The following is a 144,179-nucleotide window of genomic DNA, read 5'->3' on the forward strand; positions in this document are numbered from 1 at the left end:
CTTCAGTTAGAATAGCCCTACTCTTATCTGTTTTAGAAATCAAAGCCCTGGGTAGCATTTTACTTGCAAAGAGGATTCTTTGGCTTTAAAATGTTAAAAAAATTTTTTTTCAAGTAATGACCATTGCTAAAAATAGAGATAAAATACCCTTTTTGCTACCGATTTCTTCTGTGTCTGAATTGACTCACCAGTCATTAAAATCTAGTTAAGCGTGTATGGTCAGTTGTCTAGACATGTTTCTTGGCTTTTACAGACTAGCTTGCGAAACTAATTACAGTTACAATATCGTTCCAAAGGAAAATTCATTCTGAATTTCAAGAGGTAGTATAATATAAGCCCTAGGGTCAGATGGCCTGATTTAGAATTCTAGCTTTGTCAGACTTTCCGTATGGCTCTGGGCAAGTTTCTTAACCTCTCTCTGCTTCACAGTTCCCATCTGTTACAAGGAGGAAGACTCTCCCACCTACACTATAAGGTTCTGAGAGCATTAAATGAGATTATCATGTACTGTGCCAATAAACACTTGGTAAGTGTTCAATAAAATTGTCATTAAAGTATCATTGTCAATATCAATTGACATAAACTGTAAATGTCAATAAATTATCATTATGGTAACTTTTTCAAAGTTGCCCATGACTGCACACCACTGTTTACTTCTGAAAAATTATCTAGAGTATTTTAACTTGTTGAGGACTTAACATAAAGTGGATCCTCAATAAGAGCTGACTGAAATTTAGTCTTGCCTTTTTGTCTATGGGGTGCTTCAATCTATTGTCAGGTCATAAATTATTTTTATTTGATTGCTTTCATCTTTAAAGAAAACTACATACTAAAATGTTACATTAATAGGAAGTTTGAATTTTACCTTAAAATTAAATGTATTCTGGAAATTGTAGAATATAAAAATGGTCATTAAAAAAATATATATATTTTTATTGATTTCAGAGAGAGGAAGGGAGAGGGAGAGAGAGAGAAACATCAATGATGAGGGAGAGTCATTGATCGGTTGCCTCCTGCACATTCCCCAGGGCTGGGAGTTGAACCCACAACCCGGGCATGTGCCCTGACTGGGAATCGAACCCTGATCTCCTGGAGCCTAGGTCTATGCTCAACCGCTGAGCCATGCCCGGCTGGGCTGGTCATTCTTTTCAAAAGTAGAAAATTCTCAAAACGGTATACCTGAATAGAAACACAATTATTTTAAAGTTATTTTAACAAAAGTTTGGACATAACATGCAAATTTTAAATTGCTATCGCATTTCTGATTCATAACAATAAAAAACAGGCTCAAGAGACAAAGGTATTAGCCAAGCTTAGAGTCTTACAGACACAGCCCTGTCTTCCAAATGTCTGAAATGCAGTGCTTCAGGGCCCTATGCCCTAAAAGGATTCCTATTTTTCCCTTTTGTTTTCTTTTAAGTGTTTGTGTTTATTTGATGTTTATCTAGGTCCCAAGCTGAAAGATGAGGTTTCATGAACTATTTAAGAACTGATTTGACCGAGAGACTGTGTCAATGAAAGCTCCATGTGGGAGAAGTGCTCTGGCAGAAGTTCCTAGATTACCTTTTGTTTATATTCAACTTATAAATATGACTTAAATTATTAAAAAACCATCCTTGCCAATTAAACTACATGTAATTTCTAGTTTGTCATGAAAATAGACTGGAAATTGAGGAGACTTTTTTGGAAGAGACTGATTTTATTCGCTCCCATTGAAAGTGCTGTTTTTGGCTCCCGCTTCATTTGGATTAAAGGCCCTCTTGGCTTCCTAGCCACGCACACCTTCCAAGTCTTTTCTTGTACTGCTCTGATAGCATCTCTGGGTCTTTGATGATATTTTTGCCTTCCCAATCCATTTGGCAAAAAGCCACCCAAAAACCTTACTCACTTCAGGTAATACACACGTTTGGAAAGAAACCTAAATAAATACAATGGAATATTTTTCATTGGGGTAGATCAGCTAGATTATCCTAAAAATGTGGGTTCTGCTTGCTAAGCCTGTAGCTTAATAATTCGTTTTTTAAAAATCCCACTTATTCTTTGTTGTTGTTTTTTCTCAAGCCAAAGAGAAAACAACCCTACTTCTCTTTGTTGACGAAATAGATTCTAGGATATGTTTTTATTCTGATCCCTAGCCCTTACAAAAACTATCTTGAGCTATTTGAACATTTTTGTGTGTAGAATCGGTATGTAAAATAAAATATTTTGTATACAGAAATGACACATTAAAAGGAACATGACCCTTATACTTACTGTGTGCAAATTTGAGACATAAACTTCAATGTGCGGCCCCATAAGTGAGGTTCATCACTCATTTATTTAACCATGAAATGCATGTGCTTGAATTGTGGTTTTTTGCTTTTCTCCCTTTTCTTCCTCTTTTAGTATTCCTATTTTCTTCTGCTCTACATTTTTCATTGCTTTAAAAAAAATTTTATTTTTCCTTTATTTTTCTCTCATTGCTTTTTTGGTATTTTTAATGATTTTTTTGTGGTTTAATTTTTTATAGCAGCTTTATTGAGATATAATTCATACACCATAATATTTACCCTTACAAAGTATACAATTCAGTGGTTTTTAATACATTAATAGAGTTGTGTAGTCATCACCACTATCTAATTTTAGACTATTTTTATAACCCCACAAAAAAAACTCCATACCCATGAGCAGGCAAGTCACTCTCTCCACCAGTCTCTGGCAACCACTCTGCTTCTGTGGATTTGCCTATTCTGGACATTTTATGTTAATGGAATCATACATGTGGTCTTTTTGACTGGCTTGTTTCAGTTAGCAGAACGTTTTCAAGATTCACCCATTTTGTAGCATGTATCAGACAGAACTTTATTCGTTTTTATTGCTGGACAATATTCCATCATGTGGTATACCATGTTTTACTTCTCATTCATTAGTTGACAAGTATTTGGATCCATCAACTCTTTTTAGCTATTATGAATAATGCTGATATGAACATTTGTGTATAAATTTTTGCGTGGACATATATTTTCGATTCTCTTGGGTATATATCTTTCACTTAATTCTGAAATAAAATATTTTTATATTTACAACATGGTGTTTGCCTTTTATTAATTTCTACGAACTTTTTATATATTTTACACATGAACTGTCAAATTATTCCAATCATTGTCAAATTGTTGTAACCTCATTGATTTTTTTAAAAAATATGTTTTTATTTTTATCGATTTCAGAGAGAGGAAGGGAGAGGGAAAGAGAGAGACAGAAACATCAATGATGAGAGAGTCATTGATCGGCTGCCTCCTGCAAGCCCCCAACTGGGGATCGAGCCCGCAACCTGGGCATGTGCCCTGACAGGGAATCGAACCCTGATCGCCTGGATCCCAGGCCGATGCTCAACTGCTGAGCCACGCCCGGCTGGGCGATTTTTTAATTATTTTAAATTTAAACTTTACCAAGGTGAGACAGAACTTAAAAAAATCTACATACTATTATGAAACAATTAGCAGGATCCATCATCATTCTTTCTCTCCAGAGATAACAACTTTTAATTCTTTTAGCTTTTTCTTTTAGTATTTACCACATTTCTAAATGACATGCTTATACTGTCATTCTTGTTCCGTTTCATATGTGATATATAACCTCTTACTATATTCTACTCCTTATGCCATTCTCTGCTTTTCTCCCCACACTTCCCTTTCGGCCTACTAAAGTATTTACCAACATATTTTAATTTTTGTTATACTAATATTCAATAATTGCATTATGACTATGTAAATATAATTTTTTTGCTGTTGTAATCTCATATAATATGAGTATATTTTCTTCATTCAAATTTTTGTTTTATTATTAAAAATTATGAATTTCAGTATAGTTTTTAATGTGATTTATTGCTAATTCCTACTCTGCCAGAGTGTGGAGTAAGCAGTAACATTCAAACATAGTAGGTTTCCTCTCATTTTTATCTTCTTGTAGCTATCCTTTCTGTATTTGTCTTGGCCGGTTGCCTTCTAGGCTTAGTGCTTAGAATGTGGCATCATCCTGGAGATTTTTTAAAAAGCCTTTTTCTGTGTTGGTGCTGGGTTCTCTAAGAACCGGGTGCCAAGATGGGGTTAAATGAGAAAAGATGTTATTAGGGAAATGCCTGTGAGCAAAAATGGAGAGGAAGGTAGGAGAGGCTGAGGGGTCCATGAGACCACAAGGCAAGTCTGACCTTGAGGGTAGGATGGTTGGATGCAAGTGTCTTAGATCACTGTGTAGTTTGATGAAAAGTAAGCAAATCTTCAAATAGCCCATCAGAAGAATTCTGTGTCTCCCAGGAACAAGCCTGCCTTGGTAACAGTCACTCACTGGGCCCAATGCATGGGAAGTGCACTGGGCTGGATTTCAGAGGACAGCAGCTAGGGCCCTTGGTCAATTCTAGTCCTGTGATTGGAGGACTGAAAGGTACATTCTAATGGTCACCACAGTCACCTTGTTTCTTGGATTTCTTGGTTTTGTTCTCTCAGTTTACTCCCTTATTTTTGGCGGATCACATCCTTTAGTGGCTTAAGATCACTGTGCACTAAGAGTCTGTATCCAGTAGTCCTTAAATATTTGTTTATTCCCCTTTCCTCAGGGTAAATTCACTGAAATGGCCATAGGTTCCTTTAGGCAAGAACTGAAAGAGTCCATAGTACACATTTGTTGAAAGTATCGCAGGGTCCTTCTTACTGGGACCTGGTCATCTCTTCATTCAGTGGGTTCCAGAGCTAAAAATTGGCTTGGTCTGGAAATTGAGCAAAGCATTGTGACTTTTTACTGGAGCCACAGTCATTGGTTTCCTGCTCCTCTGTCTTATCTTTTTTGGCTGGTAGATGTTAAGTAGTGCCCTTCAAGGGAGCCTGGTTATTTTGCTCCTAGAAGCCCCCAGCTCTATTAATCATCCCAATCAAGTTCTCTTGGCTGCCTCTTTAATCTTGCTGGTTGTTAGGATAACTGTAGCTCCCTGGTCTCTGGCAGTTAAGTGCTGCTACCAGGTCTCTCTTAATTTGGGGGCTCCTCACATCCATCACTATTAATGAAACCTGCTCTGTGACCTCCTCTCATAACTTTAGTTTTGGTCTACAGAGGAGAACCAATGGAAGTTCTTAACGATAACATCCCTCACCCCACATGAGAGGACCCCACTGAGGCTTCTCTACCAAAAGCAATAGGTACCCCTCAGAGTTACCCACATATTCTCTCCTGGCTGACAGGAAGATAACTATTGCTAAATCCCAGCACAACACAGCTAGGGAAGGGCTGCTGAAGGATCTGCAAGAAGGACCTGTATGGTGGGAGAGGAACCAGCATCGCTGAGAACTTCAGTGGTGGCCTCTGCATTCTGGGGCTGATGGCAGTGGAGTGGGCACAGAGCTGGGGTCCGTTGAGCCCAAATTATGAGTAGGTGGTGCCGTGCCATGTTTCAGTGCTCTTACTGTCGGCCAACAGAGTGTTTAGTTGCCTCTGCAGCTCCACGTTCTAACTCTTAAGCCCCGTGATTGCTCCTCAGCTGTGTTCCCTTCCACCCCAGGGATATAAGGTTCTCTTTGAAGGCAACACCACCACAAGAATATACTGGCTCTCACACTCAGCCTGTAATTGTTTGTTAACACTTTGATGACCGGCTATTTCGAGCCAGAACTCGCCCATGCGACCGGCTACTTTCCCATCGTGACCAGCCAGCAAGGTGTTTAAAATTACTTAAATTAATGTAAGTGCAGACACGAGTTAACTTGTGACCGATCAGCAACGTTTGGACGTGGAGACACAAGCCTACTCGTGACCAGTCAGCAAGGATTAACTGCCCTCAGTTTGTCATTCTCTCTCTGAAGGGCTTCAATTCACTTAGTAATAACCAGTCACTGCCCTTGGAGGCATTGCCACTCCTGTGCCTTTTAATGGCTTGAATTATTGCATTGGTCAGTCTGTTTTTCTCCACTGGAATGTTTCCCTAGGTCATTATCTGTGAAATATTACACAGTTGAGGCACCACCTTGTGCCAGGGACAATCTGTGGCCAATAATCCACTCAGGTTGTGGTTTACCTTGTCAGCTGGGGAGGGATCCAATCTCTGCCCTAAAGGCTGCTTTCCTGGGCATTCCCAGCGCCAGTCACGTCAGTTCGGTTTCTGAGAAGCAGATTCCTTGATAGAATCAGAGGTGTAGGAGATTTATTAGGAGGAAACCCCTGGAGGGGCAGAGATTAGCTAGGAAAGCCTTGATATTATAACATGGGTCTGACACCTGAGAAAGGAGAGAGCGAAGGAAGCAGCTCCGAGAAAATGTCTTGCTTAGGCCAAGGAGGTGCCTGTGAGAAAAGGCTGCTCAGGAGAAGAGTCCCCCATTGGCAGGACTGGAGTACGCTCACTGGTCACGAGCCACGTAACAATGGGCGTATGTTCTGAGAAATCGGTCGCTAGGTGATTCAGTTTCATGGTTGCGGGCACATCGTGGAGCGTGCTCGCGCAGAGCCAGGTGCTATAGCCTTCTACACACCTAGGCTGGGGGTGTAGCCTGTGGCTCTAGGCTACAAACCCGCAGAGCATGCTCCTGGACTCCATGCTGCAGGCAACTGTAACACAAAGGTAAGTGTTGGTCTCAAAACATAAAAAGGTAGAATAAAAATAGGGTATAAGAGATAAAAAATGACAGCCCTGTATAGGGCGCTTACCATGAATGGAGCTTTCAGGCCCGGAAGGCGCTCTGGGTGCCAGTGAGCAAGTGGTGAGTGAACGTGAAGGCCAAGGGCATTAATGTACACTACTGTAGCCTTTAGTATCCAACATTGTATACTAGCATCGCCGCAAGCACACGAGCACTGCATTGAGCTGCACGCCCCAATGGCTACCCGTGACTGGGTGATAGGAATTTTCAGCTCCATTATAACCCCCTGGGGCCACTGTCACTGCCCGAAGCATCTTTACGCTGCGTGACTGTATAATCAGTTACTGGGAACAGCCCGGGGTGGGTGCCGAAGGTACAGCAGATAAAGGCTGTCAGCCAACATCCTCCTTGGCACAGGTTGTCTCTTAAACGGAAATCTTGAGCAGTGCACACGTGGCTGTCACTGATCTGTACTGTCTGCTTTGTCATAAATCAGGTTTCTTTGTTTGCATGGATTTATTTTTGGGTTCTCTATTCTGTTCCAGCCATTTTTATGTGTGTCCCTGTGGCAATACTACATTATCTTAATTATAAGAGCTTTCTTTAAGTCTTGTTATTTGGTAAAGCAAGTACCTCCGCATTGCTCTTACGCAGGTATATCTGGGCTATTCTTGTTCCTTTCCTCTTTCACGTAAATTTTCAGATCAGCTCGTCAAGTTCCACCAACAGCCCTTTAGTGCTTTCATTGGAATTGCATGGGATATTGAAGATCAATAGGAAGAACTGACATCTGTATTACATTGAGTCCTCAAACCCAAAGATGTGGTATATTCTTCCATTTACTGAAGTCTTTTAAAATGTCTTTCAATATGTTATATATTTTTTCCGGATAAGGCTTGCATATCTTTTTAAATGTTTATCATTGGGACTTTAAATTTTTGCCATTGATGTCAATGGCATCTTTTCTTTAAAAAGGTTACATTTTCTGTTTCTTGCTGGTATGGAGTCATGCCTTGCAGAATTGTCCTACCTTGAGGCAAAGGGGCCTGGCCTTTACACCCCACGTCCACCAGGCCTAGTCTTTTGGCCTGAGGGCAATGCCTGGAGAGTGACTCACTGGAGAGCTGTCAGCTGCCGACCATCCCACCAGCACGCAGACTCCTCAGTCCTGAAGGGGGATCTTGGCCTAGTATCACAGCAGCCACTAAATGCCCTTCAATGGGTTAAAGACTTCTCTTTTATTCTTAATTTGTTAAACGCTCCTCTTTTGGTAAAAGAAGGGGAGTTTCCCAGCTGTGCTATGAATTAGATCTGGTTCTAACTGCTTCTTAAATAGACTTCCAACTAATCATGTTTCAGTCTCACCTTTACCCCAGCTTCCTTCAAACCCGAGCTTTTCTGTGGCTCTGCAGGACCCGACTTCTTGCTTTAGCCCCCCCACCCCCGCGCCAGCAAAGTTGTTAGCTTGCCTTGGTCACCGAAGTCAGTTACCGCTGGGCCGCCTGCTTTCTAACCTTCCAGGTCTGGTGCTGTCTTCTCTCCTGGCCTTTTCCCTTGTACTGCACTCTCTGATTTTTATCATTTCAATTGTTTCGGTTGGGTTCAGGAAGAAGCAGGTAAACGTGTGTGTTCAGTTGCTCTCCTTGCCTGGAAGCTCGCTCAGTATTCTGATTTGGAGATTTATGAAGCAAAGATAAAGCAGGTGGAGTTTGACAAATGCTGTTTCTGATGCTTGAAATTACCCTCCCTCCCTCCCTCCCTCCCTCCCTCCCTCCCTCCCTCCCTCCCTCCCTCCCTCCCTCCCTCCCTCCCTCCCTTCCTTCCTTCCTTCCTTCCTTCCTTCCTTCCTTCCTTCCTTCCTTCCCCATCTTTGCTTGTCTAACCCATCTTTCAGGTGCCCATTTAGCAGTTACATTCTCCAGGAAGCTGCCTTCACAGCCCAAATCTGGTTTAGATACTATGTGATTGCATAATAATCTTCGTTACTTGTAATATTTACCACTCTCTGCTGTAATTGCTTGTTTACCAGCCTTTAAGAACTCATAGGCTATATATTCATTAATGGGGGGCTGTATTTGATTTCTACTGTAGGCGATTAAGAGGTACTCAATAGTAAACACATAAATAAATAAATCACAGAACTTTGAATTGATTCCCCCCCAAATGCAGTAAGTTTTAAAGCTCTAATTTTTTCTGTAGATAGATTTTTTTCTTCTTGCCTTTCTTTGCTTACTGTAGAAACCCAAAAGGCAAATTATGAGTTTTATTTCAATGGACATTAGAATCATAGGTGTTAATGCTTTAACCAATGCCATTTTAAAAGTATACTTAGGTTTCATCATTAATATGAGGAGTGTGGAGTAGATGATTTATAAAGTTTTTTCTTAATTTAAAGTCTTTGAAAGCTTACTACTTAAAACTTCTAATATGTAGGCATGATAAAAAATCTCTAGGAGAAAGGCATTAGGACAACTACTACATAAGCAATACAATATTAAAAATGGAGAAGAGATTTTTTAAAAGTGTTTTAGAAAAAATATTTGGATGTTTCACAAATATTTTTGCGTCATAATCCAAATTTTAGGAAATATAAGCATTAACAATCATTAAGGCAACCCTTTAACATTGTACTTTTACTTATCTAGTTTACCATCTTATAGTGCAATACTCTGATAGTTTTATTTATTTTTTTAATTTATTGATTTGAGAGAGAGAGGGAAACATTGATTTGTTGCTCCACTTATTTACGCACACCCTGGTTGCTTCTTGTCTGTGCTCCGAAGGGAGATGGAACCCCCACTTGGCATATCAGGGTTGTGTTTTATTATACTTTGTTTTCAAAAGCACCAACCACTGGAACAAAAGTCGGGCTGATGTAACCATTTTTCACTGATATCCACATATAGAAGGAATTAAAGCTCATCTTCTGACTCTGGAGGTACAGGAGCCCCTTTTAGAAATACTTGTTTAAGGAATGTCCTGGAAAATGCTTTTGTGACAGGCAAACTCAAACCTGCATTGTGGAAACCCTGTCATAGGAAATCTGTAGAGGCTGACTTTTGAGGCCCATTCTTTCTCCTCTCATGTGTATACTTTTATCAAAGGAGACAATCTCATATGCTCTTAATATTTTGGACTTATCTGATAAAAAAAATAATAAATGCACAAAGTAGTGTCAAAAAATATAGAAAAATGTATTAAGAAATAATTAAAATTCCCTGAAATCCTACTACTGAGAAACCACTACTACTAGTATTTTATTGCATTAATTTCCTGTTTTCTGTTTGTTTCCTCTCATAGTTAAGACACTAAAAGTACAGCCCCATAACCCCCCTCTCCCACTTAGCAATGAATCATTGCTATTTCTCTATTTCATTAAGTATTCTTTGAATACATGATTTTAATGTTGTGTACTGGTCATCATATGAATGTACGCAATTTAACAAATTTCCTATTGTCATGTAGAGTGCTTTATTAAAATTCCTATTATAACAATAAGCTTTATTACATATATTTATCTTGTTATCCCTGAAGACATTCAGTCTTTAATTCTGAAGAATAAAAGCAGAGTTTTACAGTAGAGGCTTGTTTGAAATAATACATATGAAAGGTATATAAATTAGAAAAATAATATATTTACTCTGTTTAATTACTTAGTGTATGGGGAATTTTATTTATATTATTTGTATTATTAAACTTAACCAATTTACTATTTGAGAAAAAGTTAGATCACATTTACTTTCAGGATGAATTATTTCATGAACCATTGTCTATGCGATATATATATACATGTATCCATATATAAAACAATATTTTAAAATAAATGTTGTTGGACACCACTGATTTTCAAACTGGGTGGCAAGCTATTAGTGAGTGAAGATATCTTATTGATTATAACCAGCATTAAAAAAATTTGAGATATAATTGATGTATATTTTTAGGTGTACATAATATGTATATATTATATGTATATATTATATATATATAATATGTATTGTATGTATATATTGCAAAATGACTACCACAAGAAGTCTAGTTAACATCCAAGCAAATTTCAAATTCCTTAAAAAATTAAAAATAAAACTATGGGCCCTGGCCAGTGTGGCTCATTTGCTTGGAGTGTCATCCCAGGCACCAAAAGGCGGTGGGTTTGATTCCTGCTCAGGGCACATACCCGGGTTTTGGGCTTGATCCCCAGTCCAGACATGTGTGGGAGGCAACTGATTGATAATTCTCTTTCTCTCTCCCTTCCTATCACTAAAAAAAATAATAATAAATGTTATTAAAAAAATAGAACTATTGCCCTGGCCGGTTTGGCTCAGTGGTTAGAGTGTCAGCCCTCAGACTGAAAGGTCGTGGTGTTTGGTTCCTGGTCAAGCACAAGTACCTCGGTTTGCAGCCTTGATTCCGACCGGAGCCGCCTGTGGGAGGCAGCCAGTCGATGTGTCTCTCTCATGTCGATGTTTCTCTCTCTCTCCCCCTCCTCCCTCCCTTCCACTCTATCTAAAAAAAAAAAAATCAATGGCAAAATATCCTTGGGTGAGAATTAAAAAAAAAAATATATATATATTTTTATAGAACTATCTTATGATTTAGCAATTCCACTTCTGAGTATTTATCTGCAGGAAACAAAATCACTATCTTGAAAAGATATCTGCACCCCCATGTTCAATGCATCATTATTTACAATAGCCAAGATATGGAAAAATCAATATTGTTTAGAGTGAAAGCTACTGGCATTGACTGTGATAGAAAAGACCTTTATTTTATAACCACTAGGGGTCAGTATATTATATTGGCTTTTTAAAAAACCTCAGACATAACACACAGTGACCTAGTTTTACAACTGATTATGATAGACATAAAATCACACTTAGAGACATGTTGGACTGTTAATTTAATGTTGTTTGAGGACATACTACGTGGCATACGCCAAGTTGGTGATGTATTAATGAATTAAAACATGTTCTATAATTTAGTAAGAAGAAAACTGTGACAATAGAAGGCAGTTATCTATGTGTTTTTGGCTTATGTCTGCATTTCCAACCTCATATCCTGCCGCTACTCAACTTGCATTGTGAGCTGAAGTCATGATGAACTACTTGTAGTTGCCTTGCACACACTGGTTTTCTCTTCTGGAATATTTGTGCTTCTCTCTGCCTGGTGAGCCCCAACTTACACCTCAAGCCCCAATGCCCTGACTTTCCCAGGCAGAGATAGTGCAGGTTTGCTTTCTCCACTCCACTCCTTTGGCGCCAAGTTTAGCCCTATTACAGTTGGTTACTTATGTCTCTTTCCCCCAGGAAACTGAGCTACTGGAAGACAGAGGGTGTGTTATTCTTGTTTTTCTAGCCTGTCACATAGTGCTGAAAATGCATATTTAATAAATGAGCAAATTAAAGTGCTATGGACAGATGAGGTAATGAGGTAATTTTCTACCTAATCTCTCCATTGATCCTTTCACCCTCTTCTTCTGTACATACCACTAAAAAGCATCTGTCAACCTCCAAAGTAAACCGAAGACAGACTGCTTTGATTTGCTGATGGTGAGGGGGAGTTAGGCTTTGGCAAGTAAGAAGGGAAAGGGAATTCTGGAAGATAACAGAGGATTCCCTAATATTTTCCCCATGACACCTTGGGGGATGAGACGTGCTTTGGAAATGCACATCTGAGACTGAATAATCCTTGTTCTTTCATCCTTTCTTACACTAGTATTAGCTACTTGGCCAAGAGAGTAAAGTGGCTTTGTTTGCCATTTGGCTAGTAGGTTTTGTTCTAGAACTCTCCCTTTCTTGAAAAGGTAAAATCATAAGAACAAAAAATGGATCAATGGTTGGTCAGGGCTGCACAGAGAATTTTTGGCTGGATGGAGCCATTCTTCATGGTACAGTGGTAATGGATGCGTAACTCTATGCATTTGTCAGTTCCTATAGAATTGTAAAGTGCATTTTACTGGGTGCAAATAAAAACCCCCCACAAACCCAGTCAAGATGTTGGACTCAACATGGAATGCAGATTATGATGACTACACCTAACTGTACTAAAATTAATGACATAACCACAGTGAAGGGGGTGGGGAAGAAAGGACCTGACCTACATAACTCTGGAAAACAGTCTATTGAGTGAATCAATAAAGCTAAGGATGAAAAGAATGGTATAAACACTGTCCATTAGTTGGTAAATTTGTTTCTCATAGGTATATGAGCTAGCAATTCTGAAAGCACTTTTTACTGTGTACTAGGGTTAGACAAATTAGTGCATGTGTTGCCAGTAATGAGAGCCAGGTTTCTCAGTATCAAAGGAAAAAGGGAAACAAGCATTTTTGGAAATTTTTATAAAAAGATTTATAGAGATATAAAAACTAAATTATATTTAGTTATATGTTTAAATAATTATTTTTATTGAAAAGATAAAGTTACATCACAATGAAAAATATATTTATAATAATTTATCAAAATATATACTTGTGTGTATATAAAAGTATACACACACTTTTATTTACATATGCATACAATGTAGTTTTCTCTAGAAGTGTCAACAGTCACAGGAACACAGGCATTGCCATTTTGGTTCAAACTTAGGAGGCTTTAAAAAGTTGGCTCTAAGTTTTGTTTTTCTATTGAGTGGTGGTGGTGCGTTTTATTGCCAACATGGATTTAAAACAAGGTCATGGCCTGGCCGGCGTGGCTCAGCCATTGAGCATCGATCCAGGAGATTGGGGTTCGATTCCCGGTCAGGGCACAGGCCCGGTTGTGGGATCGATCCCCAGTCAGGGGCGTGCAGGAGGCAGCCGATCAATGACTCTCTCATCATTGATGTTTCTATCTCTCTCTCTCCCTCTCCCTTCCTCTCTCTGAAATCAACAAAGATCTATTTTTAAAATAAAAATAAAAAAATAAAGTGAGGTCATGGTTATTTTCTCTGATGCTTATTTTATTTTATTATTATGTATTTTTCCCAGTATAATTTTATTTATATAAAGGACCAAAGTGGACAATGAAATCCCTGGTGATGGAAGTCAGAATAGCAATTATCTTTGGGGAGTACTGTGTGATACTATTGAGGTGCTAGTAATGTTCAATCTCTTAGTCTGGATGGTGGTTACACAGGTGCGTCAACTTCATAAAATTTTATTGAGTTATATATGCACATTATTTGTTCAACCTTTCTATATGTGCTATACTTTAAACATTAAAACATTAAAAACATTAAAACATTTACTTAAAAAATTTCCAGGACACATCCTGAGATAGCTCAAATATCCAAATGTGTTTTCATGTTCTCACCTTTTTTTTTAAATGTGTCTATTGATTTCAGAGAGAGGAAGGGAGAGGGAGAGAGAAACATCAATAATGAGAGTCATTGATCGGCTGCCTCCTGCATGCCCCTGCCTGGGGATCGTGCCCACAAACCGGGGCATGTGCCCTGACCGGGAATCGAATTTCAATCCCCTGGATCCTAGGTCGATGCTCAACCGCTGAGCCACATCAGCCGGGCTCAAGTTCTCTTCTTGTAAGCAAGTAATCCTCCCTGATTTCAGTTTTAGAGGTAAACCTGTCTAAATTTCTCTAATCAGTATTGCAAGCTCTGCCTCTCACAAGTGTATCTAAGCTTTTGATTTTTTTGCCCAAGAAATTACTATTACTGTAATGAGTTTTATAATTATATTCATTAAGGCAAGTGATGCTTTGATTTCCTCTAAACTTAACCTCCCAATTTGAAAGGAAATTCTTTTTTCCCCCCTTAAAACTTAAAACTGATTGTATTTTTCTTTCTTATTTAAAACTGTTATATATGTATTTTATCACATTCTCACAGTCTTCATGTTTATGTGCAAAATGCTCCTCTCTTACACTTTAATTCACAAGAGATCTTCACTCTTCATTTTTTTTCTACTTTGGTCACTTTTAATGAACCCACTTTGGAATTACTAAAATTCTAACATCTCTTTCTGGAGGAGTTACAGCCAGTATTGCACAGGGATTCTCGTCACACTATAGTTTCATGAAAGGACAGTGTCATAATGTTCAAGTCCTAGAAAAATACAAACTTTGTCCTGCTTTACCAGTTTACTAGTTAAGCTTTTTTGGCCAAGCCTGACTTTGGATTTTTTATCTTTTAGAGAGAGAGAAAGAGAGAGAGGGAGGGAGGGAGGGAGGGAGGGAACCATCGATGTGAGAGGGAACATCTATTGGCTGCCTCCTGCATGCCCCCTATTGCTCATCAAGCCTGAAATCTGGGTATGTGCCCTCACCAGGAATCGAACCAGCAACTTTCCCGAGCATGTGACGATGCCCAACCAACTGAGCCACACTGGCCAGGGCAGATTTAACTATTTTTAACCATCCTTTGTTTGTAAAGACATTCTTTGGTGTTCTAATAAAAGGTGTTAGAGATTATTAACTGTGAAGATGGTTTGGCATGCAGGATGCTGCCGAGTACATCTATAATTTCATATAAATATAAATCCTTTAAAAAAAAATAAAGGTGAGTTTTCATTGGAGGTGCTTGGGATACCTCACAAACATTATGGCACACCCCTTTGGCCTGTTTGCCCCACTGGAATGTCATCTGATCAATGACATCTAAATTCATGCAGTTAGGATACTTCAGAAGAAAGCCTGTGGAGTACTTTAGGCCCTGCTTCCCTTTCCAGCTTTTTCTCTCACTCTTTCCTGGCTCCATGTTTCATCTAGGCCTGGGGTGTTCTTTTCATTTTCTGAAGCAATATTCATCTGATGCTCTTTTTCAGATTTGGGAATGCCATTCACCTCTTGTGTTTGTATAGCTTGTGAAGTTATCACTTTTTACACTGATTTATAAGTGCTTGCTTATCTGTGCCTCCTCTATCAGACTATCAGTAAAGAATTATGGAACTAAGGGATTTATCACAGGAGTGACATTTTACTAAATAGGCGAGGAGCTGGGGAAATGAAGGCCTGGAAGGGGGGAACTGGAGGACCAGAGTCGAGGGGACAGGGGATCAAAACCTGGCCTGCATTAGTAGGAATGCCAGCGAGGATCAGAGAAGCAGCGTTCAGGCGGTTTGAAGGGCTGGTGTCGGTAGGCGAGTTGAAGCTTGCAGGAAGGTCTGACGATCCAAGCACGCCCGCTGCCAAAGGGGAAACGTGAAGAGGGAGCTTGGAGAGATCTATGGAAACTGCCTCGTGTGGGAAAACGCTGCTGAGGAGAAGCTGTCTCTGTGTGTCTGGGGCCTAAGGCCCCTGATGGTGGGCTGGGGGCTGCTGCTGACCCGCAGAGTCCAGAGTTGGGAAGATGCGGTAGAATGAAGAGTGAAGACGAGCTGGGACCTGTTGGGCTCCTCAAGTCTATCATTGTGACTGACCATGGTTATCTTCTAAGAATAACAGCTTCTGGTCACTTCCACCTTCCTCTTTTGGCCAATTCTAACCTGGAAACGTGGGTGTGGCTGTAATAAATACCTAAAGATGTGGAAGTGGCAATGGGCAGAGGCTGGAAGAATTTTTAGGGGCGAGGTAGAGAAAGTCCAGAGTGCAGAGAGCAGACTGTTAGGAGCAAAAGGATGTTAATGACTCTTCCAGTGAGAGCTCAGGAGGAAGTGAAGAGCACGATAGAGGAAACGTACTGTTTTGGAGAAAAGCAAGTCACCCTGAACAGACTACTGGTAGAAGTGTTAAAGAAGCTGCTGGTAAAGACTCAGGATGAAAATATGTCATCGAAAACTTGTTATAGAGCGGCAGAAAGCTTAGTGGAATGGCATCCTGCAGCTAAACGGAAAAGTGGAACTTGTGTGTGTGTTATATGCTGTTGAGTAGGCTCTGACTCCGGGCCACCCTGTGATGAGTGATGTCCACAGTGTCCTGGCCTCAGCAGTCCTGCTCAGCTCCTGGAGACTCAGGCCCACGGCTTCTTTCATGGAGTCCATCCAGCTCACATGTGCTCTTCCTCTTTCCTTGCTGCCTTCTATGTTCCGGCATGATTGTCTTTCCCAAAGAACCCTGCCTTCTCATGATGTGCCCTACATAGAGCAGCTTCAATTCTGTAATTTTTCTTTTTTCAATCCTCACCCAAGGACATGCTTTTATTGATTTTAGAGAGAAAGGAAGAGAGAGAGAAACACTAATTGGTTGCCTTCTGCATGTGCCATGACCAGGGATTGAACCCGCAACCCAGGTATGTGCCCCGACTAGGAATTGAACTGCAACCTTTTGGTGTATGGGGCGATGCTGCTACCAATTCAGCCACCTGGCCAGGGCTCAATTTTGTAATTTTTTCCTCTAGCAATGTTTCAGACTTAATTTGCTCTAGAACCCACGTGTTTCTGGTGGTCCAGGGTATCTGTAGGGCTCTCCTCCAACACGACATTTCAAATGAATCAATTTTTTTCCTATCAGCCTTCTTCACTGTCTGAACTTCTTCATCTGTACAAAGTAATTGGGAACATGAGGGTGTGGGTGATCTTTGCCTTCGAAGGGCACCTGGTGTTAGACAGGTGGGGTCAGACTGGACCTGGGTTCAGCAACTTTGGTACTTGAGTTCTGGCTAGGAAAGAATTCAGAGCCAAGACTCCAACTGTAAGAGAACATTTATTTAGAAAATCACAGAGGTAGAAGGAGTAATTCATACAAGAAATGGGCTTAGGAAACAAGTTACAGAAGCAAAGGAAGGACCCTTTGAACTTGGGAGTGAGGGAGGTGATAACAAGCCTGGGGGGAAGGGGAGGGGAAGACAGAGGAAGAGGGGGCAGGGAAGGGAAAGGCACAGGCATGCTCCTGGGAGGGAGAGCACTGTGAGTCCAAGGTCCTAAGGGTTTTAAGGGTGGAGAGTTTAGGGGAGGTCCCAGGGGAAAATCTCAATAGAATATTCTGCAGTTTTCTAGGTGTGGTCTTTTCAGGGCTGTGGTCTCCACTGATTGATTGGTTGGTGCCAGGGCAAGGGGTCATTATTCAATGCAGCTGGTCCTAAGGTCAACTGTGGCTGATTTTGTTGCTTTTCTGGGCCTGGAGCTGAAATACAACTGAGCCTAGATGCTATCGCTAGAGAGGAAAGGTCAGGGGGTCCAAACCACATGCCCAGAGATATGCTAGGGGAGGAAAGTTCACCCTGGGGGCAAGGTCCCACCATACATTTGTCCTTTGCTAGGCACCCAGGGTTTTCTGCCCTGGTGACCTTCTTCTGTACCTGGCCCATCATCCTTGCTCTGCTCATGCCTGCCTGTCTACCACGTAATAACACATCTCCTTTGTCACCTTTTTGAGTCTCAGCTTTCTCTTGATTTCTTGGCTGCAGTCTCCATTTGAATTGATGACTGAACCACGGTAAGCAAAAATTTTAACAATTCCAACATTTTCATTGTTTATGTTAGAGTTGTGTATTTCTTCTGTAGTCATGATTTTTGTCTTCTTGATGTTCAGATGCAGTCTACTTCTTTCAATTTCATCAGAAGTCTTTTCAAATCATTGTTACTTTCTTCCAGTAAAATGGTGTCATCTGCACCTCTTGTTGTTGATATTTCTTCCACCAGTTTTACTCCTTTCTCTGAGTCTAGCCCAGTTTTTTTATTTTTAGGAAAATGTTCTGTGTACAGATTAAACAAACAGGGAGATAAATGCACGCTTCTCTGACACCTTTGCCTTTAGGAAACTACTTTTGCTGAGGAGATTACTAGGGTTAAAGGCGCAGCCTGATCTCTTCTTGCTGCTTCTAGTAAAATGCCAGAGGAAAGAGACAGACACTGTTAAAGAAAAAGGAAATGTGACTTGGTGATTTGAGAAGTTCTCAGTTTAATCAGATTTCAAAAGAGACTAAACTTAAAAGATGCACTGTCAGAATAGAAAAAGCTAAGGTTGTGGCTGTACAATCTTCCCCTAATGTCATGGAAGGTTAAAAAGATTACAGTATTCAGTCACAAAAATGGCTCTGTGAAGAGATTAAGTGTGTGATTTATAGATTCCCTCAACTACCTCAGCAGAAGCCAAAAATACTCGTGTATCCATCTAGGAGGAGCCTCTTGTCTAAGGACGTGAATTCCTATAACATATCCAGGGGATCCACAGGATTTTTGGAATTTTATATCAGCACAGTGTCAAATTGGACCAAAGAGGACAGAGAGAATATGAAATGAATGAAACAGGCTGACAGGGCTGCTCAGCAGCAAACACGTGCTGCCTTTCCGAGTGACGGAAGGCGTTCCCAGCTAAGGGGAGGGTGTGCGCACAGGCAGGTGGTGCCTGGGATCTGTAAAGGGTTTGGCACATTGGAGTAGTGGTGTGGTGGGAAAGGGGGGAAGGATGATGCTAGGTAAGTAAGCAGCGCGGACTCAGAACACGAAGAGCCGTATCGCCATGGTAAGGAGTGCACATTTTCTCCAGTCGCTGAAGGGGAAGCTCTGAGAACTTTTAAGATGTGATTGATACGACAGATTTTCACTCTGGCCATTTTGCTCACACTTTAGAAGTGCCATTCCTTCTAGTAGTATTATTGGTGCCAAAGTTAAGAAAGTCAGCTTGAAAAGTCCAGATGAGAGCCTGAAGTAGAAATAATTGAGGGAAAATAAAAGGATGTATGAGACTGTCATAATTCTATACATTTTTTTGGTGTGATTATACAATTTTTGGCTTTGTTTCTATACTTTAAAACATAACCTTCTAACATAAACCTGGTTTCCCCGGAAGACATTCCTACTGGGAAAAGAACATACTGATCAGGCAATTCAAGTAACTCAGTGGGGACTGCAGTTTATTTTTTGTATTTACCATTTACCTTGTGAGCTTTGCTAGTGTAGTCAGTTCTTTAGAGACAATCACCCCCATATATAGTGATAACTTTAATTTCTGAACATGCAGAATTGAGAACAAGATCCCTTGGTAACATCTCCAAAGTATGAAGATCCTTCAAAATCCTAAACAAATAGCTTTACTATTTATGAGGGATATTATTAATCATAAACATTTTACACCACTGTACAAAAATTTAACAGAATTTATTACAAATTTCAGAAAAACAAAGCTTCTCAATTGTCACTAATACATAATTTGAATAACAAATTAGTTTTCATTTTCTTTTTAAATATAATGAATTTATTTCCAGGAGCATGCTCATTAAAAATAATAAAATATTTCCATTTACTAAAAATGTATTTATCAATAAGATATGTAGTAAAGTATAATTTGTAGCAAAAATGTAAACTAGTTAATTTATCTTTATTACCCATGTTATAATTTACCTTTATTTTATGGTTATAGTGTTTTAATAATTAATAAATTGCATAAATATATTATATATTTACAGGAGATTCTCAAAAATAATGATTCCATTTAATAGTTACTGTTAGATTTCATCAGTATTTTCTTTGCAGTCTGGATCCAACGTCAGGAGACAGATTGGTCCTTGGCTGGATGTCCTGTAACATAATTTCAGAATATTCTTTTACTGTTGTATTATAGACTTAAAGGTGGATCTCCTCCTAGATTACAGATTTTAGTAAGATTAAACTCATAATTCAGATTCTCAAATGCCATATATACATCAACCTCAACATAAAGAGTACACTTTATATAAGGCATCTAATTATAATAATTCATAATCTTCACTCTTTGCTATTGGTAAAATGTGATTAAGAGGTTTTAAAAATCATAATCTGATGTGTAAATGGTTGAAATTTAATAATTTTATTTTCTACAGGAAACACTTGGAACTCGTAACACATTAGGAGTAGTTTAAAAATGTACTGGGCTAAAGAAGTTGCTTGGAAAGGTACAGTTAAAAATTCATTAAGTTTATTTTATTTAAATAAAATATTCCAAATGAAAATTCTGCTTCAAAGATTCATAGTTTTTACATTGAAAAATGATGGCAGGTGTCTCGAGGATGCCCTGCAGCAACCCCATATTGTTTGTATATTACCTCTATTAGAATGTGTTACTTGAGCCCTGGCCAGTATGCTAAGTGGTTAGAGCATCAGCCCACGCACCAAAGGGTCTCAGGTTTGATTCCAGTCAAGGGCATATACCTGGGTTGCAGGTTCAATCCAGTGGCCCCAGTTGTGGCTCATGCAGGAGGCAACCAACTGATGTGTCTCTCACATCGATGTTTTTCTCTCTCTCCCCTCCCTCCTTTTCACTATCTCTAAAAAGCAATGAAAGAAAAAAATCCTCAGGGAGGATGAGAAGCCTGGATGAGATACAATTTTTTGTTTGGGAAATTTGGTGGATGATGGTGCCATTAATTGAAATAAGAATTATAAAAGGTAGAACATAGTTTGTGGGTGTGTGTGTAAATTCTGGTTCTGCCACTAAACAGTTCTGGTTCTGCCACTAAACAGTTCTAAGATTTGAGGAAATTATTTGATGTCCCTAGTTTAGGAGATTAAACAACAGAATGTGTCTGAGACCATTTGGCATAGTACTTTTCTGTGCTAGGAATCCAGTAGGTATAATGTTGCTAGGCTGAGAAATTCAGTTCCTGAATCAACTACACAATACATGTAAAGTGTAAAGCTAGACACAAATTATATGGCATGCTATAATTTAAAAACAAAATTTTTGTAAGTTCATATGGGTATGAAAATTTTGGAGCCAAAATAAAAAGAACATAAAAACAGTAATAAAAAACCTGCAACATCTCCAAAACAACAAATACTCCCAAATAGATATGTCTGCCATTGTATGGAGAGATGGAAATCTTTTTTAGAAACTCCCTATTGAAGAACTAGGCTATACCACAATTGTCCTGGTAAATACAATATAGTGTCAGTGATCTCTTGTTTCATACATACAGAAAGCTTAGAATGGGCCTACATATTGCCTTTCTAGAACTTATGTATTAAATAAGTTTACTTATTTGGAATGCAGTGGGATGTAGGAACAAATTTTGAGAGCTTTTAAAAGACAAAAATATATCTAAAGCCATGTACTTTATTCCCAGAGGAGGCACTGAGTACCTATGTATTCTTGATTTAAACATAACTCGAAAAGTTTGGATATATTTTCTGGACTCAAAATAAATTATAAGCAGCTAAACAGAATACTTGAAGGCAAGATACAGGTAGAAGTAATCCCAGGTGATTAAAAAAAAAGCTATAAAAATATAATGTTTGAAAGTATATATCCACCATAAATGTTAACTTGAATCTAATAATGAGAAAACAATCAGGCAAATCCAGATCATGGGATATTCAACAAGACAACTGCTCTGGACTCTACAATAAAGTGTCACTGTGCATGAAGATGAAAAAGAGCGAAGAGACTTCTCTAGGTTAAGAGACATAATAATGAAATGCAATGTATAATCCTGGGTTGGATCCTGGATCAGAGCAATAAAATAGCCACAAAGGCATTATTTTTCAGACAACAAAGGAACTTTGAATATGGAGCATGTATCAGATAATGCTATATCAATATTAAGTATCTTTAATATTGGTATTGTGATGATGGATTTAGAGGGGAAGCATCATTATGTCTGTAATTTACTTTCAAACAGTTCATTAAAACATGCATTTGTGTGTGTATGTATCTCTTGCTCCTATTCTATTCTATTCTATTCTATTCTATTCTATTCTATTCTATTCTATTCTATTCTATTCTATTCTATTCTATTCTATTCTATTCTATTCTATTCTATTCTATTCTATTCTATTCTTCTATTTCTAGTTCTGTTCTGTTCTGTTCTATTCTATTCTGTTTCATTCTTCCATCCATCCATCCATCCATCCATCCATCCATCCATCCATCCATCCATCCGATAAAGCAAGTGTGGCAAAATGTCAACAAATGGTGAAGCCAAAGTGAAGAGTACAATAACAAAATAAAAATATAGCAGAAAAAAGGGCAAACGAGAATCAAATGTTCATATCCCTATGTAGACTATGGTAAGTGAGTTTTGATGGTGGAGGGGGATGGGGTAATTTTAATGTTGCTGTTTAAACAGGCAGTTAATAATTCTGTGATTTTATACCATGTCCCCTGAAAATAAATGGAAGTTTTCTGACTTATATTAGTGATGTTAGAAGAAAGAAGACTAACATGTTTGGAGATAAAGAGACTGAATAAAGCTAATGGTTACCATATGTCATAAAGAATGAAAAAGATATAAAATAAAAATGATTTCAAGTCTACCTGTGGTCCCTAATCCACACCATTAACTTTTCAGTTGTCAGATACTCTAGCAATATAATGACACATTGCACCCATGTGTTCAGTAGAGTAATCTGCTGGTTAGGTAACTTTCTCTTCCTATCAAGTAGTATTTACACTTTGTGATCTGTTGGTTGTCTGTGGTTAGTACACTGTTTTCAGGTTGTGCTGAGGTGTAGAGAAGACTGATCTCAGTCACTGCAGGTCTTCTGTCACTAAAGTGAAGTAAGAATCATAAATGTCCTAAGTAACAGAAAACTGTCACAGTTAAAGTTCAGACACAGGAAAATTATCACTGCAAAAATTAAATTGCTGAATTGATAGAGATGAAAATTTGAGCAAACTAGAGTGTAAAAAGTAACCATGAAAAAAATATACCAAGAGTCAAAGTGACCACTGTGTCAAGAGTTGTGTCTAAAAATCACAGCATCAAAAATGCCACACCACAAGGCCACCTCTCAGAAACACGTGCCCAGAGGTAAATAATAAGCTTCACAAGGGCAGGGACAGCCTTTTCCTTACTTACTATTACTCACTACTGTACTCAGAGCATGCAAATGTCTGAAACATGGGTAAGAAATGTATAACTTAATATAAAAGTAAATAATAAGAAATGAAGAATGCTGTACAATCTTACTTTTTCCTGTCAAGATTTCAGAATTGACGGTACATAATGGAAAAACAATTGAGCAAACATGCAATTAGTTCTCTAACAAAACACTTCCTTGCTGAACACCTAAACTGAGGATGTGCCCTTTCTATAAACCTGAATGTCTCCTGAGCACCTCTAGGCAGATATGATTCCTCCCTTCTGCGATTTCCTAAAACTGTGCATCACACAGTCCTAGCTTACCTTGTATTAGCTATTTGGATATACTATCCATGTGTGTCTTTCTCCATTTTAGATGGAAAATTTCTGAATTGCTGTTTTTCATTTATTTGTGTATCTTTACCAGGACCCAGTGCCAAGGCAAAAACAAAGTTCAAAATACTAATGTCTAGTTTTGAACTTTGAAGACACGGAAGGGATATGGGCAAGAATGGAATCATTGCCAATGTAAATTTCTTAATAATTTTCCAATAAGGCTACATATCTAAAATTATTTGAAGAGTAGTGCACTGATACCTGTTTCTGTCCCCATGACTGATGAAATACACTAGATGTAAAAATAGCTACAATTTTTTAAAAATGAGAGGATATTTGCTTGATCCTAATAGAACATCTTATAACTGAAAGTTGGTTGGGGAGAAAAGCTCCCTAAAAACCAATCTTAAAAATTAATATCAATACAGGATTCTTATACATAAAATCATGAAGTTTCCTAAAACAGAAGAAAAAGCTTCTTAAAATACTTACCAGGAAGGGTATTATTTGTAAGGTATTTTTGATGGATGGATTTTTGCAAATGGTTTCTTGTACATCTGAAATAATTATAACATTACACAAAAATAATTTAGTTATGTTTATTGAAAGAAAAGAATGACTAAATCAAATGCTAAATTCTGATGTGTCAAAATATTAAAAATTGAGTAAGAGGCTTTTTTCTATTGTTCCCAGAAGTAGTCTTTAGACTTATATTAGGTTAGGGAATAGAAGTAATTTGATTAAAAATAATACATAAAATTTATGTTGATAAAAAGGAATTTCTAGTAATTTATTTTATAACAATCTTTATTCAAATGCTAGGTTTTCTTTCCTTTTTATTTTTTTTCTTTTAAAAAACACACAAAGAAATGAATTTCATTCTTGGAGCATCTCAGGAAAGAGGAGATGTTTGTTTAGCTACTGAGGCACAAAGAAGGTCAACTCTTGCCTGTTCAATGTTTAGGCCTTTGTCCATATAATAGCAAGGGTCTGAGCAAAAGAAAGAAAAATTAAATTTTACAGGAAGCATTTAAATATGTGGGAGTATATAACAGGAAACCGCTACTCCAAAAAAACTGACTTGAAAGTTTTTTCTCTTTATCTGCATAATTTTGCATCTTAAACTTATAGCTTTAGTTCTATATTGCTTTTGTGGTTGTAGCACCCATTTATTAATAATTTAAAGATTTTAATTTTAGAATTAACACAGAGTATATAAAACATATGCACATTTTAATTAATAATAATAATAAAGCTAACATCTGTGTAACCACCCAGATTAATAAATTTGAACACCATCTGTTCTTTAGAAGCTTCTTGGAGCTTCCCACCTCCACACTGCCCTGTGGATTGGACGCCTTTCCCTTGCTCACAGAAGTAACCCAGTATCCTGACTTTAATTCTTTATAGTTTTTAACACATACACACATATATATGTATCCCCCAAAGACTATTCTTTAGGCTTGCCTGTTTCTGAACTTCACATAAATTAAATTGTACCATCTTTATTCTCCTGTGATTTTCCTTATTTTGCTCAAAATTATATATTATTTAGACTCATCTATGATGGTGTGCGTGTATGTAGTTTGTCCATTTTCCTTGCTGAATAGTATCCTTAGCACATTTAAAGTTTTCAAAGTTTGGCTTTTAAGAGTGATGATCTCTATATAGTTATACAAGTTTCCTGATATACATGTGCAGGGTTTTATCTAGGATATGCATCTAGAAGTGAAATTGCTGGTTGTAGGGTATGTTCATGTTCAATTTATTAAATGATGGCAAAACATTTCCTAAACTGGTTGCCCCAGTTTACACTCACAACAGCATTATATATGAGCTCCAATTACTGTGTGTCTGTACCAACACTTAGCATCGCCAGGCTTTTTTTAGGTAATCCTCACCCAAGGATATTTTTTTCCATTGATTTCAGAGAGAGTGAGAGGGGAGGAGGAGAGGGAGGGAGGGAGGTGGGGGAGAGAAGGAGAAAGAGAGGGAGAGAGAGAGGGAGAGAGAGAGAGACATGGATGTGAGAGACACATATTAATTGGTTGCCTCTTGTACATGCCCCGACCAGGCTGGGAATCGAAGCTGCAACCCAGGTGCCTGCCCCTTACTGGGATTTGAACCTGAGACCCTTCGGTCTTCAGGTCAGCGCTCTAACCACTTAACCACATCAGTTAGAGCGTGGCTTTTAAATTTAGCTCTGATGAGGATATAACTGTATCTCATTGTTTTAATTTGCATTTTCCTATTTCTAATGAGGGTGAATATCTATCAATGTTTATTGTCATTTGCATTTCCTTTGTTGTGAAATTACTGTTCAAGTATTTTTCCTATTTTTTTGAGTTGTCTTTTTTCTTATTTATAGTTCTTTACATATTTTGAATGAGTCCTTTATCTTATGTATTTTGGTTTCTCTTACTTGTAGCCTGTCTTTTCATTCTTTTAATGACATTTTGATATGAACAGAAGTTTGTAATTTTAATATAGTCAAATGAATTTTCTTCTCTATGGATTATGCTCTGCTTAAAACATCCTTTCTTACCTCAAGGCTAGAAAATACTTATATTATCCCCTAAAAAATTTATATGTTTTCTTTACATTTCATCTTTAACCACCTTGGAACTTATTTTTATGGTAGAAACATTGTTTTTGGTAGGAGTTCAATTTAATTTCTACTTGGTATCCAATTATTCCAATTTGGAGTGACAAACAATTTGTCTCAAAATGACCCCATAAGTTCTTCATAGCTGGGATCCAAACACAGGTTTTCGCCCCATGTGAGAAAGGCTGTGCCTAAATCCAGCTTCCTATGAAATCAGTGGCTCCTTCTCCCAGCAGAAAAAGGCTTCAATTTCTCGCATTGGGATTCCAATTACATGGTTGTTAGACTAGTTTATATTGTTCCACTGCTCTTAGATCATCTGTTCTTGTTTTTCCCCCCTATCTTTTTGTTTTCTCTCTTGGTGTTTCAGTTTGAAAATTTTCTATTACTTTTCTTCAAATTCACTGATTCTTTCCTCAGTTGCATTGAGTCTACTGATTAGCCCATAGAAAATACTTTCTGCTTCTGTTACAGCTTTTATTTCTCACTTTTCTATTTGACTCTTTTTTCTGCTTTTCATCTCTGCTCAAATTCTCCATCTGTTCGTGTATCTTGTCTATCTGTCCCATATTGTCCACTTTTTCCACTATAACCTGTTAATGTCACAGTTATTTAAAATTACCAGATAGTTCTAACATCTGTGTCATCTCCGTGTTTTAATCTGTTGATTGCTCTGTCCCTTGATGGTGTGGTTTTTCCCTTATATTTTTGGAAATATAAGGAAATGTCTTATAATTTTTGATTGAATGCCAGACTTCATGTTTGGAATAGTGGATACTCAGGTAAATCGTTTTTGGGCCTGGAAATGGGCATGCCTCTTCTGCTAGGCAATTGTGTATGTGCAGTCACCTCAGGAACTGAGCTGGGTTTGGGTTTTGTTGTTGCTATGGTTCCCTTCAGCACACCACTGGTTTCAAATTCCTCTAGTGTTTTTTCTTTTATTGCTTCTGCAGGGATCAGGGAGGTGTTTTTTCCTCAACGTTCCTGCTCTGCTCTCAGCTTTTGGCCTTTCTGTGTGTCTGCGCAATACAAGGAGGCTTTCTCAGTGCTCTATGCCTCTCTTCCAGGTTTCTCTCACTTGTTACGTGGCACTTGCTGGTCTCGTGGTGGGGAGCAGGGAATTTTTCCGTTGCCCTGGTCCAGGCTCAGTCTTAGGCATGTACCTTCGTGGTCATCCCCCTTCTCCTCCTCATGGCAGTTGGCTTTGCCTTGTGGCTTTGGTCGGTTTTGTGCAAGATAATTTTGTGCCCCTCATGTAATAGCAGGACACTGCGCTAATGACCTGGGCCCAGGCCTGTTTCTTGTCGCTCCCCCACAGGAAGAGGCTTTTTTCTTTTACCTTTTCCCACCTTTGTAAGTCTTCACTTGTGCACTGGGGGCAATTAACAAAGTCTGCTGCCTCTGTTCAGCTTTTGGACTTTATACTGTAGGAGAGAAGGTTCCGCATGGGGCTTCATGCCTTTCCCACAGCAATGGCTGCTCCTTTCCTCCAGGCTGCACCGAGGAAGGATTTCTCTAATCTCCTCCTGCTCTGCCCCATTTTCTCATGAACACGCCGTGTAGGTTCATGGAAAACAATCTTCAAGTGGCTGTGAACTCTTCCTGTGTCTGTGACTCACAGGGGCTTTATATTCTCACCATAGTTCACACTTATCCTTTTGTAATTTGTTAAAAATCTAAGCAGAATTCCTAATGTCAGCTTGTATGGAAGCTGGCATTTCTTCCTCCCATACTCTGCCACAGGTGAGCCAGTAGTCATATTCTGTCTCTTTTTGGAAGTTCCTGTCTTTCCTTGGATGTCAAGGTGCTTGGTTGTACTGTGACTTCACCTCTCTAATGCATTTAAGAAAATCTATCCTTTTGTTGTTTATTTGCTTTTTCTTAGTCGTAGGATGAGGCTGACACATTACAGCTATATACACTTTAAGTGGAAGTGGAATACACACACAATACATACACATATATTTATATATATGCATTATAAAGGAATGTATGTGTATATATTATGTTAGATTTATTTCCAGTGGTTCTCAACCATAGGCGATTTTTTGCTACCCAGGGAACATTTGGCAGTCAGGAGACACTTGTCATGACTGGGAGGTAGGTACTAGAACATTCAGTGGGTAGAGGGGTCAGAGATGCTGCTAAACATCTTACTATGCACAGGATAGCCCTTACAACAAAGAATTATCTTGCCACAAATGTCAGCAGTGCCAAGGTTGAGAAACCATAATGAATACATTATACATAAAATACTGTTATTATTGCTCATGTCTAAATACCATTACATAATTCCATAATGGTATTTTTTCCAGAACCATGGTTTATTTAGAAATGTGTTTCTTAATGGCTATCATTTTGTTATTCATGTTTAATTAAATTGCATTGTTGTCAGAGGATGTGCATAACTTCAATCCTTTGAAATGTGTCAAGGCTTGTTTTATGGTTTAATATACGGTCCATTATAAATATTCTATGTGTGCTTGCAAAGAACATGTCCCTTTGATGAAGTTTGTTAATCATGCTTGATTTTTATATATTAGTTGATTTTTTTGGTATAGTCTATCAATTACTGGCAATGTAAAAAAACTCTCACCATGGCTAAAAAATATTTTATATATTTTGAGGCTATTTTCTTCAATATATACAAAGTGAAAATATCACAAATATTTCTCCAAAATTAAAATTTTGACAACACAGAGTTATTTTTTCTGTATGTACAGTAATGCTTTCTGCTTCATAGTCAATTTTGTCTGATAATAATACATCTAAACCAGTTTCCTTTGGTTAGAATTTGCTTGTTCAGATTTTCCTTCCTTTTTACTTTAAGCTTTTCCATATCCTTATGTTTTAAATATCTTATTTATAAGCAGAATATGAATATGGTATAATAGTATGACATATTCAAATAGATATTTTAATTGTTATGTACTTGATTTAAGAGGTGATAATCTGGATACATTTTGTATTTTGACTTTCAATTTTTAAGTTAAATTAAATTTTAAATTAAAATAGTCTAAGTACAAAATATAACCCTTCTTACAAAAGGTGTTCTTCCACACTTACAGTATAACCTTTCATTGAGACAGTTAAGGGACTGCAGAATCTTCTGTTCTTCAGCTGACAGTAAACAAATGTCCAATTGCTGGGTCTTATTTAAAGCCAGATTTGGTTTCTGTAGCTGCTTGTTACTCATGACAGTTAGAATTTCATCCTCAGGCACTGAAGATTTCACTAGGTTTTCAGCCATCAAAAACTCAGAAGTACTGTCTGAAACTAAAGAAACTTTACATTAATTATTATTTTTAAAAAATTTATTTTTATTGTTGAAAGTATTACAGATATCCCCCTTTCCCATCCCAATTGACCTCATCCACCCTGCTCCCACCCCCTCCCCAAGCCTTTCCCGAACTGTCTGTCCATGGGCTATGCATGTACGCATATACATTCACTGGTTAATCCCCCCCCCCCCCCCCCCCCCGCTTTCCCTCTGAAATATGTCAGTCTGTTGCATGCTTCAATGTCTCTGGATCTTTTTTGTTCGTCAGCTTATCTTGTTCATTAGATTCCACATATAAGTGAGGTCATGTGATACTTGTCTTTCTCTGCCTGGCTTATTTCTCTTAGCATAATACTCTCCAGGTCCCTCCCTGCTGCCTCAAAGGGTAAGAGATCCTTCTTTTTAACAGCTGCATAGTATTCAATTGTATAAATGTCTCAATGTTTTTTAATCCATTGGTACATTAACTATTCTTTAATCCCTATTTGTCTTTAGGATCAGCACTTACACACACTTAACTGACATGTCTGTATGTATTCATTTCACTAACAGAAACACAGTGAATCTTCTGTTACTTTGCTTTTTTATTTATTTATTTATTTTTTTATCAGAATCCTCTATATCTAGCATTTCCCCATCCCTAATTTTTTTAAAAAAAGATAATCAAATGGTGGCATTGAGGTAATAACAATTCCTACAGAGTGTTGTCTGAAGTAAAGAAAAAAGATATTCTGTTTAAATTATTTTGTGTTTTTTTTGTGTGTGTCATTCATTGGGTACAAAGAGAAGATAAAGTAGATTATCTTTAAAATAGTGATTAAGATGAGTTATAAATAAAAGAGTAAGAGCAAAGAAACTTAAGGAAAGATTAGAAAAATTAGATGATAAGCTGAACAGGACAGCCTAGAAACAGATCAAATTAGATATAGGAATTTAACATTATGTTCAAAGATGAGAGAAAGGAAAGATGACACAATAAATTAGTTTGTTGTTTAAAAAGAATCAATTTGGAGTTTTACTTCACACCATCCATTTAAACAAGTTCCAAAGAAATTAAAGAATTAAATTTAATAACTCAAGCTATTAAAGCAATCTAGAGGAAAAAAGAACATGTCTAAATTTCTATATTAAGGTGTGTTTTTTTTTAACTTACAAGTAATGGAGAAATCACTAAAATGACTAAAGACATATTTATTTAAGGCCAGTCATCCCTAATAGACTTTAAAATTTTGAAGGACAAAACTTTCGTAAGTTTTGTTCATTATTGTATATCCAATATTTACCTGCAGGTAGGAAGTGAGCTCTCAATAATCATTTATTGAATGAAAAAATATAAAATAAGACCTCTATTTGTAAAAATAAAACATATGTGCAATGAAATACAAATAATAAAATAAAAAAAATATTTGCAACTAATATAAGGATTAGAATCCTTTATATTTAAATAATTTACAGAAATTGCTAAGAAAGTACCAAAACTCCAATATCTACAGGGAAAAAGAACATGAAAAAACAATTCACCAATAATAAATATACGTACAAAAACAATTAAGTATATTAATAAAACGATGTACAAATCAAAACTAACGAAACACCATTTCTTTTCCTGTGATAAAAGTAAATAATAGAAGTGATTTACCTTAAGTTAGCACAACCCAGAGAATTCTGAATAATACACTCAAGAAAATACTTTAGGAATATGTATGAAAAGCCATAACAGTGCTTATATACTTTCATCCAGAATTTATGTAACACACAGACTTTCATTCAATAAATATGTATTAAGTACCAATTACTATAATTTTAATTCTGTGACTCTATCTTATGGAAATAATTGAAAAGTCAAGAGAAGGCTTGATGTAGAAAGATGTTTGGTACATTATTACTTAGAAAAAGAAAAACTGGTAACAACTTAAATGTGCAGCGTGAGGAGAATTAAGTCCCAAATAGTGGTTTAACACTCACATATTATGTAAGTATTTGGGAAAATACATATAAGAAAAAAAAATCACTGGGAAAAAAGGTCAGAGGAAAGTGTTTAAACTAGAACATACCTTCTTCAATATTAGAAGTACCCCTTGTAGTTTGTTTTGGCTCACTTGAACTTAGCTGGACACTTTGTCCAAAATTCTATAAAAATAGAATATTAAATCAACATAATTCTGTATTTAAATTTCATGACTTTTAAAAAAGTATTTGATGTATATATTTTCAGCTGTCACTGTTCATGTAACTTGTATATTTTCTTTTTTTTTAAAGTAGAAATCAAGAATTACTGAAATAAGGCCTTTCTATGGTACCTGAATATTAATAAAAAATGTTTTATTTCAATTTTGAAAACTTTTCAGGTTGCAGTGTTGTCTTGGATATTTGGAAGACAGAAGTAAGTTGGGTGACAATCAAAAGTGCTAATTTAAGGAAAGGTAAAAAATTACCTAAAGGTTTATAATCTAGTTGATTTATCACAGTAATGGTAAATCACTACTGCTAGTCTAAAGACTCAGATTATGGCTAATGCCAAGGATAGGTCTTAGATGATAAAACTTAAATTAGAAATAGCTGCCCCAATGCTGCCCAGAACTGGGAAATGGGAAATCTCAGAGCACCAGCAGTTAGTACACCCATTCAGCACTCTCTGATGGATACCAACTCTCCCTCCCTGGATAGGTTCTACTTTGCTTATTTGCTCCCATCCTGTTCCACTCTAAGAAATGACCTTTTCACTGATAAAACTGCCTGGCTGTGACCATACCCCGCCTTTGTTCAGGCTGTTCTGAAAAGTAGCCGATGCAGGTTTCTGCAACAGCTCTTTTAGTAGCTCTTGTAGCCTTGCCTCATCTCCATTATAGACTTGAGACACCCTGGACTGAGACCCTGGCACAAAGTGGTAATTGTGCTTTTTCTATCTTTAGCTGATCTCTTAGATTCTCACAGAAATGGTGGCCTGGGAAAAATCCGGGATGATAAAATACATTTCCTAATACAAGGTGACAGGGGTCAGTGCTTTAGTAACTAAAACTCCCAGTTTGAGTAAAAACAAAAAACAAAACCCCCACAAAACCCAAAACCCCAAATCAAAGCAATACAATAAAATTGAAAAAATTAAACTTCAAACTTGATTTTGATTCAGGAACACTGACGTGTATTCTAAAGCTAACTTTGGAACCTGAGCAAAGTGGGCGTGTGAGTGGAAGATGTGGATGTGAAACAGGAAGCAAGTCTTCTGGACAGAGGGTCAAAAATGGAACTCAAAAGACTAATATAAAATGCAAAGGAGGAAGGCAGAACAGAATAAAACCCAGAAAAATAAAGATGAATTTAGAGAGGGCACTAATAGCAGCCATTTAAAATTTAGTTCGTGTTATTTTTGTTATAACAACTATATGTAACAAATGCATTTCTGTTCTAACAACTACTTTTAAATTTAAAATATATTAATAAAAATAAATAAAAAATTTTGTCCAGTTTATAGATTTTGAGATGTTTGATGTGAATAAAATGGAAGTTAAAAAGAAGGACTTATTTATATTCAGGAAGTTATGTTTATAATAAGTGCTATGTTTGGTATTAAGCAGTAAGAATATATTGATAATAGGACAACTTAATTTATATAAGTGACTTTTGTTTTGCTGATAAGATATATCATAGTTGTTTGTTCTCCATATTATCTTATTCACATAAAAATCAATAGTTTCTACAGCATAACAAATAATAGGATCCTCAACCTATAACTTGAAATATAAATTCTTCATAAGGCACTATTCCAGTTTTATTTAAAAAATTAGATGTGATATTTACAGTAGAAACTCCAAGTGAAATGCTATTCACTCACCCACCTAGAATTTTCAATATTTTAAATTCAATTCTTGGATCAAGTTAGACCCCTAGAAAATGTCATATTTAGGTCACATTTACTTAACTCTCACAGAATTACCTCCACTAATTTTAAAATTAATAGTATTATGCTTTTGGCTTTTATTGAAGATCTCTATTTCACACAGCCATATGAAACTCCCTATTCATTTGTTATTGACTGTTAGTAGGGATATGTCCATTATGAGCTTCAAGGTCCACTCTAGAAGATCCTTAATGGGAAATGTCTTTTAAATAATATACCTCAAACAAAATCATATCAATATCTGCTGAGACCTGTATAACATCATATTTTCCTTTTTACCATGTCTTCCAAGAAGCTCAGATCCAAATAGGATATTTGAACACAGGGAACTATATTAGTCTTTATGATTAGCAAACAAACATGCTTCCTCTACCCATGGATCTAATTTACTTCTCTTTTCTTTCTTAATATATATTTAAATAACTTTGTTATGAATAACCTCAGCTTTTTCCAGAGTTGACTATATAGCAAATAATTACACTATAGCAAGCTCCTAGCAGAGAGATTCCAAGGCTACTTCACAATGGCTTTGGATGTACTTGTATTTTTGTGGTGGGGCACAGTTTACAGCAAGGGCACAGTCCTTTAAGAACTTTCTGTTTCCCAAGCAATTTTCCACCATTCAATAGAGATTTTTACTAATAATGTACTTACATTCATTTGCTCACTGCACTTCTGTCCTACAGATCCAGGCTTTTGCTTTTTCTGCTCTAAAAGATTTCTTTGTTTATTTTCAACAATTCGTTTTCTTCTCGTAACAGTAGAATCTTAAACAAATGCCAGCACAATATCAAATTTATACAAGTTGAGTAAGTAGTATATATCTACCACAAACTTTCAAATTACCTTCAAACATCATAGAAAACTCTGCTTCATTCAGTCAGCAAACTTTTATTGTTTTCCATACTATTTTCTAATATGTACTATGCATGGCACAGATACAATGATGAATTAAACAAAACCTCTGCTGGGTTCTAACCAACCTCTGCTCAGTTGGTTAGAGCTTCATCCCGATATGCCAAGGTTATGGGTTCACACTAGTCAGGACACATGCAAGAGTCAACCAATGAATGCAAAAACAAGTGGAAAACAAACTGATGTTTCTCTCTCCCTTCCTCTCTCTCTAAAAAATTGAGTAAATTTTTTTTAAAAAAAATCTGTTTTTGAGGTGTTTATCATTTAGAGCAGTGACCTCCCAAGTCTGGCGCAACACCAAAATAAATCACTGCTGTGCAGGAAGATAATAGAATTCTACTCTATATTTATGATCTAAAAATTAGTAATTAAACTTTATACTATCATAATACAGTTGACCACTGAACAATGCAGGTGGGGGCTGTTAGTTGCACTGACCACTCATGCAGTGGAAAATCCTGTATAATTTAAGTTGGCCTTGGGATCACGCACATGCGGGTTTCCAACCACCAATGGGAAGTTTGTGTATGGTTAACACTGGCACCCTTGTCAGTTTGCAAGGTAAATGGTCATTTATCGCACACAGAAACAAAGTTATTTTAGAGCAACAGTAGAGATTCTAAGTGTGTGGGGTTGGCAGTGTTATTAATTAGTGCACTTTTGCTTTCTTCAATGTACTAAATATTACGTGTGCTCTAGTTAAGTGAATTATGGATATCTCTTAGTATCTGAATGAGTCCCCTCTGAATGAGAAAGAGGCTGAAAAGACTTTTGTAGGGCTTCCATTACATGTGTAATGTTTTATTATTTAAGGTGAGTGGTGGTATATGAGTATTTATATTATTTTTCTGTGCTTTTTGTAGAATTAAAATATATTCTTGTAAAATCATAGGTCAAAGATAGTACAAATAATGCAAGCACAGGTAGATAAGAAAGGCACAGCTGACACATCACTTATTATCATTACAAACTCTTTGCCACATAATGACAATGACAGTATAATTATGTTTATCACAAAGTTAGGATCACAAATAAAAAATTACCCAAAAAATCATAATAATAAACTTCATCCTAAATGCATATTGTGCCTGGAGGTATTAACTAATGATGGTATATGAAATGAAGTCATCATAATTGGTAAGACATTTGAAACCAAGTTTTCAGAGTATTATTAATAACATATAATAGAAAAAGTTTTGTATATGATAAAATTTTATAATTATTTTAAAGTGTATTATTTATAAAATACAAAATTTCAAAATTATTTTAAAAGTCTTTACTTCATATTTATCTCATTGTGTAAAAATTTCTATTTCTGAATAAATTGCTTCAGGCATATTAGTACAGTAATACATGTATATGGCATATATATATGTGTGCTCAAAATTTTTATTAATAGTGGTATAATAAAAATTTTTCTGTATTAGTTTAGAAGAATTTAAATGGCTTATTACAGTAAAAGGAATACACATAAATTATATGCAGTGCTATAAACAAAATTAAGTGAAAGTACAGAGGATAGAGAGTCCTTGTAAGAATCAAGAAAGGTTTCACAGAGGTTATGCCTGACCTTGGTCTTAAAGGGGGAGTAGGTTCCCAAGTAAAAGAACTTTTTGAGTCAAAAAGAACATTCTATACAAAGGCACAAACTAACAATGATGAAGATGTTAAGAAGTTTTTGGAGGCTGAGAGGTAGAAAATTCAATTTGTCTGGGGCACAGAATATGAGTATGAGTGTAAGCACACAAATGTCTTGGGAAATATATGGGAGTGTGTGTATGTGTGCTTTTGTGATAAAAGTTGAGGTAAGAGAGAAAAATGAACATATTTTTAGCCCTGAAATTATATACTGGAGAACATGAGTTTGAATATTGAATCTAATTTATGTCACTATAGCTAATATATATATTTTCTATATGTAGCTATACACATGTACATAGTTATATGCATATACTGTAACTATACATTTAATATATGGTGACAGGAGAAGATTTGATGTTGGGTGGTGGGCACACAGTGCAATATACAGATCTTGTAACATAGAAACCCACACTTGAAACCTATATGATCATATTAACCATTGTCACCCCCCAAAATTTAATAAGCTAACTATAACTATATAGAACTATATATTAGTCTAATCTATATAACAATAAAAACACAAAGCTTTCAACTTCATAGTTCTAGCCAATATTTGTTGAGCATTTATAATTGCCCAGGCTATTCTAAAGCTGTAGACACTATTATCACTATTTTTACAGACAAATGAAAACAGAGGAAAAGATAAATAACTTGCCTAAAGTCACAGAGCCAGTCAAGGGCAAAAGCTGAGATTTAGCTTCAAGCAGTTAAGTCTCTGAAATCTAAAATTCTAGCTCTTAACCCTCCATGCTAGTAACTTTCATTCTGATTTGACTGAGTCTCACAGAAATATAATTTGCATTGTGACTGAGGATACATATACAGTTTTGTAAAACATACGTACCCTTACAATATATGTTGCACTCTGATAGTTTCTATTCTAGAACATTCTGATTCTAAAATTATATTTCATTAAAAAATTCTGGTTACTATTCATTAAGTTGATTTCACAATCCACTAATATGTCATTACCTATAGTTTAGAAAGCACTGTATTATGTTGATTCCCACCCCTATGGGTATGCTAAGTACTAAATAAGCTAAATGTTAGATATACTAAATGTCATAGTTTCTAGTGAGATCATGTGGACAGCAATAAAATTTCTAGACTGTTTTCTATTCTTGAATTATCTTCCCCTAAATCTTGTGAAGTCCCTACTTTTGCATTTTTGAAGAGCTTTAAAAATACTTTAAATGAGAATTAACTTGGCCATATGACTGCTGCATCAAGAATTTTTCCCTTCCTTCAACCTGTTCTTAAATCTTCTAGAGGCAAGATCTACCAACACTTTTGTACTTCCTTGATTTGTAACATAATTATTTGTTTTTGTGCTTTACTGTTCTTTGTGTAGATGTTCAATTTTATGGATTGTACCTTACTGATCTCAGGAACAGATATAGTATATGCTTAAAACTGTTGATGTTTTGTTCCATTCATACACATGCATTTAAATGCTATCTACTAATTAATATAATAGTTGAAAAACTTGGTATTTTTGCAAAAATAATATAGTTTGCACTGGCATATCTGGCCAAATTTCTAGTCTGCTATAAAAATTCTAGATATGATAGTTTTACTACCAAAACTCAAAATAAAGCTGTATCTTAATTGTTTTAATTCCAGTTGGCTGAGATCTTTTCATGTTTATTGACCATTTGGCTATCTTCTTTAATGAAAAGCTTATTCAAATATTTTGGTTTTAAAAAACACACCAGAGCGATGATCTTTTTGATGTGTCACCTACTCTACAGTCCCCAGTTATTCAACCAAACACTAATGTGGCTATTGCTGTGAAGGTATTTTGTAGATGTCATTAAAATCCATAATCAGTTTGCTTTAAGGGAGGTTGCCCTAGATAATCTGTGTACCTGATTCAAGCAGTTCAAAGGCCTTAAAAGCTGAACTGAGGCTTCCTGAAAAGAATAAAAAATTTTGCCTGTGCATAGCAATTTTAGTCTGTCCCTGTGAGTTCTGGCCTGCCCCTTCCCACATGGCCTGCCCTAAAAATTTCAGACTTGTCTAGACAGTCCCCATTTTCACATAAGCCAATCCCTTGCAAGAAATCTTAATATATCTTATTGGTTCTGCTTGAACACTGACTGATATAATTGGGTTGTCTTTTTCTTATTAATTGTAGGAATTCTTTATGCATTTGAGATATGAGCTCTTTGTCAGTATCATACATTATAAATATCTTCTCTCACTCCGTGGTTTGCCTTTTCAATACCTTGATGGTATTTTTGGATGAAAAAGTTTCAAATTTTAATGTACAATTTATCAAACCTCTCTTTAATGGTTAGTGTTATTATGTCTGGGTAAGACATCTCTGCCCATTCTAAAGTCTATGTTATCTTCCAGAAGAATTTGTTTTTCATATTCCATATTTATATCTACAGTTCAGCTGGAATTGATTTTTATGCATGGTGTGAGTGAGTCAAGGGTCATTTTACTAATGCCATATGATCATTTAAATGATTCAGCACTATTTAATGAAAAGACAAGTCTTTTCTCCCTGCTACGCAGTACTTTTGCCAAAAATCAAGCATGTGAGTCTCAAATATGTGGGTCTGTTTCTAAACTGAATTCTCTCCATTGGTCTAAATATCCTTGTGCAGATACCATATTGTAGCCAGAGAGGAGGAAGTAAATTGAATGGCTGATTTTAGATGTAGAGGAGTTATGGGTGTTGACAAGGACCAGAGTATGACAAAGGGAATGGGTACTTGAGGCAGAATGGTACAGAAAATCATTAGAGATGAGAAAGAATTGAGAGAGAGCAGAGTGTTGGATTGTTTTTCCACATGAATGCTGAACCAGCAGTATTTTGGCAAAGACTGCACAGAAAGGAAGACTGTGAACCAGACGCCAAAGTCATCTTTGAGGGAAGAAATGACTTGAAAGGGCAGGAGATGGTAGAGTTGAATGGCTTAGGCCTCAAGGGAATAGAATTTTTACTGGAGAGTTTTGCTAGAGAGTTCTGGAAATGCTAATGGAGAGGCAGATGCTTTCCATAATTTTCAACCCTGGGTACACTGAGTGTGAGAATAAAAATGAGCTGGTAAATAGGAGAGCAGGAAAACAAATGAATGTAGACGTTCATTGAACTATAATCCAGTATAGACAAAGGGTTCATTTACAATATTTAATATTGAAATAGTTTTGAAATATAAGCTTGAGTGACTGAACATACAAAGTATTTAGTATTGTTAGTATTAGAGTTTCTAAGTATAATCACTGTATTAAGAGGTATAGACATGTACAACAGTCAGAATACATCTATCTCTTTAAAAACCATGGCTGAAAGTGTTAAACTTCATTACATTTTCCAGTGTTCCTTATTCAAACACCCCTCAGAACTGCCTCATTTGACTAAATAGTTTTCTCCAGGTTAAAATTATGAGAATGAGAACATAATTTTAATATGCTATCCTTTTATGCTCAAGCTACTGGGAAACTATGTTCCCTAATATTTTTTCCTGATCAGCTTAGACTCTGATAAATGATATTTACTTAATAACTATATTTATTATATAATTTTAGTGAAAAAAGCATGGAACTTGGAGTCATATATTTAGATTAAAGTATCAATTTTGCTGTTTTCTAGTTCTTGACCTTGGGCAATCCTATTTCCTTCTTTGCAAATGGTGTTATAAAAAATACTTATTTCTCAGGATTGTTGTGAGGTTTAAATGAGACAATAAGTATAAAGCACTTGGCACTGTAACTGGCACAGAGTAGAAACTCAAAAAAGGTAAGAATTATTATTTATCATTATTACTTTAGAATGTCAAATCTGTATGATGCTTTCATCTTTTGGAAGCAATGTGAAAACTAAAGTTACATGGTGAAATGACTGGATAAGAAGAGATGGCATCATAGTGAGTAAGTCAGAACAAATAGGAGAATGGAAGACTCTTGATTCCACTCTAGTGAGAGATATAATTTTTTAAAATATAGTTTTTGTAGATAAGTATTGAAGATTTTTAGATTAGAGGCTTTGCATTTAGCTTTCCACCTGCCAATATGGCTTGTGTCCATTCAATTCAAGAAAAATCTAGGTGTCTAAATTAAGTGCCAGGCACAGTTAGGACCTGCGGATACATGATGAATTACATACAAAAAAAAGTCCCTTGTTCTTAAAATCTCATGGTCTAATTGAAGAAGACTTTAAATACTCAATTTTAAACTAACTCTCTCTTTATATCTTCTTAATATTTATTATTGGGAAAAGAAAAGTATTACTTTTCTGATTTCCGCCCTACCCCAAGTCCTATCTATTTCTCAATAGGCAACTGATTCCCATTGGAAGGAGAATTTATGGTCTCCTAGTCCATTCCCTCAGAGGAAAGAAGCTATATGAGGCATCAACCAGCTACACAGGGAATGAAATTCTATAGAGGAATATTTTTCAAAAATGTTTAAAGGAATGCTATCATTTTTTTCTCTATATGAAAACCAGCTTATATAACAGATAACAGTAGAGCTGCCATTCTTTTGGAAAGGGGATGGATGGGTTTGGCATATCTATCATTAGCTTATAACAAGTCAATTTAACAAATATGTAAAACAAAAATAAGGAAAAGTATTATAACAACATTTATTCATCTATCTAGAATAATTTAAACAATATTTTTACTGAGATTATTTTGATAGACATTTTGACTATAATATTGGGGTAATGACAGAATGGCATGGGATAGCAATTAGACCCTATTCTTTGTCCTGGAAAAGTGATGGAAAAAATGGAGGCTAGCGAAAGTTTCTAATTTTAGTTGAGCAAAGGTTGGGTAATTCTCTTAAAAACTTCAGCTATTAGATATACAGGAACAATAGTAAGGAAGATAAGTTGTTCCTATAGTTATTATTTAACATTAATATCTATAAGGTATATATCACTGTACCTTAATAAAAAAAATTTCACATGAATTTAAAAAGTTGTACGTTTTATCTATAAAAATATATACATTTATTCTTACCAGCAGCCTTTTCATTTTGACCCAGAATATTATGCTGTCTTTTCCAAGAGGGAATAGATTCTTCTTTGGTAGGTCTAAAAGCCACAGAGTGATGACTGTCTTCATAAACAGGACATCTTTGAGTGCAGTGTAATGTCCCATCTTGCCGCGCAATGGTTTGAGTGCCACTTGAATGATTTATTTTTGCTAAAGTTTGGCACTCAGAACAGTATTGTAGAGATGGCATCACAGTGATTGTGTCAGAACAAACATGTGAGAGTGGAAGACTACTTTCGTTATTCCATTGATTCAACTTGTGTTCTGTTGGAAGCACATGTTTCAAATCGAAATAGTTATTTGTAATCATGTTTTGGGAATTTTCAGGCATTTCTGATTGACACTGAGACATTTGTATATTTTTATCACTCCTAACATTTGGTGCAGATTTAGGAGGATGAGGGACAATTAATTTACCCTGAGCTTGTAAAAATGCGTTGGCTTTGCTTGCAGACTGCACTTGAATAACAGTGCCTTTTCTATTTGGATACACAAACCCTGACTGGACTTTAGCAGATTTTGTCCTAATTACCTTTGCTCTACCTCTTTGTAGATTAGCTTTCTGAGTTGTAGAATCACCACTATGTATAGGAGATTTACTTTCTTCTTTTTCTGAGCATGGCCAGCTTTGTTTAGCAATGTTAAAATCTAGAGGTATGAAACAGTTCAAAGACATGTGGTTTGTTCCAGATCCTCCTAAAGCATTAACATTTTCAGAGATAAAATCATCCTTGGGCTTTTTCCTATTAGAAGAATTTACAGCACAAGCAGGGACACTAATTATGTTGCTAGCAGCATCACTATTAGTTTGAATGTGCAATGATTGAGACTGCTGTTGAGATATTTCTATTCCATTCTTCAGGGAATGATTACCACCATCAGCATTTTTTCTTGTATCTTCAGTTTCATCAAACCACCTCAGTTTTTTCATAGTCTTTGGAATTTCTGCCCCTTTCCCTTTTTCTTTTGTTAATTCAATACTATCTCTGATAGCTTCTGCTTTTTGATTTCCTAACTTAAGGCCTTGATTTATAACTAGGGCCTTAAAATAATCATGCTCGTATTTAGATTCTTTCTTTAAAATACTTTTTAGAAACCTCACACTGCTTCTTTCATGAAAATTGTATTTTGTTTTCTTGTGCTGACCAACTAAGTCATAATTAGAAATTACATTAGACAATAATGTTGATGTTTCAGTTATTTTCTGTTTTTTATCTTTTGAATCAGAGTTGTGAGGTATACAGGCATCTGGAAAATTGTCTGAAAATAAAGGCAACTCTATCTTACTAGAACTAAAATAGTTTATCTTTTCATCTTTAACATCTTTCACTTCCTCTAACTTATCAGAACACTGCACTGGGTTGATTTCATTTATATGTATACTGTTCTTTGGTAAAGGTTCAGCTGATTGTGTATTAGATGGCAAAATTAAAGATGTTTCCACAGGTACAAATGAAGTAGGAATTGAAGTAGTTCTGTTTTCTTGAGTTAATTCAGAATATTTCACTTGGTCTGAAACAGTAGCCATTTCTTGGGTTAGAGAATCTGGAGTGTTCCAGGCTGTGCTGCATTTAAGTGTTGGGCTCTCAGTAACTAATGTACTCTCTCTTTTGAATGCCCTAGAAGAGGAGTCAGCTGTCTTCAGAGTGCTGGTTTCAGAGGTCTTTTTGGTTTTTTTATCATGTACAAATATGGGTGGACTACATACAAAGTCTACTAAATTATTAGTAGTATTTGTGACTCTTTCTACATGTAGAGTAGATGGATTTTGTTCTTTACTATTAAAACATTCATGTGAAGGTAGAATATTAGGTTTACTTAAAATATCTGAGAAAGGTGTGACAGTTTGAATATTTGGATCATCTAAACTTATTAGCCAATTATTTATAAGTTGAGTTTTAGAGAATGACAGTTTATCTTCATCAAAGCAACTTAGATTAGTTGATTGTAGATTTGCTGATTTGAGGAAAATAGAATTCTGCTGAATTGATGTGGAAGGCTCCTTATTAGTAAGTGTTAAATAGATTTCTTCATGTTCTCCAGCCTCAAGACTGTCTATACTTGAGAGGGTTTCAGAATTTGTTATCTGGTTAACTTCATCACAAAATTTCTGAAAGAAAAAAGAACAAAGTTTTAAAGCTTAGAAATTTTGTAAATGCCAAAATTTATGATTCAACACATCGTTATTACTGAACCCAATTCTCCTTGGCATATAAAATATGGTAAAATGATTATAAACAGTAAGAGGGAGCTAGCAAAGACTTTAATAACATTTTAGCCTTAATTTCTAAGCCTAAAGTAACTACACAATTATTCTAGTCACAATTATAGCTTAAAAATAATTTTTCTATTGCTATTCCATTTTTTTCTTGAAGGTTTCATAATAGCATGTGAAATTCTGAAAAAGTTATTTACAAATGGCATTTTTTCCTGAAACATTCACTGGACTTGAATGAAGCTCCTAAAAGCCCTATGATCCTAATATGAATTTCCTGTTGGAAGGGGTACATCTTTTTATAAAAGGTAATGTATGCTCTACATAGGAGAGTTCTCAATGCTGGATTCATGTTCGAATTACATAAGGAGCTTTGTAAAAATATGTGTCTGAGTCTTGCTGATTTAATACTTGGGTGGGGTCCATATATTGGTATTATTATTATTTTTAAATTCCCCAAGTAATTCTAATATGGACTTAGGGTTGAGAACTTAATTTTTAGTGGCTCTTTTTTTGGAGATTTAGCATAGTAATAATTTCCATAAATTCCATAGACATTCTCATCACTATTCACTGAAATATCCTGGAATTTATCAGTCTTTATTTTTTTTTTTAAGATTATTTATTTTTTTAGAGTTTAAAGTGAAAGTAAGTTTATTAGTGAAGCAGTGAAACAGAGAATGGGCTATTCCACAGAAAGAGAAGCCTATCAGTCTTTAATAAAATTTCATTATCATTTCAAAGTATGGTAAATGTGGTAAAATGTTTCTAATTTCTCACACATATCTAAACATTAATCTTGTATCACATATATAAAAATAAATTCCAAGAATATGTAAAATTGTAAATGTAGTAAAAAAGTTAAATGGACTCAAAGAAAGAAAATTAGTGTCCCTTAAGATTTTTCACAAATTTTAGAAAGGAAAAATATTCTGATATTAAACCAAAACACATTATTTTTCTAGCCCCCAAAATAAACTAAGAAACCAAGAAAATCAGTTATAGAATAGAAATGATTTAAGTTGCATAGTTAATGTTTACTAATTGATATATTGCTGTGACATAGGTTTTGAAAATGATTCATGGGAGTTTGATCTTACCAGCATTTGGCCCCTGCTTATCATACCCTTCAGTACTGTGATCTCTTTTTAAAGTGTTGGTCACTTCAACCTAATTAGGAGAATAAAACTGAGCACAACTCCTCCAATGCCTGTTTTTGAAACTGAGTCATTTTAATTAATAATAATAATGAAAGTAGGCTTGGAGGACTTCCTTTGAGATTGCATCTAATGAGATGTAATCTGGGTTATAAGGTCCTTCTAGCTGTATGATGTTCATGACTCTAAGATTTCTGTATGAGTAGTTCTGTAATGGCTTCATCTCCCAAAGCACCTCAAAAGAAATTCAGTAATTTCTGATTTCACTACACTATACTTTTTCCCCCCCGAATTTTTCTCACCACTAAACAGTGAAACATTATGATCAACTGCAAGTTTTGCTTGGACGTTACTGATATAAACTATACTAGACTTAACATGCTTCATGTTTAAGTTTTAAAATCAATTTTATTGAGGATACTTATCTACCATAAAATGCACCTATTTTAAATGTGTAGTTCAATGAGCTTTGACAAATTATTCACCCATAACCACCATACCAAACGATATATAGAACTTTCCCATTCACCAAAATTTTTCTCATGCTTCTTTGTAGTCAATCCCTATCTACCATAACAACCACTAATCTGCTTTCTGTCACTATAGATCTGAATTTTCATATCATGTGATTTTCCTTCCACCTGAAAAACTTTCCGTAGCATTTCTTGTAGTGCAGATGCTGGTGTAGTGCAGTGGTGTTCAGCTGTTTATTTGAAAATGCCTATTTCACCTTAATTTCAGAAGGATATTTTAGTTGGATACAATATTCTAGATTGGTCATTTTTTCCTTCTCTCAGAACTTAAAAAAATGTTGTTTCACTGTCTTTTGGCTTGAAGTTAGTGGTCCACCTTATTTTTGTTAGCATCCATGTAATGTATCTTTTCTCTTCTGGCTTAATTTGATTTTGATGTGCCTTCATGGTGTGTATGCCTGTGTATGTGTGTGTTTGTTGAACTACTTGGATCTGTGGATTTATAGTTTTATCAAATTTGAAACATTTTAACTCACTGTTTTTTAAATACTCCCTCTTCTCTTTGTGGGATTTTAATTAAATGTATATTATATTGCTTGATATTGTCTTACAAGTAAGTAATGTTCTACACATTTATTTCCAGTCTTTTTCTCTCAGTTATTCAATTGAATATTTTTTATTGCCATGTCTTCAAGCCCACTCATCTTTTTGTCTATAATACCTACACTGTTAAGTCCATCGAGTGAAATTTTTGTTTCAAATATTATGCTTTTCAGATCTAGAAGGTCTATTTAGTTCCTTTAAAATATCCTTTTTTATTATGTTCACTTTTACTTTAATTCCTTGAAAATATTTATAAGAATGGTTTTAAATCCCTGTTAATTCCATCATCTCTGTCATTTCTTCATCTGATTATATTGACTAATTTTTTCCTAGTTATGGGCTATTTTTTTCTTGCTTTTTCACATGTTAAGTTGTGATTAAATGTTGGACATTGTGAACATTATGTTGTGCATCTTCTTTAAGAGAGTGTTTTTTAACTTGTGGATTTTTTGAGGCTTATCCAGAGATTATGTCCAGGTAAAAAGCCTATGTAATCTAGGGCTTATTTCATTTGTTTCCCTTGTTTTTCAAGATCATATGTTGTACTGCCTATTGTGTAATGTCTAAAAATATTTGTTTCATACCTTTTATTCATAATTATAGTTGTTTATGGCAGGAAGGCATTTTATCATAGCCAGAAGTCTCCTACTTTCCTTTTATAACCTTGCAACTATTGCTTAGCTATTGAACGAATCAGTCCAAGGTTATGAATTTACTCTTAATATCAACCTACTAGGAATCTGATAAATATGTGTAATTACTTATAAAAAAATAAAGTGCATGAACATTTCAGGAAAATCAGCTGAAATTCCACTCATTGGTGGGAAAATAACAAAGTAAGTGCCCTAAGAAATAGAATATAAATACCATTCCTAGCTAATTGTGCTCTATTTTCATTACACACCTAATGTCCACATGCATTATAATTTTCAGGTTGCTTTTATAATCTAGTCTCTAACAGTGACAATTATATTACATTGTAATTTCAAATAGCTTTCATGTTTGTCAGAAAATAACATTCATAAAGCATATTTTTCTAAATATGAGATGGAAAAAGAATAATAGATGAAGCAGAGGAAAAATGAATAAAAGGTAAGGAAAAAACTAAGAAATATTTTTTCTAGTATTTGTGATGAATTTATGCTGATTCCTCCACATTCTCTTTCATGGCCTATCCTTGGCAACTGGCATACATTTCTTTAGTGGAGAACACTGCAAAAATGGACAGAATTATTACTAGATCTTAAAATAGTAATACCATATTTATAGTCTCATACTTGCAAACTGCTTAGATGCTGATCTTCTAGGAGCTTCTGAGTTTCCACTAGTTTAAGCTGGAATGCATCTTTGTTAGTAGCCAAGTTCATCCTGCTGTTTTCCTTCATTTCTTTACCACAATTGATTTTGGATAAGAGATGTTTCTGATGCTTCTGGTCATTTTTTGACAGTGATGAAGGCAAGGCATTATCTATAGTTCTGTGAACCATACATAAAAAAATGCTTAGTACATTTAAATAAAGTTAACTTCTTTTTACATACATATAAGTGACACATTCATGTAGTGTGTGTATGTGTGTGTGTGTCCAGATAATCACATATAAGGATATTGGAGAAATATATAGACATATTAGCATGGGAATTTAAGGCAGTCAACAGTAGAATAAAAATGGTTGTGGGATTATAGTTCCAATAAAGCACTCCATCTTCATGTAGGAATGTCTATTTAAGGCTTTGATTATTAAATTCTATTCATCTATTGTTTAGGACAGATATAGAAGGAATTCCTATAGATGTGTAGATTCAGTCCTCATTTCTTTAAGAGCATTCCTATCTGGATAATAATAATTTGCATTACTCTTAGTTCTGAGTTGGTGTCATGACTAGTAGGTAGTCCTATAACTCTAACAGAGTTGGCTGAAGATTCAGGTAGGTAGAAAATATAAAAATTGCTTGTCAGGGTAGGCAGGAATTTCCATTCTAGTTTACTAGGTTTGGGTGCTTGGATCTTACTCCATGGAGGAGTGTGCACACATTTTTTTTCAGTTGTATCACATATGTAAGCATGGTTTTTATGCCACAGAAGGGTACCTTTAATGTAGAGTCTGCTTTTAGTGTGCCAAAATGCCACCCCAAAATCATCAGGGGATGACATCATCTTCTATTAGAATTTTGCATCTTCTAGAAACAGCGTGTTACATTTTGGCATAAGTACAGAGTGAAAAACAAAGGAAGATTTTGGGTTGGGGTGGAATCAGGATGAGGTATATTAAAAAGCTAACTGCTGCTGCACTAGGGCCACTAGTATGAATCCTAAGGGCATTTATTCCTAATTCATTTGAATTCAATTATTCAAGTCAATGAAGATAGAAGTGTTTTGGAAAGTGACATATGTGATGTATACCTATCTCCAATACCCATATATATCTTTATTTGGACAAACTGAAATAGTCAACGAGTACTAGATTCCTGACTATCTTTTTGTGACCACAGGGAAAACAGGGAGAGCAATAAGTTATTTAACACAAATTTCTGAACATTAAAAGTATGTTCCTTTTTCTTCCTTTTAGGCTTTTCTATTCTTACATATTCCTTCCCCTTCAATCACCATTCCCAAACAAAATATTGCTAAATCTACAAAGTATCTAATAAACTCAATTTATTTACCTTTAAAGTTGTCGTTTCTCAACTCTTTCTTCTCTATTTCTTTCTTCGCTACTTCACTCGCTTCTCTTCTCTTCTCTACTTTCTTCCCCCAGTGAGGATGATTGAAGGGATGGATAGGAATAAAAGGAGATGGGGAGATAGAAAGAGAGGGAGATTGAAGCATGGGGGGAAAGGAAGAAGAAATCATGAAGGAAGAAGAAACAGGAGAAATCGGAGAGGGAAAATCTAAATACGTTGGGAGCAAACATGGAGAGGGAGTTGAATGCAAAGGTGAGGGAAAAAGAGGGACAGATGAGGGAGGTAAGGATAGTGAGGTAGAAGAGGAAGGTGAAGGAGAAGCAAGGATTGAGGAGGAAGAAAACTGCACAGAGGGTGAAGAAGAGGGCGTAGAAGTAGGAGATGAAGACAAAGAAGAGGGTGGAGAACAGCAGGGAGGTGGGTGAGAGAGAACTGGGGCAGCCGGACGGTCTGCCATGGCCTGGGGCAGACGTGACAATGTGGTTTGTGGAACAGATTGCTGGACTGACTGAAAAGGACCTAAGCTAGCAGGATGTTCAGGCAATGGAGTGATATAAGAAAGAGTGGGGACCAGTTGATGAGGGGGATGACTGGATAAACCGGAAGGCTTCAAAACTGGGAGAGCTTCCAGAGGGGTTGGGGAAACAACCACTTGAGCTGGAAGGGAACGGTGGACAAGGGCAGGCATTAATGTAGCTGGGGTACAATGTTCTGCTGGGAGGAAATGTTTATGCCTGAAAGTTTTATAAAATAACTTGCTCTGTGAGTCAGAATCAGGAATGGTTGGGGGACTTCGGGGTGGCTGTGGTAAATGGTCAGGTGGGCCAGAAGGAATTGGGGCTGGCAGAAAAGGGAAACTGCTAGAAAAGCTGGGAGCTACTGCAGCTGGAGGGCGAGGAAGATATTTAGTTTGGTAGGACAATAGTGGGGCTGGTAAAAAGGTCTTCGGGAGAGTAGAGGGGACAGATGGACAGATAGGCAGGATACAGTGCTGGCGGGTGGGAGAAACAGTTGGATAGCTTGGAAGAATTTGGGAATGGTGGGACAGCAATGGGGCCCGTGAAGGAGACGGTTGATCAGTTAAGTAGGGATCAGATGTGGAGGCAGCTGGACAGGCAGGAATGGATCTGCGCAGGTGGAAAAGCATTTGGATAGGCAGGTAGAGAGATAGCCTTATTAAGATGTTTTTTGGCTTATTGGGCTGCTTCTAGGCTTTTGATTAATATTATTTTTTGTCCTTAGGATCCATCCATGATCTTCTTTGTTCAATCATTGTGCTCTCACATGGGCTGAGAAATGTATATAGCTTATTCAGGTTCCCCTTTTCTCATTCCTTGCTCTTAGAATATTTTCACCTTGAGAAGTCTGATAGTCATACAGATAATGAATATAGGCTAGATAATCTGGTTTAAACCACTAGTACAAAGGGCAAATAGAGGTCAAATAGACCACTACTCAATTCTGGCCAGATTTCTCAGGGTAGCATGTGGTTTAGAACTTATGGTCTAACCACAAATACATGGATATTGGAGATAGATATCTAACAACATAATTTAAAGTATAAAAATTTAATATGAGAGTAAATATAGCTTCTTTTACCCTACATCTACCAGAAGGGTCAAGTATATTATGATAAGGATTTGGAATGGGGTAAAAGGCTGATTACTTATATGTTTAATGTTAGTCCCTTATTATTATTTTTGTATTTCATTATTTCCTGAGGCAGCTTCATTTTTCATACAAACACATTCTCTGCTATTTCTTGAGGCTTAAGCTTTGAATGCCTTCCATTTTTTCATATAATTTTTTCTCCTTTAGAAGACCACACTATCAACATCTTAAATTATTTTTATGTACTATTAATACTTTCCATATTAGAACAATTGTTTATGGGTACTGATATATCTCCATTTCTTTGGAAACTCCCTGTTTCTTGGCCTTATAGTGATTTGCTGCATAATTACATTCTGGACAATGAAGGACCACATGTATAATTGGAGTCCTATAAGATTATTATGGAAATTAAAAATTTCTGTTATCTAGTGATGTTGTAGCCATCATATCATCTTAGCCCAACACATTGCTCACGTGTTTGTGGCGATGCTAGTGTCAACAAACCTACTGCAATGCCAGTCATATAAAAGTATTGCACATGCAATGATGTACAGTGCATCATCCTTGATAATGAAAATAAGCAACTGTTATTTATGTATTTACTATATCATACTTTTTATCGTTATTTTAGAGTATACTCCTTTTACTTATGAAAAAAGTTGGTTATAAAACAGCGTGCCGTGTTACATGGGCAACAGCCTCATATATCTCATGTTTACTGTCTCTTGATTGCATCATTTCCTCTCGTGCTTGATTTACTCTCATGTTGTTTTGTAGAGCAATGTGCTGTACAGGCATATAGCCTATGCCATATAGCCTAGGTGTGCAGTAGGCTATACCCTCTAGGTAAATGTATGAACACACTATGATTTTGTACAATGATGAAATTGCCTAACTATGCATTTTTCAGAATGCATCCTAGTTGTTAATAGACACATGACTGTACTTTAGTTCCTGAATGCATTTTAGGTTTGTATTTCCCAGAAAATGTTTTTTTAATGTAAAAATAGCTCATCAATATTTGCAGCTTAACCTTACACACCTGATTGTTAATTTCAATATCTTATATTATACAGCATTTTATAGTTTATGAAGCATTTTTAAACACATTATTTAATATTGTTAGCTATCTGTGAAGAAAAGTTTAACTTTTTAATAAGTAAAGAATAGTGTTCTCTCTACAAATTGTATACATCTGTTGTTTTTCAAATACATAACATTTATATGTGTATATGTATACATAGATATAGATATGATGAAGTTATAGTCATAACAGAATATTTCAATATAGTATATTACAATAATAATATGAAAGGTATGTATTCTAATTTTGAATGAAGCCAGTTTCTCATATAACAATGATGATGTATGTTATTCAATGGTCCTAGCACAGGTTTGTTGTAATGATAACTATATGTTTGTTTGCTACAGGGAAATCAAAGTTGTTCTAATATTTTACCTCTTCTAAGACTTTAAAAAACTGTACACTGTTAAACAAAAAAATTCTCTCCTTTCATTCATAGTATAGTTTTATTAAAAATATCTGATAACACAAATGATAACAACGGATACACAGAAAAAGAAAGCTGAGAGTGAAAAACTGTACACAAAAATACACATTACTCCTACACTAAAATGTTTGGCATTTTTTATCATTCTAAATCCCCCTGGCCCCTACACCCCCCTCCAACTGTCTGCCATCTTCCCTTTTCAGACAGGCTTTCCCATAAGCACTCTACAAGCATATTGCCTTTGCTGCCTCAACTTCTATTTTTTCCTTAACACACTGCTATCTGGCTTCTACCTCTACCACTTCAATGTACTGATTTTGCTAATAATTAACCGATTAACCTAATAATTGCACAAATAGACACTCCTGAGTGCTACCTTTCCTGGCTTTAATTCCCTTGGCTTCCCTATCATCATGCCTTCCTGATTCCTTTCCTGTTTCTCTGGTTGTTCCTTCTCAGGGCCTTCTTGACTCCCCTTCCTTTGCTTGTCCTGTATATGCTAGAATTGGGAGATGTGTGACCCTCTTCATACGTACTCTCTTTGTGATCTTATTTATACTGTCTGCATGATCTCATTTGTATTTGCATGTGAGTGAAGAGTTAACAAAATCTGTTCTTTATGGACCAGTGTGACTTTGGGTTAACTTTTCAAATCTGTTCCCCTGGATTATTAGTAGGATTTGAACTGTATTACAAGGCACATTGATTATGCTAAAAATGACCCTTCATTGGTAAACTGCATCTGGATTGAGATGACTGTCAATAAACCATAGGTATCTGGTAGGAGGCTATAGTTTTGGGTTTCTCTGAGTGTGGTAATTCTTATAACTGGCTGGGCATGTCTCTTGCATGGACCTGGGAAGCTATACATATGGAGCCATTACAAGGAATATTGGTCTCATTTGGAACTTGGGGTTTCTAACCCACAGTGGCTATATGCCCACCCGCTGTGATCTCTTTTCCTTACAGCTGGGCTGTCCCTGTGAGATGTGCCTAGCAGATGAGCCCTTTGGCTGCTTTGTGGGATGCCATGGAGATTCCTCCTACGGAAGAATGGTGACTGTTGACACGAGGTGTTTTCTGTCCTTTATTTGAAGTCAAACATGGCTCACTGTAGTCATGGGCGTTTGACTGTTTAGCTGAACCCAAGATTACACCTGAACCCAAGATCCATGGCTTTAATTTCATCAATTCATGGGCAACTATCATATTTATATTTATGGCCCAGATCTCTTACCTTGAGAAACTGACCCTGGAATATCTCATAAGTGTCTCAAACTCACAACTTACTCTCCTCCTTCCAGTTACTCCCTCCCTTAAACAGGTCCTTCCCTAATAGCCCTCATTTTGATAAATGGTTTCACTGTTGATTGCTTAACCATACCCAATAATCTCCAAAGTCACTGTTGACTCTTCTCAATCACCTTCCGGTTATCAAATCACGTTGATTCAACTTCCTAACAGCTGTCACAAAGTCACCATTTTCTTTAACCTAAAGTACACTTTATCTGATTTTCCCCACCTTAGTCTTACCTTACTCTTTTCCATTCTGGCAATATTTCTAAAATTTAAATGTTGTATGCTTGCTTCAAATCTTTCAGTAATTGTTTAAGGACAAACTCCTTAAGAAGGCTCTTCATGATTTAACTCATGCCTTCCTTTCCAACCAACCTATCTTTTCACAGTACACACTATCATATCTATATTTATGGCCCAGATCTCTTACTTCGAGAAACTGACCTACTTTCAGCTACCTTAACACAAAATGTCATTTTACGCCTTCATGCCTTTCCACATACTACTTACTTCCTCTGTCTAGAGTTCTCAATGTTTGTCTCTGGTGACTATCTTCCTCATCTATTAAGTTTCAGGTCAAGTTTGTACCCTGTGAGAAGTGTTTGCATATGTCTGATCTTTCTCCATTCAAAGTATTTACAGAATACCTCCAACATGCATAGCACTGAGCTAAGCACTATAGGATGTGTAAGGAAGCATGTGTAAGGTTAATGAATGTTCTCCAAAATATTATAGTTTAGTTGGAGAGACATAAGTACATATAAAAATTAAGCAACAACATATATAGTCTTGACTTTCAAATCAATTTCTAAAGGTTTACCTCTCATTTCATTTCATGTCAAATTGTTTTTATATATTTCTGCTGGGATATTTATCTCAATTCAGAAGGCTCAAAGAAAACTTAGTAATATCTTGCCAAACCTGTGCCCTTTCATTATGGTCTTTTTTATTTTTAAAATCACCAAATTCCTTCAATTATCAATACTCAAAATTTGAGCTTCTTTTGATATTTTTGTTTTTCATTTTATTCTATCGTATAATCTACTCTTTCCATGAAATACTTTTTCTTCGATCTTTTTTTTCTACTTCACTACCACCCTTTAAGATCAGTCCTTTTAAATCCATAGCTGAATCCTTCTGGTTTTCCTTCCACTATTCTCTCCATACTCCAATTCTTATACTTCTACTTGAAAAACATTTTTAAACTCATTTCTTTTTTTAAAAAAAATATATCTTTATTGATTTCAGAGAGAGGAAAGGAGAGGGAGAGGGAGAGATAGAAACATCAATGATGAGAGAGTCATTGATCGGCTGCTTCCTGCATGCCCCCGACTGGGGATCGAGCCCGCAACCCGGGCATGTGCCCTGACCGGGAATCGAACCCCGATTGCCTGGATCCTAGGTCGACGCTCAACTGCTGAGCCACGCCCGGCCGGGCTAAACTCTTATTTCTTATGCCACATCTCTGCATTGTGAAAAGGCATTTTCATTCTTTCTCATCCTTGTCTTCTAACTAGTCAAAATACTTTTATTCTTTATCAGATGTCCTTTCTTCACTATACAAAATAGTACTATTCTAGTTTAGGCAGTAATAATCTATCCCTCAGATTATCCCATTAACTTTTTCTGGTCTCCTTTCCTCCAATTTCTTTCCATCGTTTTCAGTCTCCAACATTCACACCAATAATCTTTCTAAAAGAATAAAGAGGATTATACACTCTCTGCTTAGAAACCTCCACTGATTCTCTACTAGTTACAGGATAAAGTTCAAACTCCCTAGCTAGACACATAGGCATTTCAAATCTGATTCCAATCTGCATTGTAGATCATCTCCTGTCCCACCAGCAACATATCCTACAGTCCTGCCTCTCTGAACAAGTTTTATTTCCTTAGGGGTCTGTGCCTTTTACAACGCTGTAGCCTAAACATGCCTAAACTCAACCTATGCTTTTTTATTAGACAATTCACACTCACCCTTTAAGTTCTGTTCCCAACCGTAAGTTTTGTACTTCTTTGTCACTATGCTAATGTTTCTGTAACAGCCCCCATTACATGGTATTACACATGTATTATAATGTGACTCTCATTGCATGGTATTATAATTTAACTGCAAAACTTTCTTGGAGAGAGGACCACATCTCATTCACATTTCTATTCTGGCTATTGTTCATCACTCTTTGCATTTCACAGCCAAGCTACACTTGTTAACTTTACTTTCCTGCTCTATTTCTTTACTACTCATTGCAATCTCTTTTCTGTTCCCATCCCTCCAATAAAATTGCTCTGACAAAAGTTGCCAGTGTGACTTTATGTTGTAGAATATAGTGACACATTGCTTCTATGCTGGATATTCTCTCTTTGCTCACTTCTCCATTTGTTTCTGCTTCGCAGAGACTGAATGATCCCTGGCTTTTTATTCTATGGCTGAGTTTGACCAATGGAAGGCACTAGCAAGAAATGGGAGGGTGACAGAAAAAAGAGGTTTTGAGAATTATTCTTCTGGCTTCTGCTCTGCTGGGCTTGGTTTAACAGTAGCACTGTTCCTCTACCTAGGACCTCAGGTCCTGTCTGGCAGCTGCGGCACTTCTCTGCTCAGGTCTGTGGTGGTAACACTGACTTTGTTGTCAGTTCTAGGGGTGCTTCACTATACTTACTTGGCTTCCTAGTCCCTTTATTAATCTCTTTTCAGTTCCCCCTTTTAAATGTGCCACCTGTTTCCTATCAGGATCCTGGTGAATATAACTTTTTGTTATTGGTTCCCTAGAAGCAATATAATCTCCACCCCACCCCACCCCCATGAAACTCTATCCTTCCTTAGTTTCCATGATGCAGCCCTTTCCTAGTCCTATATCAACCTTTCTATTCCTATTTGCAGGCTTCTACTCTTTCACTTCTTAAATGTTGCTGTTTTTTAGTATTTTATCCTAGTCTTGTCATCACAGCACATAATTCTCCATGGTTGATTCAATTCCTTGTGTTAGCCTCAAATATCTTAAACTCAGTTCTTTCTCTCGAGTCCTAGACCCATTTAATTTCAGTTCATACGATGAAACAGCCCCTTTTGCCCTCTTCAACCCATCATCTACACTTGTTCACTATAAATTGGAATGATATGTTAAAAATGGAAAGTTCATTTTATCACCCATTGGCTTAAAATATTTCATTAGCATCTGTTAAACTCTCAAAATGAAGCTTGCATTCCTAGGCACGCAGATGTGCTTACTGCCAATCTCTCTGCAGCCAGGCTGTTGGTACTCTGCACTGTCACTCAGCCACCCCCACACCCCTAGCCCCCATCTCTCCCTCTCCTACTCCTGGCCTTGAGCATGCCCATCCCTCCGTCTGCAACATCGTCTACTCGCTTGTTTCAAGATTAACTCCTTTCTTCGGAGCTTTGCTGGAGTCTCCTCCTTTCCGTGAGGTTTTTCCCGAACTATACTGAGGCCTGAGAGGACGAATTTAATTGTTCTTAGCTTTGGCCAGAAAACTATTGGCCACAGGTATGCTAAAGATGGAAGTGCTTTAGTAACTGACAGTAGGTATAGGTACAATATGAACATGATTTATGTCTGAATTGTAGTTGTTTTTATATTAAAAACATTAAATGTCATTATCATTACTAGCCTATATTTTTGAAGCATTATTTCACTTCTCTCCTAGATTATATACTAGGGGTTGTATTTTACAATGTTATGCTTCTCCACATCCCCTTTACAATGCTTGATCTAGTGCTATGCATGTAGCAGTTTCAACAAACACTTATAATAAATGTAAAATGCAGGATGTCAGAGAGTACTCTGTAGTTTGTTGATCCAGCCTATTGCTTCTAGATGATTCATTTAAACTAATCTGGAGAGGAAGCAGGAGACACTGTAGTTTTTTCAAGACACCAAGGAAAGATTTTCAGTGAGGAAGACCCCATTTCTATCACAGAGTTACTCCTTTTATTTAACATTATATCACCACAATTCAACACAATTTTTCCATCTTGGTAAAGATGAATAATCAATATCAATATTTTTAAATGGTTATGATAGTTTCCATAGACAATTATTCAACATAAGCAGCATTATAATACCGAAGACAACAAATTGAAATTTTGCCTTATTCTTGAAGCAAAATATTTATATTCCCCTCAACCTTAATCTGTGAAAATAAAATAGTAACTAAAACAGGAGTGAGGAGTAACTGATGAATAGCCTACAAACTCAGCAACTAGAAAGCTATTTAATCATTATATATTAACAATTCTGCATAATAATCATAAATTACTTACCTCCAGCTTATTGTTGGTCTGTGGGAAGAGTAAATGTTTCCTTTTGACTTGAAGTTGGATTCTTGAATTTGTTTGAGGGCCTCTTCTAACGGAGGCACCGGCTTTTGAAAAACTAGGGAAAATAAAGGAAGATCAAGTAGTGCAGTGCCACTCCCCTCCAGGAGCTCTTCATACACAATTTAATTGGTCAGTGACAAAATTCTGCTTTAGAACTTTGGCAAAAAGAAAATATTTTAAAGACTAGCCTAAATAATTTACATTTAGACATCTAATCCCCAAAGAGAAATTGTTACCTCAAAATTCTCATCACCAATTTTAAGAATATTTTTCTGGAAAAAAAGAAACTTTGAGAAATGTCCATACTCTTTGTTCTGGCATGAAAAACTCATTATGTTTTATCTCAGAGCTCCATAAATTTCTGACAAAGTTTATAAATATTTTTATGAAGAAAAGAGAAGGCTATGAAAGCCCCAACAAACATGTACTGAGTGAGCACTTACTATTACAGGCATTATTTTTAAGCACTTTGTGTTTTCTAATTTAATACTCACTGTGACCTATGACACAGATGCTATTTGAATCTCCATTTTGCAAATGAGGAAACTGAGGCATATAGAAGGTAAGTGACTTGTTCAAAGTCATACATTATATAGACATTCATCCACATACTACTTTGCACCTGTAATTTGCCTTCTCATTTGGGTTGAAACACAGCTGTCTTTTAAGGACATTGTTTCTCTTGAAGCCCTCCTAAGTGGAGATATGATTTTCCTCCGATTACATACTACCTATAATTCAAGGTCTGATGCCTCCAAACTGTCTTTCCTCCTTTCTCCTTTGAAAAACCCACATCATCAAATTTCCCCTATTACAATGTTAATTACCCTAAAATGTTTAAAACCAGCATATTATGATGTATGGGTTAATTTAAACTTGAACTTAGAGATGGTCCATTTCTCTACCCAGGGGGTAATAGCATAATATACTAGCGACCAATACACAATTATGGGATGGTTTGCTGGATATTCTAATCATAAAGGACCAATCCTCTTAAGGCAGATAATATCAAGCTATAGATTTTGACTGTTTTCTAATTAGCATACTCAATATCCAAATGGGTTTTTATTAGTGAAAATAATAGCCTGTTGATTAGCCTGATAAATATTAAATATGAGCTTTTTTTGTTGAAATTAAAGGTATTCAAAACAAGTGGATTTGCCTAAACCTATTTTAATCACTCCCAACCCCTGCATAAACAAAGAATAAGAATCCAGGGAGGTCTATATTCTTTGCGTTTACAAACGGCACCTGAGGCTTGATTTCTACCCAGTCTGGTGTCCAGCCATTAATATAGGAACATTTCTGATGTCCAGTGCCAGAAGGCACAGAGTTCTGTCTCTGGAATGTGGTTGTGTACGCCTGAGTGGAACTTTCATTTAAAATATAGTCAAAAAACCTAAAAGGACAGAGAACTGGGACCTTCTTGATCTTACTGAATGAGTTACATGAATTGTTTTATACCTGCTTTGCTAATGAATGTCTAGTCATGCTAGATTATAGTCTGAGATTTGCTTTTATTAACTTCCACCACTTGTCTATCAAAGAGAACTTAAAACTAACTTGGGTCAATTAACAACCACCATTACTACTTCTTGTTGCTGTTATCTCATGACCTCCCAGTAACTACTTCTCATTCACTGATGATAATTTAAGCCTACCTTTTTTTTGAGTACTTACTTTATTATTTCATTTAATCCACTAACTCTAATCCTTGTCATTCTTTTAATTTTCTCACTCTAACAATTTCTGACTTCACTGAAAGCCTTAATCTGTTGCCCTTCTTTGTAGTAAGGGGAAGGGTCAGCTTCCACGCATACATGGTGACCTTTAGTTTAATTCCTAATTGGAGAAAAAACTAAAGCGGTAGACCAACAGTTGTCTCACATAGCTTTGTTCTTGCTCTTCATTGATAGCACTGAATTTTCTTAAATTATTAATTTAATATTTTGTATAGGTAATATATTCATATTTAGAAATAAAAAATACGATACACATTTGGCAGTCTTACTCTCCTTGGTCATTCATATATTCTTTCACTGTTTCTTTATGAAATTACAAGCAAATATAAATATATATTGTAATTTTTCCGTTTTCTTACACAGAAGGCAAAATATTATGCATACTGATCTGGACCTTGATTTTACACTTAATATATATATATCCTGGAAATCAGAGATAGATCCAGGCTTTATGAAAGTATGTCATTTGTTTTTCTTAAAACTCTTTGACTTTTGTACCTAGACCCTTTGATAGCACCCTTCTTGGGGCAAATAATATTCATGAGTGGTGACTACTTCTCTGAGGCATTTGACACAAATGACCACATACTATTTCTTAAAACTAACTTCTCTTTTTGTCTTCTTATCATTATTTTCTTTGCCTTTGATTCCCATCTGCTTTCTTGATAACTGCTTCTCAAAATCCAGTTTTAGTTTTTCTTGCTCTACCTATAGCAAATACTAGTGTGCATAAATGTTTTATTTTAGGCTCCATCCTCAGTCTTTGGTCTATACTCTGTTCTGTTATTTAGCTTATCTTTCCTATGGCTTCATTTATCAGCTATGTATCTACTCATTAGTGACTCAAATATGCATTTCTATTCCATATCTTTTTCTTAAATTTCAGACCCATATTTTTAGTTGCTGATTTGATTTCTCCATTTGGATGAGTCATGCAAGGCTCAAATTCAATGTACTTAAAACTTAACGAATAATCTTTCACACCTCTAACCCAAACCTTTATTTGTAAACTTAATATTATTATCTTCCACCAAAATAATTCATTCAAAAAGCATTTACTGAGTGCTAAAAATATGTGAGGCTTTGTACTAAGTACTAGTATTTATATTTCCTGAATATATTACCTCTTTATCATTACATCTAGTGAAGTGCTTTAATTTAGCAGCTTAGCACCTCTTGCCTCAAGTACTAAAATAATCTCCTACTACTCTATCTACTTAAGTGTCTCTACTTCAATCCATCTTCCATGTCATAACCATATTTATCATTCTAACAAATAAATATAATTATAGCAGAGACCCCTAGTTTCCTACCTAATATCAATTTTTCCTTTATTCTTTGACAACAGACTCTATATTGTTAGGGGTGGCAACATAACCACATAAAAATTTTTTTTCAGTCTCCCTTGCAGATGGAGATATAAACATAAAGGTAGCTCAGAGTTACAGACTTTTGTCCTTTACATTTCTTCCTTTTTCCTTGCCTATAATATTGACATGATGGCTGGAGCTCTAGCAACCATCATGTGACCATGAAGGTGAAGCTATAAGCCAGATACTAAGGATGGTTGAGCTGAGGGACAAAAGGAGTCCGGGTTACCAGTGACACTGCGTAATCATCAAAACAGCTTTTGACTGTCTACCTCAGGATTTCATATTATAATGGTTTGCATTCTAGTTAAAAAACTTTATGTTGACTGCACTTTGGAGAAAGATGAAATTCCTAGCATGGCATACAATGCTCTTTGAGAATTGGTTCCAATTTATTTTTCTAGCCTCAAATCCACTTTTCTTCTCTTTTCCCCCCATCCTATGCTTCAGATATACTAAAATACATAATTTATTTGTAAAAACTATTCCTTCTGTCTGGGAAGTTTTTTTTGTTTTTTTTTCGGGGTTTTTTTTTTTTTTTTTTTTTTGGTACTTTCTCTTTGCCTGGCAAAAGCTCATTTTTCAAGATTAAAATGAAGTTCTTTTTCCAGGGATGATGTCCTTGATGTTTCTACAGGTTTAGTGTCTGTTCCTCTGTGTTCTCACAGTACTTTATATACATTCTGCTACTATAGCAATTATCACTATATTTATTGACATTGTTTATATTACTCTCATCTCCAAAATAAGCTGTGAGATCTTCAGTGGTAGAGTACAATTAGATTTCTCTATATCTCTGCTTAGCCCAGGGATAAGCACAAAATAGTACAACATATGTTTGGTGAATACATAAAGGTGCCGCCTGTCTCTTTTAACAATTTATTTATTATTATTAAAGTTTTTTTTTTAAAAAAAGTCTTTATTGATTTCAGAGAGAGGAAGGGAGAGGGAGAGAGAGAAAAAGAAACACCAATGATGAGAGAGTTACTGACTGGCTGCCTTCTGTATGCCCCCTACTGGGGATCAAGCCTGCAACCTGGGCATGTGCCCTCACTGGGAATCAAACTGTTATATCTCCTGGATCCTAGGTTGATGCTCAACCACTGAGCCATGCTGGTTGGGCTCCCATTTCTTTTTGAAGCCTTAACATTTTGTTGTTAATTCTGTGTTACTATTTAAGGTATAAAAAATGTAGATGGATACCAAAGAATCAACCACAATCATATTTAAATTCTTAATTGGTTCCAGGTCTTAGATTGTTGGATTATATCACTCTGTAGACTTTCTTTTTATTTCGTCAGTCTCTCAAATATGAATTTGAAGCAAAATCTGAATAAATGCCAGAATGTGATACTAATTTATTAAACCTAAATGTTAAATTTTCCTTTTATTAAGCTATTTATTAGATTAAATTTAAAAAGAACAAAACATTGTAAGCCAGTATGAAGTAGAATCGAACTTGTGAAAGTTCAAGATTTACTAATACAACCAACAAAATATACTCTAGATTAAACCTAAATTAAATTGCAATTTTTCACTTGGTTAAAGTCCTACTACTTAAAAGGGGATAGTAGTCTTTTTAGTTTGAATTTCTAGTTTGTTCATTTATTATTTTATTTCCTACTCAAGTCAAAGGTGATTATAGCTTTCGTTTTGTTCTCATATTTTTCCAGCAAGTAAGATACCTGCTCTCCTCCGCTGTGAAAGGGGAATGTGGGCACGCTGGAATTTTTCAGTAACTTCTTCAAACTTCTGTTTTCTCTGTTGAAGTATTTGTTCTCTAATTCTGTGTTCTTTTTCTTCTTGTTCTTTTCGTTTCTCTTCAAAAGCTCTATATTTAAAACATGAAGATAAAAGAATTAGGGAATAAGTTTAAAAAATCTCGACACAGAAAATAGTTTCAAATGCATTATATAATATATTAAAAAATTTTACTTACTTAGAAAGAATACATTTTAAATTTTACAAAGTCCTTGACAAAACATTTAAATAAACAAAGATGTAAGTGGTAACTTCAGAACTTTATCCAGGTCAAAGAGAAGTTTCTGCAATGAAGCTCTTTCTAACTTTCAGTCTCCCAAGCTGCTGTGGAAAAAGTCTTTTCTTAAAAGCTACCTTATTTTCTGTAATGTGAAGAACTAATGCATTGGTGAAAGAAGCAGTCTTGCAAATTATGGGGCAGTCAAGAAAACACTATATATTTCTTTTTTTCTTTTACATCAATAATTTAAAATTGGCTTTTATGTTAAGTCTGAACTGTGCTAAAAATCCAGACAACTTACATAAAAATCTTGATTTCCAATCTCTCTTGCAAACATGGAAGACTTGGCAACCCTGGATTCTTACTCACTTATGGCTATAAACATTTGTCTGTAATCTTTACCATTCCCTATTTTTCTTAATATTCCCATTTCATTTATTTCTGATTGCCCCTAAGCACTTGAGTTTATGTTACCTAGTTTAAACTATAGTTCAAACTGTTTCAAAGAATTAATTTTGTCTGTGGAAAATATGTGTGTTTTTTAATAATTATTTTCTGGACAATGAGAAAAATAAAAAAGCAAGCCTGCCACTCACTGATAGAGAAATCTCCAAGTGATCTCTTTGAAATGCATGGTGTTGGGGAGGGGGTGGTTGGTAAGAACTCTTTAAGATTTTAGCATCATAGGTTACTATTAACTATCCTTCCAAAGACATCTACTGGTTGGGGCACTATTCCAGTCTAAATAACTCAGATTTGGGGATCTATACTTCTGGGCAGTAGGGCTATAGATCTTCAAGTAGTTTAACCCCTGTGGTAAGTAGGAAGTAGTAGTGTAGTGTCATAGGTGGGAGAGAAGATTTTTACCTCCCCAAACAAACTCCTTCAAGAATCTCTCCATGTCAAGACAAGGAAGCCTACTTTTCACGACTTGATTCAACAGAGTACTGGAAGTTTCCACAAAAACGCTGTTAGAACTAATTAAATTCAGAAGGATACAAAATCAACACACAAAAACCAGTTGTGTTTCTGTATACTAACAACAAACAATCTGGAAAGGAAATTTTAAAAAATTCCATTTACAATAGCATCAAAAAGAATAAAATATTTAGAAACAATCTTAACCAAGGAGGTGAAAGACTTGTATATTGAAACTACAAAACATTGCTGAAAGAAATACCGCCCCCCCGCACGTACAAATAAATGGAAAGATATCCATGTTAACGGGTTAGAAGGCTTAATATTGTTAAGATGTCACTACTACCCCAAGTGACAATCCTTATCAAAATCCCAACTTTTTTTCCCCCGAAACAGAAAAATCCATCCTAAAATCATATGTAATCTCAAGAACCCCCAAATAACCAAAACATTCTTGAAAAAGAACAACAAAAACGTCCTATACTTTTTGATTTAAAAATTTCCTAAAATCTACGGTAATCAAAGCAATGTAGTACTGGCATACAGAAGTGTAGACCAATGGAGTAGAGAGCCCAGAAATAAACACTTGCAAGGTCAAACGATTTACCACAAGGGTACCAATACCGTTCAATGAAGAAAAGATAGTCTTTTCAGCTAATAATGCTAAGAAAAATTGGGTATCCATATGCAAAAGAATGAAGTTGAACATTTATCTTACAGCATATACAAAATTATCTCAAAATGGATTAAAGACTTAAATGTAAGAGCTAGAAGAAACATTTGAGAACACTTTCACTGCATTTGGCAATGATTTCCTGGATATCCCACCAAAAGCATAGGCAACAAAAGAAAAAATAAATTGAACTTCATCAAAATTAAGAGGTTTTATGCATCAAAGAACGCTATCAACAGTGAAAAGCAACCCATGGAATGGAAGAAAATATTTTCAAATCATATATCTGATAAGCAATTGATATCAAGAACATATAAAGTACTCCTGCAATTCAACAACAAAAACAACCTGATTAAACAATGGGCAAAGGACTTAAATAGATATTACTCCAAAGAAGATACACAAATGCCAACAAGCACAAGAAAAGGTGCTCAACATCACTAATCATTAGGAAAATGCAAATCAAAACCACAGTGAGATACCACTTCACATCCATCAGAATGCTGTTATGAAAACAAACAAACAAGCAAACAAAAACAAGAAAATTAAAACTGTTGGAGTGGATGTGACAACTGTTGGGATCTTTATACAGTGCTGGTAGGAATGTAAAAGGGGCAGGTATAGAAAATGGTATGGTGATTCTTCAAAAAATTACTTAGGATTACCATACGATCCAGCACTTCTGCTCCTGGGATTATACCCAAAAGAAGTTAAAGCAAGGCTCAAACAAATGTTTGTATAGTCATGTTCAAACCAGCATTATTCACAATAGCCAAAAGGTGTAAGCAACTCAAGTGTCAATTCACAGTTGAACAGATAAACAAAATGTGGCATACACATACAATAGAATATTATCCAGAGCCTTACAAAGGAAATTCTAACACAGGCTACAATATGGATGAACTTTGAAAACATTCTGCTAAGTAACACAAGCCAGTCACAAAAGGAGAGATACTGTGTGATTCCACTTATATGAGGTACCTGGAGTAGTCAAATTCATAACAACAGAAAATACAGTGGTGGTCGCCAGGGACCGGAGTGAGCGAGGGTATATAGGGAGCTAATATTTAATGGGTACAGAATTTCAGTTGGAGAAGATAAAGAGTTCTGGAGATGGATGATGGCTGCATAATAATGTGAATATACTTAAAGTCTGTATACTTAAAAATGGTTAAAATGATAAATTTTATATTATGTATATTTTACCACAATAAAAAATAATTCCTGCCAGGGCTTTGATATTGAGGATGTTTCCTTAATCTTATGTACTATACAATGTAAGTGTAGCTTTAAGCTCCTTTGTTCAACCAGACTGAACCCCTAAGGCCCTCCGGACTAAGACATAATTTATCAGCACTGTCCACTAGAAATAAAACATAAGCTGTATATGTAATTTTAAATTTTCTAGTAGTCACATTAAAAAAACAGAATTTCAATATTTTATTTAACTGAACATATAAAAAATATTATTTCAACATGTATCAATATAAAATTATTAGAATATTTAATATTCCTTTTTGTACTAAGTGTATCTCAATTTGGACAATTCACGTTTTCAGTTTTCAACAGACACATGAAACTAGTGGCTACCTTTATGGACTAGAACCTCTGCTGGTAGGGCAATGTGGTTTTCTGGAGGAAAGGATTTTATAGATAGGCAAAGGCTTGAGGATAAGGGGGCCAGGTTAGAAACTAGGAAGTTCTTTAAAGGGATTCATTTAACTCTGTAAGTTCTCCCTTAGACCACAGGAAAGCACATAGTTGTCATTTAACTTTACACACTTTTTCTGTTTTTAAATAGTTTCCTTTAATTCTAATCCAGTAGTTCGCAACCAGGGACATTTCCCCGTCCCCAGGAGGGCTGAGAATTGGTGGAAGAGTTTGATTTTCACAAAAATTGGGTGGACTATCAGATTTTAGCTCCCTAGGACCAGGGATGCTAAATGTCATACAGTGCATGGAACAATTCCATAAAAAATGATTTATTCTACTCTAGATACTAAAGGCTTACTACCCACTGGAAAATCTTTCAATAAAGTATGATATACCCAACAGCCTTGTGTGATGGAATCCTGAAGGATGGTGGACCTGCCAGACGTTTACACTTCTGCTGCCACACATACAGACTGTACAGCATTCTATCAAGAGGACTAAATCCAAAAATTCTTGAAAATAACCAGCAACAAGCCCCAACACAATTGAGGATGGCTAGGGTCAGTTGAGAAATAGCACTAGGTGAACAATTAGGAGGTAAGAAAAACATTTCCTTACTCCACACCCAATTTTCACTAAATTAGAGAAGGGTAACATTTGAGGAAATAAGAATGCAGATGTTCAAGGTGCATGTGAATCTTAAAACACTAAATTGGGTGTAGATATAAAGCAAGAACTGGAAATCGAAGGGGGAAAAGTATATGACAGACCAGTTCATTTTTTAGGTAATGCAACCTTTGACGAGAAAGAGAGAGAGGAAAAAAAGAGGCAGTTAAGTGGAAGCATTAAGGGAATATTCTACTTTCTGCTAGGAGGTGGTAAACAAGGCTTTCCTGACAGATGCCGATAGAGTCAACTCAAAAAGTCCTGTGCTTGCTTCAGCAGCACATACACTAAAATTGGAATGACAGAGAGAAGATTAGCATGGCCCCCATGCTAGAATGACATGCAAATTCATGAAGTATCCCATATTATTTTTCAGAAGGAGGATATTACAATCCTTTTTCTGAATAGGGTAATATACACTTAAATATCACATAAAAATTAAAGGAGGTAAATACATTAAAAAGAGAAGAAGAAGCCAACAGCTACTGCAATTTGGAAATGTACTCACAGCATAAATAGGGATAATTTCTGAAAACAAAAACAGAAAAGTGGTGGAGCAAGGTCTGAACTTGCAAAGGGAAATGGAAATAAGATGCATTCAGAAGAGAAAGGACTACTGTATTTGTGAAATTTTCTTTTGCATAAGCCTAATGATAACTAAACACACACACACAAATCAAAAACTGAGACACATAATTTAAAAGAAAGAGAAATAGAGGAAAAAAATACAGAATACCACCAAACTAAAACAACAGAGAGGAACACAAGGGAAAAGAAACAATGGAGACACAGAGATACTAGAAAACAAAGGATAAAATGCCTATAGGAAATCCTCATACATCAACAATCACCCTAAATGTAAATGAACTGAACTCACGAATAAAAGTCACAGAGTAGCAGATTGAATAAAAAACCCCAACCATATGTTGTCTTCAGGAGACACATTTCAGCTGCAAAGACAAAGATAGACTCAAAGTGAAAGGTTGGAAAATGATTCTCCAAGCAAATAGCATCCACAGAAGAGTGTGTGTGGTCATACTTAATATCTGACGAAATAGATTTCAAGATAACAAAGGTAGCAAGAGACAAAGGTGGACATTTTATAATGATAAAGGGGATATTACATTAAGAAGAGACAACACATCTCAATATATATGCACTCACACACGGAGTGCCAAAACATATAAAGCAACTACCTCGTACTAACAATTAAACAGAGAAAGAGATAAAATCACAATCATAGTAGGGACCTAAATATCCCATTGACAGCTATGGATAGATCATCCAAATAGAAAATCAACCTAAAAAATCAGCTTTAAATTACACGTTAGACCAAATGGACAAAATTGATATTTACAGAGCCTTTCATCCCAGAACACCAGATTATACATTCTTCTCTTGTGCACATGGAACATTCTCAAGGATAGAGCATATGTTGGGACACAAAATTAGCCTTAACAAATTTAAGAAGATTGAAATCATACTAAGTATATTCTATGACCACAATGTTTTGAAATTAGAAATCAACTGCAAAGAGGAAGTGGGAAAAACCACAAATATGTGATTAAACAATATGCTACTAAAAAATGATGGTCAAAAATGAAATAAAAGGAGAGGTCAAAGGATAAATAGAGACAAATTAGAATGCCAATAGGTCATATCAAAATTTTCAGATGCAGTGAAAGCAGTTAATAAGAGGGGAGTTTATATCATTTCAGGCCTATCTCAAGAAACAAGAAAGGTCCCAAGTAAACAACCTAACATTACATCTCAAAGAACTAGAAAAAGAACAAAAGCAGTCCAAAGTCAGCAGAAGCAAGAAAATAATAAAAATTAGAGAATTAAATGAAATAGAAAACAAAAAGAATATAAAAAATTAATGCAACAAAAGAGCTGGTTCTTTGAAAGATTAATAAAATTGACAAAGCTCTGGCTAGACTCACTAAGGAAAAAAGAGAAAAAGACTCAAATGAAATCAGAAATCAAAGAGAAGTTACCACAGACAGCAAACAAATACAAAGGAGCATACAAAAATACTATGAAAGACTATATGCCACCAATTTCAATAACTTAGAAAAAAATGGATAGGTTCCTAGAAATATATAACCTCCCTAGACTGAATCATGAAGAACTATAAAATCTAAATAGACCAATCAACAGTGAGGAAATTGAAACAATCATCAAAATTTCCCCCAAAAGTTAAAGTCCAGATGGCTTCACTGGTTAATTCTATCAAATATTCAAAGAATATAATACTTATCCTCCTCAAACTCTCTCAAAAAATTGAAGAGGCAATACTTAACACATTTTATGAGGCCAACATAACCCTGATAGCCTAAACTTGGCAAGATAACACACACACACACACACACACACACACACACACACACACACACACACACACAACTATAGCCCTAGCCAGTTTTTGCTCAGTGGTTAGGGTGTTGGTCTGCAGACTGAAGGGTCCTGCATTCGATTCTGACCAAGGGCACATACCTCAGTTGCAGGCTCAATCCCAGCCCTGGTGGGGTACGTGAGGGAGGCAAACAATCAATGTGTCTCTCTCACATTGATATTTCTCTCTCTCTCTCCCTCCCTTCCACTCTCTCTGAAAAGCAATAGAAAAAATATCTTCAGGTGAGGATTAAAAAAAGAAAAAAGAAAAGTATACACAAATAATCCAAAAATTTATATGGAACCACAAAAGACCTGGACTAGCTACAGCAATCTTGAGAAAGAAGAACAAAGTTGGAGGTATTATGCTATTTGATATCAAACTATACTACAAAGCTATAGTAATCAAAACACCATGGTACTGGCATAAAAACAGACATATAGATCAATGTAAAAGAATAGAAATACAGAAATAAACCCACACCTGTCTGATCAATTAATATTTGACAAAGGAGGCAAGAACAAACAATGTGGTAAAGATAGTCTACTCAATAAATGGTGTTGGGAAAATTGGACAGATACATGCCAAAAAGTGAAACTAGATCACCTTCTTGCACCATATAAAAGAATAAACTCAAAATGGATTAAAGGGTTAAATATAAGACTCAAAACCATAAAACTCCCAGAAGAAAACATAGAAAGTAAAATCTCAGACATTTCTCTTAGTAATATTTTTTCTGATATATCCCTTCAGGCAAGGGAAACAAAAAAGTAAACAAATGGGACTACATTTAAATAAAATGTTTTTGTAGCCCTGCCGGGTGTGGCTCAGCGGTTGGGCGTTGACCTGGGATCCAGGCGGTTGGGGTTCGATTCCCCGTCAGGGCACATGCCTGGGTTGCGGGCTCGATCAGTGACTCTCTCATCGTTGATGTTTCTGTCTCTCTCTTTCCCTCTCCTTTCCTCTCTCTGAAATCAATAAAGATATATTTTTTTAAAAAAATGTTTTTGTACATCAAAGGAAACCATCAACAAAATGAAAAGACAACCTACTGAATGGGAGAACAGATTTGCTAATGCTATATCTGATAAGGGGTTAATACCCCAAATTTAAAAGAACTCATACAACTCAACACTGAAAAATACAAACAATCCAATGAAGAAATGGGCAGAGAATGTGAATAGGCACTTCTCCAAAGAGGACATATAGATAGCCAATGGACATATGGAAAAATGCTCAATTTCACTAATCATCAGAGAAATACAAATTAAAACCACAATAAGATATGATCTTACACCTGTCAGAATGGCTATCATCAATAAGTCAACAAACAACAGTTGGTAAGAATGTGGAGAAAAGGAAACCCTCTTGCACTGCTATTGGGAATAAAAATTGGTGCAGCTACTATGGAAAACAGTATGGAGTTTCCTTAATAAATTATAAGTAGACTACCTTATAACCCAGTACTTCTACTCCTGGGTATATATCCAAAAACCCAAAACACTAATCCAAATGCACCCCAATGTTCACTGCAGCAATATTTACAATAACCGAGATATGGAAGCAACCCAAGTGCCCATCAATAGATGAGTAGATAAAGAGTTGTGGTACATATATACAATGGAATATTAACCATAAAAAGAATGCAATCTTACCACTCACAATAACATGGATGGAACTAGAGGGTATTATGCTAAGTAAAATAAGTTAGAGAAAGACAAATACCATATATTTCACTTACATGTGGAATCTAAAGAAAAATATATGAACAAACAAAACAGAAACAGACTCATAGATGCAGAGAACAGACTGATGGTTGCCAGATGGAAGGGGGATACGGGGGTTGGGTCAAAAAGGGGAAGGGATTAAAAAGTAGAAATTGGTAGTTACAAAGTAATCAAGGGGATATAAAGTACAGCATAGGGGATATAGTCAATATGTGTGGTGCCAGGTGGGTTTCCACTTTGTAAATTATATAATTGTCTAACAATTATTGTATACAGCTGAAACTAATATAAAACAATATTGAATGTCAACTATAATTTAAAAATAAAATACAAAAGATTTAAAAGAGAAATCAATTATAATATCTAGGAAAGCTTCAAATAATTGGAAATTAAAACAATAAGAACTGCCCTAGCCAGTTTGGCTCAGTGGTTAGAGTGTTGGCCTCTGGACTGAAGGGTCCTGGGTTTGAATCCAGCCAAGGGCATGTACCTCGGTTGCAGGCTCAATCCCCGGCCCTGGTTGGTGCAAGAGTGGGAGGCAACCAATCAATGTGTCTCTCTCACATCGATGCTTCTCTCTCTCTCCCCCCCACCCCCCACTCTCTCTGAAAAGCAATGGAAAAAATGTCCTTGGGTGAGGATCAAACAAACAAACAAACACCCCAATAAGAACAACAACATACTTCTAAATAAGCCAAAGGTCAAAGAAGAAGTTAAAGGGAAGTAACAAAACTAAATTTTAAACTATATGACAATAAAAATACAGCATATTAGATTTATAAGATTGTTCAGAGGAAACTGTATAACTTTAAATGCCTATATTAGAAAAAAGAGGAAGGTTTAAAATCAATGATTTCAGTTTTCACCTTATGAATCTAGAAGATGGAACAAATTTATTCTAAAGTAAGAAGAAAGGAACTAATAAAAATAAGAAACCAACGAAAAAGTAGAAAAAATAGAGACCATACAGACTAAAGTTTCCTATGAAAATGTTAATAAAATTGATAAATTCCTAACAAGAATGAGGAATGAAACAAACAAAAAAAAAGATGAAAAAAGAATGATGAAGGAAACCCCCAAAACCAAAGATGATCAATATTATGAATGGAAGATAGGATATTACTATAAATACCACAAGCATTAAAAGAATAAGAGGAGAGTATTATAAAAACTTTATGATAATAAATTCAACAACTTAGATAATTTGGACCAACTTAGATAAGTTGGACCAATTTCTTAAAAGGCATAACTTACCAAAATGACATAGAAAAGAAATATGAACAACACTATATTTATTAATAAAATTCACTTTATAATTAACAAGCTTCCCACAAAGAAAACTCCAAGTTTAGATATTTTATTACTATTTTTTGGTCAAGCATTTAAAGGATAAATAACAATCATATACAACCTTTTTCAAAATACAGAAGTGCAGGAACACTTCCCCAACACATTTTATAAGGCCAGCATAAAACCTGACAAAGATATTGCAAGAAATCTTTCATAAACATTACACAGAAATTCTTCACAAAATATTGGCAAATAAATCCCAGCAATTTATATATTTTTTTATAATATACACACACACACACAAAATGAAATCATTATAAAGTGAGAGTTATCCTTGGAAGGCAAGGTTGACTTAACATTTCACAACACAACCAGTGCAATTCCCCATACTGATCAAATAGTGGAATAAAACTGATAGGGGAAGGGCACACAATAAAAACAGAACCACAGTTGATTAATACCTATATTCACTGTACTAACTATAGATAAGAGATTTTTCTTACAGATTCTGGGAAACTGGAGGATGTGTTGTAAGGAGACAGAGTCTTAAAAATAAGTGGCCTCGAGGTCCATCACTCAGACAGAAGATACATTTTGAAAGCAGACCAAGAACAGGACATGCCTGAAGGGAAACAAATGTCTGAGGGCTAATCTTTACAAGGACAATGATAGAAAACAGACCCTGGGAACTCACGTAGCTTTAGATTTTTTCCCCACTCTCCAACCCTATATAACGGCTGGCTTGAGATGAGATGTCAGAGCGGTTTCTTTCATGGTATCATGCTTGCAGCTTTCAGATTGCTGGCCAGATGAGTAAAAACGCATCACAAAGATTCAACCTTGTTTCTATTTATTGACCAAGGTAGTGACAGGCAGCAGAACCTTTCTTCCATTTCAAAACCTATATGACAATATTCAATGAATGTTCATGAGAAGACTCTCAGCAAACTAGAAACTGAAGGAAACTTCCTCAGTCTGATAAAAGACATCTATCAAAAATCCCTAGCTAGCAGCATAGTTAATACTTCCCTCCAAAAGGGTAGAAGGCAAAGATACCTACTCATTACTGCTATTTCCTATTGCATTGGAAGTACTAGAAAGTTCCATAAAGTCAACATAAAAATAAAAGGCATATCAATTGGAAAAAATAGAGCCCAATTTACTTGGTTGAGTAAATTTAACCAAGTTCGCAGAAAACAAGGTCGATATATAAAAATCAATTGAATTTCTACATACATATAAAGTATCTTACAACTCAAAAAGAAGAATAACGAGATTAAAAATGGACAACATATTTGAACAGACACTCTACAAAAACCATATAGGAATGACTAATCAAGGGAAGTGCAGATTAAAATAATTCCATACTTACTACATTGTTAAAATTATAAAAATACTGAGTAGACAGGTTATGCAGTGACTGGGACTCATTCATGTATGTTGCTGGCATGTATGTAAAATGGTCAGGCCTTTTGTAAAACTGTTTGACAGCTTCATATGTAGATAAACATACACATACCCTTAGAACCATCAATTCTACTTTCAGGTATTTACTCAGGAGAAATGAAAAATGCCCATGAAAATATTGTTTTACTTATTGATTCTATCTTGTTTTACCATTTCAGCTTGAATTACCTTCCAGCCAGCATCTTTATTACTACCCCAAATTAGAACACCTTAATGTCCATCAATAGAATATAAACAAGTCATGGTATAACCTTACAGTGGAATACCACTCAGCAATAAAAAATGAACTACTGACATATGCAATGACATTGATGAAGCTCAATATTAAGTAAAAGGAACCAGAACCAAAAGTGCATGAACAGGCAAAACTAATTTTGATGTTAGAAATCAACATAGTGGTTGCTATGATGAGTGGAGATTGACTGCAAATCATTTGAAGGTATATGCAAGGGAGTGATAATGATGGATCATGGAGTAAGCTGAGCTTTACTAAAAGTGAGAACATTTTCTACTAAAAGTGAGGGATGGGATGTACTAGAGAAATGATGATAGGATAAACAGATTGGGGTACAGTCTTAGAATCGCTGAATTCAAGGTACTAGAAGTAGTGACATGGAAAGACAAGAGGTATAAATCAGATTGAGATTTCTGAAACTGATATTTTGGAGGGTAATTGCTGAAAGGCACTGAACGGGTGAAGTTCAAGAAAATCACAGGTCACCAGGTTGGATAGATGGTCTATGAAGATATTGAAATTACAAAGAAAGATCGCTGGAATAGTCACAGGGAGACAAAAAGTGCCAGGTGCTAAAACTTTCAAGGAATAACATAGAAGATCTATAGATGACAGTGATAAGGAGGGGTAATGGTGAGCAGCATAGCTGGATGGCATGTGCTTTAAAAGAGATGAGGGATTTAAAAGAGACAACAATGGTTAGAAGCGACAATGAAGAGCACTAAGACTCCTTGTACCTCATCCCTTTGTTATCTATCAAATATCTACTAGTCTCTTCACACTCTCCACAATTTCACCTTCTACCTCCTTCTCACATTCTTTATCAGAGAGAAACAGAGAAGTTGTAAGCAGAGAATTTTTCACATGCCAAAAAACAAAAAATTCCTTGCATCCATATTTACCTCAATTTGAGGTTCAAAGAACAGTTTCTAACACAATTACATGTCTTCAACTGCTTTAAGTCTTAATTTTTTTGAGGGGGTAAACATTTTCTGTTTACTTTCTCCTAAATACATGTGGGTAAGTATTTACATAATTGACTTCTGTATTTTGGACAGGGGATATGATCAGGATTCTAGAAACTGATTTAGAAAGTTTGGGGGAAGGCTGTCAGCAAAGGAAAGTTCATCACTACACATAAGATGACCTGTGAAAATGGAATAACAACAGTAATCATTATTACAAGTGCTCACTATGGCCAGGCATTGTATATAAGTGTTATATATATATTACCTTGTTTTTCCCCACACAGTTCTCTGAGTAAAAGATGAAAAAACTGAGTCTTAGAGAGGGAAGTAATTTTGTCCAGGTCACACAGTCACTAAGTGCAAGCACTGGGAGTCTAAACTAGGTAGTGTGACACTGCCAGGTTTTTAACCACTATCTGTACAGTACGTTACAGCCTTCTTGAAATTTTCCTCTTCTTTTCCAAAGTACTTCTATCCCCAGCATCCACACATAATAAAATTTGTCTTCCCATGGAACTCTATTATTATAAATAATAATTTAGTGAGATAATATTTATCTCACTAAATTGTAATTATCTATTTACTTTTCTGTATTGCTTATTAGATTCTAAGTATCCTAAGAAGGACAGTGTCTGTGTCAGCACATAGCATAGTGCTTGGATCATAGCAGGCACTCCACAGAATTGCTAAATGAAAGAATTACTTGCATTTTTACTGTCTCCTCCCTCATCAGACTCTAAGTTCATTGAGTGCAGGGACTTTTAATTTGTGGAATTCCTGAGCAGAACTCAAAGGCTTGCCTCTGGTAGATGCTTAATAAACAACAGTTGAATGGATTCTCGACCATATGTCAACTTTGAATAGATTAGAGCACTTTTAAAAGCAGTTTTCTATTATTTTGATTTAATAATAATTAATCTTCTGGGAATATAACAATAAGTAAAACAGATATGTCTATTTAACTGTTTATAATCTAGTGAGGCAAGCAAAAAAAACCAAGTAAACAAAGAATTACTAATTGTCATAAGTGCTTTGAAGAAACTCTAGTCTGAGATAGGAAACCAAGGGAACTGATATTAAATAAGGTAAACAGGGAATATTACTCTGGGGAACTGCTCTAGGCAGAAGAAATAGCACGCAAAAAAAAAAAAAATTAGAGTGTTTGAGAAATTGAGAAAATACCACCAGTTCAACAAAGTTTGCCAACAAGGAATGATGGCTTTCCAAAGCTAAGAGGTAATATGTTTCTTGATATAATCAGAATGACCATCACTAGTATTTAATATTGTTCCATAGTGGTCCTGTTCTCTGGGCTAAAATGTAGACAGATAGTAATAATAATTTCACACAGTACTTTCCAGGACCATAAGAAATAAAGCCTTTGCTAGACTGAATCAGATTAAGCCAGGGACGGAATGTGACCAACAAACAACAGCTTCCACTCCTAAACTCAATGACAGGCTCAATAATAAAAGTTTTAATAAGCAATTAATTGTAGTGATAATTAATATAGCTCTTTGCTTATTCACTTAATGACTAATTACTGATTTTCTTTTATGCTGTTATGTGCCAGACACTATGGTAAGTGCTGTGGGAATAGAAGGGTCTGATGACAAAAATGAGATAGTTTCTCTGCAATTATAGAAATCAGAGTTGTAAGAGTATTTTGTTGCTTCCCATTAACCCTGGAATTAGACTTTTTCCTGGAAGAAACATGGTCTGCCTTAGCAACTTAAAATTTTTTAAAATTTATTTTTGATAAAAATTGTTTATACTTAAGGTGTTCAAAATGGTTTCGATATCTGTATACACTGTGAAATGAGTACCACAATCAAACTAATTAACATATCCATCACCTCCCATAGTTACTATTTTGTGTGTGTGTGTGTGATGAGAATATTTGGGCTCTACTCTTTTAGCAAATTTCCAGTGTATAATACGTTATTATTAACTATAGTCACCATGCTGTACATTCTATTCTCCAGTATATTAAACCCAGTAAAAGTTCAGTAAATAAATATTTTAAAAGGTAAATGAGAACTTACATATATACTAAATTTCTTTAATTTTCCTTTAATATATTATGAATAATATACTCACACATATGTAAACCTACTGATATCCAAATTTATTTTAATCTATTTGTATTTATTAGCTTATACCATATCTCCACTTATGGAGGTTTGACAAATATGACTTATTGCTTAAAGTATAATTCCTTTTTATTTATTCTAAGGGTACATTTTTTTCCTGCTTTATGGGTAACTCCAAACTCTGTCATTCTCACTGATAATGATGCTATCTCCTACTTCATGTTCACCAAATAATTCATTCGATGATTCTCTAGGTAATTTTATCCTGCCTTTAGGATATTTAAAGGAATCTTTTTTAGTATAGATTTTAGAGATTCTTCCCAAGTGCTTGCCCCTCATCTGTTATTTGGTAGTGTTTCCTCTTCTCTTTATTTGGGCAATTTTCCCTATTCTGACCTTTTCTCTCTTATTCTGTCAGTTAGTTACACAGAAATTTTGCCTGATCACCTGAATATGCTTACATCATATTGTTTTAAAAGTATCTGAAGGCTCATTTTGGGATTTTACTCCTTAAAATTTATTTCAATTTCTTTTCTTCATGAAGTTACATTTAATCTATTGTTATTTATAAAGTTTAATGGTAAAATAAAATAATTTTTTTCCTGATTTGTTTAATCATTGGTAATCAACTATGCCTGTTGAAGGAATAAATGCCTGTTCATTTATTTACCAAAAGATAGTTCTAAAATTGAAAATTAAAAACAGTGTGGGAAATAAGTTAATTTCTTTTATGTGTGTGTGTATATCTTAAAATTACTTGTTCTACAAAGCAGCATATTAGAAAGTTACTTGAGCCCGGCCGGGCGTGGCTCAGCGGTTGAGCGTCGACCTAGGATCCAGGCGATCGGGATTCGATTCCCGGCCAGGGCACATGCCCGGGTTGCGGGCTCCATCCCCAGTTGGGAGCGTGCAGGAGGCAGCTGATCAATGACTCTCCCATCATTGATGTTTCCATCTCTCTCTCTCTCTCTCTCTCTCTCTCTCTCTCTCTCTCTCTCTCTCTCTCTCTCCTTCTCTCTCTGAAATCAATAAAGACATATAAAAAATAAATAAATAAATAGAAAGTTACTTGAGGATGTGCTCCAGCAAACTAATGGTATAGGACAAAATGAAAAAAGGAATGCTATGGGAGGCAAGAAACTGTGGCTCCAACTCCTAAGAGCATTAAAGGGAAGTCCCAGGATGCCAAAGTGCATTAGACCTAAATGGTAACCAGTACCTGTTGATGATGGGAAGAGGTCTTAAAGGGAAACAAAACACTCCATTGTATAGACAGAGCAAGAGAATGGAGAACTTGAGAATGTGGTAAAAACATACAAGAAAATTACTGGTAAATAGAAACCAAAAAACAAGTAAAAAATAAAATAAAAATGAGTGTGCTTTTCAGCAATTAATGGAAATAAACAAAGCACTTGGTGCTATGAACATTTTCCTCTGAGTGCTACTAAGGATAACACTGACAATGTCAAAGTATAACTAACAAATAATAGAAGGAAAATGTCTCTAGGAAAAAAATACTTTAAAAAACAACAAATGAACCAATTTGTGACCATAATCTAAGTTGGTAGTATAAACTTAGATGACATAAAGCATAAGTGGATAGATAAAGAGTAAGGCCAAAAAGACCATAATAATATATATTTTAAAATTCATTAGTGTATAAATAATTTGACTCCCTTTATAAAAGGTGAAATATAGAGACAAATGATTAATGTTTAAAAAAGAAATTTTTATATCTTTACATAGGATTGTAGGATAATAGAAAAATAATACATAATGAAATTGTATTGGAAAATGTTCTGCCTTTTAGAATTTTAACCCAAAATTTCCCTTTTATATTTCCTACATCAAAAATCACATAAGTGTTTGATGAGAGAAGACAGGTAGGGAGTTTAAAGATCAAATCCACGTATAAAGCCTGCTATTTCACAGAGCAAGTCAATTATTAGAAAACACAATGGACAAATATTAATTTACTAATCAACAAAATAAATAAGCTTAATAGAAAAGAAGCAATATGTGAAAGACACCATGATAATTATTTTTACATGTGTTCTTGGCTATTCCTCTCTAATATTACCATTTTTGTTCTACATAACACTCCCTTGAAATAGATGGTATTAATTCAAATCATAAATGGGAAACTGAGACTCAAAGAGATTTAATAACTTGCTCTAACTCACGAAGCTCGGACTTTAACCTAGATCTCTGACACCAAAGCTCACGACACCCTTTCAACATATGATTATTCACCTTTATTGAACAATTATAATGTGCTTTTTATAGGCTTCAGAAACTAAAAAGTAGGAGAAAAACAGAAGCACACAAATACAAAACAAAAACAAGATTTATTAAATAATTTCAAGTACACCAGACAATGAAAGAGTTAATCTACAAAGAAGCATATGCCAGAAAAAAAAATTATAGGCAAACAATTTTGTATTCCCCAAATGGGACTTGCAACACATACCTAATGAAGTAGTTAATAAACTCTAGGGCTTTTCTGCCATTTGTGTATTGTAGGAATATGGATAAAGGAGCAAAAACAACAACAAAAAATGGCATAACTATGCTGTTTTAAAAAAACCTAGTAATTCAAACAAATCTTGAAAAATGTTAAGCAGTGATTGGATGGTTTACATTTTTACTTTACTTTCTAGCTTATACTAGAAAACATTTTTATGGCAGTCATTTATAAAATTCTTTTATTATATTTCCACCATTATCATATTTCCCCCCATTTTTCTGACTGGATGAATGAGGATACCCCATTCAGAAAAAGTATATAGAAATGAATAATAAAATCAATTTATATTCTGTTAGAGACTAAATACTAACTGGTAATCTTTTAATTTATCATGAAATGATACAAAAATAAAGAAGATAATACATTTTATAGGCATTTTAAGAAGTGTACATGACACTAATTAGAAGTTCTATGACAAAAAAAGATGATTATGGTCACAGTCAGTAACTAGATACTGCACCACCGTGTTTGTACTTTAAGCAGAAAAACAATTATGAAATGTACAAAGCCACACAAATCTTGGTCAATGTTTTACAGATAAAGCATTGTCATGACTTAGGTTCATAAAATGCTACAAAGTAGAGGAACTATTAATTTTTAATGACTTTGAATTTCTACACTGTGAATACAATACACTTACTTACTTTTTTCTCCGGTTTGACTCCACAGAATATTTACGTGCTCGATTTCGACATATTTTTTGTTGCTGCAATAATATTTGGCGCTCTTCTTCTAAATTTTTCTCTAGATGGATTTTCATATCTCTAATGATAGCATAAAGTTAAGGACAATGTCTTTAGTGGATGAGTGTCAGTGCTATATGTTAAGTACAATTGACATAATGATTTTTTGTGTAACAATTAGTATGTGTACACATTAGTGTTAGTATATGACCAGTAGATGTTTGATGTAAAAAAATTCTGAGTTGGTATTAGAATTGAAGATATATCTCATTTTCCCTGGGGGAAAAAATTACTTTTAGACATCATGAGCTCAGATAAGGAGACTGCACATCATTTATTAATTACACAGATATTTGAGTATTGATGAACAAGTTACTATCTTAAGCATATATATATGTATGCATATAGGAAAATGAAGGTTATATTTCTCTAATAGACAATAGATGAACTATACTTTTCAGTAGATTTTAGGATTCTTTCAGTATTAATGTTATAAAAACTTCATTATATATTTAAAAATAATCATGTTTATTTGAACTTTTGGCTGTTTAACACTTTGCTAATGGGAGCTTATTCATTTTCCATTATATTGCTATTTAACCATCTTTATACCATTGACCATAATTTATTTTATCCTCATTTTATTATATAGTTTTATCACATCAACACAAACACACGCGCACACGCACATACACATATTAAAGTTTCTTTTGAAGGATTTATAAAAATGAGACAAAAGGGAAGAAAATCTTGTTCTTTCCTAGCACAGAAACAACTGACGTTTTGCCCTGTTCTTCTCTAATATAGTACTTTTTTAGAAGGAGTCAGACTTCAACAAGACGGCTAGCTGCTAAGTCACAAACAGCACGGTCGTGGAGGAAAGTGCTAGTTCCTTTCAGGGCACGTGAGAGCAAGGGGCGAAGCTGCCTGGCTCAGGTGAAGCCAGCCAGTTCTGTCCTCTGTTCAACAAGCTTGAGATCTCATTACAAGACCACAAAGAAAATCACAAATGTAATGTTTGTAATGTTCTGACAATTTATATGTTCTTAAATTTAGATCAAACGACTCTCTCCACATATACATGTATTAATAAATGTTTATATATAAATATAAAAATGTGTATTAAATACACAACTTTTGCCCCCTGAATTATAAAGAATGCTGCTGCCTTTGCATCATTTCAAAGTATGCTCTTCAAGTTTAGAAAAAATTAGATGGTCGGTTAAATTTTTGTTTTTCCCACAAGCTGTAACGTATAGGTAAGATATTTCCCTAAGAATCACTGATAAATAACTGTTTAAAGGAAGGTAATTTTTATATAGTTAACATTAAAAAACCAACCAAGAATACTATGGATTGTAGAATTAAGTAGCACATAATGGTAATTTAAAAACAGTCTAACCTACTCTACCTCACCCTCGTCTTTCCCTGTCCCAATTTAGTCTTTCTCCAATTGGAGCTCATTTAGTGTAACAAACAACTATGTATCATGCAACCTATATTGCTGCCGAATTTATCAGAGCTATCCTGATTCTTTTTCTTCTCCGTAACCCCTTCCACAGCCTTGGCTCAGGCATTCCAAATCTCTTACCTGGACTCACTTAGCAGTTTTCTAATGTGATTTATCATGCCATTCTCTCTCTTCTAAATGTGTCATCCTCCTTTTGAAACTCCATAAAGCCAGCTAATTGCAAATATGATTGATTTTCTCATTCTTTGTTGTTCTCCAAAAGCTCTTATCATCTTTATGACAAATTCCAAATTTCTTGGAATATAAAGCTTTCTATAATTTTCAACATTATTTCTCAACATTTCCCTGCATGAATCCTTTTTGCCTAGTCACACAAGGATACATATTAACAGAACATGCTGTGATTTATCATGCCATTCTCTCTTGACACACGCTTGGCTAACTCTGCTCATCCTTTCAGGGTGCAAAGAACCAAGGATGGTGGTGAGAGAATATGTGCAGGTAATTTAGACTAGGGTATAAATTGGGCAGGGAAGAAAGAGAGATAAAGTGGGTGCTAGAATAAAAGTGGAAGGGAAAAAGACTGGGGAGACTTATGAGAAAAAAAGAGGCATAAATGTGAAGGGGAAATGAAACAATTCACTTTGGCTAATTTTAATTAGGAGAACTTTATGAAGTTTTGTTTTTTTATAGCATTTAGAGTCAAGAAATTTTGACTCAAATAGAAAACTGGATGTCTCTCAGTACTGACTTCATATTTGAAAATCACATGTAGAAATTTTGCCAGGTTACTTGATTTTTTTCTCATTTAGTCATTCATTCCAATAAATTTGAGCATTACAGACAGGCACAATGAAAATCCAAATTAATATTTATAAATGGTGCTTAAGTGTTTCTTCAACTAGTAACATGATATTCTTGATTTAGTGTCATAGTCTTTATCATATTAAAAAAGAATTTCTTTATTTCAATTTAAATATATACATGCTATGTATCTTATATATACTAGCAAAAATATATTTGTAGATACATATTTATATATGTATATATACACACATACTAGCAAAAGTTGTTGGGTTTTATCAAAGGCTCTTGGGCATATCTATTAAAACGATCATTTACAGCTTTTAAAATTTTAACCATATGTTTAGTATTTAAGTATATATTTTTAGTGATATATGTCTTTATAGGAAGCCATCATTACAACTCTGGAATTAAGCCTTTTTGGTTTTGTTCATTTAAGGCACTGCTGAATTTCTTTGATGTCTGTGTCAACACTCGTGCCCCATAAAATTAAAAGAATTCAGCCTACCATTTCATTAATGGCAATGATGGAAACAGACACTTTGTCAATGGGCCATTTACAATGCTTTCCTACTTTCTAACTTAGAGATAACTCAGGGTCAGTGTAACAGGAGTTTAGTGTTCAAGAAAATACAGTGTCAAGGGGACAGGATCAAACCCCTACTGAAAACAGCGCTGCTTATTTCAGAGCACACCTTCGAGAGGGCCGGTTTTGGGGTGCAGCCACGGCAAAGGCCAAAGGGAGCACGGTTAAAAATGAATGGGTAAGAGGAGCCAGGGGGTGCAGTTGCACACCAGCATTTTCAGAATTTAGCCACAGAAAGACAGTCACGACAGAGGGGTGGAAGCTGGAGGACAGCATCGGAGGAGGGCTCTTTTAATAAGCACGAAGCTCTGTACACATGCCTTCCTCGCTAGCTTTTTATCCCTAATACCTAGAACGGAGTCTGCCAGCGAGCAGGCCCTGAATTAAACTTGCTTGTCAGCGTGCTGTTAAAACTGCAGCGCCCCAGAAGGAGTGGGAGGCCACGTGGGCAAAACAGGGTTAACCTGGAGGGAGGAGGCGAGACGCCGGTTCCCCGCCGACCAAGTCCTCTGCGAATACCACGGTGAATGCTAATCATCACCATATTCTCTAAGGAATACACACGGTGTACTTATTTTGAAAACAAAACTCTCAGCTCTTTCCATTTTCTACAATGCCACCCACAGCTACGTCAAAGGCGGGCTCCCCGGTTCCTCCGGACGGTCCGGGCTCCTCCGGCGGGTCGCGTCCCGGGCCCCGCTCGTCGCGTCCCCTCCGCCGGCTCCCTGACAACGGGCGGCGCTCAGGGGCGCAGAGCACCCCACGGTCCCGGCTTCGGCGGCTCCGGGGAATGAACCCGCGGCGAGTCAGGCGCACTGTTAACACGGACTCTCTCTTCGATTTAGCAGAAACCCTTTACCTGTTTGTGGAATTCTCACCGCCGAGCAGCGCGGTTAATCGGGAGGACGGTCATGGGAAGTAAAGGGCGTACGGCCTAACCCTAGCAGGCAAGAAACCGACCTCCACAGCACACGCGGTTTACGTTTTTTAAAACTCGCCAACATTGGACACCGAAGCTGAAGAGCCGGGTGGGGTCACCAGGTGGCGGGGGAGCGGCCACTAGGGAGCGGTGTCATTTCAGGTCTACGGGGGGAGCACCGGCGGCTCTAAGGCAAAAGTCCGCCCTAAGACCCCGGCCCGTTCCGTTGCCTAGCAGCGGAGGGAAGGGGGAGCTAAGGCGAAAAGCCAGGGGCCCCGCCGCCAACGCGCTCCCGCGGCGGCCACGGCCGGGAGGAAGGATACAGGTAAGCGCCAGCTCGGTGACGCCCGCCGCCCAGCCGAAGGTCGAGGGGGGCTCTGTCGCGCGTGTCCGAGGATTCAGTGCCCAGTCCCGCGACCGCGCTCCGGGCTCCGGGCCTCCCGGTCAGCATCCTTCACCTCAGCGCCGCCACCGGGCTCGCCCCTAGCGCCTCCTTCATGGCAGCTCCCGCTCCATCTTCCTCCTCCTCGGCCCCTCCCGGCACTCGGTCTCTCAGGCCACGAGTCACAGACGCGGAAGGGTTGCCCGCGGAAGCTCCGGTTCGCTCTCTGCGGCGCTGGTGGCTGTGGTGGCGACGGCAGCTGCGGCCGCGAACTTTCCCGACCTCGCCGCCGCCGCCATCTTGACAACCAACCGACGCCGCGTCCTTCGCGACGGAAACCAGGGGGCGGGGCTGCGCGGGGCGGGGCCGGAGCCCGAGACAGCCAATAGGAGGCCCTGGCTGCCCGCGCCCGGTGCCCCGCTGGCGGCGGGTGGGAACCCGGCATCTCCAGGGACCAAAGTTTTCCCGCGAGTGGAGGATTTGATTGCGCGTGAGACCGGGCTCAGCTCTGCCGTCCTTTTCGTGAAGGCGTTTTCGTGGGGTGTTGAGAGTGATGGAAGACAGTGAGATGAAGACCCCCCGGTGCCGCCGCCGCGGCGATCCTGAAAGGATTTCCTCGGGGATAATGCAGGGTAGAGCTCGTTCAACCACCGAATCCTGCTGTGGGGTTCGGGCCGAGCCTTTCTGGGGCATCACTATCCCCAAACACCAGTTCTTTTAAAAAGCTTCTGAAGTGGGAATTTCCGTTCTCTGCATTCTCTCGCCTACTCCCCATCGTCTGCCCTTCCGTCTTCCCGCCGTCTCCCCAGCGAACAGGCTCGCGCTTCGGGGCTCCCGATGGCGCCCGCCCTGCTGCCCGCTTCTGCCAATAGACCGTCGCAGCGTCGGCGGCCTGGAAGGAAGCCCACATGCAACCTAGGAATCTCCTGGGAAGATCCTCCGAAAGAGGTCATACTGAGATTGTTTCGGGAGGGATGGAAAATTGAGTGGATTTTCGAGGCCTCAGTTTAACGGCTATACAAGTGAAAATCTGAAGAGAGGAAAAAAAAAAAGCCGAAACTGTCTGCTGGAACCCATTATAAAGGTACAGGTACATCCTGACAGTATGTCAGCCAGGTTTTATTTTGGTGGAAAAATTCCCCGATTGGAAGCAGAAGGTAGAAACCAAATAAAGATCACTCATCCATCCTTCAAATGTTCCTGCCTTTGTGAATCCATTTGTTCATTTTTAGAGTTGAAATTATGATAAAATTTTCCAATGGAAACTACTTAAAACTGAGTTTTTGCAAAGTTGGATGCATTGACTCAAATTGAAATGTGCTCTGGTTGCTGAGATTTTCAAGTGCCACAACAAATCCAATTTCTTTAAAAATAAAAAAAATATATATGTTTTTTATTGATTTTAGAGAGCGAGGAAGGGAGAGGGAGAGAGAAATCCATGTGAGTGAGAAACACAGATCTGGGAATACAGCCAGCGGCCTTTTGGAGCACGGGACCAACCGAGCCACACCGGCCAGGGCCAAATCCGGTTTTGATTTAGAACACAAAACACAGCAGCCCCCTTCAGGACAACGCTAAGAGGATATAATGTATACTTTTGGCAGAGAAAGACTAAATGTGTACACTTGGACCATTAGCTATCTTGGCAAGTTTCTAACTGGCTTAGCCACAGGCATTGACCTTGATTCTATCCCCATTGCTGTTATCCCAAGTTTGCGTCTAGAGCAATGGAGAGAAAGAGAGAGAAAGAGAGAGACAGAGCATGATGTGGGGCAGGGCACAGTGGAAATAAAAGGGAGAAACCTGTGGTTGCTGTTTGGAGCATTTAGGCATTTTAGCCTTCCTGAAAGTCTAGCTTTTGCTAATTATTAATTTAGTATCTCATAACTCCTTGTCACCTTACTGCTTTGGTGCATGGTATATTAGCATTAGAAGCATGACTTGGTTGCCTGCAAATATTTGCTTATATAAACATTCTTCATTCATATGTTGCTTTACTATAACCAAGAAGAAAATAAATTTTAAACACAATGTTGCCAGCTTTTTAAAAATAAATCACAGGAACTAATTTTTTTTTTTGGTTATTGTTTTCTTCAAAACATTAAGCTGGTTTTCCACATTTTATTTAAGTTATATAGTCTTAAATTCCAAAAAAAAAAAAAGTCTGTAAGATTAGATAGTTGGATAATAGAAAGACAATTTGAATTATTTATAAACTTTACCTCTTGATAGGAAAGGCAAATATGATTGAAGCAATAAAAAAGAATATACTAAAATCTTTGTTTTGTCGGAAGAAACAGTCATATTAAATATAATGTTTAATTCTTTCACACTCCAAAACCACAAAATAATCGATTTTTTTTTACATTAAGGAAATACACATTTTGAGCATGTGCCAAGCACTTTTTAGGTGCTGAGGATTCAGTGGTGAACAAAACTTTCAAGTCTCTATGCTTATGAATCTTGTATTTATATTTTCTTCCCACCAGAATATATCATGTAGTGAAAAGTACTACCAAGAAAAATGGAGTGTTAGGGGGATACAGACTGATGTCAGTTCTGTTTTAGGTAGTGTGCTCAGGGGAGTCCCCTGAGAAAGGGAAATTAGGACAAAGGTCTGAATGAAGAAGTGCATGGGGCACGTACTTCAGATTCAGTGGGGACTTACACAGTACGCAAGAAATTAATACAAAATCCACTTTCCAATGGAGGGAATGCCCACTGGAGAATTGTGAGTAGGAGACTAAAAAGAATCACTGTAGCGGTTGTGGGGAAATTTAAACTATAATTGACAAGACTAGATACAATGAGGCTGGTTTGAATGGTGTTATAGCTGGTTGGGTGAGAGATTATGGAGACTTGGTCTATAGTGGTAGTAATGGGAGTGGCAAGAAGTAAGCAAAATTTTAATCTTGAGCCAATAAGACATGTTGATGAGTGGTTGTGGCGATTGGGAGGAGAGGCAAATGTGGCTCAGATGTGGAACTGGAACAACTAGATAAAGGGTATTGCCGTACACTAACACAGGGAGGGAAAGGCCGAGGGTGGAAGAAGGAATAGCACTTAGGCTTCGAAGACGTGAACTCTGAGATTCCTATTAGACACCCAACTTTATCAACATGGTCTCATCAATTGTTAAATATGTTCTGTTTACAAAAGAAACTAATAATAGCCACCTTATGGCTACAATGCATATTCCATAACTTATCTAATTCGAATACTGCTATAACCCTGTGAATTATATGGTAAGGCTGCCTGTGATGAACAAATATTGAGGTTTCACTTTCATCCTGGCTGAGGCTATTTTTCCATCTTCTACTGAAGTTTTTCTTTTTTTTTTCCTCAAGTAAGAATTTCCTGAATTTGTCTTTGGGCAAGCTGTGAAAGAACAAAGAATTTTAATGTCTGGCTGATTAAAAATTGCTAAAGTTCTGCCATCTTCATTTCAGTTTCATAAGACTTCAATTAGAAATTTATGATTAAAGATATATACTCATCCACTCCTAATATAGTTTTCAAAGGTTATTGCTATTTGTCAGCATGTTATAATTGTAGTGTAGATCAAGTGAAATAATAATGATGCCACCTAACATCTGAGTGCTTGTTTTCCATGTACTGTGCTAAGTGCTTACATATATTAAATCATTGAATCCACACAACCATCCCCATTCTATAAAGGAAATAATTAAGCTACAGTGATAGAAGTAACTTTGCCCAAGTTTCCAGGGCAAGGGATTGGGGAATCAAGATTCAAACCCAGGCAGTCTAGTCCCAGAGATAAGAGATAAGAGTTGTTTAGGTTTAAATAATAGGTGGAGAAATAAAGTCAGAGAATAGAGAATTAATTTGGGATACTACTTCATTAATTTATATTTGAGTGCCTATTGTATACCAATCACTATGTTAGAACTATAAAAACTGTGGTCTCTGCCCTGTCATTCTCAGGCTAGGGAAGGAAATGAAGAAAATAATACCTTGAACAGGAACAAGACTCAGGAAAGTTTTACTTTGCCTCTTAATTTTAAGATAGGGAAGCCTTAGGCATGTTTACACAGTGAAGAGAGGGAGACATTGTATGGGAGAGTGAAGACTTGTCACAGACATTGATCTATCAACTTTCAGAGACTGGTAATTTTCAATAGCAACAGTTCCCTTATATTAAAAAAGTTTTAACAATATAGATGTAAAACATACAAATCAATTAGAGGCCCAGAAGTTTGGCATTTATGAGGTTAGTATGATCATGATTGACAGCTAAATTGAGTTAGAAGCACATTTGAACTCTGAATTATCTATCTGCTCTGAATGTCCACATTGATTAAATTTCTACTTAGCATTTTGTAGAAATAGTTCCAGTGTAAAGCTATTCCCACGCCATCACTCATTTCCACTTTCTTATTTTTTTTATTCAAACTAGTTCATAATTATTGAGGTATATCTTATCAAAGGCATTTTTTCCTAATGCAAAAAAGAAAAAAAATCTGACTCATAAAAACTAGATGAATTTATAAATTCATGAACTATCTATTCATTGCCCATATTCCAAAGGAATGGATTTATGATGAATGCATCTAGTGATTTTTTCAAAAAGGGTTTTTATAACTTCAAATGACAGAATCTCTAGAAGCTACCTTGTTTTTCATATGAAGGGTGTTGTTTCAAACGAGGGCATGGAAACCAGTAAGTATTGGCTTCTGTTTCTGTTGTACACCTTCCAGAAATTTTTGACTGAAGACTCTATGCACTGTAGTTCTTTCCACAGAGTGCTGACTGATATTTGAAGAAGTTTTTTATTTCTCCAAGAAAAATATGATGTATCTCTCCCAAGTCTCATTCTTGTTCTTAAATATATGTATTTTTATTTGTGGAGAAACTATACAAGGTAACTGTGTACAGCAATCTACGGTAAGAATTTCAGCAATACTATTTTAACTAGGAAAGCATGATTATATGGTTTTTAAGATTTATATTAGGTGTTTGAAAAGATTAATTATACTACTCAATATAATTTATGGAAAAATTAAAATTTTATTTAGAAATGCTGAAATTTTGCTTAAGTGATGTTATTTTTAAACTTAGGAAACCATAAACTGAGAGTTGACTCTTAACCTATTTCTTGTGAAAATATTTTAAAGAAATTGCAGGCCTGGGTTAAAAACTAGCCAACAACTTTCTGATTAGCTTTGATAATGAACTATCAGGTAAGTAATAAAAAAATTCACTTAAAAAACCCCACTATTCTACAAACTTTCATATTTCAAATATAGCCTTGTGAGTGGTTACCTAGGATATTAGAAAATTTTATTCAAAACAATGTCAGAGTAATAGCTAATATAGTGTAGACAATACTTACTATGAGGAGATGGGAATTTGAATGTTACACATTTAAATGTTGGTTTATATTTTTTAAATATTACAAAATGTATTTACCACTGTATAGACACAAAATTCCAAAGTTCCAAGGTTAAGAAAGAATTAATTCTAGGAAAGCTACAGAAATATTAATAATTTAACTCTCTAGAATACAAAATATTTAAGAGTATTATTTAAACCTGAAAAAATAACTTGTAACCTAGGTTTTTGAAAACATCTAGTATGCCTGTGATAGGAGTAGAAGAGAAAGAGCAAGAAATTAAAAATAGATCTATGTAACAAAATGTGTCTATCTTTTTGGGACAGATATCTTTTATAATATGATTAGCTCTTTACCTTTCAATATCCAGGTCAAAGGAGGGTAAAGCTTGTTATTATTATAATTTTAATAATAGTTATTTAAATCAATATAACTTCTATGAAAGGATATTGTGACATCAAAGAAACCATAATACCAACAAGAATAGATACAGCTGTAGTTGGCTTTTTAAAATGACATCTGTTGTTGATTTTGCAAAGCAAAATCCCATGCTTTTTTCCTGTTATTACTGATACCTTTCAAACCTCTGAGTATTTTACTTTTAAATCTTTAAGTACTTTACCTTATACAAAAAGTGACAATTTTCCTACACATTTCTCCTCCCCCTACCCTTCAACATGATTTCTAATAACTGGTAGCAGAAAGTATCTCAGGGAATGCTCTTAGTCCATGTTCAAGGAACTTCAAATTGCAAGATTCCCAGAAGAGGGATGGCTCAGCACTGTATCACACACAAATGTGCAGAAGTTAAAGCCACACGGCCACAGTTACAGGAAGCAGACCCTAAGTGCAGTTGGCCCTCCATATCCACGGGTTCTGCATCCACAGATTCAACTAAATGCAGATCGAAACTATTTGGAAAAAAGTTATGTTGTTGCTGACGTTTACTGTGTAGTTAGGCCTAGGATGGTTTCATCTGTACTGAACAGGTACAAACTTTTTGGGTGTTATTATTCATTAAACAATACAGTACCACAACTATTTACACAGCATTTACATTGTGTTAAGTATTATGAGTAATCTAGAGATGATGTAAAGTATACAGGAAGATGTGTGTAGGTTATATGCAAATACTGTGCCTTTTTACAGCATCTGTGGATTTGGGTATCTGCAGGGGTCTGGGAACCAATCCCCGTGGATACCAAGGGATGCTGTAAGTCCTTTTGGAATTTAAGAAAAGAGAGCAAAAGTATTGAATTAACATATACTTATTATTCATACCCAAAATCTACCCATAGGGTTTATTTATAGAATTTGAACTAACCAATTTATTAACTTTTTTTTCCTAATGTTCATCTTTGTTATGTCCTGAAATCTCGTCTTTTCTCATCTTATTTATTGTGTATTGGACCATGTAACACACTTCATATATTTTTTTCTTATTTCTATTTTTTAATGTAAAGCATTCTTCAGTAGCTAACATTGTAGAAGATGTATCTCATGGAAAAGATGAAAGTAAAAGTAATGATACGGTTCATAAGGAAGACTGTGAGGAATCATGTGATATTAAATCTAAAATTATACGAGAAGAAAAACATTTCATGTGCAGTAAGTATTACAAATAACCACAATTATAAAGGTATATGATTTTTATTATTTCTAGGGTACACATGGAAAAATATGTCTTAGCTTTTGTTTGGGTCATTTTATATATATCTTGATTATCTTAGGCCAGAGATTTTATGTGTTTGACACATAGTACATGCTTAGTAAATATTTGGTAAATGAACAAATCCTTTTATATAGCCCTGAGGCATCAAGAGGCCACAGAAGGAAGGGCCAAGCCAGAGGGCACTGGTAGTAGAATTGTATCACTTGGCCAGAACTATTTTCTTAATTCCATTTGAGACAATAGGAAATTTCACCTTAGTTTTGAGGAGGGAATTCATTAATACTGAACAATTGCTGCAATAAGTATAATATAAATTCACAACAATTTATGTAACAAAGCATAAAAAATAAGAAGTTTAAAAATCTCCATTTTTGTTTAGAACTATTTAGTAACAATGCGGTAATTTTCATGGTCTATTATATGTACATAAGGGTGGGATGAAGAAGGGGAATCAGAAATGGAAGAGGTGATGATTTAATCCAGTTCTTACAGGGCTGTAATTCCTAGGTCAGAAAGTATAAAAAGCTCACTTTAATGGGCTTCACTCTATGTGTAACACAGTGTCTCAGGCTTCTCAAACCAGCAAGTGGAGGTTTACGTGCATTAAGGACAAAATATACTAACAAAATATACTAACAAAATAAATTAAAATAGAAACAGACCGATAGATAGAACGGACTGACAGCTGTCAGAGGGGAGGGAAGTGGCTGGGCTGGGTCTAAAAGGTGAAGGGATTAAGCAAAACCAACCAACCAACCAACCAACCCCAAAATCTCATAGGCACAGAAAATAGTATGGTGATACCAGAGGGAAAGAGTGGTGGGGGGACGGGAAGGACGGTATAGGGGGATAAATGCTGATGCAAGAAGACTTGACTTGGGTGATGAGCACAAAATACAATATATACATGATGTATTATAGAATTGTACACCTGAAACCTATATAATTTTAATCAATGTCACCCCAATACATTCAATTAAAAAGAGTTTTTTCTAAAAAAAGGGCAGATGTCTAAAATCAGGAAGAATCTAATAGAAGGTAAGTGACTGAAAGTACCAAAGATGAAGGCTGGGTGAGGCAGATTTTAAAATATCAAGAATTATTAATGTGATTCTACTGCTGGAGTGCAAGTTAGGAACATAGAAATAGGACAATTTTTAAAAGAATAATGTATGCAATCATGTGCGGTTCCTTTTGTTATAAAGGACATCATTAGTATAATTGGAGAAACTTGCATGAGGTCTGAGACATACATGGTCATCAATGTTTGTTTGCTGCTTTTGATGGTTGTGTTGTAGAGAATATCTTTGGTGTAAGAAATAACACTGAAATACCCAGGGACTTCCTGGCAGCATGCCCTCAAATAATTTAGGGAAAAGTTCTTTGTACTCTTCTTGAAACTATTCTAGCAGTAAGCTTATTTGAAAATAAAAACATTTTTAAAAAGGGAAAATTCAACCAGAAACCAGCCAACCAAAATTTGTGACTAAGTTTATGACGTGTGTTTGCAATTCGTTTATATAAAAATATAGCATTAATATAAAAATTAAAAGAAAGGTTTGTTTTTAAAATTAAATTGCATAATAGGGGAGTATTGCCTTTTACTCTCTTATATAGTAAGAATTGATGAGTGTTGGACCTCCTGCTTCTATGCCTCTCATCTTATAAAGTGAGAATTGATACTCAGAATGTTTTCTCTCAATTATATCAGATTAAATTATTTGAGGGAACCTAATTTCATTAAGAAGTGTTACAACAATTGTATTCTTGGTTCACCCCGAGTTATACAAAAATACACTAACTAGAATAGAATATGCAATTCTGAGTATTTAGATAGAGATGTTATTATTTATGTATTTATTCAAAATGATGTACATTTAATTATTTTTCACTGTAATTGGTTTCTATAACAATTTAACATTTAGCAAACACTTTTTATTATGATTTAAGGAAATTTGCAAAATTCTATTATTTCTTACACACGAAGTACCAAAAAACTACTAAGAAATATAATGGATGAGCAGCAAGCTTCCTTGGATTACTTATCTAATCAGGTATGGAGTTTTGGTATTGCGTTGTTATTGCATTTGCACAATGATATAGGTAGCTAGAGTACAATCATTTAATTTTTTAATGCATTCATGTCCAGACATCTGTTTAGTGTCTACTATGTTGGAGGCACCATAGTAAGCCTCAGGCAAACAGAAAGTAGTAACAAAAAAACGGACCTTTATTTAAGGGCTATACAGTCTAGAAGAGCAGAATAATGTATCGAAAATGTTGCAAATGCTGTCAGAGTGACAAAAGATCCAAGAAAAAGCTTCCAGAAACCTTCCTAGATGAATAAATGCTTCAAAGGTCACAAAGGGTGGGGAAGAGGGTAGGGCATTGTATTCTATGGAAGTACTTGGAGTTGGTGCAAGGGCGGAGTGGCCGTTGAGTTAAGGATGTAGAAGAAAAACTGTAACTAAATCGTGGCACACCAGTCACTCCAGTGTCTGAGCAGAGAAATGAAATGATGAGATTGGCAGCTGGTGGGAGGGATGACTTGAGGAGGAGCAGAGGCAGGCGGCAGGGACTCCAGATAGGGAGCTACAAGGCCCAGGCAAGATACAAAGAACAGATTTGCAAGAGCAGTCACATGCAGAAAGAGGCAGAGGAAAGCGAGAGCAGGGGGTAAACAGTGCTGAGTTTAATGGTTGCTATTTAGCGATGCCTTTACTGCTTTGTTTAAACAGTAAAGCATTCAATGTAGAAAAATGGTCATTAGTATAAATGTTTCAGAGCTGAATTTATAAGAGGCTCAGAGGTATCAGTTTTAGAATTCAGCTAAAGGAGGTTTGTTCAAATATAAATTTGCTTAAATGTGTGCATGTGTCTTTAGGTTAATGAGCTCATGAATCGAGTGCTCCTTTTGACCACTGAAGTTTTGAGAAAACAGCTGGATCCTTTCCCTCACAGACCAGTTCAGTCGCATGGTAAGAACTTTGGTATTTCAGACTTTCATGCTTGCCTTTTATTGCTTAAAATTTTCCTGGACAGGTTGGGGCACTTAGACATTTTGTTTAAAAAATACAGCTCACTATTATCTAACAGACTGGAGGAGTAATACCTGCCATTACGCAAATTTCAACACACAGTGTGTAGTTTCCTAAATTGGGAGGCTTTTCTGACTCTTTGAAAGTTATGACTGTATACAGATATTCTGAATCTATTGAAAATAGTATCGTTTTATGTAATTGAATTCTGGGCTCCCTTTTACATTTTATTAATGACTAATCTTCAGTTAGAAGAAAAACTTTCAGAATTCCTCCTACCTATAAAAAATATTTTTGACATGTTTGAAATGTTTCAAATTGGGACTTAACATTTGAAAAGAAAAAGAAAAAAGACAGAAATAAACTAGAATTTAGCACTTTTTGTACTAAAATACAGTATAGTAATTTCTAGAGGCTTGAGTTTCTAAGGAAAATTCCCCATAAATCTTACCAATATGAATTAATATCAAAAAGTTCCAGGCAGATAAATATTATTGAGGGCCTAGTAGTATATGATTTCTCTTTTTTCCTTACAAAGGGAAGGGAATAAATAGTTACTGAGAATCCTCCTATGACTGAGGTATTAAGATAGGCACTTCCAATGTTATTTTATTTTTTTTATTATTTTATTGTATCTCATTTATTGCCCATAACCACCCTAGGTAGGTAGTGTTACATGGTGGTGAAGAGCGTGGAGTGTGATGTTAGACTGCTTTCTGCAAATCCCTCACCTCCTGTTTCCTTAATATGAGTTCCCTCATCGGTAAACTGACAATACCTACCTCATGTCGTTGTTGAGAGAATTAAATGAGTAAATACATGAAAAGCCCCTAAAATATTGCCGGATGCACGTAGCAAGACAATATAAGGGTTTGCTGTGATGGTAATTATCATCAGATGAGGAATACGCAGCCCAGAAATATCTTAATAATCTGTTCACACTTATTTGGATGGTGATGCCAAAGCAGATATTCCAACTCAGATCAGTCTTTCAGTGGGAACTTCTATCATGTCTCTGAGCATTAGTATATTATAAGAATGTCTAAGCAATTCAGAACAAAGGCAACAAATCAATGTCTCCTGGAAACAAAGGGGAAAGCAAAGAATTTTATAGCAAATTTTTTTGTAGATGACATCCTTTGAGTATTTACTGTGTGCTAGGCTCTGTGCTGTGTGCTTACTCAAAGCCGTGTGGTGTAAACAACCGGAATAACACTACAAAGTAGATATTATTATCATTATTTACACATGAAGCAAAGAGGTTCAGTAACTTAGCTAATGTTCTCAGTTATTAAGGAGTGGAACTAGGACTCTACCCAAGCTCCTGGCTCTGGAGTCCTAAGCTTTCACGTTTGTTTTTTGGGATAATTGACACTTGTAAGGATTGAATTTACTTTATGAGATTTATAAAAGATAATACAGAGTAAAGTATCTTAGAGGAAAATGTAATATCCGTGTCCACATAAATACAGTATGTTTATAATCCCCTGGCAATTGCAGAATGCTTTGGGGAGGCTGATTATAGGTGCTACAATTCTATTGTCAACAGAGCAGGCTCCATCTCCAAGCATAATTTCTTGGTGAAGGAAGTAATTTTCCTCTCCTCTCCCTTTGCTTCTTGTAACACAGCAGAGTTTCTGAAATTTTGAATAGGGTTGTCAGAGATATGTCAATAGTAAATCTATTTAATTCCTTTGGATTTTCTCCTCTCCATACATATAGATTATTTTTATATATTATGCCCCCAAGATAAGCCTGGATTCCTGAAAGGGCATTATTTACTGGGCAAGAGACTATATAATTATAAAATATATTAAATAAATGTTGATTGCAAATAAAACCTTTAAATAGTATTGAGTACTAAAAACTAACAGTGATATTATGTTAATTACAGCATACATTCTTTAATCCCAGTTCTTCCATGCATTTTCTTCTTATTTCTAAAATTGAGATCATTTTTTATTTCTAAGAGTTAAGATAATTATATCATTAATGGAAATTATAATAATTTCAGAGAACACTGTTAATCCCCTACAGTAAAATGATTGTCTTAAATGTACACTTGAAAATATCCTAAATAACTAATTTTACTTTCCTAGGTTTAGATTGTACTGATATTAAAGATACTGTTGGCTCTGTCACCAAAACACCAAGTGGTTTATATGTAATCTATCCAGAAGGATCTAGCTATCCATTTGAGGTAAAGTTTTCCCCTTATTGTATGAAATAGGATAAGCATCCAACCAACTAAATTAATGTTAAAATTTAATTGTTTTAATATTTAATTTTTTTCTTGAAAAAAATATAAGTAAATTAGTAAAAATTCCAGTTTCAAAATTTTGGTTTTTTGAAATTCTTTGCCCAAACCACAAACATGTAAAAGAACTAGAGAATCTGGGTTTTCATGGTTATACTTTTCAACACAAATCCTTTTGGTGCAAGATCTTATATTATTCTTAATATAGTAGGCAGAACTGTGGAATATAAATACTTATTTGCTTTAATTAGCTTATGGATGTTAGAAAATAATGGTGTGCTTTGCCTTGGAACTTACTAAAAATACTTTTGATTTGCCTTCCTACATATATGGTTATAATTTCTTTGTTTGACAAGTGATTTTATGTGATTGTATAAGAAATTAATAATTTAAAAGACCATTAAAGTCAGACAGATTGAGAAGCTGATCCATTCTTGAATTGAATAAAATAAATTACTGATGTCTATTCTTAGTAGTTCTATGCTAGGATTTCTAGAAGAAATTTCTACTAGAAATTATGTACTATTATATATTATATATATAATGTATATAATTTTTCTGGGTACATTTTTATGCATAAGAAAGTTTATGGCACTGGTATCGCACCTTGTTGATAGTCTTTAATACACAATAAAGTAAATTTTTTCTAAGTAGATACCACCAGTTTCTCTTCTTAGAATTACTAACATTATTTTTTTACACCTATTCACAAGATGTCAAAAAATTAGGAATTAGGTGGGAAATAATTTTTAAATTACTCAGTTCAAAATGGGCCAGAACTGATGTGGAAAAGGAAGGCTTCTAGTTTTTGAAGAGTGGGGTGCATATTCCCCTCTTTTGGGGGGCGTGCTGTTCCCTGACTTCCTCCACACTGCCTCTCTGTGCAGCAGCAGGTCTGTCCTGGCGAGGACCACTCCGCCTTCTCCCTAGGTCAGTTCTCTGGGTTCCCACAGTTGTCTCTTAGGGGCATTTTGCACAGCACCCACAGATGGGCTTCTGAGTGCCCGCTGAGATGGGACGCAGGTCATGCCTTACTGTCTGAAAAGCCCAGTCTAAACACGACCCTTCCAGGCTTTTGGAGAAAAAATAATAAAAAACAGGCACGCAGGAATATTCAACACTGTTTTGTGTGTGTGTGTGTGTTTAAAGTCAACATTTTCAACTCAAAGGAAAAGTTCATTTGAAAGAAATACATCACTCTGCTACATCTTATCGGTACTCTTATCACTCAACTGAAAAATATGTAGAGTTAAGGAATAAGAGAATAACCTTAAAATGCTACACACACCAAACACCTATATATTTTTAAAAAATGACTGATACAGGGACTATACTTCAGAGAACTACAAGTTTGTTTGATCATAAACAAAATTCTTTGTAGAAATTTTTTAAAAATCTGCATATATTAATATCATACAATTGCATTGAAACTCTCAGTGAAAGTCTCTTCTCCTTCTCTAGGCTTAAGAGTGAAGCATGAGTTTTACAGCTAAGAATGAAAATCATAGTATGTTCCTTTTGTCTTCTCTGGGTCTGTTTCAGGTAATGTGTGACATGGATTACAGAGGAGGCGGATGGACTGTGATACAGAGAAGGGCTGATGGGATAACTGATTTCCAAAGGATGTGGTGTGATTATCTGGATGGATTTGGTGACCTTTTAGGTCAAATTATAATTTATTTTTCCTGTATCTTTTTTTCTTCTTTTTGATATTACACCTAGAGACTGTCTCTTGGTCAAATTGTTAGTTAAAAAAAAAAAAAGTAAATCCTTGTGAATATCAAAATATGACTAAATCACTGTCATAATATGTCAAATTATTTAAAATAAGTAGGTCTTTAATTGAAATTTGGAAATCTTTCATTTTATATACCTGTTGAAATGTTATTTGAATGAAAATTTAAATTGGGTGTTTAAGTATCTGCTATGTACCTAGCAGAGTTCTAGCAGGTGCTCAACAACTATTTGTAGAAAGAATAACTGTATGGGCATGGTTGTTGTAAACCTTGAAATTCTTCAGATGTGTGTTGTGCCTACAGAAGTAAATGAAATGGAGAATTTAGGTATGTGGCTGAACAAAGTCAAGTAATGTGAACCGGGAGTAATGTTTTATGAAAATATCAGTTAAAATCACTATGTTCAAAACCTGAGGAAAAATGTAAACCTCAGGTTGATTGTAAAATCTGTTTACATTATTGCCACACAACAGTATAACTTTTGTTGGTGAATAGAAATATCAGTATTTCTGAATACTTTAGATTTTCCATTAGTTGGAATGTTTGCAGGTGATTTCCGTCATTTTTATGCTAGTTTAAGTTGCTGTTGTTATAATTTAAATCTTTAGCATCCCGTAATAATGTCATTCAATGACTTAGCACTGAATGCCAGTGATTTTAGAAGGGCCATGAAATACAATAAAATGTTATGTATAAGGCCAAATAGCTGCCATGTATGGAGTGCAGTTAATATACTTGTATTTTCTCAGCATTAACCTCCAAATTTCCACTGAGGCTTTGAATTGTCACCTTCCTGACATTATGCTTATTTTTATGGGGAAATTATATGAACAGACTGTTTTGTACATATATATATGTACATATATTTAAAAAACTTGCAATAAAGTTAAGTATATTGTTAAGTCTTAAATTTGGGGTGTGGTAGAGGGGAAAGATGGTAGGGGCATTTAAAATGGACAGCCAGACTTTGGACACTGCCCAGACCCCTAGGGACCCATCTCGCTTCCCGGGCTGCTTTATGCTTCCTGTACCCCCTTTCTTCCTCTGCTTCTTCAGGACAGTTTTCCATTCTAAGTGGGTGTGTAGCTAAAATACTCCTGTAAGCCCTGGAGAGGGACTTAGTATCTTAGCTATAGTTTGAAGAGTTTGAATGCTGTCACACAGTCCCTCAACTCTTTGAAGTTTATTTTGACTAGATCCTTACTTGAATAATTTCATGATTCAGGGAGAGAAATATATTTCAGAGCAGGAGTGTGCACATTCAGGCTGTGGCATGGTGGGTGGGGGAAGTAAAGCCGTTGGCTAGAACATGCAAGAAATATGCAGTCTGAATTAGGGCGTTAATAATTCACCCGGGATCTACAATCGCCTTGGAAATATTGGCCCTAAACCTGGGGATACTCCAGTGTTGTTACGTTACATTTCTATTGGTGGGTAGTTCGCAAGCTGCATTATAACAAAGGAACGTTTGGTCACAAAACATTCTTCTCGAAGACAGAAAAAAATAATTTCAACTGAGCATTATCAGGAAATGTCTCGTTACGAGGTGCTGATTTGGAGGTTAAACCTCTTGTATTGACCAGTACCCATCATTTTGTTACCTGCCATAATGTCTCAACTGGCTTTTTATTGACATGTTTTACGCTAAAACTTGACTTTTTACTTAATTACTCTTTAAATGAAGTTTTGAATTTAATTTGGGGAAATAAAAATGAAAGAGTCTAGTTATCCTCAGTCTAGTGAAGAGGGGAGAAGCTTGTTTTTTGGAAACTAGGCAAACACTGATAATTTGAGCAAGGTCCTTCCAGTCCCTCCAATGATTTATATGAGCCATTTCAGAGTTTTTGAAATATCAAACAACACCAAACACTCAGTAATAAAGGGTTATTTTAATTTGTATTAAAAAATATTTTTAAAAGCTGTTTGTTTGTTTTTTTTAACAGGTGAATTCTGGCTAGGACTAAAAAAGATTTTTTATATAGTAAATCAGAAAAATACCAGTTTCATGCTGTATGTGGCATTGGAATCTGAAGATGATACATGGGCTTATGCATCATATGATAATTTTTGGCTAGAGGATGAAACAAGGTTTTTTAAAATGCACTTAGGACGGTATTCAGGAAATGCTGGTAAGTTTCTTATTCATAAAATTATCCAGAGGACTTAAATATAACTGACTTAATATTAGGTGAAGATAAAAATAATGCATTCCTCTTGGTATATGACACATAACTGATAAAAGAAAAGATTAGGAATGAGAAAACTGGCCAGGTCTCGAGTTTTGAAACTGTGTTATGGTTGCTGTACCCCATCATGATTTTGAAGTGCTTTATACTCTTTAAAACAATTGGTCACATGTAACCTTAGCTGATTCTTTAGAGTGCCTGCGGGTTAGGCTTGGAAGATATCATTTACATTTTCTTCTTCAGAGAGGCTGGCATTGAGAAGTCATAAAATGTTAGAGCTGATCTTCACTCTTCTCACTTTGCAGGTGAAGAAACCTGAAAGATTAAGTGACTTGCCCAAGATTCCCAGCTCATCACATCTGAGCCAGGGCAAGAACCCAGGTTGATAGAATAACTAGTTTAGTGTTTTTTCACTATATATCGGTGCACCTACTTATTTCCAAATAACCTTAATTTGTTAGAACTATAAAATACTTGATGTTAAACTTATAGTTTGATGTTAAAATTTTGAATTTGAGTTAAGAAATACTAAATTTAACTCTCTTGTTGCTCATCATAGTGCTTATGTGTTCATTTAGTGTTAGAAATACAAAAATATATGACATATATTCCTAAGTCTTTAAGTGATCACAATATAGAGGGGTAAATAAATAAAACTGAAAACAGAATACTGATAAAGCTTTGGGGATTAAAGGGAAGGAAAAAATTACTACTTTGTTTTACTACCCAATTAAAGAGAAAATAAGTTGAACAGACCATATTTAAAGCAACTCTCTGGTCTACTAAAAATATTATATAAAATGTATTACTAAAACTTAATTTTGTTGGAATAAAAAAATCAATTGGATGAATTAACTATCCTATATGCTGTGAATTGAAAGACCTGCTTGAAATAGTAATGTGTTTGTAATGTGTTTCTCATTGAACTGTCTGATTTTCAGGTTCATTGTTCCTCTACTTGGTTATTTAAAGAAAATGTCAAGTTACATGTAATTAAAGGGCAAATGCTACTTATTTAGGTACAGTATACTAATCTCAAGATAGATCTAAATTCTATTTAAAGATGATTTGATTTTTATAGACATCTATGTGAGAAAAACAGATACATCAAAGTGTATACCAATTTAGTTGTCATAGAGATCAGCAGATAAAATAAAGCATTTTGCTCAAGAAAAAATAAAGGAGGAAGAAAATGACTCCAATTGATTGCATACAGAAAATTATCATGGAAAGGTAGTTTTCAACAAGGGGTTAATATTAGATCCCACCTGGAAAACTTTTGAAAGTCTTGCAGAATCTGAATCAGTAAATTTGGGCCCAGGTATTTGCATTCACAGATGGATATGTTGGCATCTTTATAGTTGAGAACCACTGATCTGTACTTGGAGGAATGAATAAGCTTCTGGCAAATGCATGTTGGCAAAGAGAGTGGCTTGAGTGAAAGTACAGAGGGAGGAAAATTACTGGCTATGAAGAGTTGTCTGGTATGTTGGAATGTATGACATCTATGAGGGGATTAGCATTGAGATATTAGGTGAAATTCTGAAATCTTTTAAATCTTGAGATAGAGGGAAAATTTTAAAGAGTTACAATATATAATTTTTAGTGCTTCATTTCTAAAAGTGTAAAGAACTGTCTAAATATGGAACATACTATGTTCGGAAAAGTTTATGTGGGGTTTCTCTAAAGAATTATTAGGATCTAAGTAGAGAATAAGATTTAATGACAAAAAGTTTTTCATTATATAAATCTCAAATTTTGCCATACTCTATATTTTTCCAGTAAGGCTCTTAAGAAACTTTTGTTGATCACATAATCAAAATAAAGAAAAAAGTTGTCAGTAGAATGAAAAGATGGAAACATAGATAAAACCAGGGGCTTAAGAGTGATCATGTGTGTGGGTGGAGATGAGCTACAAAGTTGACTGAGTTCAGAGCAAAAATAGAAGTATGAGAGTTGAACATTTGAACAACTCAGTTTTTCCATGAAAAGGACATATATTCCTGATTCTAAAACTCAAGAGAAATTTCTCTGGGTTCAGGGAAAACAGTGTCGTGTTCTCTAAGTGCACTCTAACAGAAAAGATGGTGTTGAGTTTTAATGGGCTCTTTCTTAAAAAATAGACATGTGCATCATATTTTTGAAATAGTTTCTTAAATATAATTGAGAGAGGAGCTGATCTTTCTGATGGTCAGTTAGATTTTATCCAGGGAGAGTATCTGTGGAGGGGTCATATAATTTAGGCAGTGCTCCATAAGTATTGTCTCTTTCATCTAAACTTCTGAAAGGTATTGTACTATGTGGGTGTTGAAAATATAGTCTCTCTGCAAATACTTGTGACGTGGGCATTTTGCTTCACGTGAAGAACAGTTGGAGGCTCTGCACGTAGGTATGGTACAGGCCACCACACTGCTAATCAAGTTCTCTGACTCCTTAAAGGCTTATCTCAAGAGATGCTGGACGTTTGGGAGCATAATGAAACAAATGGGGCTGTGAATTCTTCAAAGATTTTGCATAGCTTCACTTTTAGTTCAAACTTATTAGTGAAGTTTACCTACAGGTGAAATCTAGGTACAGTGAGATGATTTAGAATATTTTATTTATACAAATTTTATTATACAAAACATGACTCCTACCCCTGCCACTTAGTTAACTGGTTTGCCTTGGCCAAGATACTTAATCTTCGAAGATCATTGAGAATATCAGGGATAATGTCCAATGTAAGCCCTTTAAAAATTGTATTCTTTTAACTATTCAATTAGTTTAAATATCATGTAGAGAGCCATGTAGAAAAGGCACATTTCAGTAGTGTACCTAATTTTTGAGGGCATTGGGCATTTTATATAAACTTGGTAGCATATAAATAAAACCAAAAAACTTTTGCAGTTACAAATCTAAGTTTTATAATGCAGAAATTTCACATTCATTCATACCTCTTTATCTATAAGGTGCTGTAAAATGGTAGTGGTATGAAAACCTCTTATGTGTAAATTATTTTCTTTTTCTATATTAACAATCATCACATTCTTCTTTCCTGAAGAATGACAGGTCTATACACCACCATCTTTGGCCTAAATTACCTGATTACATCTACACAGCCAAACTTCCATTTTGGATTGTGATTTTATATCACATGTTCACTTAAAGATCCCTATTACCTTGAGGAATTCATCCTCAGATTTTGCCATATTGCAAGCTGGAGGAGAGTTTGTAATTTGACAGCTTGTAGAAAATAATTTAAATCTCATTTCTAGATGCAATGCTTCTGCATAATAGGCTGGTAAAGGTCAATTAAAAAGTACAAAAAGCACCCGGCCGGGCATGGCTCAGCAGTTGAGCATTGACCTAGGATCCAGGTGATCGGGGTTCGATTCCCAGTCAGGGCACATGCCCGGGTTGTGGGCTTGATCAATGGCTCTCTCATCATTGATGTTTCTATCTCTCTCTCTCCCTCTCCTTTCCCCTCTCTGAAATCAATAAAGATATATTTAAAGAAAAAATTACAAAAAGTGCCTTTAAGTTTAGTCATTTACAAAATCTCTTTTACCCAGGCGATGCATTCCGGGGCTTCAGGAAAGAAGACAATCAGAATGCAATGCCTTTCAGCACGGCAGATGTTGATAATGACGGATGTTATCCCGCATGCCCTGTCAGTGGTCAGTCTGTGCAGAGCTGCAGTCACCTCAATAACAACACGGGGTGGTGGTTCAACCAATGTGGCCTAGCAAATCTGAATGGCATTCATCGCTTCCCTGGAAAATTGCTTGCAACTGGAATTCAATGGGGCACATGGACCAAAAACAGCTCGCCTGTCAAGATTAAATCTGTTTCAATGAAAATCAGGAGAACTTATAATCCGTATTTTAAGTAACTTCATTTAAATTGTGATGCATGTTCCACAATTATTTTTGATAATGTATAAAAGATTTTACATAGTTTCTCTTTTTACTGCGTGTTTTAAACATTTTAGCCAAAATTTGACAGTAGATCATATCAAGGGATTAAGAGTGGAATTAGGCCCTGTCAGCAAGGCTCAGTGGTTGAGCACTGACCTGTGAACCAGGAGGTCACGATTCCATCAGATTCCCCCTGTCAGGTTAAGAGCCTGGGTTTCAGGCTCAATCCCCAGTAGGGGACGTGCAGGAGGCAGTCGATCAGTGATTCTCATCATTGATGTTTCTATCTCTCTCCCTCTCCCCTTCTCTTTCTGAAATCAATAAAAACATATTTAAAAATAGAGCATAATTAGAAACTTTTAATTTTGTAGAGCTTTAATAAAAGAAAACATGGCTCAATGCATGCTCTTATTACTAACTATATTAATAATATGTAATAACATTTGTTTTCAGTGAATTATGACATCTTCTAGGGTCTGCTGTCCTTTTAAAGGATTTTTAATTTTTTAAAAATAAAGCATTAAATCATCATAGATTAGAAAAATTAAAGAGAGCATTATACTTATGTCTGTATTTATTTTAAATGGTACCTATGTAATCTACAATTTCTATTGAAGACAATTACAAGGAATAACTTTGTGCTGATTAATACATAAACTTCACATGGTTTAAAAACCTTACTACGTCTAGATGATTCCACAATATTTTATAGGTAATAAGAATTTGCTGCAAAAATAAAGTCCTCCTTGTTTTTCCATTTTATTGTGATTAATAGTTTTATGCTTGTTTGTAATAAATTTACTGTATATGTATATCCTGATCAGTTGCATTCTAAAACACATTTACATCTTTCTCTCTTTAAGCCAGTAGAATGGTATGAATTTTAAGGGAAGGGCAGTGGAAAAAGAGTGACGAGTCAGTGGTCTACAGGTGGCTCTGGGAAGACAGTCTCCTCTCCTTTTTGCACTGAGTTGGAAGGAGTTGGAGTGGTAAGGATTCCATGGGAAAACACAGCAGGAAACATGCTGGGCAAAGTGACAGTTATTGATAAGAAAGATGAGGAAAACCACCAAGACTCAGCGTTAAGCAGAAAAGTGCTTTGTCCAGAGCTAGGATCACATAATGTGTAAAGGAAGGTAGAAGTAGATGAAAGACTAGGTGGGGAGAGGACTGAATTAAATGTACTAGAATATAGATATCAGGGAACAATCTGAGCCCAGAATAGAGCTTACCTGGCTCAGAACACAGAATCTGATCTGAATTTAGGGATGGGCAAAATAACATGGTCACCATTCAAAATTCCTTTCACTTTGATCTCCTCTCCAAGGAGTGAATAAGTCGTGTACAGAATTTATACGAGAGAAGGTTGCAGGGGCATGAACATGCTTCCCCATGGCCTCCTGTGCATCTCACGGAGGCACAGCTGAGGATGTGGTTGGAGGAGCACAGGGTTGCGGGTTCACTGCCTTTTATACTTCAGTGATTCGAACACCAGAAAAATCTATCTACAAATTAAGGAAATCGTGTTGCCCTGTAGCAAGCCACATCTAATAAGCGGATCTGGACCTTGAAATTCTTGCTGAGCTTGCACAGGGACAATCTCCTTTGTTGTGCTGCAAGGTCTAGGGGCTTCACAGTTTTAATCTCACCATAAAGACTATGGAGATAATGGAAACTTTGAGGATAAAAGCAGAATTGGAATAAGTTCGGGGATGTTAAGGAAAAGACAGATCCAGTGCAGTGAGAAATTTTACTCTCTTTAGGCTTGCGAGTGTGAAGATATATATGATTCTGAATGGCTAAGGGGCAATAACCTCCAGGATGCCTTGTGAGAAACTATAAGAGTATTAAGAGGCCTCAAACCCCACTGCAAAGAAGAAGGTATATATATTTAAGTGTGTTTTTTACTTATTTCAGAGAGAGGAAAGGAAGGGAGAGGGAGAGAGAGAGAAACATCAGTGTGAGAGCGTACATTGATTGGCTGCCTCCTGCACGCCCCCTACTGGGGATCAAGGCTCCAACCCAGGCATGTGTCCTGACCAGGAATCAAACTGTGACCTGGTTCATGAATGGATGCTCAACGACTGAGCCACACTGGCCAGGCAAGAAGATATATCTTGGGTAATAATTCTGAGCTTCAGACTCCCCAAAATGAAGTGACCTGACCCTTAGAAGTTAGGAGATCAGGACATCTGATCCCTTTTTGCTATCTACTACCTCAACAGCATGCAAACATGTCTTAGAAGGTCTGGGTCACATGCCTATGGTCCAGATGACATCCTTACAAATTTATTCTTTCAGCATCTAAGGAACTTCCTGGGTAAATGGTCCCATTTAAGAATACAAATACTTTATTCTTTCATCAATTTACACCTTACCAGTAAACATTGAAACTGTATCCTCTTAAAAATCAAAAGAAAAATATATAGATCCCAAAGCTTCTCTCTAAACCATCATAGATTAGTTATAAATAGAAAAAAGTTAACATAATAGCTTTGAGAGCTATAGTTCTTAGAAGTAGTCCAAAAGCAAGTAATAATCTATTTAGAAATAACTATAAAGCATTACTAAGAAACACAAACAACTCTAGATAGCAACACAATCATAGTCTTCCATTGGAAGACTTACAACAAAGGGCCTCAGATGTATGAAGTTGAGTAGTGGGCGTGAGAACCAAGAACAATTTGGAGTTTCAGGAAAAAAGTATGAGAAGGACTTAGGTTGTGTCAAGAAGTCACTGACACACGCTGCCTCAATGGCAAATGTGACATAGGTTTTACTGAGGAAAAAATGCATAGGATGGTAGATAGGAGAGCCTACTTATCTTAATGAACAATGTGGTCTGGGAGGTCAATTTTGTAACAGGATAAGCTTCAGGGTTGAGAAAGCGGCCTCATTTGAAAGGGGAGTCCACTGAAGCTCAGTGCCTGGTACCTGCTCTTTGCATTGAGCCACTGTAGATCCACTGCAGATACACTGAGCCTGCTCTTTGATAAGCTACCTAAAGAAGGGAGACAATGAGCCCTTAGGCTATTCAGATCTGTCTCCAAAGTAATCCATAAATTTAAAATAAGAACACCATTAAAAGGTCAATAGGATTTCCTTTTTTTAAATTTTGAAGAAATTTGAAGTGCTTCTGGAAGTGTGATGAATGAGAACAGATAATATGTTTGAAAAAAATTGATGAGGTCTTGATGCATTGATTATGAAAGTGTATTATAGCCCGGCCGGCCGTGGCTCAGTGGATGAACATCGACCTAGGATCCAGATGATCGGGGTTCGATTCCCGGTCAGGGCACATGCCCGGGTTGCGGGCTCGATCCCCAGTCGGGGGCGTGCAGGAGGCAGCTGATCAATGACTCTCTCATCATTGATGTTTCTATCTCTCTCTCTCCTACTCATTTCCTCTCTCTGAAATTAATAAAGATATATTTTTTTTAAAAAAAGAAAAGAAAGTGTATTATAAATATACAAGTTATTTATTTATTTATTTATTTATTTATTTATTTATTTATTTATTTATTTATTTCTGTGTGACAAATTACCACAAACTTAGTGACTTTATTTTTTTTATTTTTTATTTTTTTTAAATGTCTTTATTGATTTCAGAGAGAGGAAAGGAGAGGGAGAAAGAGAGATAGAAACATCAATGATGAGAGAGTCACTGGGGATGGAGCCCACAACCCGGGCATGTGCCCTGACCAGGAATTGAACCCCGATCGCCTGGATCCCAGGTCGATGCTCAACCGCTGAGCCACGCCCTGCCGGGCAAACTTAGTGACTTTAAAAGACACTCCTTTATTAGCTCACAGTTCTGTAAGTCAGATGTTTGGCAAGGTGTGGATAGGTTTTCTGCTCAGGGTATTATGATGCTGAAATCAAGGCATACAAATGTCCAATCAATATTGTACACTGGAAACTAATATAATTAATATAATATTGTATACCAACTGTACTTAAATAATAAAAAAAAAGACGTCATCCAGGCTGGGCTCTCATCTGAGTTCAGGGACCTCTTCCAAGCTCATTGGTTGTTGGCACAATTCATTTCCTTGTGGTTGTAAGACTTAGGTCCCTGTTGTGTGTCTAGTGGTGAGCTGGGACCACTCTCAGCTCTTAGAGGCTGCCTGCTATTCCTTGACATGTGGCTCCCATGGGCAGTTTATAAGATGGACATTTGCTTTCTCCCAGGCTAAACTAAACACATTTCTCTAGCTCCCTCCACTGTGGCCAGTCAGACCAGCCAGAAAAAACATGCTGCTTTCAAAGAGCTCATGTGATTAAGTTAGGCCCAGCTGAATCATCTCCCTAGCCTAAGGTTAACTGATTCGGGAACTTAATTACATCTGCAAAATCTTTTCAAAGCAGTATGTAGAGTAGTGCTTAATTGAATTACTGGGAGAGGGTGTATATAAAAGGGGCTTGGGAATCTTGGGGGCTATCTTAGAATTCTGCTTACCACAATAAAGTGATAAAATTAAAACAGCTATAAGGAGAAAAACAGAAAAATCAGTAGAATAGGAATTCTGTAATGATAAAAAATATATAATGTAGTGTATTAAAAAAGTAGAGTTTTATACTGGGGAGAGACAGATTGATAAATGGTAATGGAGAAAAATGGCCAACAATTTGAAAATACAAAGAAACACCTTATTGTGCAAAAATTAATTTCAAATTGATTAAATACATAAAAAATCCCAAATCTTTATTTATTTATTTATTTATTTATTTATTTATTTATTTATTTATTTATTTATCTATTTAATTTACCTTTATTGTTGAAAGTATTACAGATGACCCCTTCCCCCCCATTAACCCCCTTCACCCAGCACCCGTCCCAGCCCCCCTCCCCCAGGCCTTCGTTTAGCATTTGATGAACATACCAGCAAATCTTTTTATTTCAAAGCAGAAGGATTTCATTTGATAACTTGAATATTTGTAGCTTCTGCATACCTGAAACACCATGAGCAAAATTAGAGACAAGTAAAAAACTAAAAAAGTATTTTAACAAAAAAAAAAAATTCTAATTCTTATATATAATGCATCTTAAAATGTGAGAACATCCTTATAGAATAAGCAAATGCCATAGACAGCATTTAAATAGTCAATAAACATGAAATTATGCCATGAATCATCATGAAAATTCAGACCTAATATTGGATGTGTAACATCAGTATTTGTACAGAAGTTGGGAAATGGGTTTATCCATACTTATAGTGTAAATTTGTATAAGCTTGTTGAAGGGCCCTTTTGATAATTCTTGTATAAAGCTGAGGAAGAGTCCAAAGAAAAGAGCTTATCTCAATTTTACATAACATATCTACAATACACATAATTATGAATATTCAGTCATAGCTAATGTGTTACTATTTACTCATGGATCTGAGTCAGTCCTTAGAAAAATCTTATGAGTTAGGTATTATTCTTACTTTATTGTGAAGACAGTTGAATCTGGTATATACCCACAGTTCTACCACTTACATGTAGTAGAACTGAATTTGAACACAGATCTTCTGAATGCCTTCCACTATGCTGAAACAGCAGGGTGTGGTGTATAATATAGAGGCATATATAGGTCTAGCCCTGCCCCCAATCTGCTTATTTCCATTGCACTATTGCGCAGTGAATGTTCTTATAAAGATAAGTTAATCTTTCTGCTAGTTTGAAATAGGTTTTCAGTGATGTTATAAAAGAAAGAGTTTGGAAAGCCATGTGTTAATGTAATAGGAGATACAAAGATAAGTAGGAGAAAACAAAAAACCCCACTTTATTGTCTATGGAAATTGGCCCAAAGCAAGACTGCCCTCAGGCTCTTAGTGGTTTCTTACTATCCAAGGAATGATGTAAGAGTGTCACAGGACCTGTGCTTTCAATTCAAGTAAATAAGCATAACTAGAAAAGCTTCGAGAACTAGAAGTAAGAAAAATTGGTAATATTGAAACGTAAAAGGCTATTTTCATTTCATAGTTCCTAGCATTATACATTTAATATATTCATGCTTTTTTTCCCCTGTAAAAGCAGAGCTTAAGAAGTCAAATACTTGTTACGTGGCACATAGAGATTTAATGCATTAAACAGCTGGGAATAAGGCTTGAGGTATTTCATTTTTCACTGATGCCTGAAGCATTTTATATTTCAGCAAGGCCAGTCTTCTGAAACTGAAACAAATGATATAATGAAAACTTTGATTTCCTGTAAGTTATACTAATTTTTTAGAAATGCACTTGAAAATATTTAATTTACATCTTTATCATGACTGTAATTTCACACTTGGATGTAAGTTTTGGGTAAAACTCCATAAATATCTCAAAATAAGACTCTTAAAGCCTGCCAGATACAAAAGAAGTGAACAGACTTAGTATCATATATCAAAAATATCAAAGCAGTTGATAATCTGAAAATTAAATAATTTATTCAGTCTTCTACCAACTGGACAGCAGTGCTTGAACTAAACTTAATTCTAAATGAATATTCACATAAATAGATTTTTATTACTTTGTAATGCAATTGTTGTATGGGCAAAGCATTGACTTCTCTTAGTTTAAATGTTCTCAATCCAGTCATCTCCCTGCTAGGTGTCTGTGTCCCCTGGGTGTTGACAAGTGTTCTGGGCACTGGAGGCACACGTCTACAAGAGTAGCCAGGTGACACCTCATGGTTTAGGCAACATTGTTCCTCTTAGGTGCTCAGGTGGCAATGCACTGGCCTGACAGAGCCAAGGCTGAGCTTCAAACAGAAGTTTGGTCAGAAAAATGATTTATGTCTGCCCTAAACAAAGGTGTAAGGAAGAATGAAGTCATCTGTATTTACTGTGTGTGTGAGTGAGCGTGTTTAACTTGTTTCGCTTCCATTTGCTGAGGTAGGTAGAGTGACCAGGACTAAGACCAGAGCCTTTTCCTGGGGGAGAGAGTCTTTGGAGAATTGTTTCCCAGCTTCCACTCTCTCCCTTAGAAAATAGGTGATCCTGAAGGAAAATCAACAGCATTCCCTTCTACCCAAAAATTAACAAACAAACTGAAAGTTTAGGGAATCTATTTCTTCCCTTGTGCTGTCAGCTTTAAGAGAAATGTCCAAAAGTATTTTAAACAAGAAAAGCAAATCCTTGGCTCAGATGGGATTTGCACTGGTTCTGAGCATTCCCTGGAAGGAGTCCCTGCACTAGGGCTCTGGCCCGCCACGGTAGTTCCTTCTATCACCTAAGCAAGTGGGAAGAACTGGCTGCTGGGGTCAGGGTGCTGTCTAAATACATGAATCTTAGGATCTTAAAGCTATATGGTTCCAGGTGGTGAGGTCCAGGGTGTGGCCATAGAGTTAGTGACAAATACAAGCCAGTATACTGAGAACCAGGATAGTGTTAAAATCCTCTAGGGTGGTGGCAAGCCAGGCTGTCTACTGGTTACACTTTGTGTGGAAAGGATGGTCATGATAGAATGAATGACAGTGATTAAATAGCAGCCAGAGGGGTGGGTTTGCTAATTAGGTTCCAGGAGTTGCGCCTTTCCCTGGGTACCTTCTTGATAGTGTGAGCTCAGGAAAAATAGACAAAAGCATCGAAGACCTACTCCAAAGGAGTGAGGCTATGGATCCATGTGCCCCTGGTACTTATCAGAGGTGGAATTTGGAAAAATTCGAACACTTGTGTGCCAGAGAGATAGGATTATACTTGAGGAAGACTCTGGTGGCTCTAGAGTTGTGGGAGTAGGGGATTTTGGAGTACCTTGTTCTCCTGATCTAGACTTTCAGGCTCCAGGATTGTTCTGATAAATTTCAACCCAAAGCCTTTCTCCACCCAAACATGATCAGAGGATGTCTGTGATCAATTTGCTGAAGTGCCACGGAAGGTTACCCAAATCTCTGACTTAGACCTGTGGTCTAGATGCTAGATGATATGGAGTGAGTTGGTACATAAAAGTGGATTCTTTGATTCAGGGGTTGATTGCCTGACCCTTACTTCTTGGACTCACTGAGAAAGCCCTTGATCACTGTGAGTTTCTCTTGCACAACTATAACCCTTGCACCCTCATCTGTGAAATGCCCCAATTTTGGTGGCTTGAGTTGGACAACCAGCTTTGAGTTTCCAGGTTTGGGGGGGTACAACATTCTCTTTGGCATCTCTTTTCATGAACAACAGCTGGATATACTGGCACTGCTCCAGGGGTGGGACTACCCTCTGCTTACATTTGATCACTGGGTTTTGAGAGCCTCACTGGAATGGAATTTCTGAGGCTGCTCCTCTTTCACCTCTTATTGAAAAAGGGCTTGCAGTATGAAATGTATTACTAGGACAAAGAGCGAATTAGCTTGGATAATTAAAAGACTTACGAGGCCTCAAAGAGCATGATCAGTATAGGAAAAGAACATAGCACTGCAGGAGAGAGTGCAAGCAAGCAACGGGAGCCCAAGAAACTTGCCAGCGTAGCTCCCCAATGTCTGTCTTATTGGTATGAGGATGTACTTTGTCTCCAGAATGAATTGCCAAGAATTGTGTGATGATAGATCTTTGTCTTGGGAGAGGTACTTAAAAGTTTCCATCAGGTCTTTTATGTCTCTCTTGGTCACATAACCAAGTCAGGCTGTTCAACTGGTTACACTGGGTATAAGTCGTCAATAAACAATCTGGTCCTGCCTGACACCAGGAGAGCTTGAACTTTAAACAGCATAGCATAAATCTTGAGTTCACTGCCCTTATCTTGGCTAGGAGCCAGTGCCAGAATCCCAGGCATTCCCAGAGATAAGCAGAGAGTTGTCCTGGTCCAGTTGTAAGGTAACTGATCCTATACCACCTCCCCCTGACAATGGGTCATGTCTTTTTAATCATATATTGCATATTACTCTTTTCCCTGAAATTTTGGCTATTTAAAAAACAAACAAACAAATAAAGAACATTATTTTCCAAAGTAATACATATCTTTCAGTGGTTACTGTTTTAAATAGGTATTATTTTAATTTACTAAATTTCAATTTATTTGCTTTAATTTCAATTTACTAAATTTCCAGCACAAGAATGCTCTTAATCATGTACAAGCTTAACAATAGTTTTACCTCCTTCCACCACTAAAAATTTGGTGTGGGGGAGAAAGGATTGCTTTTTTTTTTTTTTTAAAGAATTGATATATAACTTACAAACCATGAAAGTCACCCTTTAAAAGTATATAGTTCAGTAATTTTTAGCATATTCACAAAATTGTATAACCATCACCACTGTGTAATTGCAGAAAATTTTCTTTATCCCCCAAAGAAATCCTGTACCCTTTAGCAGTCATTCCCCATTTGCCCTCCCCTCCAGCTCCTGCAACCACAGTCTACTCCCTGTTTCTCTAGAATGGCCTGTTATGAACACTTTACATGAATAGGCATCCACTATATTACTTTTTGTAACTGGCTTCTTACACTTATCATAATGTCTTCAAGTTTCTTCCAGGTTGTAGCACGTATTAGTATTTCATTCCCCTCTTTTTAAAAAACACACCAAACACCCAGCTTTATAATTCAAATACTACACAATTAATACTTTTAAAGAGTACAATCCAATGGCATTTAGTATATTCAAAGTTCTGCAACCATCACTAAAATAGAGTTTTAGAATATTTTTATCCCACCTTTGAGTGTATCTAATTTGAAGCTTCTTGAGCTTCTTATATGGGTAGATTAATAATTTTCTCTCTTTCCATTCCCACACTGGATAACCTAAAGTGCCCTACATTTAAGTTTAATGTTTTCTTTCTTCTTTCTCCTCAAATATGCTATTGGGCTTCTTAACTAAAAAATTTTGGGCTGCTTGAGTCTGAGTCTTGGCCTCTTACCTTTTCCCCTGAACAACATGAGCTTCAGCACCCACTCTAGTTTCTCCATTAATAACCGGTCCCTGATTCTCTTTACAGTCACCCAGCCACCAGGCCCAGTCAGCCAGTAGCATGGCTGGAGTCTATGCAGGAGCTGGGGGCTTGGGCTCCTGGATCTCCATGTCCCACTCCATGAGTGCATGGGATGGTTGAGGGTCTGGGATCCTGGCTGGAGGGGTGGTCAGGCATCTGGCAGGGACAGGGAGCATTCAGGGCAAGGAGATTGCAATGTCTAAATGACTGCTTGGCTTCTTATCTGAAGAGGGTGAGAAGCCTGGATGCTGATAAATGGAGACTGGAGAGCAAAATCCAGGAACACCTGGAAAAGAAGAGGCCTCAAGTCAGAGACTGGGGTCATTACTTCAAGACCATTGAGGACCTGAGGGCTCAGATGTTTGCAAGTTTTGTGGACAATGCCCACATTGTTCTGCAGATTGATAATGCCTGTCTTGCTGCTGATGACTTCAGAGTCAGGTATGAGACAGAGCTGGCCATGCACTAGTCTGTGGAAAGTGACATCAGTGGGCTCCAAAAGGTCATTGATGACAGCACTATCACTCAGCTGCAGCTGGAGACAGAGGTGGAGGCTCTCAAGGAGGAGCTATTCTTCAGGAAAAACCGTGAGGAGGAAGTAAATGGTCTATAAAACCAGATTTCTCACTCTAGGTTGAATGTGGAATTGGATGCCCCCAAATCTCAGGACTTCAGCAAGATCATGGTGGATATCTGGGCCCATTCTGCCCTGTCTAGAGTGTTCCAGGATGCTGATTTTCACTGTGATTGCAGGTTGTCATTTTTCAAAGCTATTGCTGATCTGGAGAGGAGAGGCAGAAATAATTCAAGTTATAAAGCCACAGCTCACTGTTTTTACAAAGATTCAGCAGTTTTTCTTGAGTGAATTATTCCCAGATTGTTGTGAACCTTTTATTAATTTCTGGAGTTCTGCATCAGTTTATTCTGACAATTTTTTTTTTAAACCAGTGTTCTCATTGCTTTCACGGATTTTTGGAGGATTATAGAAAGGAACTCGATTTAGAAAAATCAGGTTCAAATGGAAGAACACTTTGTAGATGTCTTTAATTGAATCTCTAAATACATTTTATTGTTGATATTTGTAGCATCATAGGTTTTGTTAAAAATCAAATTAACGTTGCTAATTACAGCCAAATATTGGTTATATCATGATTTAGAATAAAATCATTACGTGATTAATTCATTATAGTTACACTAATACTTTCTTACTAAAAGTGGCCCTTGCCCTTATACTAAATATTGTCACAGATTGGAGAATAAGTCAAGGGCCAGCTCTTATTATAATTCTGGATTACAAATCTTGTGGGCATAGACGTATGCTATGCTTCATATTAAAGGTTATACTGACATGAGATCTCAATGGGCTTTATCTTTATGTAATGGTCACCTTTTCCTAAATGTTAAAATCCTAATCCAGTTTAATAGGCTTCCTAGTCTAACTGCAAAATTGGGCATATCTAGTTTTTGTTTCTGCAGGGTGCCTTTGCAATTAGAAAGGACCTATGCAAATTATTCTCTCATGAATTCCCATAGGCTATGGGGCCCACACATCTGTAAGTTCATTCCATGTACTTCCACTGCCATTTACCTTAATCTGTTTCCTTAAACATGTTTACTGGTTCATATCAGGGCAAGTGTGATCCTTAGCAGTGTATCTAGCTATCTCGAGTCTCTTCTATTCACTTCTCCAAGGCCATACACTCTGCCCAGCCTGCTTGTCACTCTTTCTCTTTCTCCTGAATTAACATCTCTGCTGAGCATCCAACATGGGCTGATACATTTTTTCCCCTCAGTATGTTTCTTCTCTCATCTATCTATCGTTCTATCTATCTATCATCTATCTATCTATCTATCTATCTATCTATCTATCTATCTATCTATCTATCTATCTATCATCTATCTATCTATCTATCTATCATCTATCTATCATCTATCTATCTATCATCTATCTATCTATCTATCTATCTATCTATCTATCTATCTATCTATCTATCATCTATCTATCTATCTATCTATCTATCTATCATCTATCTATCTATCTATCATCATCTATCATCTATCTATCTATCATCTATCTATCTATCTATCTATCTATCTATCTATCTATCTATCTATCATCATCTATCATCTATCTATCTATCTATCTATCTATCTATCTATCTATCTATCTATCTATCTATCTATCATCATCTATCATCTATCTATCTATCTATCTATCTATCTATCTATCTATCTATCTATCTATCTATCTATATCTATCTATCTATCTATCTATCATCATCTATCATCTATCATCTACTATCTATCTATCTATATCTATCTATCTATCTATCATCTATCTATCTATCTATCTATCTATCTATCTATCTATCTATCTATCTATCATCTATCTATCTATCGATTTATCTATCATCTATCATCAATCTATCTATCATCTATCTATCATCTATCATCATCATCTATCTATCATCTATCATCTATCTATCATCTATCTATCATCTATCTATCTATCTATCTATCTATCTATCTATCTATCTATCTATCTATCTATCATCTATCTATCTATCATCTATCTATCTATCATCTATCATCTATCTATCTATCTATCTATCTATCTATCTATCTATCTATCTATCTATCATCTATCTATCTATCTATCATCTATCTATCTATCTATCTATCTATCATCTATCATCAATCTATCTATCATCTATATCATCTATCATCTATCATCATCATCTATCTATCATCTATCTATCTATCATCTATCATCTATCTATCTATCTATCATCTATCTATCTATCATCTATCTATCTATCATCTATCTATCATCTATCTATCATCTATCTATCATCTATCATCTATCTATCTATCATCTATCTATCATCTATCTATTATCTATCTATCTATTATCTATCTATCTATCTATCTATCTATCTATCTATCTATCATCTATCTATCTATCTATTGTCTATCATCTATCTATCTATCTATATCTATCTATCTATCATCATCCATCTATCATCTATCTATCTATCATCTATCTATCTATCATCTATCTATCTATCTATTATCTATCTATCTATCTATCTATCTATCTATCTATCTATCTATCTATCTATCATCTATCTATCTATCTATCTATCTATCTATCTATCTATCTATCTATCTATCTATCTATCTATCTATCTATCTATCTATCTATCTATCTATCATCTATCTATCTATCTATCTATCTATCTATCTATCTATCATCTCTATCTATCATCATCTATCTATCTATCATCTATCTATCTCTATCTGGCATCTATCAATCATCTATCTATTTATTTAAATATGTTTTTATTGATTTCAGAGAGAGGAAGGGAGAAGGGGAAAGAGAGAGAGATAGAAACATCAATGATGAGAGAGAATCATCAATTGGCTGCCTCTTGCATGCCCCCTACTTGGAATCAAGCCTGAAATCCAGGCATGTGCCCTGACCAGGAATACCAGGAATCAAACCATGACCTCCTGGTTCTTGGGTCAACATTCAACCACTGAGACACACCGGCCAGGTTGTTTTTTCTCCTTAAAGATGACTTTGGCTTGTCCTAGGACTCCCAGACCTCTGTCATTTTCACCCAGAGCTCTTACAAGGTATTTTGACCAATGTTAGTTTACTCACCCAATGTATTGTTGCCATAGAGTACTTATATGCTTGGGTAGTTTTGACTATATATTTGGACCCCAAAATGTTGAGTTCTGAAAAATAATGCTATATGGGTGGCAGTGACTCTAAATACACTTTGGGTATTCCAAGAGCTTCTTTAGATGATCTTGGCAAATGGGCTATGAGTAGTAGACATTTAAGCCCATAGTCCCCTCAATTGACATAGTATTCTTTACCTTGATTATGGCCCACTCTGTACAAAAACGTCATCTATAGGCATTAGGGCACATGACACGGTGACACATTGTACTTATCTATCATATCTGGACCCTTTTCTCTATGAGTCATCGCATACGTTAATAGTTATACGGTGATCTGTGGCTGTTATTGAGCAACTTTTGTTTTTTATTTCTTGCCATTTGATGGGCAGTAGCTTCCATTCATCACCTCTGAAAGGGGTCCTCTGCAATAGATTAATTGGGGCAATACATGTGAAAGGGAGTGGGAGCAGAGTAGGGATAGAAAAGGAATAGGAATGTGATACAGATCTGACATCTGTGGAAGGGAAAGGGGGAAGGTTGGATAAGAAGAGCCTCAGATTGTGGTACAGTTTGAGAGAGACTCGGCTACCCCATGAAGGGGCTCCAGAGCAAACATTCTCCACTAGAGGTGTCCGATGTTGAGCAGACATAGCCAGGCCTAATTATTCCCCCCATAATTAGTCATGGTTGAAGCTATCCAGGAAGAGTGTGGCCTTAAATCAAATACTGAGTGATTCATTGGCAGTAGAGGATATTGGTTTTTTGACTGTATTCCTTGAAGCAGTCTTTCTCTCTCTCCTTTCAACCACTGGTCTACTTTCCGTATCTAGAATTACATTATTTAATGTTGTATAAATGAAATCATATGTATTCTTTTGAAGTTGGCTTTTTAAACTCAGCATAATTTTCATGAATTTCATCCAAATTGTTGTGTGTATCAGTCATTATTTTACTCATTCTTGCTGAGTAATATTCCGTGCTTGGATCTACCATCATTTCTTTTACCATTCTAAAACTGACTTTTGTATATTGATTTTATATTCTGTAACTTTGATAAACTCACTTATTAATTCTAGTTGCTTTTTAAGTAGATTTGATTAGATTTTCTACATAGATGATCTCATTGTTTGTGAATACAATTTATCCCTTCCAATTTTATTTTTATTTCTTCTTCTTGCCTTATTGTACTGGCAAGAACCTCTTCTATGATATTGAATAGAAGTGGGGAGAGCAGGCACCCTTATCTTGCTCCTGATCATGGGAACTTTCAATCTTAGGGAATGTATTCAATCTTTCCCCATCAAGTATGATGTTTGTTGTAGGTTTTTGTGGGTGCCATTTATAAGGTTGAAAGGTTTCAGTCTATTCCTATTTTGCTGAGGAAGGTTATGAACTAGAATATGAATTGATAAATTAACCACTTTATTATAAGAAAAATTACCTTCTTTACTTCTGAAAATACTCTTTTCTCCAAAGGATACTTCGTCAGATATTATGGTAACCACTCCACTTTTTTTTGACTAGTGTTGGAATGAAAAAAATATACAATGCTTAAAAATATATATTGGTATCTTTATTTTTAATGTGTTTATTGTAGACAGCATAAAGTTCAGTTTTGTTTTCTTTTCTAATCTTAAAATTTCTGCCTTTAAATGAGGGATTTTTAATCATATACATTTAACGTAATTATTGCTATGATTTGGCTTAAGTCAATTACCTTACTCTTTGTTTCTCTTTGTCTCATACCTTCCTTATTCTTTCTATTTCCCTATTTTTTGATTGAACCATTTTTATAATTAAATTTTATCTCATTTTTTGGCTACTAGTCCACCATTTTGCTGATGTCACTCTAGCTACTGATCCCCCCACAGCTTTATTGAGAAAAAAATTGACATATAACACTGTGTAAATTAAAGGTGTACAGTGTTTGATACACATATCTATTGTGAATTGATTACCAACATAAGGTTAGTTAACTTATCTTTCACCTCATATAATTACTTTTTTTGTTGTGTGGTGGTGGTGAGAACATTTAAGATCTACTCTCTTAGCAACTTTCAAGTATATAATTCAGGGTTGTCAAGTATAGTCACCATGCTGTATATTAGATCCTCAGAACGTATTCCTTTTATAACTAGAAGTTTGTACCCTTTTACTAATATCTCCTGATTTCCCCCTCCCCTCAGCCCTTGGTAACCACCAATCTATAATTTGTTCTATGAGTTCGACTTTTTTTTTTGTAAATCCCACATATACATGTAGTATTTGTCTTTCTCTGACTTATTTCACTCAACAGAATGTCCTCAAGATTCATTCATTGTGCAAATGGCAGGATTTTTCTACTTTTTTATGTCTGAAATATATATATATATATATATATATATATATATATATATATACCATAATTTCTGTATCCACTCATGTTTATGAACACTTAGGTTGCTGCAATAAACATGGGAGTGCAGATGTTTCTTTGAGATAGTGATTTCATTTCCTTCAGATATATGCCAAAAATTGGGATTGCTGTATCATATCCTAGTTCTATTTTTAATTGTTTGAGGAACCTCCATACTATTTTCCTTAGTGACTGTACCAACTTACATTCCCACCAACAAAAAGGTTCCCCTTTCTCCACATGCTCTCCAGCATTTGTTTATCTTTTTGACATTAGCTATTCTTAGCCATCGATTCTTGGTTTCAAGCGCTTCCCTGGGACTTCTAAGCCTTGTTTAATTGAAATCAGAATTCCTCTTTCTCCCTGATGGTTGGCATGTGTCTCATTGCCTCAATTCAATTTTTTAAAAGAGCAAAGCACTAAACATTTGTGAGTTCTGGAGCCTGTACCTCGTTGTACTGAAGCAATATTCTGCTACTATAGTGGGGGTGGGGTGGGGAAAAGAGCTCTGATCCCCAGTTATCCTGAGGCACCTCAGGTTCCTCTTCCTTTCTGTCTGTCATTATTTTTCCTGGGTTCTCATTACAGTGGTTCTGCACGATCACTCTGCTCCTGGGCATTCGTTCCCCTTCAGGCTGGAGAGAGAAAGCCCCTTTCTGGCCCTGCCTCATATCTAGCTGCCCTTTGTTCTAAGGAAACGGTTTAACCTAGGTGGGTGAATCTGATTGATTATGGCTTTTGTGAGCTGCCAGACGCCCCGTTGCTCTGAGCCCCTCCAGGCTGGACGCTCTACAGAGAGGCAGCTTCTCGAGCTGTGGGCAGGGAGAGAGGACTGGGTGGGAAACTCCAATTCAGTCATGGTACCTGGAGCCCATTTCATTTTAAGCATCTCCCACCAACATCCCTGATCTACAGAGAATCACTGCTTTAGTGCTTAAAAATGTTGGCACTCTCCTCCCCTACGTCCCGGTGGAGAGCCTGCGCCTCCTTTAATGGAATATAATCGAGGGTAAGTGGTGATCATCCAATTTCTGTGTCATAAATCCACTCAGAATTTTTATCTTGCAAAGCCCTTAACTGAAAGAAAGGCTTGTTTACAATATAGAAGCCAGAACTTAGATGGGGCCACCTTGGAGTTCAAATTTCTTTCAATTAGCTGAGAAACAGGAAAGCCACGTCTAGCTGTTTTGGCTTTTGTAGTTGAATCTATAATCTGGTAATTATACCCATATCACTACATAAAACCGGAGATAAAAATGAGTACTTGCTTGGTCTAGTAGTTTCACATTTTTCAATCCAATCTTATACACGTTTCCCATATTTTGCCAACTTCAGGTAGAAATATCCTTCAATTGTTTTGGCAGGTTAGGTTTTCCTTGCATAATCTGAGTCCAGTTCTTCCTCTACTGCCATCCTGTGGTAGACACAGAGATGACCCCCCATCCTTATGTAAGGATTCACTGGCCTGCGGTGGGGAGCGCCATGCTCGGAAAGCTTCCAACTGCCAGCTCCCTCAGGGTCTGCCTCAGTGGTCCCCCAAGTCTCTCCTTGGGGCATTCCTCACTCAGGGTCACTCCCTTGTTGGGGAAACTCACACCCATTGACTGAATAGGGTAGGGTATAAAAGCTTGGTCCCTGAAATCTGATCCCGCATGTAGGTTCCCTCCTGGAGATACAATGGTTACTGTGAACATCAAAATAAAACCTAATTCATAATTTATGAAATAACAGTATTCTCAGCTCAAAGTTTATTTAGGCTTTGTCTTTATTTAACTTATATTAATACTCATCAATATTAAGTATCCCTATTTGTATCAATCAATATTTGGGAATTTTATCTTTGAACGTACACCTAAAAACTGGCCATAAACACTAGCAGCTGCCCAAACTTTATTTCTAAGGACAACAAATGATTCACAGAGTTATACTGGTGACATGCAATATGTAATATAGTCTGTGTAAGTGTCTCTGTATCAGTAACAATGCTGTAAGGGCCTTGTCAGAATTCGAAGAGAGCGGTGCCACTTCTTGAAAGCTGGGACACATGTCAGCCCCTTCTATGGGTTCCACATAATTGCTTCCTCAGGAACAGGAGTTCAATAACATCCAGAGGGGTATAATGATTTACCTTTTTCTATACAAGTCCTAACCTTCATATGTGTATACACATACATATTTACATTTCTATATGAATAGAAAGAGAAATCATATATATGTATATATAAAGTCATATATATATGCACATATATATACACATTTGTGTATATATATGTGTGTACATATAACTTTCTGCTTCTCTCTGCCTCTTTCTGTTCTGCCACTAGTTGTTTTCATGTGAGCATTGCACTTTCATGATTCCCAAGAATCCCCACTTGTCTGTTTTCTCTCCTTCAATACCTTTGCCAAAGAATACATCTGTACCTGTTGTTGCTAACCTTAGCTTTAGTGACACTGCTAAGTATCCTGTCGTCTTAGAACTGAGTATAACAATGGGCCAAACGTTGCATGGAAATGGATGCTCCACACAAATCCTCAGTTTCTGTATTTTCCCAAATAATATTTTGTGATATGCCTTAACTACATTCCAGATTTGTATGATGGCGCAAAGTTTTTCTCTTATTAGTTTTAAATTTTTAATATGAAACTTACATCCATTGAAAACAGTAACAAAAAGTAAAATTTAATTTAAAACAAAATAACCATCACATCATTATATCATAATCTTAAAACAACCACCAGCAGGTGGCAACATAATCTTAAATATTACTGGTAACAGGAGATTAAATGATTTACAGAAGATGGAAATAGCATATTAAACTGATTGATTCAACTCACTTTCACCCATATAATTTTCCTGCACCAAGACTATTTAATGACTTTTCTTTTAATGTCTATTTAAAAGCTCTTTAAAAACATTAATTTTAAGACTTTTAAAATATGTAGTGTCATTATAATACAAAATCAAACTAAATTATATATGCTAGCTCTGAATTTATGACAACTCAGACACCATCTGTATGCAAGCATTGATTTATAAGGTTCCAGTACTCTGTTTTAAATGTCAGGGCTTTATTGGTTATGGAAATCCTTCTAAAATCTAGTGCTTTTCCCAACCAATTAGGCAACAGAAACTTTTGTAACCAGCTGCTAAATTTAGGATCTGGACACTTCTGTAACTTGAAGAGTTTGCATATATAATACATTGTTAAATTCCATTGCTTTCTCCTATAATATATATTATAAATTAAGCATGTGCACATGTATGTGAAATGAAGTAAATTAGTGAAAAGATTACTTTATTGTAATACTCTATAATTTAACTCAAATGTCGTTAGCTGCATTTAAAAAATTATTGGGTCTAATGAAAGATTTTCAAGGAGTTTATGTTACTTTGGTGTATCAAGAACACCTGGAATTTGCTTAGAGCAGTGATTTGCACACTGTATTGCCTATTATAATAACCTAGGAAGCTTTTAAAACTCCCACATCCAGGCCACATTGTACAAATTAAATAAGAATCTGAGGTTGAGATCCAGGTATCAGTAATATTTAACATTACTAGTATGACTCCAATGTAAAGCAGGGTTAAGAGTCACTGGTTTAGATCAGTTTTTCTTAAAATTAAATGTGCTATGAATCACATGGGGATCTTATTAATACACAGATTTTCATTCAGTAGATCTGGCGTGGATTCTGACTCCCTATGTTTATAACCAGCTTCCAGGTGATGATGCTGGTGGTTATGGGTCACACTTTGAAAACAATTGGCCTAGCTCTTTTAAGGCAGTGATTCTCAATACTTTGTGTGTACCAGAATTACCTGGGACTTTTGGTAATAGTTTCAGACCGGGACCTAGTATACATTATTAGTTCTCCAGGTAATGCTGACTCACACCATAATTTGAGAATGGTTATTTTAAGACAACCAGAATTTCTGAGTTATCCTAAAGATTACCATTTGAGCAATTTGTTTCTCTGATAGTAACTTTAAACTTGGCTGGCAAGGTGGTTGGTCTGGTTTGATACTCTTGCCACTGGTTTGAATGACCTTCTACTCCTCTAGTTGTAGAAATCCTGCCCACCTTTAAGGCCCTGCACGAATGACAACTGGTCTTGGAAGTCTCTCTGATCACCTCTAAAGGCTTCGGGCTCTTCTCTAGCTGAACACACTTCCAGTGGCTCCTGTAGCATGTTTCCTCCCCTGCTAGTGTTAGAACAAAAAATAGGGACTGAGTTTCCCAATTTAACATTGTCTTCCTTTCCTCTGAAAGCCCCTCTCTTCATCTCTGTCTCTATTGCAGCCCTTTCTTGAAGGTATAAATATTTATGCTTCCATAAGTGGGGTAAAGAAATGGGGTGAATAAACATTTTGTCCAGGAAGGAGTTAATAACGCTTGATAGTGACTGTGGCTTGTTAAATATGCTCCATGAACATATTCCCATGAACATGCTCCATGAACATGGTGTGAAGCTTGCTTACTACCACATCTACCATACCTGCCACACAGTGGACAGTCAAATGTTGCCTTTGGCTCCATGAATGAGAGTAATGGAAAGAAATGAGTGTCAAGTCATATAGGCATTTTATGGTAAGATACAGATTTGACAGTTACTCTCTTTGTGAGTAAGCATTGTGATACAATGTTTCAAAATGGAATTTATTTATTTATTTATTTATTTATTTATTTATTTATTTATTTATGTTAATATAGGAGATTTGGCAAAAACAGGAAGGATGGGCTGAAGAGAGAAGTGACAGAAGACAGAGAGTCCCATTAGGAGCATGTCATATAATCAAGTTTAGATTAGACGTTAAATATGAAACACAAGTTAACCACCATTTTTTTCAGCGGCTACTTTGTACTACTTATAGTGCTAAGTGTTTACTGTACATAATCTTTTATCCTTATAAATATGCCATATAGTAGATATTGTCATTTTACAGATGATGAAACCTAGGCTCAAAATGGTTGAGTAACTTGCCAAAAGTCACAGGTAAGAACTAGAACTCAAACCCAAGACTAACTCCAAAGTCTTACACTGCAATAAGATTAATGATGGCGATGGAAAAAAGAGGGCAGGTTCTGGAGACACTTATTTTGGGGAGAATTAGCTCACTGGGATTATTAATTTAGGCTTCTAAAAACCAGGATGAGGCAGGAAGAAATAATATTGTGTAGCATCTCATAATTATTTGCCCTCTGGTGTCAGCTGTGATAACAAATGCCATTATGCAGTGAAGGCTGATGTAAGACTGGCTGCTGGAGATCTTGGTTACAAACTGTGAGAGGAATGACCCAGGAGAAACACAGAGAATTTAGTGATTATATATGATTCTAGCCCAGGCCCCCTTGTTCTTTTTCTAGTTTTCTTAGTGCAATTTCCTGGTAGCTTGAACATATAAAATAGAGGTGAGTGGCTGGAAAAAAGACCTTTTGCTGGTGTGGGAGCTGGGTGCAGAAGTCATCTCTCATGACACCTCCATTTTTGCTAAACCCATTAAATGCAGTGTTTTAAAAAAATTATTGTCAGTACTTGTGCCTACCAGTACATTTCCAAATCATGAAATTAGAGCTGCAGTTTGAAAGATCAATCAATAACAGGGAATTTGTTCATATTCCATAAAATTGAAAAAGCTCTACCTACTTTCTACTTGCATAGTCCAAGTCAATTTAGTTCTGTTAAAGCAGAGGAAGCATGATACAATTCCCGATAAGAATGAAAACAGATTGAATTTTCTGAGAATTACAGTCTGGCTCTAATTTAAGAAATACTACTTTAATTTTATGGGCTTTAATATTTTTAGCTCCTATTCCACAGGGCTACAAATGGTGTCCTAGGTTGTTGTTTTTGACATCTGTTGTACTATGCCCGTCAAACTGCTTCAGCACAGCACCTCCGTGTAGTACCTGAAGCTAACAATAGGAAGAAATGCTTCATGCTGGTCAAGGGTACTGTGCTTTTCCAATGTGCTTATTTGTCATCACTTATATGTTTAAAAATTATTTCGCTTATTGTAAAGAAAGATCTTAGAAAATATTTAAAGGCATAAAATGCATTTCTCTGATGATTAGCGACCTTGAGCATTTTTTCGTATGTCCCTTGGCCATCTGTATGTCCTCTTTGAGAAGTGCCCATTCAGGTCCTTTGCCTATTTTTAAATTGGATTGTCTGTCTTCCTGGCATTGTGTTGTATTAATTCTTATATATTGTATTTTGGAAATTAACCCCTTACCAGGTGTATTATTGGCAAATATGTTCTCCCATACAGTGGGCTCCCTTTTCATTTTGATGCTGGTTTCTTTTGCTGTGCAGACCTTTTCAGCTTGATGTAGTCCCGTTTGTTAATTTTTTTCTTTGTTTCCCTTGCCTGAGGAGATATATTGGCAAACATATTGTTAGGCGAGTCTGAGATTTTACTGCCTATGTTTTCTTCTAGGATTTTTATGATTAAATAGAGATACTCCTCACAGGGTACAAGAATCCAGGGAGTGCTTACCTTTTACCTGGGCTTTTTTTTTTTTTAGTTTATCTTTATTGTTGAGTGTATTACAGGTGTCCCATTCCCCCCCCCCCCAATTGACTCCCTCCACCTCGCTCCCACCCCCTCCCCAGGCCTTCACCCCATCATTGTCTGAGTCCATGGGTTATGCATATATGCATATAACTTCTTTGGTTAATCTCTTCCCACCCCCCACCCCCCTTCCCTCTTTCCTCTGAAATATGATCATCTGTTACATGAGTCAATGTCTCTGGATCTATTTAGTTCGTCAGATTCTTTTGTTCATTAGCTTCTTCTTGAAGAAGACCCTTCAACCTTTCCTGTTGGGCTGGTCTGGTGGTGATGAACTCCTTTAGCTTTTCCTTGTCTGAGAAGCTCTTTATTTGACCTTCAATTCTAAATGATAGCTTTGCTGGGTAGAGGAATCTTGGTTGTAGGTTCTTGCTTTTCATCACTTTGAATATTTCTTGCCACTCTGGCCTGCAAAGTTTCTGTTGAGAACTCAGCTGACAGTCGTATGGGTGCTCCCTTGAAGGTAACTAATTGCTTTTCTTTTGCTGCTTTTAAGATTCTCTCTTTGTCTTTAACCTTTGGCATTTTAATTATGATGTGTCTTGCTGCGGGCCTCTTTGGATTCCTCTTGTTTGGGACCCTCTGTGCTTCCTGGACTTGTAAGTCTATTTCTTTCCCCAGGTAGGGGAAGTTTTCTGTAATTGTTTTTTCAAATAGGTTTTCAATTTCTTGCTCTCTTTCTTCTCCTCTAGCACCGCAAGAATATGAATGTTGGGCCTCTTGAAGTTGTCCCAGAGGCTCCTTATTCTATCTTTGTATTTCTGGATTCTTTTTTCTTTTTTCTCTTCTGGTTGGGTGTTTTTTGTTTCTTCATGTTCCAAATTGATGATTTGATTCTCAGTGTCCTCTACTCTACTGTTGATTCCCTGTAAATTATTCTTCATTTCAGTTCATGTAGCATTGATTTTCTCAATTATTTTCCTCATACTCTTACTAATATCCTTGAGCATCCTTATAACCATTATTCTGAACTCTGTATCTGTTAGCTTGCTTGGATCTATTTCATTTAGTTCCTCCTCTAGAGATTTCTTCTGTTCTTTCCTTTGTGACATGTTTCTTTGCCTCCACATTTTGGCTGCTTCCAGGTGTTTGTTTCTATGTATTAGGTAGAGCTGCTATGTCTCCTGGAATTTGTAGAGTGGCTTTGTGAGTAGGTGTCCTGGAAGGTCCAGCGCCTCAGCCTCCCCAGTCACCTGAGCTGGGCCTTGTAGGTGCTCCCCTGTGTGGGCTGTGTGCACTGTCCTGTTGTAGTTGAACCTTGGTTGCTGTTGGTGTCACCGGGAGGAATTGACCCCCAGGCCAATCAACTGTGAGGACCAGCTGCAACTACAGCCAGAGAGCTGCTGTGCTGGAGACACCCCTATGGAGCAGGATTTACTTCAGTGGAGCTTTGGTGATCACCAAGTGCGCCCCTTGAGTGTGTCACTCGTGGATGTGGTAGGGTTGTAATCCAGTGTGGTCGAGTCTGACCACCAGGTGCACTGTCTCTGGGGCCTCCGGGGAGGTGCAAAGTCAGCCTGTGCCAGTGCCTTGCCCAGGGCCACCCAGCATGAGCTACACAGCAAACTGTAGTTGGCTGCTACTTGTGCTGGGCTTGGAGGTGCCCAGGAGAGGCCAAGCTATGAGCCAGTGCAGGCTGCCGCTAGTGCCAGGCCTGGGGCCGCTTATCAAGCCGTATGGGGCCTGCTGCTGCTTGTTTGAGAGATTTTAGGAAAGTCCTAAGCATGAGGCTTGAGAGGCCACTTGCACAGAAAAGCCCCTGGAAATGGCCTGGATGAGCTGTGGGTGGGGAGGGGCGGGGCCTCCGGGAATCACGGGGCGGGGCCAAAGGTGTGAGTCAGGTGCTGGCGACTCAAACATGGCGCCTGCCTGCCGGCTGTGTGCGGGGAGGACTCGCCACAGGAGCCATGGCCTCCGCCAGCCCTTCTGCCTGGGAGGAAGCCGCCCTCCGCCTCTCGCCCGGATCTCAGGCAGGTTAGTTCCTCCCCGAGTGTCCCGGGTCCTTTCCGGCTGCTGCCCGGCGCTGGGCTCAGAGGGAGTGTCCAAGTGAGTCCGTGCCGGGCCCTTTAGAGGAGCTGCTGGGGCTCCCACGGCCTCTGCGACCCTCAGCGACAGTCCCCGCTGGTTTCACAGCCCAGAGTTGTGGGGACGTCTCTTCCCGGCCCTGGAGCCCTGGGCGGGGGGCCTGCTGTGGGGCTGGGACCCCTCCCTCCTCTGGGAAACCCCCCCCGCCGAGATTCCCTCCCGAGTTTCAACCGCGGCACCTGGTGTGGGCCCACGGCCGCGTTTCTGTGGATTCAGCCCCGATCCGCCCTCGTCTCCGCCCCTCCTCCTGCTCTCGGTGCTTCTTCAGTTCCCTGGTTGTGGGGCTTCTGTTCAGCCAGATCTCAGGAGGTTCTGAGTGATGGTGGTTCTGTGTTTTAGTTGTAATTTTGATGTGGTTGCGGGAGGCGGCTGGTGCAGCTGTGACCTACGCCACCACCTTGTTTCCTCTTGGGCTCAATTCCTGACCAATCCTGGGTGAAGGTGCTGAGTCAGAGGATTCCTGTTCACCTGACCCACATAAGAGGGTTAGCAGGATTTGGTCTTCAGAGTATTATTGTTTGTTTCACGTAAGCCTTGCATGGAACGTCCTGTTGGAGCACCTCAAAGGACACAGAACTGGATTGTCATTGAGATTACAGAACAGGTTTTGGGATGGGTCCTCTGCCTGCTTGATAATGCGTGCTTGTTATTTAAAGCAGAATTTAATCTGACACTTGCCTTTATTGTAATCTGGTAGCAAGATTATGATGGGAAAGAACAAATATTGCCACCTATCTAAGGTTGGATCCAATTTTTGTGAGGCCTTCTTTGAGAAAAAGCATTAAAAGTTACAAATACAAAATTAAGTACAAAAGCAAATACTTATACAGAATGAAAAAAGAAATTATAACACATTTTAAATTTGAAAAAGTTAATAAAGGCCACAAATATCTAGAGAACAACATGATATTTTAATTAATTAATGGGTGATATAGCTCTATAATGTATATTCCTACATTTTGAGCTACATGCTCTTTGATGGCCTCTTCATGTGACAACTATTCTATAATATTTTCTATAGAGAGAATAAAATAATTCAGTTGTTCTAAAAAAAACCCAACAAGAAACAAATGACACACAGTATCTGTTAGGTCCCTTTGGGTTTTGAGGGCAACACATTTCATACCTAGGAGTTATATTCTAGACCATATACTAGGTGATCAGAAGGCTTCCAGATTTGAGTAATGCTTGGGAAGGAAATGTTTCTTCCCAATTAGCTATGATGCTTAGGCCATATAATTTGGCTGATACTGTGGTATTGGAGATGTTATCTGTGGGAAAAGATGCAATGTGGAGTTTATGGCAAAACCTAGTGGGAGAATCACAACGCAAGCCCCTGGGTTTCTGGAGCTGGACCATGCCTTCTGCACCAGAGACTTTTATGCCTTTCAAGAAAGAGCTCCTGGGGTGTTACTACACCCTGGTAAAGTAGAAATACTTGACTATATATATTTACCAAATGACCACACTTCCACAACTGGCCATTATAATCTGATTCTCTTGGGTCCACCAAGTGGTAATATTAAGTGGGTCTAGAAGCAGTCCATGTGAAAATGGAAATGACACATCTGGGATTGAGTCTAGACTGGACCAGAGCACATGAATCAGTTGCAAGAGCAAGTAGATGTTGGAACAGGTCATCAAAAAGACACAACTTTGGGTTAACCCATGAGCTGGACCCAGGCAATCAACATCTCCTTATCCCCCTTCCCTGTCCTTGGAATGTACCTCCCAGCTACTACTATTCCTAGGCAAGCAGCCATTTCAAGGATGTAGCTGTGAGAGAGTTAGGTGACCTTGAGACCATCTGGACTGATTATGTGACTGAATTAAGCAAAGGCTTCTATATAAACTTTTAGGATTCTGGTGGGCAGGTGCAGACTTTCCTTGTTTATTAAAACTGCCACCTACCAACCTGGAGTGGTCTGTCTCTTTCTTCCATCTCTCCTTGTCCTTGGTGTAGGGGAGGCCGTTTGTGAACCAACAGTAGCTCAGACTCCATGTCACTTTCAGCTTGTGCCTATGGCCACATGGGATGTCATGAAAAACTGGTTAAAGGAGCCCAAGATTGGTGTATGGATTGGTTGGATTGGTATGTAGGGGTCATCCAAAGATGAATGGCTGGTAAACTATAGCCACACTTAAGGATGGACTTGAAAGACAGTGGCAGGGAAAATCTCCCTAATGGCAGAGTTTTGAGTATTGAATCAGATTATTACCTTTGTGTAGATTAAGTGGCTTGAGATGAGAATAGAAATGTGTGTATGTGTTTGTGTACGTGTATATGCATGCGTACGTCCATACATACTTTTGGATAATGGTCTGGATGGTTGGAAGAGACACTGAAAATAAAGTAGATACAGGCATACCTCGTTTTATTGTTTCACTTTATTGCGCTTCACAGATGTTGCATTTTTTTTTTTACAAATTGAAAGCAAAACCCTCCACCAGCAAAAACATTATGACCCAGCTTACTGTGGTGGTCTGGAACTGAACCTGCGATATCTCTGAGGTATGCCTGTAAAATATTTCGATCAGTTGACATTAGCCGGCCTTGCCATTGGTCACCCTGAACTGGAAGAAGTGGTCATGAGGGCAGAGATGGTTGCAAATGGGATCACTAGCATGACTCCTATTTACCAATTGCTCTGTGAGTGAAGTAGATGGTGATGGCCACAGAGTTCTACTGCTTAGACGGTCCTTTGAGAAAAACTTGCTCATCAGTTGTGAGGAGTGCAGTTAGCTGACAGTTTCCAACTGCAGCATCTTCTGCATCTATCACAGCATTTGAACTGCAGTTGCTCCCTCTTCAGGTAGCCCCAGGCAATGGTTGAGCCTTCTGGGGGTAACAGGGCTTGACTGTTTCTGCCCAACATGAGTCTCTTCTACCAGCAGTCTTTGCTGTAGGGCTCCTGGTGGGCAAAGGGAGACTCTCACGGAGCTGCACCTCAGTCTGAGGCTTTTCCTACTCAATATCCCTTCCTTTGTCATCTCTTTTCATAAGTTTCGTAACAGCATCAGTCTGAAGACTTTCCTTGCTTACTCCAGCTCTCTTCTCCCTTTATTTTACTTTATTTAAATCTTTTTTTTTTTTTTTTAAATTGATTTCAGAGAGCAGAAGGGAGAGGGGGAGAGAGAGAGAAACATCAATGATGAGAGCCATTGATCGGCTGCCTCCTGCTCAATCCTGTCCTACTGTGGACAAGCCGGAAACCCGCGCGTGCGTTCTGGCGGGGAATTAAACCAAGACCTCCTGGTTCATAGGCTCATGGTCAACCACTGAGCCATGCTTGCCGGGCCCCCTTGGTTTTAACAGACACTACTTCCAGTAAGTCTCCTGCTCTTCTACCTGCTCCTGGGCATCTGCTTCCTAGAGGACCCAATGGATGCAGGGGCTTTCAGTTGCTCATTACTGTGATGATGGACGCAGCTTGAACTTTCAAAGTTCATGTTTGAATAATTCTGTTTCCTGTTGTTTGCCTCTTTGCATTAAGTATTTTATTACATAGTATTTATTTCACCCTAAATCTGAAATGTACTTGAGAACCTACACAAATCATTCACAGAATATTAAGTGTGTTGACAATAAGACTTAGTATAACAATTTCACAGAGTTAATTACGATATAAATTTCTATTAGTGAAATGTGTCTCCACTCTATGATGTATATAGGTACTACAGACAGATGTGTCAAGTGGTAAAAATATCCAGGAATTGCAGAGTACACTGTGGAAACTTCAAATGCAGCCTCAATGCTGTTTAACTACATTTATAAGTCTTTCACTATATGCATTCCTGGCATAGTAAGTATTCAATAAATTATTTGTTGAATGAATGAGTGAATAAAATAATTGGCATGCAACTATTGGCGAAATAATTACTTAGAAGTATTAAAGTAGAATTAGATTTAGAAATTGTTTTACAGAAATTATGTAATAATTATGTTATTATTAAAAACATAATAATTCTCATAATAATTATCTCAGCAGCCCTTTTCACACAAATCTATTTGTCTCCAGTTCCAATTACTTCTTTTCCACACTTTCAGGCTCAGTGGGGATTTCTTATGAGTTCCTGTTGATTTTTGACTCAGGGTACTGAATTTTTCTTCATTGATTTCCCTACAGCCAGCCCAACATTTTATAAATAGCTTTTATGTTTCCTTTTTCCTAATTACCTAGTTTGAGTGTGCCACCTATTTCCTGCTAGTTTGACTTGATTTACCACTGAATGAAAGCAGAATAGTCAGACAAGATTCCATCCTGCTGTCTGTAAAGATAAATGATAAAAACTTCCTGTTTTCAGGAAGCCCAGAGGGAAGGACTGTTCCCATTCTGTCAAGGTAAGGTAGGTAGGATGTACCCAAGGCAACGATTCTGAGGCATGTGGCAAAGAAAGATCCTGGAGAAATTCCATGGTCTGCAATACTGTGGTGTCACAAGTTGGGGTCTCTGGAAGTAGATATGGAGACAGAGTTTAGGGTGTAAGATATGTATTAGGGATCAACACCTGGGAGAGAAAAAAAGAGACAGAAAGAAAGCCTGCAGCACAGCTCAGCACAGCTGTGGAGGGCGCTCTAGAGGGTGGGGTGGGGTGGGGTGGGGGGGTAGGGGCTGGGAGCCCTGGAGCAGGTACTCAGTCAAGTCCTGTTTGTCAGTACGGCCCAGGTCAGGTCCAAATGGTTGGGCCTTTACACTCCAGCCTTACCCAGCCTTGGAATGCAGGCTGCTCCAGGAAAGACAGAACTTTGAAAGTCAGTCCCTTTAGGCATTGCCTCACGTGCAGAGAGCTGGGGGCCTGTCTGCAGACCTACTTTCTGCAGCTGGGTAGCAAGTCCTTTCTTGAAGGGGTATCTCAGTGGCTTATCTCTGTGTACAATACGTGTGTATAAGATGATGGCAGTTTTAAAGCTGCCACCATTTGTTTTGTTCTGATTAAAATCTGTTCATTTCACTGTATGTAAATTATAAATGTTCAGTTCAATGTGGTTTGATAAATGTAAGCACCCATTGACAAAACCATCCCCATTAAGATAGAGGACACTTTCATCTCCCCTAGAAATTCCCACTTTCCTCTTCCTAGTCAATTCTTTCTCTTTTGTATCTTGTTTCTTTAGTCCGATATGATGTTTTGGACAGTCCATACACTGTGTGTTTTAGTAGCTTGTTCATTTTTGATACTGAATTGTTTTTGATCGAATGAAGGCACCAAAATCTCTCTGGTCTACAGTTGGTAGAATATGTGAGTTGGTTTTGGTTTTCTGTTTCTCTTTTTTCTCTTATGAATAAAGTTGTTATGAACAGACTTGTGTGTTTTTGTGGACATATGTTTTCATTTCTCTTGGGTAAATATCTAGAATTGCTGTGTCACATGGTAAATGTATATTTAAGCTTATAAAGAAATTGCTACACTGTTTTTAAGTGGCCGTGTCAGTTGATATTTTCACCACCAGTGCAGGAGTGTTCTGGTTGCTTTATATTCTTACCAAAACTGTTAGTCTTTTAATTTTACCCATGAGTTTGAAATTGCATTTCATGGTGGTTTTAAAGATGTATCCCTGGATGTTGATCACCTTTTCATGTATTTATGGATTATTCACATATCTTCTTTTGCAAAGTTTCTGTGTAAGTGTGCTGCCCATGTTTTAAATATTTAAAAAAATCTTGTAGGTAGGCCCAAAGTCAATTTAAGTACTTTGCACTATATATGTATATATTGTGTATGTACAATTTTGCTTTTTATTTTCTGATAGGTTTCTCGTATCGCAGAAGTGTTTTTTTAAGTGTTGCTAGAGCTTAATTTATCATTTTTTTCTTTTTTAGTTAATGATTTTTGTGTCCTGTAAAATATTTGCCTTTTTCAAGATTGGAAAGATATTTTCCTTTGTTTTCTTCTAGAAGATTTATGGCTCTTTTTAATTTAGATTTATGATTTATCTCAAATTAATTTTATATGATATAAGATAGGGGTTGAGGTTCACTTTTTTATGTGAATAATCAGTTGTTTTAACACCAGTTGTTAAAAAGATTTTCAAAAGCCAATTAAGAGAATATGGGTATTCTATTTTTAGACTCTATCTTTGTGACAATACCACACTATCTTGATTATTGTAGTTTTTAAATCAGTCTTGAAATCAGGTAGTGTCTCTCAGCTTTGTTTCTCTTTTTTAAAAAAAATATATCTTTATTGATTTCAGAGAGAGGAAGGGAGAGAGAGAGAGAGAGAAACATCAGTGATGAGAAAGTCACTGATCGGCTGCCTCCTGCACGCCCCCCCACTGGGGATCGAGCCCACAACCCGGGCATGTGCCCTGACCGGGAATCGAATCTCAACCCCCTGGATCATAAGTCGATGCTCAACCGCTGAACCATGCCGGCCAGGCATCATCTTTGTTCTTTTTAAAGATTATATTGGCTCTTTTAGATTCTTTGCATTTCTTACATATTTTATAATCAACTTGCCTATTTCTACAAAATATACCTGATAAGATTTTGATTTGGCTTGTGATTTTATAGATAAATCTGGGGAAAATTAATATTTTAGCCTTATTGAGTTTTCAATTAGTAAATATGGTATACCTCTAATTCTTAAGGCTCTCTTTAATTTCTATCTGCAACGGTTTCTAATTTTTAGAGTAGATATTTTTCACATTTTTGGGGGTTAAGTTTATTTCTCTATATATCATGTTTTTTAATGTGTTGTAATTGTGCTGTTTAATATTTATTTTCTAGTGTCTGCTGCTAGTACATATATAGAAATGCAATTTATTTTTGCCTATTGATCTTACATCCTAAAATATTGCTTAATTGGCCCATTAATTCTAGCATGTTTTTCTCGTTGTTGTTGTAGATTCCTTAGGATTTTCCATGTAAACAACAATATCTTTTATAAATAATTTGAGTCTAACTTTTTTCTTTCCAATCTTTATTTCTTTTATTTCTTTCTCTTGCCTTGTTATACCAGCTAGGATCTTCTTTCCATACAGTACTGGATAGACATGGTACTAACAGACATCCTTGCCTTGTTCCTGATTTTAGGGGAACTACATCCAATATTTTACCTTTAAGAATGATGTTAGTTATAGGTTTTCATAGGAGCCTTTAATTATGTTTAGCTGAGTTTGTATCATAAAGGCTTTTTGTCTGAATCTATTGAAATGATTATTTTTATATGTTTTCTCCTTTATTCTCTTAATATGGTAAATTACATTGAATGGTTTTTGAATATTAAACTAGCCTAGTGTTTGTAATATATTATATTTCATTTTATTTTGATACACTATTCTTTATATGTATTCCTGTTACCAATTGATTTGATAACATTTTGTTAAAGATTTTTGCCTCTATCTTAATGAAGGATATTGTTCTGTAAAATTCTTTCTAAATGTCCTTTTCAGGTTTTTGTACTGAGATTCAGCTGATCTCAGACAAGTGAGCTGGAAAGTGTTCCCTCTTCTTCAATTTTCATAAAGAGTTTATATAAGATTGATATATTTATTCTCTAAATATTAGATAGAGCTTATCAGTGAACTCATTCATGGCTGGTGTTTTCTTTGTGATAAGGTTTTATTTACAAATTAATTTTTTTATTGGTAGAATGTTTAGATAGCTTTAGTATTTGTTTTCACAAATTTGCTCTTTTCCTCCAAGTTATTAGGAATTACTGCCATAAGGTTATTTTTTACTTTCTTTTTAATATCTGTAGGATCTATAGTTTTATTTCTCTTTTATTAGTAATATTGGAAATTTGTTTTTCTTTCTATTTACTTTTATCAGTTTTACCACAGGTGTATCAATTTTATTCATCTTTTCCAAGGAACAACTTTTATCTTTATCGATTTTCTCTGTTGCTTCTTCGTTTTCTATTTTATTTACTTTCACTCTTTTTATTCCTTTGCTCTTATTTTGAGTTTGATTGTTATAACCCCTTAGGGTAGAAGTTTAGGTCATTGATATTAAACTTTTTCCCCTATAACATAAGTATTTAAAGCTAGAAATTCTCCTCTCAGGACTATGATATAACTTGGTTTAGTTTTCTTCATGTTTCTTGAGATTTGTTAAACTTCCTAGATTTGTGAATTTATAGTTTTCATCAACTTTGGAAACTTTTGGTCATATTTCTCCAACTTTTTTACCCATCTCTGCTTTGGATACCCCAACTACACAAGCATACATTAGTCCACTCTAAGTCGTCCAGAACTCTGTGATGCTCTGTTCAGTCTTTAGTCATTTTTTTTTCTCTTTTCTGTTTCATGTTAGTTAGCATTCAGGGCTATGTCTCCAAACTCATTAATTTTTTTTCTTCAGTGTCTACTGTAGTATTAATCCTGTCCAGTGTGTTTTCCCTCACAGACATTAGAGTTGTCATCTTCAGAAGTTCAGATTTGTTTCCGCATCTTGACTATTGTAAACAGCACGTCATTTAACATTGGGGGACCATGTATCTTTTCGAGATAGTGATTTTGTTTTCTTTGAGATAGTGATACCCATAGTGGAATTGCTGGATCATATGGTAGTTCTATTTTTAATTTTTTGATAAATCTTCATACTCTTTTTCGTAATGGCTACACTATTTACACTCCCACCAACAGCACACAAATGTCCCTTTTTCTCTGTATCTTTGCCAACACTTGTTATCTCTTGTCCTCATGATGATACCTGTTCTAATGTGTGTGAAGAGATATCTTACTGTGGTTTTAGTTTGCATTTTCCTGACGATTAGTGATGTTGACCATCTTTTAATGTACTATGTGCTATTTGGAAAATGTCTATTAAGATCCTCTGCCCATTTTTAAATTAATTTTTTGTTACTGAATTACATGAGTTATTTATATATTTTCAAAAGTAAACCCTTATCAGATATATGATTTGTATATCTTTTCTCCCATTCAGTAGATTACCTTTTTATTTTGTAGATGGTTTCCTTTGTTTTGCAGAAGTCTTTTAATTTGATGGAACACCAGTTGTTTGTTTTTGTTTTTGGTGTCAAATTAAAAAAATTATGAAGACCTATGTCAAGGAACTTACTGCCTATGTTTTCTTTTAGGAGTTTTATGCTTTCAGGTCTTAAATGAGGCACTCTCAAATCTTTAATCTATTTTGAGTTACTTTTTGTGCATGGTCTAGGATAATGGTCTAATTTCATTCTATAGCACGTGGTTGTCCAGGTTTTTCAACACCATTTCTCGGCTCTCTATTCTGTTCCCTTGACCTCCTTGTCTGTTTTATGCCAATATCATTACAAAACTATAGTTTTGTAATATAGTTTAAAATCAGAACGTGTAATGCCTTTAGTTTTGTTCTTCTTTCTCAAGACTGCTTTGGCTATTTGGGGGTCTTTTTAGAAATACAAGTTTTGGAATTATTTGTTCTATTTCTGTGAAAAATGGCATTGGAATTTTGATAAGAATTTCATTGAATCTGTAGATGGTTTCAAGCCTTATGAACATTTTAAAAATATTAATTGTTCTGATCCATGAGAACAAAATATCTTTCCATTTATTTGTGTCTTCTTCAATGTCTTAGAGTTTTCGGAGTATAGGTCTTTTATCTCCTTGGCTAAATTTATTTGGTGGTTGGTGTGGTTTTTTTTAAATGCAATTACTAATGGTCTTGTTTTCTTAATTTCACTTTCTGATAGCTTGTTATTATTATACAGCAACACAACATTTGTGGTTTTTTTGTATATTGATTTTGTATCCTGCAACTTTATTGAATTTGCTTAATGGTTCTAATAGTTTTTTAATGAAGTCTTTAGGCTTTCTGTATATAACATATGTCATCAGCAAATTGAGAGTTTTGCTTCTTCCTTTCCAATTTAGATGCCTTTTATTTCTTTTTATTGTCTATTTTTCTTTGGTCCTGCTTATATTTGGGACTTTCTTTAATTCATCTCTAGTCTAAGGTTTTGGCAGATGGGGGAAAATGAAGGAGATTTGATTGAGACATGGACAAGGTTAAGCAATTTGCCCAAAGAAGATAGAAATATCTCTTGATCTCTCACGATTTGTGTCTTGGTCCTCTACTGAATTTATTCTATTTGGGTTCTAATTATCTATGTTTTTGTTTTTAAAAAAGGGAGTGACCTAGCACAAACTGGGTCATTTACAGAATGTCCATGATTGGAAAGCAGTGTTCTACTGTGATGAAGGGATGGTGTTGCCATCCTGGAGGCAAGCACATATGCAGTTTGTGTTGCATTGTCCTCTGTTGTAATATAAAGTTCATTCATTCTCTAAGTTCCAAAATGCAGTGACCCCAAACCAGGAAAGAGGAAAATATTTATTTTAGCATTTCCTTAAAAACAGTAGTTAATCACATTCTTATTTTGAAGTTTAAAATAGTACGTATTACGTTCCAATCCATGCTAATTATAAAATATTTGACCACAAAAATTGAGCTATTTGTAATTAGCAGATTTAATGATGGAGTCCTAGAATTTTAGAATGGGAGGGTCTCAATAGATCATTTATACAAATGGTTCTTACTCTTTTTAGGACTATGGGTTACTGTGTGTATTTTAAAATTTTGGACCCTATGCTCCAAGAGATATGCATATGTTCACAATTTTACTGTGTGTGTTTATGTGTGTATCTGTTTTTATTTATTTCAGCCATCTTACAGATAGCTAAACTTTATTCATAGGTCTCCTTCTTTGACTTCTAAGAATATCTGATATGTTTTTGATTTTGGAAAATAGTACTTGAAAGGCTTTTAAGAAGCAATTCATATGGGTAAGCTCCTTCTGGCTCTAAAACTCTACAGGCATATAAAATTGGAAAGAGCAAGGGCTAGAGCATGTTCTTTTTAAATGATGTTCCTTATCCAAGTCACACAAAAACGTAGTGCAATTTTTGACTTTTTGTGGCAAACATTACATTCTTGTGTCTGGTCCTATCATTGGCTGTGAAAACTTGCATCACCATGGGTTTCCTATTTGGGTAAATTTTGTGTGACTATGTCCTCTTTAATATCAATTCTATTTCTTTTTATGGCTTCATATTGAACATTTTTATAGCATTACACAAAGTCCACTTATGGAAAACACTAAAAACCATTGCATTGTCTATCTGAAATACACAATGGAAATTTTGGTGCTTTGTCCAGAATTTTAAACATTATTTCAAGTATCAAGTTAAAAAATGACAAAAGTACACATTAAAAATATAAGCAAATGTTTATAGTCTCTTCTTTCTGTAGGCTCTAAACTCTGTTCATATTCTATAATGCTTTTTTCAAATTATGTTAATTTTCTATGAGTTCCTCCACCTGTGCATGAGCCCCTAGGGAGCAGGGAGTGTCTTAGTTATCTCAGCCCTTGGTTTGATTACAACCTGTAGTAGGGAGGCAGGGTTGGATGAGTAAGTAAATAAATAAAGAATATGAAAAGTGAGAGGGAAAAAGTAATTTGCTTAGCAAAATTAACTCTTGGAGAACCTTATTTTAATAATATATATGCAAATATGTGATGTTTTGCATATCGCAGTTTTTCATGCTGACTAAATGAGTATTAAAATAAATTATTTAGCTTGCAAGGTACAAAGATATACTTGAATTACCTTTCAGAGATGGATGTTTATTTTCAGAACATTAAGGGTAAAATTTCCATATATCTAAAGTAAGGAGTTATAATACTTTTTACCTTGAAATTTAAAAACACCCAAATAAATGTAGATTCATAAATTATAGACATTTTTATATATTTAACCAATTATTATCCCAAACCAACTATTATTTATTACTCAGTCTTAAACAACTTTTAAAAATTCTTGAGCTTCTGGTTCCTCACCTAGGAGATATTTATATATTCTATTCATTGTGAGGTTTAAATAAGAACTTAAAAAAAAAAAAAAAAAAGCTTAGTGACTGGCTAATAGGTGCTAAACTATAATATCAATTTCTTTCTCCATACCTCTACTTCAAAAATACAGTGGCACCTCTGTTTTTGAACGTTTCCCTGGATGAACATTTCGGGTGACGAAAGCTGTAAATCCGGAGGGAAACGCTTCGGTTCTCGAACACGCTTCAGAAGTCGAACATGCCCAGCGGCTTCCCCTGAGGGCCAGGTCCTGAGGCCCAGCTGGCGGCTGCGGAGCCCTCGGTTTTCCAACATTTCAGAACTCGATCGGTCTCCCAAACAGATCACATTCGAAAACCGAGGGACCACTGTAATAATAATTATGTTTTGTCTGTGCAACATTATCTTTCTTTTTGCTCACAATAATAAATTAAGTGAATGGGCCATGAAACATAGAAGAACTTCACCGATATTTGCTTGGTACTGATAGCAACAATTCAAGATAAAAACTAAAGAAGTAGGACCCAGAAACTTTCAGAAGTAGTGTCCCCTCCCCTCCACAACCCTTCAAAAAGCCATTAAGTCAAGGATATAAGTTAATTTGAGTGATCAAAAGTGAGGATTAAAATCAGTTACATACAAATATAAAATTTGAATACAATCTAGAATCAAATATTCAAAACAAATCATTAATGAACTTAAATTTAAAAATAGATGAAAAGTTATTTATGTTTGTGGGCATTTCTGTTAACAGTTCACTTAGTTTTTGATTTCTCAAAAGGAACTTGTCTTTCATTGCTTGCTTCCGAGCAAATAGAAAATTCCACTTCCAATAGTAAGTCTTTATAAATAACTCCATAATTGTTTCCAGTTTATATTTTTAAAAAAGGGTCCACTAGAATAATGTGAATTATTTCCTTAATTATTTCATGTCTTTGGAGTTTGTGCAAAGTGAAGGGTATTTAATGACTAAGAAGGAGTGCCTAGAATAAAAACGCTAGAGCCAGAAATAATCTTATGCTTTAGAGATCATCTTTTTCAAACTTCTTTTTGAATCAACTTTTCCAAACAATAGCTGAGGTATCTGAGAATCTAGGATTGTTCGAGTACTTAAACCACAACCATATAGCTGCAGTTAGCAAAAAATTTGGAACTAGAACTCAGCTAGTAGGATCCAGTTCTGAGGCAATCTTTAAATCAAGAAGAATCTACCATTAGTATTTTGAGCACTGTCAGAAGTTGGCATGTGTACTGGTTAGTGTGGCAGGCTAACCACTGATTTTTGAGCAGGAAGGGAAAAAAAGCCACCATTCAGAAATATCTTCATGTTCCTGAGCCGGTTGTAATTTCTATCCTATAAACAATTGTACAAGCCATACTTGGATGTGGAACATTTTAGGACACAGCAACTAAAGGAAATTAAATTTATATTCTCTAATGAGTGTGTATTAGAGTATTGGCCTTTTCATGAACAGAAGCATTGTCTACTAGACACCAAATAAAGCAAACAAAATCCCACACATATTTGTTCACTTATTTTTAGTAAGCAAGTTTGTATCTAGTAGAACCCTAATAGCCAGAGTTTCTTTTAACAAAATATATGTGACTCTCTTTACAAATTGGTCAGTCCCTGTTTGCCATAGGTTATTTTCATGGGAAAAAAAAGTTTTTGTGAAATGGAGTTAAATTATTTTGTTGAATATTTCCACTGATCAATTCAGATAATTTTTTTTATTGTTTGTGGAATGGGTGAGATCTTACCATCCTGAGATTACCTGGCCTAAACAATTTATTAATATGTGGAAATAAAATTAACTTTTATTAAGTTATCAAATGTCTTCATTGTCTTTTATGGAATAAAAATTATCTTTATAACCATTTAAAAATATTAAAGTTATTTAAATTTTGTTTCTCTTATTATAAAAATTATATGTTATAAAAATTCTGGACAAGTAAAAAAAAATTTAAATTATTAATTCCTAGATAGCGAAATTATGGTTTAATATTTTGGTGTTTACTTCTGGCCTTTCACATGTTCGTATACACATTTTTACAAAATAATAATTTAGAACATTCTGTTTGGACTTTTAAAAAATGTAATACTATATCTTGAATATATTTCTATGCCAATTAAAATTTTTTCTATAGTGATTAAGTGGATTATATTAATGTACCACAGATTTGAAAAGATTGCATTTTTAGGCATATAGGGTTTTTTCAGTTTTTTAAAAATAAACACTCTCTGATGCATATTCATGTTACTAAATATTTGAAGATACATTCATGTTGATTTCCCTCAGGATAAATCCTAAGAAATGGATTTGCTGGGTCAAAATGAATATACTTTTTAGAAAGCTGTTGTTTTATAAAGTCAAATCGCCTTCTGGAAATGTTAAAACTTGAATTCTCTTTAAATAAAACCATATGAGAGATAGCACTTTTATGTGGTCTGGATGGTGGTCTTGTTTAATTAAAAACACCAACCTGAAGTTTCCACTATTAGGATGTAGAAAGAAAGGAAGGAACAAGACAATGGTCACAGAGCAAAGACTGGAGAGGTCATTTTCAATATCAAGCCAAGATCTACTCATAGTTTGGAACAGACATTCCTTAGCCGACAAGGCAAATTGTCATAAAAACAGACTTAGCTTTGCCTTTTCGAAGCCTCATTCTCTCATAGCCTTCCGTTCTCCCCGCTTTTCTTCAATCTGCACTCCCAGTGACTCCTATTCAGATTATTTTTCCCTCTGTAAATGCCACCAGTGACATTTGGCTGGTTATCCTCTGAGGATCTTTCCACTTGAATCTCATGCCCTAGTCCAAGTCCTTGGCCAGGGACAGTGAAAGCTGACCATGTACCTTAGGACAGCCTGATGCATTTCACCACACTGTCCTATTAGCTGATCAGGTATAGGAATTCTCACATCATCTTATGTTTTGAAAGAGTTTATTTTTTAACCACCTAATACCATTTTTTCTTACCATATCAGGACATTATAGGAACTATTTCTCCTCTCCACTTAACAGTTAACTTATTTTAAAAAATGATCAGTTTTAGAGAGTGACCTTGTGAATGTAGGAACCTATTATGTAAGCCTCCTATAATCTAATCAGCAGCTACATCACTTGGGCACTTGTTAGGCATGTGAATTCTCAGGCCCCAATGCCCTCCGACTGAAACAGAAGCCCTGGGTGTAGGGCCCAGCACCACGTTTTAACAAGCCCTCCAGGTGATTCTGAAGCATTGTAAAGATGGAGAACCACTGAGCTAAGACAATATGCTGAAGTTTTCAGGAACCTCTGTTAGGTCAAGATGATTTTGGAAGAATGTAACATAATAGTAGGAAAGACCTCTTTCCTCATCTCTCCAAGTATTTGAATTAGTTGTGGTATACAAACCTTAAAAAGATAAATTTAAAATATATGTAGGATCAACCACTTCTCTCTGGAAAATAACATAAAAAATGTTACTTCTTAAATTACTGAGGCTGGAAGGCCCTGTTTCCTAGGAACATTGTGATGTGATATTCCTCATTTAGCTGAGCACAGCTGGAAGGATGTTTCCTGTTAAGAAGAAGTTGTCCTTCTCTCTCCAGGGGTTAGAAGTAACCTCCCCATCAGATTTCTGGTTCCTATGAGTAAAAGCTTTGACATTATCATTAATTCAGGTGCTTTCACTTGCAAAATATATACGGTATCATGAGTATTATCCAATTAAGACAATGGAATGATTTTCTTTGACTTTCCAGAGAATCTTTCCTTGGGTTAAGAAACCCAACGGTTAACAAAGATTTTAAATCTTTTAAAATCTCATGGAAAAGTGAAGTTACTGCTATGTGGATTAGATTGTAAAGGTAAAAAAGTTAATGTATGTGAGAGGTAAAATGTTTGTGGCTGCAGCTTCTTATCATAGTCAAGCATGGATTCTATTATTAGGGTTGATTTTTTATAATCAGATCACAGTGTGAAGTCATGCATTCAACAAAAATGTAACAAGTGTGGACATGCTGAGAGAAAGAAATGAAATTAAAACAAAGGCCCTTTACAATAATTGATTGTTTTATAGAAAAAAGAGAAAGATGAACTGTTTCTTTAAATTATGAATCCCAAACTTGGAGTTAATTTTGCCAGTCAGGAAAGGGTTAAAAATAAGTGATAATTCACTCCCACTGTAGTTAACCACTAGCTGTTCAGGGTCCTGAGTAAAGTTAGTTCAGGAAGAGCAGCAGGTCTGGACAATAGTACTTAACTTGTGGCTA

The 144,179-nt window shown here is 36.3% G+C and overlaps 2 protein-coding genes and 1 pseudogene across 4 annotated transcripts; 2 read left to right on the top strand and 1 right to left on the bottom strand.

Annotated features, from left to right (window-relative positions):
- Positions 1-19,300: 19,300 nt before the first annotated feature.
- Positions 19,301-83,697, bottom strand: CEP126 (centrosomal protein 126). 2 transcript variants are annotated; one of them, XM_081152932.1, is made up of 11 exons: positions 83,306-83,697; positions 79,164-79,283; positions 61,612-61,757; positions 56,758-56,869; positions 46,656-46,854; positions 40,895-43,040; positions 34,017-34,129; positions 31,519-31,594; positions 29,251-29,460; positions 24,072-24,136; positions 19,301-19,983 (listed from the first exon to the last, which is right to left on the bottom strand). In XM_081152932.1, exons 1-11 carry the CDS (start codon positions 83,431-83,433, stop codon positions 19,921-19,923), a joined length of 3,378 nt encoding a protein of 1,125 aa, XP_081009058.1. In that variant the 5' UTR covers positions 83,434-83,697; the 3' UTR covers positions 19,301-19,920. The 2 variants fall into 2 exon arrangements, 1 of the variants encoding a protein (XP_081009058.1); XR_013999965.1 differs by lacking the exon at positions 31,519-31,594.
- A 4,476-nt stretch (positions 83,698-88,173) lies between these two features.
- ANGPTL5 (angiopoietin like 5) lies at positions 88,174-103,477 on the top strand (the record flags this gene model as incomplete). Its single annotated transcript, XM_081154246.1, has 8 exons — positions 88,174-88,269; positions 90,181-90,325; positions 92,340-92,443; positions 93,274-93,367; positions 95,527-95,627; positions 97,227-97,347; positions 99,364-99,549; positions 103,158-103,477. The coding sequence occupies 8 exons, from the start codon at positions 88,174-88,176 to the stop codon at positions 103,475-103,477; spliced, it is 1,167 nt and encodes a 388-aa protein (XP_081010372.1).
- Positions 103,478-113,322: 9,845 nt separating this feature from the next.
- LOC308564947 (keratin, type I cytoskeletal 18 pseudogene) lies at positions 113,323-114,242 on the top strand (annotated as a pseudogene). The gene has a single exon. The product of its transcript is annotated as a keratin, type I cytoskeletal 18 pseudogene (transcript).
- Positions 114,243-144,179: the final 29,937 nt, after the last annotated feature.

This window comes from Miniopterus schreibersii (assembly GCF_964146895.1).
Source record: "Miniopterus schreibersii genome assembly, chromosome: 12".
NCBI classification, from domain to species: domain Eukaryota; kingdom Metazoa; phylum Chordata; class Mammalia; order Chiroptera; family Miniopteridae; genus Miniopterus; species Miniopterus schreibersii.

Coding starts and splice junctions, on each gene's coding strand:
- CEP126 (XM_081152932.1), bottom strand. CDS start 83,433: ATGCTGACCGGGAGGCCCGGAGCCCGGAGCGCGGTCGCGGGACTGGGC. Junction 79,284..83,305: donor CACCGAGCTGGCGCTTACCT/GTATCCTTCCTC, acceptor TGCTATCATTAG/AGATATGAAAATCCATCTAG. Junction 24,137..29,250: donor TCTCAATGAAAGGTTATACT/GTAAGTGTGGAA, acceptor TAATTATTTCAG/ATGTACAAGAAACCATTTGC.